The following is a 140566-nucleotide window of genomic DNA, read 5'->3' as shown; positions in this document are numbered from 1 at the left end:
CATCAGGTCTCCAACAGGAGTAGGAAACCCACAACCAGCAAGCCCCGTAGCACCACAGCTTTATATGGTATGGCCCAATAGCACATGAGCTTTTTCCTCACTCAATACCACTCAGCTGCACCTGAAGTAATTTTGAGCAAGTTCCCCACCCTGCCCTGGAGCCTAGGAAGCTCTGGCTGGTTGCCAGCCCATCTGCTGCTATTCTAAGGGCTGAGCCTTCACATCTCCCACTATCTGGGAAAGCCAGTGCTCCCCAAGTACCACTACTTTGCTTGCATCCCACACTGGAGCACTGCTCTGCAGCATCCGTGGGAGCATGGCATCACCTGCCTGCAGCTCTCCTGGTGGTACCCCCCTCACCCAGTGGTCCGACTGTCCCTGAGCCCACCCTTCTGAGCACAGCCAGCACCAAGCTGGTCTCCTCCAGCTCTTCGACACCTGGAGGGAAGCCGGGCTCCTCGTGATGATGCGCTGTGAGGCACTGACACGGATCGATCCACAAGCCACCCCTGATGTTCTCCACTTCTGATTGCTACATTTTTTGTGACAAATTGATAAACTGCATCTCCACTCAGTTAAAGATTTGATCTTGCTCTCTTAATCCGCTATCAATAAGATATTAATCGTGCACCCGACCCATTCTGTTCCCCATCTGCCTGCAAATCCAATAATCATTTCAGAATTCACAGCCGAGTGGGGCATTCCCTTCAAACAATTAATTTCAGGGGACTCTCATTTATTTTCCCTGTAACCCTCTTCCCCTGCTTGCCCATCTGTCCCCTCTTCTCCCACCCCCTGCCTCTACACACTTCCCAGCTGAAGCTCCCACTCAGCAGAGGCAGGAGCTGGGAGCTGGAGAGGTCCTGCTGAACTTGCTTCCATTTGCTGCTCCACACAACCCATTAACACACACACACACCCCATAGCCCCTGACTTCTCTAAAGGTGGGGACCAAATTCACCCTGAAGCTGACATGCTGTGCTGGCAGCCAGCCACCCTGTGGGGAAGGGGCTGTGGCCCCCTGCGGGGATTGGCAGTGTGCTGGCATGCTGCTGCCAGGCTGGAGGTGGCTGCAGGTGCGAGCTGGACACAGGGGTGAACTTGCAAACCCGGTGGGCTCAGCCCCACAGTGTCCCTGTGGGGAAGTCACAGGAGAACTCCCTTCCTCTCAGGTCATGCCGATGTGCCCACCCCACAGAGGGAGAGAGCTCTTACGGCGTTGTCCCTGCGCCACAACTGCTGCTGCCCATGTGATAGTCGGTGCTCACTCACCGATTCAATGGTGGTGGGAGGTAAAGAGGGCCTCTAAAATGGGATGATCCCCAGTACTGCATAGCCCCTCTGACACCTCCCCTGGCCTTTGTGCTCAGCGGCTCCAGATTGCCACCAGCGTCTGTCCATGCCCAGAGCCACATGCTTCAGGGATGCTCAGCTAGAAGTAAGGTGAGAATTAGTCTCTGTGTGGGCCATGAGGATGGATGAACAGATGACAACACAGCTTTATCCATGGATGCCATTGATGTTTTCTCCTAATAGCCCACCCTGCTATCTGAGCGCTTCTTGATTTGGACTTTAGAGCTTTTAGCTTCTCCCCACGGTCCAGAGGACCACCAAACTCCTTGGCCAGCTCTCAGGTGAGATCTTGATGCACTATTCCTTCTCTGTCCGGCCTCCTCTGGCATTGCATCTCAACAGCCAGCTCTTTTCAGATGGTGCTGGCAGGCAAATTAGCCTATGCAGTAATTTCTAGCCACAGCATTCATATGGAGGACAGATACACAAATTAGAGTAGCTTGTGCCCTAGACTTGCTATCACAAGTCTATGGGGAGGTAAAAGGTTGCAGAGAGCACCGCAGAACATGCAAAGTCCATCACTGTCCATGCAACAAATACTAAGGAAAAAGCCCAAGTCAGAGTATCCCTCACTGTGAGAGGACTCCCTCCTGATGCGCTGATTTGCTTCATCCTGTATGTCAACCCCTTCTTTTACCTCAAAACCCATGGGAGACAGAAGCACTGAGACCAGAGACAGGAAGGGTTGAGAGAGCGGGGCCGTCACTAGCAATAGCTGCAGCTGGCATTGGCAACACAGCCAGAGGAGAGAGCATCTCTGCTCCTGCGTGGGGACAAGAGCAGGGCTCTGACAAGCTCTTTAAGCTCCCCAGGCTCCAGAAAATGCTGCGCAAAGTGTTTTAGCAACAAAAGTCTTGAGAAGAACAAACACTCTAATCCCTTAATGAGCCGGCTGATCCCCCATCTTGGCTCTGGCTTCTCTAAAGAGCCACACGCTCCCCTCCTCCTTGGCCCCCAGCCCCCTCCGGAGCAACCCACTGCGGCTGCCTCAGAACCGATTCAAGGTGCTCCTCGGGATCCAATCCAATTACCCTGCGCCCCGCTGGGCGGCCCCACAGACCGATGGCTCTTTCAGGGCTGAGTCTTATGGCCTGTTAATCCTCCCCTCATTAAAAAACCTTGTACCTCCCTCTTCAGAGAAAGAAAGAAAAAAAAAGAAAAAAAAAAAGAAGAAAAAAAAGAAAAAAAAAAAAGACACACCAAAAACCCCAACCCCACAGTGGGAAAGGTTTGTGCAAGAGAGCCCCGAAGTGGAGCAGGAAAGCTGGCCCGCAAGATGTGGGCTCTCCACGAGCTCAGGGGTCACCTCTGTGGGGGTGCTCTGCCTCCTCCTGCCCCCAGACCTGGCTCACACGTGAAAACACTGGGCAGGGAGCCGGCTCTTGCGCTGCTTTTGCACTGTGGCTTTATTGGCTTCTCTTTAATGGGCCTGTCATTAAGCCAGGAGGAAGCTGGGTGGGAGGGTTCCCATAAAACTGAGGCCTCACAGCTAATGAACGCAGCACCGGGGGGAAAGGACACAGGAGCAGCAGTTGTAGTTGGTCACGCAGGGCTGAGCTGGCCTTTGACAGCCCCACAAGGACAGGGTCCCCCCTCGCTGGGAGAGGACATGTCAGAGCAGCCCCCTCTGCCATCCGCCCCTCTGGTGCCACATGTGCAGGAGGGACCACGATCCCCATCCAGCCTGGAGGGTGGCCATTCCCGGCTGGGGGATGAGCCAGCCATCCACAGCCCCCTCCTAGGAGCAGTGCTACCTCCTCTCCCCTCTGCCTCCTTCTGTCCTGGACATGCAGGAACAAGTGCCAGCAGTTTCTGTGCAGTGCAGCTGCAGGTGCTACCTAGCGTCTGGCCAGCTCAGGTTCAAATCCACCAGTCTTAGCGTGGCTGCTGCTATAGGTGCTGGTACTCCTAGCACCCACAGGTAGAGGGGTAACGAGTTACTGCTCCTCTTCTGAGTGAAGAACCAGCTATGCACAAGCCAGTCCCTCCCCATGGCCAGTGTCTTCAACTCGCCCTATCACACAGGGCAGTAAGGAAATATGGCACTTAATGGTCAGTATGTTTCCAAAACAAACCATGGTTCTGATTGTTGCTGTCTGGTAAGCTGGATTTACATCCCCACCAGCACATCACAGAGCAGAGTTTCAGTCCCAGGAGTGTTAAAAGCATTGCTAGAGGTGAAGGCAAACCCAGGAAGTTTAGGTGGAAGATAATAAAACCAGGGTGAGGTAGGATGGCAGGATAACAGCAGGGACTTCTCTCTAAATATAAGGAGGTAGAAATGAAGCAGAATAAAATTAAGGGAGAAACTTCCTGGCAGTGAAACCCACTAGGAATCTTCACCATTTAAAGCTTTTGAAGATTGCCCTGAGGAAAAAGGCTACAGGGAATGTTTTGGTGCCAGAAGAGCCTGAGCAGATGCTGTGGTACAGTAGGTAGCACAGTGCTCAGGGAATCACAGTTTTGCTCTTGGCCCTGATACCAGTTCACAGCACAGCCTCGATGCAAGCTAAATTCAGCACACGCTCAGGTGCTGCTCACAACCCTCCTGCTGCCTGTGTACAGAAGGCTCCTGCCAAATTTAGCCCAGCCAGCCAGGCTCTCCGTTAGAGGTCGTGTAAGCATCATGACTTCTGGGCCTAGGGGAAGGATAGTAATTCCCCAAAGTCTTCTCAGAATTGAAGCAGGCTCACAGTTCACTTGAAAGCAACCACAGAAGTGACCAGCCTCCCTCCGGAGCCGCAAGAGTTCCTGGCAGTTGTAACAACACGTACAAAAAGGAGCCACAAGAATGAAGCAGCTCATTTTTGTGGGGCAAATGGCCCATCCCAGCTTGGGCGAAGCCAGGCACAGGCGAGTTGGGCTCTGCTCTGGCCATGCACTGTTGGGGACATCTCTAACAACACACCTGTGATGCTCTGATGCAATGGAGCTCAGGTTTAAACAGGACTGAGAAGGATTTCAACAATAACAAGAAGCACGATTAGGTCTTCCCAAAATTTTGTTGTAGCTGGAAACTGGAACATTGACTTACTGAGCATTTTCACAGTTGGTATCTGAATTTTTTTTCCTGTAAGACAGTCAGCAGGGAGTGAACATATTAAGCTTGAAACAGCATTTTTCTGTGGGGTTTTGTTTTGAGTTAAAGATTGGGGGGGGGTGGGGGTGGGTAGCAGGGGAAGAAAAAAGTTTTTTGACTTTCTGGGAACTTCTTTTTTCCCTCCCCAGCAGAAAAATTCCTTACCACTCTGTCACGGGCCCCAGGGAGGTGAACTGCATGATCTAATTGGGCATTATCTCAGTCTTCTCCAATTTCTCTCTTGTCACACAGTCTGCTTTTTGACCTATGCCAAGAGAAACAACGTTGGCATGCATCCTTTTTGGCTTTGACAGAGCCTGTTTCTGCTCAGATCTCTTCCACAAATTCTTTCTAGTTATGCCATCTCATCGGTTCACTTTGCACTTGCACATTTAACACTATAATTACAACACACAAGATTAGAAATCAGACTCACCTTTTCCCACCTAGTGCTGTTTGTTTCTTGTTCTTTGTACTCCCTTCAGCGGGACCAGTGAAATTCAGCTAGTGTACTTTTTGTCAATGGTCAGGTTAATTTTTTTATCCTTTCTTATTGAACTCAGCCATCTGCAGAGAACTACTTTGATCAAGAACTTGGTCTCTTTCTCTATTCACTGGTTGTCTGCCATCAGGTGATAATTCTTCCCCATCTGTTGCCTGAAATTATTTTCTGAATAATTTCTGTGAATGATTCAAACTATCTTGGTCAGCTTTGACTGGATGGGGTGGTCACACACTCCATTTTTTTCCCTGTGGGTCTTCAGTCACTTTTAAAGTGAGGTCTTGGGCGACAATCCTGGAACTTTTAGAAAAAAATAATTTCCCATTAGCTTCCACTAGATTTTACTTACAGGTGCCTTGTTTCACAGATACACTGGCTTGTAAGCCTGTCTGCTGGAGCACCATCAGAAAACGCACGCCTAAGAGACAAATCCCAGGGAAATTTGTTTAAGTTTTTTGTTGGGTAGTACATTAACAGAAAATTATTTCTGTGTGATGACTGAAATTATTACAGGCTGAGTTCAGCAACGCTGCTGCAAACACAGGCCCGGTCCTTTGACACCACACAGAATGCTGAGAGCTCTGGACTTGCTCCAGCAAAATATTTAAGCACATGAGCAGCTTAAGAAATGAAGTGTGTGTTTAAATATTGAACTAGATCAGGGCCAAAACATTTGGCATCTCATAGGATCGCTCCATAAAAATGCTTTTCATTTTAGAAAAGGTCATGTTTTCATCAAAAACATATTAGTAATTACCAACTTCCTTTTTAGATGCAGTTTAACATGGTTATCTAACTTAATGTCATGCCTTTAACCCTTCCCTCTGCAGGCAGTCATTCAGGGGAAGGGTCGCTCTCTTATGCCACAGAGCACATTTCTTACTGCGTGTCGGCCTGGGAAGCCCCCAGCGGTCGCGACTGGTCTCCGCAGGTTCCAGCAAAAGGAAGGTGGTCCGAAGGACACAAATAAGCAAAGGCTCATGATTTACAAGGGGTGCGTTCCAAAACAGTGTTTGTAGCAGGGCGCTGAGGGGCCGGCCCAGACGCGGAGGTCAGATACACGTGTGTAAGCCAGACACGCTCTCTTTGCCGGGCAGCTCCTTGCACTGCGGTCAGTGCGGGAGGCTGCGAGGCAGAGATCGGAACCCTTGTGCTGGCTGCCAGCATGGGCGCGGGGTAACTGTCCCACAGACCTTCTGTCCAGATAACCACAGCAAAGACTGGGAGGGGAGACAGCTGTGCTGGCAGGCAGAGTGGAGAGCGTTCCTGTCTCTGTCCAGAAGCCATTACTGGGGCTAGCTGGGGGGAAGACTACAAGCCAGTGGCAAGATCTCTTCCTTCCCACTTAAAAATACCACTTCACAGGTTTAATGGAGCTGGCATGTGGGCCGCCACATTCTCCTCTGCCCACTACCACCTTCACCAGTCCATCCCTGCACCCAGCCACTGGGGGCACTGGAAGCCCATGGGGGCAGGGAGGTATGCCGGTTATCTCCAGCAGTGATAGGTCAAGGAAATCAAGTCAAGCTAGATGGCCGTTTTCTGAATCCTCCCCCTTGGGGCCATAAATAGCTCTGTCCCCGGTGACCCTCGGCCTCCTGCAGCCCTTCCCCACCTCTGCCCCCCCACCCACCCCCACCCCTGCAGCCAGCAGAGGCTGCTCCTTGCCCTCTGCAGATCATTGTCTCCCTGCTAATTGCTCTGTCTAGGAGCTTCAGGTGAAAGCCAGAGCGAACTGTTAATAAGTAAATGATAAAAAAAAGAAAGTTACAGAATGAACTTGTTTCTTGCCAAAACTTGCCTTGCAATTTGGCAGCCACCACTGCCCTCTTGCAAAAGAGCTCAAGCTCTTTTTCTCTCCTTGCCCCAGAACACTGACAGTTAACGCTGAATCTCGAGTATGAAACCCCAGCTCCAAAAATCGTGCGTGTGTGCCTGCATGCGTGCAGGCCTTGCCAGCTCAGAGGCTGCCTTGGTAGCCACACTGCATGTCCCTGTCTCTGCTACTAAATAGAACAAAACCTGGAAACAGTGTGCCCCAAGATCATTCGTCCTGTTTAATTACCTGCAGGCTCCCTGGCTGGGCAATGGTTCGGTCTCTCAGGCAGCACCTGGCTACAGCACATACCGGCAGGCAGCCCCGCTGGACAGTGTGGGCACAGCCCCTGGCGCCATGCCGGCATGCCCTGCACCTGTTGCAGGCCGCGGCTGCAGCTGAGGGCCCTGCCGTGCTCTGGAGGGGATGTTTCCTGGGCTGTTGCAGCACCTGGCTGTGAGAGCCCCTCTCAGCACCAGCCCAGTGCTGCGGTGCCATCAGCCAGCAGCCACAGCCCTCCGCTCCTGCCTGGCAGCACTGCAAAGCACACTCAAGAAACCCCCGCCAAAGGCAGGCAGACAAAGCGTTTGGGCTGCTCCCCAGCCAGCAGCCCCATCCCAGAGGAGATGGCGCAGGCAGAGCCCCCTGACATTAGGACACCTCCGAGCAGACTCGTTCCCAGCCCCAGAACCAAGCGTTGGCTGGGGGGCTCAGATCTCCCCAGAACACACCATGCTGGGCTCTGCTGCCTGGCCCAGGGGAGATGCTGCGGCCCCTCCATGGGGCACAGCCGCTGCCCCTTGCCAGGAGGAGGTGCTGGGGGTGGTAGCTGCTCTCCTCTGCCTTTGTGAGCCTAACCCTGTGGGGTCCTCTGTGCCTTTGAAACCCGAGTTGTGTTGATGGATATATTTGCTGGGTGCCTCCTGTCTCCCCTGGGCTCAGGCTGCCCTGTCTGGAGGTTCTGTGAGGGAGAGGGATCTGAAGTTTAAGAGCGTTATTGTTACCGGAGGAAGGAATTTTCGGTCCTATAAATCAGAGGCAGGCAGCAGTAGGGCCAGCATACTTGGGCTGTGTGAACAAACTTCATTTCCTGGGAGACTGGCCTTCAATCACCCTCTGTCATACTCCACTGATCAGAGGTGGACATGAGAGGAGTTCATTAAGGTGGAAGAAAAATAATATAATAGGTCCTCCCCATGCATGCACTATTCCCGACCCCTGGGGGTGGCAAGACACCCCTTCCTTGTGCTGAGATCCAAAACACACACGCACACACAGAGAGTCATTCACCCTGAATATTCCAGTATTCCCCTGCCTAAGCAAATTTCCTTCTAAAAATGGACACCTCGAACATAGCCCGAGGTTTTTTCTGGCCACTTTTCAGATGAACTCGGTTCCACTGTCTGTTGACTCGCTTTGTAATTCTTGGCTGCACTCTGCTGGAGAAGAATCAGGCCCAGCACTTGGTGCAAAAGGAACCAACAGTTTTCCTAGCAAAACAGAAAGCTCAAAGCTCTCCTTGTTGATTTTGCTTCCTGGCTTTCTGAATGGATTTTTTTTTTTTCTTTTCGGGGCATAATCTCTTCTGTTTCTCTTTACTGTCCTTCAGCACTACTGATTTTGAAAATTATTGGAATTAGGAGAAGGGGCAAAAATGACAAACAGATGAAAATTAAAAAAATAAATACAGTGAATGGAAAGAGGAGATATTTTGAGTAAAGGACATGGAAAAAATTCCAAAGGGGACAACTGTTTACAAAACGTTTTGTGTTTTCGAGAACAAATTGTGAGCTAACTTGCTGTAGGAAACACAGAAAAGAGCTGTAATAAGGCCCAAGAGACTGAGCTAGTGTCTGCTGTGGACTTGCGCAGTGGTGGTACCAAGTGGAATAAAAGCTCTTTGGACTTCAGAGCTCAGTTGGGCTGGTGGCATCCATCTGTATGCTGTTCACATAAAGCACAAATGATAGAAAGACATAACTGATCATTTTTACTGCTCTGACAACACTTTTCTTAGAAGTTCTTATGTTTATAAGATACAAAGACAAACCAGAGAATTTGGGCCCACAGGACCGAGGCAACTGATAGAAGATAAATCATGTTATTTTTGAGGTGCTGCCTGAGCCCAGCTCAAGGCTGGTGGACAGTTGGTGCTCTTCTCCTCTGGCATGGCAAATAGAGGCACCCACGGTTTGGTGAGCTCCTTGCAGGCAGCTTGAACAGATGCTTAGTTATGCTGCTGGACTCAGCTCCCAGAGAAACCTGTGGTCTTGTCCGGGCAGGTGAGAGAGTGGAGGCACTGCCACCCTTGGATCCAGTGTTTTGGCTCTCCGTTTGTGACATCTAGAAGAACCACATTCATCAAGGAGGACACAAGAGAAGGATTTTGCCTGAGCTCAGTCTGGGAACAGGCAACCCTGGAGACTGCACTGTGGACCAGGAGCCTCTGTTCACAACCCTGACCTCCCATGGCAGCACCTCGTCTTCCTCACCTTTGCACAGTTCTGCTGTTGGCGTTTGCATGCATCCCAGCAGTGGTGGCCATCTGCAGCAGAAGCATTCCTTCAGCCTCTGCTAGCAAGGGAAAATGCAGAGACCCACATCCTCTGGGGAAAAAAGCAGAAAGCTGGTGAGCTTACAGGGACAGAGGGATACAATGGTTCAGTGCATCCTCTGTGAAGGTGGTACCAAGGAAATCTCTTTCCTTATGTTCTTTTCTGAAAGACATGGTCTCCAAGGAAGGCAGCAAGGTACGTCCACAAGCAGGTGAGCTATCCCAAGCAGCAGCAGAGCACTGCCAGTTTGAGAAGCAGCTCTTGGATTGGTGGGTATAAAATGAGTCATTTCTGCTTGATATCAAGAGGCTGAAGCTGGATGGTGCAACACAACAGAGTAGTATTTAATCATCCCAGAAAACATTGGAGGATATTCTCAGAAGGTTTCTTGTAGGGACAATTACTGCACAGAAAACATGGAACTGTCTGGTACCAACACCTTCTCTAGAGAGCTAGATCAGACATTTCAGTGGCACTTGATGAATAGTTGGTGAAGGATTTTGCAGGCCTGCCAGATGAGAGAGGTTGTTGGAAAACAGGACTATGGGGTGACTTTTCCACCCTGGCTGTTCATCACCAGACAGACTGTTTGCAAACCTGCCTTTTTATTTACTGTGTGAAATCTTTCTGAATGGACTTTCTACATTAACACCTAAAAAGACAGCTGTGGTGTTGCTAATGGATATACATCTCTGTTGATTTCGATGCTGTTTAGCTTATCTGCATTGAAGAGAAGTTCACTGGGTTTGTTGAGAAGTGCCAGAGAACAAAGATGAATTAACTCCAAGCTCTGCTGGACTGAAAAGCAAAGGGAACAGAAAAACTGAGCTAAAAAGCTAAGGCCATCACTGCAGAGTAAGGGAAAGAACAGCGTGCGATACTGGTGTTGCACTGGAGCAGACCAGCCTGGGTAGAGGGACTGTGTATAGCTGGAGATATCCAAGGATGCTGTCAGGAAGTGTATGACTGAGGTGTACCCTATACCCAAACATAGCTGTATGCCCCAGCCCACTCCCACTACATCAGAGCTCTGTTTGGGTCATTAGTGCTTGTTTTAATTTATTTAGCCAATTTTATCGCTGGAAACACATGGTGATTTACAACCTTTCCTGAGTGCACAGATTAATAAGCCTTCTCCTCACTTCCCCTAGAGACAATTAGCACGTAGCCATGATGGGAAATGACTGTGAGGAACACACAGGCAATATGCTGAGAGAGCTAGACATCAGGCTGAATTCTGCCTACAGACAAGGTCACTGGAAAGCTACCACCCATGCTCAAAACCTCACCTGGAGAGAAAACCCAGCCTCACCACAGGGCGGAATGCACGGCAAAATGCACGGACCAGCCCAAGGGGCGCATCTGGCTGCAGCGTGCAGTCTGAATGCCGATTCCTCTGGGGAGCTGGCATCTGCCCGCCAGAAAGAGAGAGACACCCCGGCCTCCTGCCTGTTATGCCATTGATCTTGTGTGTGCCCGCGAAGCCCCTTCTGCCTGCTTAGATTGCTCCTGCCCTTGAAAGGAAGAGCAGCTTCTTACTGTGTCAAATTTTGGGGCTGACCCTGCTTTAGGTGGAGGCTAGTCTAGACACCTCCCAGGGTCTCTTCCAACCTGAACTTTTCTGTGACTGTGAGGCACTCTGCTCTTAGTGCAACAGGACCCCGCTTGTAACTCAGTCCCAGGAAGAGCTGTAGAAACTGTCCCTAAGGCAAAGGACTTGCCTGCCAGCTTCAGAAGGCTTTATCATTAGAGACTAAATATAACCAACAAGACTTTGGGGGGAAAAAGAAATAAATCTGGTTATATCTTCCTCTATTTATTTTGGGTTTGTCTGTTTTTCTTTTCCCAAGCCACCACTGTTTTCCCCTTCCTTTCGCTGGTTCTGTGGCAGCGGCTTCTGCAGTACCAGCCCATGCTGGTGTGAGCTGAGCCCTGGGCTCTGCCTGGGAAGGAGCTGCCTCTTTGCCCAGGGCTCGTGCAGTGCTGGGGGCACCGTGCCACCACGGGGGCTGGAGGTCCTGCCGGCGGGCAGACACTGCGCATGGGTGAACCAAGCACTCAGCATGGCGTGGTAAATCCCTGCAGATGCAGGTGCCTGCAGGGAAGAGGAGGGGTGGAAGGGCCTTTCTGAAGGCCACCAAATCAAAACCCCGCTCCAGCGCACTTACCAGGAATGGCAGAGATTGTGCTGTGTGCCTGTGACACTTGGTGCACCACCCCTCTTGCACTTCCAGGCAGCTGCCTCCCTGCAAGTACTCTTGAAGATTTGGATTTTAAAACAAGCACCAAGTATTCAAACTCATTCTTTCAAAATCTAAGGGAAGAGAGACGGCAAAAATGTGCTGATAATTCTCTCACGTTTCCCTGTTTGTTTTTGTGGGGTTTTTTTTAGCTTACTGAAACCTTTTCCCCCTCCAGTTCTCAAAAGTCAAAAATACTTTTGTTCTTTAGATGGAAGAAGATTCAGTTTTTGAGAAAACTTTGTAAAAAATTTTAGCAAACTTGGGGTCCTTTGTATCTCCACAGGCATTTTAAAAATTATCCTTGCCAGATATGTTCTGATGAAGGTGAACATGGTAAACCCCACCTTACAAGCAAGAAAACTGAGTCACAGACAGATGAATCCGAGCACCGGGCTCCTGCCACTCTGGGGCATCTTCTTTTTTACTGCAGAGTCCCGTAATCAGCTACACAGTGTGCTCTGATCTGGTTGTAAAGGGGCTGCTAATAACCTGACTGCTGCCACTCTGCTGACCCATACCCATCACCTTGCTGAAGGAGGCCCACAGGGAGCTGAGAGACCCTTCGGTTGCCCCAAAGCACCATGTAGGCAGCGCAGAGCTGTGAATACCAGCATCACCAGAGAGGAGAGTGTTCACCACTGCCATTCAGTGACGACCTTGCCACACCTGCTTGCTGTCATGCTCTCCTGCTGACCAGCCTGGTCTTGCTTCTCTCCCGACACCCCATCTGTGAGCACCTCGGACTATACCAGAAGCTCTATGGAAAGTCTGGATGTGACTCCTGAGGCAGCCCAGCAACTCCTTGGGGTTTGCTGGTCTCCTGGTGCTTTCCTGTGCCCCAGGGCACCTGGTCACAGCCCACCAGCTCTGTGTGTGCCAGCTGCCTTCCCAGCAGCTGCAGCTCACCGCTACCACGGGGCATATGCCCACAGCAATGGTATAGCCTCTTGACTAATACCACTGTGATTTGCTCTCCCACTCAGGTTCCAGTGACAGCGTTGTCCCATCAGATTGCTCGTGGCTCTCCACAGAGCTCATGGCTGTGGCAGCGCCCACATGGATGCCTCTAAGGACAGTTTCTAGCACTCAGTTCAAGAAATCATTGAGGAATCCAGTTTCTCTTCACTCAGGCAGAGCCTGTGCTCTCCTGGGAGTGTCTCGTCTTGGCCAGCAGCTCTTCCTTCCCATTGCTCGGGCTGCCCTAGGTTGCTTCCACCCCTGGCCTCCGCAGAGCCCCCTCTCCCTCCACAGAGCAGCAACAGGATCTGGGGCAGCAGCAGGACTATGGTACATTTCTCCAGCAGATGATGGGTCAGAGAGGCCGACGGGAATGGCTTTTTGGGTGTCACCGTGCCAACCATGTTGCCTTTCCCTCCTCTCCGAACCCAGCCCCGCTGATAGAGATTAGTAGGTGGGAGGCTGGCTCACTCCAGAGAGCCTTTCACATAAAGGGAGTTTTCACCCCACCTGTCCATCAATCAAAACTTAAACTTATTTGTGCTTATACGCTACTTCTTAAGTAGAGAAAATAAAAACCAGGTTTAGGAGAGTGCAAATATTTAACAATAAAAAAACCACATTAATTTACCCTTTTTCATTTCTACAGAAGGAACCTTAATGGAGTCACATGACTCTTATTCTAAGTGATAAACCACAGGTCATAAAGCACCACTTTATCACTCTGCACAAGCAGTATAAATAACAGCTATTACCCAACCTCACTCCATCTGATAAGCTCAGAGATTTTCTAATATACATTTCTGATTTTTTTAAATAATATTCATGATCATTTCCTCTTGAGCGTTATGAGTCTCTGGCTATGTGGCCCTTGAAACCAGGGCCCGCGAGCCCTTGTACCATCTTCCTGATTTATAGCCATGTTGGTTGGGACTGACGCCCTAATGAAATCTGTGACACTGCATTAATGGGGCTGTTTGTTACCACTGGAGTTCAGCGGCTGGCTGTGGTCTCAGAGCTGTGCTCAGGGAGGCACACGCACAGTCTATAAAACCCACCCAGTGGGCAGCAAACCCACCCTACATGCGCCAGCTGTAGCAGCACCCCATGCAGAAGCTGCCTGGCGAGGTCTGCAAAACCTGTCGAGGGTGCAAGGTGGCGTGTCACAGCTCCGCACCGCGTGCCACAGCTGCACAAGCACAGGGACAATGCCACAAACTCAGGGTCTTCCCCAGGACCACAGCTACACATGCAGACACGCACCTCTCAAGCGTGTAATTAATACCCAGCCCCCTGTGTGCAGTCATTCAGTTGCACAAGCCACAGCGAATGGCACCATCAGATTACCTGCTAACAAGCACGTGTGTACGGAGTGTAACCGACACACATCCCTTCAGGTGCAGGAGCTCTGCAGCCCCAACGTGGCATGCAGGCAAACAAAGATTACCCCACACCCCTCCACCATCCTGCCCGGGGCCAGTTTCCCTCCTGCTCCAGACCAAAGCCACGGGACCACAGGACCACAGCGTGCAAAACCTGCCTGCGTCGCACGCGCAAGCTTCTGCAGCAGTGCTTTCCAGTGTGATTTGCTCCCGTCAGCTGAGACATCCAAGTCAAATAGCCACCCAGTCCTCATCAAAACTAATGGCAGTTTGGAGGACAATTCACATCCTCAGCTAAGAAAAACTGAGCCAGCATATATGCAACAAAGATCTCCTGCACCCACCACACATAAAACGTATCTGTGAGACAGTTATTTTAATACCAGTATGCCCTATATAGAGACACATTATTGTGAACTCATTCTTGAAGCTGCCATGGGAATTGGAGAGAGCTCCAGCTTTCTGTGATCGTGGGTTGGTACCTGTCCGTGAACTAAGTAATCACACCCAGAACATTTTAACGTACGTACATGCTGGAGTACCTGGACCTATTACAGGCTGGTTGAAGCTCTTAGCCCCTTTTCTTGCCATCAGCATGCACCTTCTCTTGAGTTTGATTTGTTCCTCTTTGTCTTTGTCTCATGTTTCTTTCTTTAAAACTGTTCAGGAAACAAATGCAAAAATTCACATTTATGCAATGCACACCACTATGCAACAAGAAATAGAAATGCCAAAAGCTAATATTTAGCCTTAATTCTGCCCTGGGCTAAAACTCTGTCAGCTGCTATAACCATAAATTACCCATCAAATAACGCAACACAGCAGACACTTTCTTCCAGGTTAGGTATACACAGGGAAGAATCTTCATTCCTGTGTGCTTCATTTTACAACTTCTAATGCAGGTCTATTCATTGAACCGAAAGCCTTCTTCAGAAACATTTTGGTGTGCAAAGTGGCAACACTAAGGAATATTTTGTTGTGCCTATAAAATTCAGTGCCTTTTTTTCAGGGTTGCTTTTGTAGTATTTCCAATAGTCAAAATGGCTTAAGAAGAAATCAGGGGTTTGACCAATTCACATCTGCTGGAATTATTAAATAATTACAAATAATAAAGCACTGAGCTTAAAAATGACAATTTAAAATCAGTAATATTGATATGGCTGAGTTTCATTTATCCTGGAAAGGAAACAGCTTTGACAAGACCATATTTTTTGATAAAATGAGTGTGGTATTTTTCTATCAGGTCTCTTTAATTCCAGCATCATAAAAATGTGGTATATCTTTATTGATAGACTTTAGCTGGTGAATTCTCTTCTCTACAGCATATATATGTTAATGATTTTCTCAGCACTTACATACAATATGTTTAACCAGACGATTTTTCCTTTCACTCAGAGTTACTTCTCTGAGCAGTAATTTAGTGGGCAGTTCTCAAATGACAACTCTGAGAAATACACACACCATGTCTTGTTAAGAGTGTATTTTAATGATGTCTTGCTTGACCATGTTTCTTTTTTGTAGAATTGTAAATAATTCCTACTCTACTTGTGATCTGTCACTGGAGGGACACTAGAGTAGAGAAGAGCAACTATGCGATCAAGTCCAGAGCATTTGCAATCGCTTTGCAGCAGGTGTTTAGCCTAAAAGAAACCACTCCCTATGCCACAAACCACAGAAGATTTCCCAAAATCCTGAACCAAACCTACTTGTGCTCAAAAGATGCACACAAAAAAAAGAAAACAGTAATAGCACATCACAAGAAAAGAGCAGAAGGTACCTGGAGCCAGAGAATCACCCACTGCTGGGAGCTGCAAGGGCATGGGAGTGTGGTAAGTGAATAGTCACAGCTGATCTCAGCGCATTGCAAATGCAACTCTAGTCAGGCAGTAGATGTGCTCTCTTTAATGATATATTACTGAACAGATTACATAAATGAGTGAGAATTTATGTACAGAATTTGCATGTGTTTGCAACTGATCTGAAACTTATAAATACGTTTCTGTATTTACACGCACAAGTAAATCAATATTGATTTCCAACCAGCAAGCACCACGAAAATGGCATTCAAGTGCATGTTTCCAGGTGCAAAGTATTTAGCTGGAGAGCAAAGCAAGTGAATTTGCAATGATAACAGTGAAACTCTGGGTGCAGATCTGGAAAGAATGATTTGCATTGTTTGTGTTGCAGCAGGGTGCTGGGAGGCTGCAGAGACCGCAGGGCTCTCCCGTGCAAGGCAGTCCACAATCGGGTTGCAAGAGAGCTTCTCCCCAGGCGTGCACCAGTGAGAGAAGTGCCTCAGCACAGCAACATGGCTCTAATTCCCAAGTGGGTGCTCATTCCCTGCCCAGAGAGCTTTGTTATGTTGGGTGCACAGCTCAACTAGATGGGTAGGCCATTAAGGGCTTATAAGCCGTTGACACTAGCTAGCTCAGGGACACTGTGGGTACTGCAAGTACCAAGTCTGCTCCTGCATTGCTTCATTTTCAAACTCTGTGCTTCATCACCTCCCTGGATAGCTGCTGTCTGCATACACTCAGCACTGCTGCTCCCCAGCTTCTCACTCCCCAAGCCCCAATGTATCCCTGCACTCCCCAAAGAGGATCCTCTCCCTGACAACCCACATTCCTGAGCCTATATTCACTCCATCAATCGCCTTCCTACGTGCCCTCTGCCCTTCCCCAGAGCCGGGCCACTACCATGGGGGCAGATGATGGGGTCCCAAGGCACCATCCTCCACTGCCTTCCTGCAGCATCCTCAGTCCGGGCATGAGCATTTTGCGACAGGGCTGGAGCAGGCAGAGGGAAGAGGAGCTGTTGGGGCTGTGTGAGTCAAGTCTTAACTCCTCTCCTTTTTACCAGAGAAGGAAACTACTTTACCAAGGCTTTGGTTTTTAACCAAGGTTTTACAATCACATCTCTCTAGATTTGCTTTTTTTTCTTTCCTCCTCTCCCTGAAACTCCTCCTGATGTTTGGTGCATTTTTCTTGGGTATGCTTTGTTGTTTTTGAGTTGTTTTGTTGTTATTGTTGCTTGCAGCCACTAGAGAGTTCCCCTTCCTCTGGTTAATGGTCCATTAACTAGCTCTCCCCATGCAAGGGTAGGGCCTGGGAATTGCTGAGTTCTGGAAAATCCTCACCAGCAAGGAACCTTTTGCCAGCAACAAAATCTGTTTTTCAGAGGGGCTCTGTGAAATGGGGCAGTGAGGGGGCAGGAGGGATGGGGAAGGAGCCTACAGGACCGTGGGGCACAGGCATTGTTGCTGCTTCTCGAAAAAAGGCGCTGGCTGTGGGGGAGAGGGGGGAAAGAAGACAGGAGCCGGATTGTTAGAGGATTCAATGAGCTGTGCCCAATGTATTCGAAAGGTGCTTAAGACAGCCAAAGCTCCTCACCAAACACACACACACCGCTGCGAAACAGCACAGCACGCGCCTGCCAGCTGCAGTGAGGCCACCCCGCTCCCCCCGCCCCACGCACATCACACCCCCGAGGGACAAGCAGTGTCCCCTCGGCCTGCACCCCATGCCAGTGTGGCATGGGCAAGGCGGCAATGCTCCCACCCAGGTGCCCCTGGACCTCCTGCCACCCCCAAACCTTCCCTGGGGTGCACAGGTGAGCCCCCACAGAGGCACCCCGCACCAGGGACAAAGAGGTGCCCAAGTCAGACCCTTCCCCACCCTCCCATCTCCTCCCCTCCCAGCTGCACCTTTCCAGGTAGAAAACGATTCGCAGCTTTACGTTGCCTCATCCAAGCAGACTGCATGGCCAGGCCAGAGAGGAGATGCAGGATTTTCCACAGACCTAAAAAAAAGGGGGAAGACAAAGCAAGTCTTGGGATGAGCAGGACCAGTGAAACCTGGTTTCTGATGGCATTGGGTCCTGATTCCTTTGCCCTCCCTCTGTCACCACTGCAATAACCGCAGTGGATGACCTGTCCTCTGGTGCCTTCCACAGCCCCAGAAGGACCCTCAGCTTGCCTGCTGTCACTGGCTCCAAGCCACGTGCTGTTGGGCCACTGGGCACGGAGGTGTTGGTTGGCCAGCAGAGAAGACTAGCTGAGTAGTCTGTCATTGGCACCAATGTGAGCCTCTCTTCTTTAACCCATCATTAATTCTGGCACATTTTGCAGGCACAGAATACTTTGGTGGGCTCTGTCCATGTGTCAAGCATGGTTGACATTGACAGGTAGGTTAAACATTGTGGAGAGGGAGGGGACAAACTGTGCCATTGCCTAGGCTGGGTTACCTGAGCTTAAACTTACAAAAAGGTGACAATTTCAGTTTCATCAGTGCCAAAATGTGTCCTCATCTTCATCTGCAGAACACAGCACAGTTCAGGCTCATGACTGTAAGCAATCAGCTTGCCACAGTTTCATCAGGTAGCTCCCATCAACAAAGCTGCAAGAAATCACTTTTCCCAGGGAGTCTTGTGGCCGGGCTCCACTGCACAGGTGAATTGTCTTCACCCATGAGGGCTGAGCCCCTCTGGGCCTTCTAAAATAACCACGGGGTGATTAAAAATGAACCCACACCAGAGTCACTCACCGTGGCTCAGCACACAGGTCTACCAGGTGATGCAACACAGGCTATGTGGAAAATGGCAGTGTCAGCATACCTCCTGCCAGTTTCCACGCTCAGCCAGCCCATCCCAAACACTGCAAACACATGGAGCCAGTGTCACCATGTCTGGCACCATGTAGATGCCCACCTGTCTCCCAGTGTAGGAAATATTTACTTTCCTAACACTGCTGTGACAGCCTGGTGCTGTGCCCTCTGGACCAAGATTAGAAAAAGGAGAGAGACCTGGGCTGAGCTAGGTCCTGAGGCCATGTAAGGAGTCTGTATCAAAAAAGAGGACTGAAGCCTAAACATGGATCTCCTTACCTTCTGAAGCAATCCTTGGACTGCCCACACACACCAGAGTACACATGTGACATGCCACAGTGGTGCTGGCTCTGGCACTAGGGGGGTACATGGCTGTGCTCACCCAGACCATAGAAAATCTAGATGTCTGACGGTGCTTCTGCACGGGATGGTGATATCAGAACTGCAGCCCTTCTTCAGCTGAGAGAGGCTGCCACATTCAGCCACAGCCACACGCAGCCAGCACCCCCCTAAGGTCGCTTACACGGCGGACGAGGGGTACCGGGTGCTGCACACAAGACGCCCCGCTGCAGGGCCTGGTGCTACCCACCAGTGCATGTTCAACCCACATGCTGGCGCAGCATGCCCTGGCCCAGCGAGGCCCGCAGGCACAGCGGAGGTGTGCAGAACTTGACACCGCACATACAGTCAACACTTGGCAGCACTTGCTGCTCCAGGGTCACCTACCCCTGTGACCATAGTCCCAGCACAGGCAGCCACCTCACTGCGAGGCAGTTTTGGGCTGTATGGTACCATCTCACCTGCAGATTACCACAGCTGATAGAAGCAACAGTTTCTTACCTTGCATTTTTTGTACATCTCAAAGTTTATCGCAAATGAAGTAATCGTGATTGCCCCCATTTTAAACGGAGGGAAACCAAGGCACTGTGTGATGGCTGACCCAGTGTCTCCCAGCAGACCGGTGGCAGGGCCCACAGGGACACCTGTAAGTTCCCTGAATTTCAGTGCAGTGCACAGGGACCAGATTATCATGTGGACAATATTCATGGTGTGATGCCCACGCTGGTCTCGGTGGTGGCTTGTGTAAGACCAGCTTTAGACCCAGGGTGGTCTAGGACTTGAGGGTGGCACGGCAGGAAGGAGACATTCCCTAACAAGATTTTGCCTCAGAGAAAGACTTGAAAAAAAGTTCAGCTGAAGGTCCTGGTGAAAAGGATGCCTGCAGGGCCACCCGCACCGCGCTGCTAGTCGCTCCCAAGCAGTGAATTCATCTGGCTGAAGTTCTGGGGAAAGTGGGAAAAAAAAAATTGTATGTGGAGACAGAAACTAGCCCCACTGACCACTCACACTGTTTGACATTAAAAAGTGCTGACAGCAGAGAGGGAGGAAAGGAATGGACGAAGGGCCACTTTCATCTCATGACAGTCTCCTGCCAGCCCCAGCCACCGTGTCTCCCTCTGCCCCCCCGCCCCTGCCCCGGCCCCTTGCTTTCCTAGGCATTTTATTAAATAGGGTCACAGCCCGCATTAGAGTCCCTCCCACAGCCCTGGCAAAATGAAAACACTCACCCATCGCCATGACCCCCACCCTCCTGGATCTCTGGCTCCTTTGCTGCTTCCCCCGCTCCAGCACTGAGATCTCCACCCCACCGCAGCCTTGAAGTTTCATAGCCAAACATCAAGGCAAAGGGCTCCAGGGAGGGGGAAGGTCTCCCCCACTTTTTTCCCTCTTACATTAATTATCTCATTTAGTTGAAAGGAAAGTCCAAAAATTGAGCTTTCCTTTGGCAATTTATGGTGCTAGAGCAGTAATTTATGGCTTGATACAACTTTATTTCACTCCGTCTTTACACACACACACACACACACACAGATACACACACACATACATAACGCACTTAAGGAGACACTAACCTGAATTTATCACACTAAGTACCTGCCTGCTCGAAGTAAAGGACTGAACATAATTTACAAGGCAGGGTGGGGAGGGCCTCACGTGGGGGGAAACATTTAGAAGAGTTAATGTTTAAAAGTTGGTCTTTGAAGACAGGAGGCTCCTCGAGATAGAAAGAGAAAACCTTAACTAATTACAACTGTTGTATCAGTTTCAGAAGAAGAATGCACTGGTAATGAAACTGCGCATGGGTGACAACAGCAGGCAGACGGGTGGGCCACAGCAGCTTAGGCACCCTCCCAGGGAGAGCCACCCGATTTCAGCATCAGACCAGCAGGGTCCGAGACCTAATTCACAGAGGCAGTAGCCAAAACCTCCTGTCAAAGCAGCTGGTCTGATGCGGGACACACAACTTGGGTGCAGAAGCAAATGTGGGTCATCGGTAGGGTCTGAATCACGGCCGTGGCATGCCAGCAATGTGTCCCGCTGTGGCTGGAGGCAGAGGGAGGGAACCTCCTGCCACGGATGTGCTGTTCCTTGTTTCGGTAGCAACCAAACACTGTGGATGGCCAAAGAGGAGGGCTCACCTGCCCCAGAACAGCAACCAACAGGGCAGACAACAAATGGGCAAGAGCAGAGGGCCCAGAGCGGGGCAAGTGGCCGGTCCAAGGCCACCCCGCCAGCCAGCTGCAGAGCCATAGTCATGGCCAGCGCTCACACCTCCCCCCGCCAGCACCAGGAGCCTCCTTGCCTCATGCTGCGGGAGGGTTGTGAGAGCAAACTTGGAAGGGAATCCCACACGTTATCCCATTCTGCCCAGGAGGCCGTCAGCAGAAGCAGTTCATTCCAGGCCTGCCACGAGACGAGTGGCTGCACAAGGCATGGGGCAGGCAGTGGCCCGGCACAGCTGGGGCACAGGCATTACGGCTCTTGTTGGGTATCACAAGTCAAGTCAAAGAGCGTTTGGGGCACCCCTGTCTTGAGGATGCCTACATAGATGAATTGATGGGTGGCCACCTATGAATGAGGACTCACCTTTCCTATGTCCTGCTCTGGCTGAGACCCCCCATGTTGCCACACTTGCCTCCTTCCAGGCTGTGCCACCTCCAGGGAAAACGGGAAGGGAAGATCAAATGGGAATATCCCAGCTTCATCTCTGCATTTTCCAGTGTACCTTCCTGAAGTGTCCTCCTCCCACCTGAGGATCCCTGTGGATGATTCCCTGGCACTTTCTGCAGCCAGCCCTCTTCTCCGGGTCTCTGAGGCTGATGCCCAGGGGACAGATCACTCCACACGCTGTATCTGGAAAGGTGAAGGCAGTGACAACTGAGCAGTTCAGTATGCTGAGATGAGAAACATGTGCAAAGCATCTCAACCGCTAGTTGCTTTTCCTCTGCATGCATGAACTTCCCTAACTTTGCAAGGCATCTCTATCTTCCAGCTAGGAGTCTGAGCCATAGGGCTCATCCAGTGACTTGGACCTGGGTCGCATAGCAAGAAAATGCCATTGAATCTGTCAGCCAAATGCCAGGTGAGCCCCCTGCAGCCAGACAATTCTTCCACTCCAGGGGACCTGTGCTTGATTCGGTTGGGCACCGACTTTACCCCCCTATTCCACTGCCTTTGTACAGGACCATGTACATGGTTTCCTCCGCATCGCAGAATTCTGTTGCACTTACAACCCCCAAATACTTAAAACCATTAGGATGGGAGGTAAGTATGGGTATGGAGAATGCAGGCAAGAAATGACCTTTTTTTATATAAAAAAAAAAAAATCATAAAAATTATTTGAGAAGTGCTCATTACCCAAATGCAGATTCGTTCCAAAATGTGAGTGTCCGTTTAAAGTGATGAGGCTCTGCATTGGGCAGGAGTACACCAAATAGCCCCTGCTTGTCAATCCACCCAGCAAATTTCTAGAGCCAACCAACAAAAGCCCCAGAAACTGATTTGTATGTAAACACAGAGCACCGTCTCCCTTTGGTAGGGAAGATGTTCTTTGTCTTACCACTTTCTCTGTAGACATCAGCTTTTTAACAAACCTTATGGCAGTCCACAGCCGTGGCATTAAACAGGTGAGGAGAATAAGGGTTTTTTCTTATTGACTTAGGGATGGTTTCATTTGTAAGCAAAAGGGCAGCTGTCAATAGACTGCGTGATCTTAGGCACCAATCCAGAGAAATCTTAAGCATGTGAGCACTCGGGAGCAAGCATGGGATTCGGGGCTGTTGAATCAGGGCCAGCAACATAAACCAGGCTTTATTTCATGCTGCATCATAACTCTCTCGCACGAATGAGAGGGAAGTATTATTAAATGGGAGGATGGAAAGGGAAGAAGAAGAAGAAAACGTGTCTATTTCTTGTCCAATAATGTTAGCAATATATTTATGAAAACGAAACAAGACCAATGCTCACTCCTCTGTGCTTCTCAGAGAGCCCTGTCTACGTTGTCTGTTTTGTTTAGGTTGCGCACTCTTCATGACAGAGATTATCTGTATTTTGTGTCTTGTAAAGCACTGGACACTTTTATATAATCGTAATAGTCTATAAAATACACAAATAAAAGGATCAGAGCAAGCAAGTGATGTTGCAGAATTGTTTCTGCCTGAAAAGAGCAGCAAAACCCCAGCTAAAAATAGCAGTTTACTTTAATAAAAATATGCGTGTGTCTGTGATTGTGCATGCACATGAAAGAAAAAAAAATACGTATGCATTCAGTAGGGAAAGAGAGTCAAGAAGGGAGTAAGTACATCAAATCTCTAAGTACGTGGCACCTCGGCATCATGCAAACTACCCTGGGCACAATCAAAGCCTTCCGACGCTTCGAGGGACTCAGTGGAAGGGTGCAGAGTATTAAGAGTGACAAGCCATCAGGACTGCAGCATCAGAGAAGCGGGGAAGGAAAACTGAAGCAGAGTGTCAGTTCGAATTGTCGTTATCCCAGTTTGGGAAACGGTGTCAGGCAGTGCAGGGTAGTGGTGGGGAGAGAGGAGGTCTGGACATCTGGGGGGCTAATCCCCCACCCCCCAGGGATGCTGCACCCACTCAGGCCCTGGGACCGACTGACCTCAGCACCGCTCCCGGTCCTGCCATTGTCATCTTGGACTCAGGGGTAACACTTTGCCCCTGCTCCCGGTGTGCTTGAGGTGGAGGAGCAAGGGGCAGCTGCAGCCTGCGCCCTGCGCTGGCAGCGGGATGGCCGGGCGGTGCGGTGCGGTGGGAGCGTGCTGCGCTGGGCAGCGCTGGGGGTGGAGGAGAGGACGGGAGGGTGGGGAGGGAAGGCCTATAATCCCCTTGGTAAATCCATGCCTGAACTATAAAAGGATAATCCATGTGCAACCCTGGCCCCACTTATAGGATTTAGCTCTTAGTGTGGAATACTAATATTCTGCTGTTTGTTTACCCCTGTGAACTAATTTGGCAGATTCTTATGATTCTCACAGGGAGAATTTATTTCGATTTTGATATTACTCAAAGCCTTGGGTCCCGGAGTCATAGGATTATATGCAAAGCTCTGAGCAGACTTTTATAATCCTTTTTCTTAAGAAATAACTGTTTGTTGCGGATGCAGCAAAAAGCTTGAAAGCTGGCCTGCTGTTCCACAACACAATGGCATCAAAAAAGAAGCCACTTGCTAATTCCTTTTTTTAAAATTTTTTTTTTACATGGTGATTTTCAAGCCAGTTTTGCAACTATGAAAGGTGAATGGGGATCAAGCCCATGAGTTCTGAAAAGTCAGCCCGGTCAAGCTGGGCTCTGCTCGTAGACTCACGCCAGCCTGGTGAGCTGCAGTACCCAGCTGCCTGCTGCTAACCCAGTGGCATCACCCTGGGAGAGCAGTATCACAGGCAGAAATGGGATCTCTCCAGCTAAAATTATACATGAAGCCTGGGGAGGAAGAAGGCACAGGAAGAAAAAAGGCACGTGTTAGGATCAGGAATTCAGCCTTCAATTAAAAAGTAACTTTCTTACCTTAGACAATGCAGAGAATGGCTTGAAAATACAATGCATCCATTCCCTTAAAACAGAAAGCCAGTACAAGAATCGCAACTATATTTTTTTAAAAATCTTGCTGTTTTGGAAGCTTGCTCCTTGATTTTTGAACAGTTAACGTTGTCAATGCTAGGGAAGGGGTGTCCTTTTTTTTTCTTTTATGTGAAAAGCAGCTTTTGTTGCAAAGTGTAAAGAAATAGAAGGAAAAGGAAAGTTCTCTCTAAATGTGTTTTTGGTTGCCCCTCTCCCAACGTCCCCCAAAAAATTAAAGGTTGCAAATATAGTCACAACTAGGGGCAGGGCAAGCTGGAGTATTTGCTGAAGATTTGACTCAATTTAGGAAAATATTTAATTTTAGTTCTGTACCCAAGACCATTTCTTCTAAGAAGATTTAACTGCATGCCTGAAGTGGAGTAACTGCTGAAGGGATTCACCAGATTGGGGGCCTTGAGGAGAAAGTGGGCAGTAAAATAACAAAATTTAACACACAAAAAAAAATTCTTTTCCCTTAGTAAAAATGGAGGTGATGCCTAAAAAAACCCAAACCTTCATAAATCAGGCAAACAAGACAGGCAGATGAGAATCATACCAGAGAGTGGAAATGAGGCAAAAATAATTTAAATTATTCACACATTTTGAAATTTTGCAGGACTGAGAAGAGAGGGTGAGATCTTGGTGAATGTATCAGGGACACAAGCAAAATTTGTGCCTCACAGTTTAAGCTGGAAACGTTAGGTACAGATCCTGGGAGTCCAACAGCAGAAAGTTGTTAGAGGACTCGTGCATCATTGATACCTGCTTTGTTTTCCTCCTCTTCAGATCCTGCTGTGACCGGCTCTCTTGCACGACTTGGGCTGCTTGGGCTGCCTTGTTCCCGGCGGCCGGGGAAGGATCGAAGGATCGCTGCCCAGGCCTGCTGGCTCGCCGCTGCAGCCCGGCTCCGTGGCAGTGTGCCGAGAGGGATGCTCAGGCACTCTGCAACCTGTCCTGTAATCCCACCAACACCCTGAAAATGTGAAACAAACGGATCTCTTGTCATTCTTACCCCTCACTCAAATGCTGACAGGCTGTTCCATCTCTGGTAATAGCTGTTCATAATTAATCTGAAATGATACAGAGATTGGGAAAACATCTTTTAGATGAACAATATTTCCCCAAATTTGTTCCACAGACAATGGGGAAGGGAAACAATGTATTCATACAGACAAAGGGGAGGGAGGGTTTGGCTGTCTGATTTTCCAGGGTTTTGGATTTATTTATGTTTCCTCGTCTTTCTGTCTCAGCTTGTTTTCTGGTGACAGGATTGAAGAGCCCCAAACATTACCAAAAGCTGGGGGGGAAACGTACCACACCAAGGATTTGAAGGGGGACATTTATTTAGTTTATTAAAAAGATCAAGAGGTGACTTGCTTCCCGCATATAAATTTCTTCCTAGCGAAGAAATTCCAGGTACTAAAAACCTCTTTAATCTGCCAGAGAAAGCTGTAACAAGAGCCAATGGATAAATGCTGAAGCCAGACAAGTCCCAATTAAAAATAAAGTCCTGGACCTTTTCTATTTTGTTTTACTTTGTCGGAGGAAGTCAGGGTGATTAACCATTAGAGCAGGCTGTTACGGGAAGTGCTGGAGTCTCCCTTTCTCAACATCTTCGTCTCAAGACTCGTATTCTTTTGGGAAGAAAGTTGTTGTGTTCAATAAAGGGGTAACGGGGGGACAGTCTCTGGCCCGTGTCAGGCAGGCAATCTAATAAAATCATCAGAAAATGTTTTGTGAGATTAAACGAAATAAATGACTTCTCATCTCTCATCTTATTTCAAACAGGAGGCTTATTTTTAAAAAATCAGGAAAGTGAGAATAAAAATCCTTGACATCTAAACAATTATTCTTGAGGGGGGGGAGGTGAAAAATTCATAGCAGCAAGGAGGGGTCTGAAGCAAAAACAATGCCAGGATGCGGGACAGAGCGAGGCAGTGGGCTCGCTGCCAGGCGGCACCGGCGGGGCTCTCCCCCAGTGCCGCAAGCCTTTGGGGAAGGAGCTGCTCAGGCTCCATGGAGAATCCTGCCTTGCCGATTTCCAGCTGAGCAGCTTTCCGCACTCAATGGCCGTCCCTGCTGCTTTCATGCAGGGATGTACTCTAGCTCAGAAGAGAGCGGTTCTGTTTAGATAGCCCCCAATCCTAGCTTTACCTCATCCCTTCCAGCAGAGTCACTGTAATTAAGATTTGTTAAGGTTTGGAAGAAATCTCATTAATCAGATAAGATCTGAACTTTATTTTCTTTTTAAAGACCCAATTTGATCTGTCTTGCTTGTGGTAATTGCTCTCCTCTTCTGACATGGAAATTCATTTTCCAGGCACATAAAACACAATAGATTTCCATTGTCAACAGCAGCAACCCCAGGAGAGTTAAAAATATTCCTCCAAAGGCTAAAAAGAGTGTTGGGAGCAAATCCAGATGCAAGCAGGGAGAGGGAGCATGAGACAGGGTGCTGTCAGAGAGAGGTGGGGTGGCAGAAAGGGGTTTGTGTGGTCCCAGAAAAGAGCAGGGGTGCACCAGGGGAAGGGAGGGCAGCAGGACCCCCACCACGACCCTCTGTACTTAGGCTTGAGCTGGCAGGTCCTATCGAGGGACCGTACACAGAGAAAAGTTGTTGCCGTTCCTGCTACCTGAGCTGGGCGGGGGGAAAGCATCCTTCTCCTGGGTTTATGAGAAACCAGTACTTTGAAGAGTGATCAGAAAAGCTCCTGGACAGCTGACATTTCACATGAGGCAGCACCAGGATAAATAACACAGTGTGAAATATACTCCACCACATCAAATCCTATACGTCAGCAGGATTCCTGGTTTCTAAATGTCAGGTGTGGAACAGGAACTTCTCAGGAACATCTGAATCAGAGGGGTGCTCCCTTCCCCACCTCCTGCTCCCCAGCTCCACTTGGTCCCCCGCACACCTCCATGGGCTTTGCCTCCCCATCCAACCTGCTGACACGGCACCATGCCCAGCCCTGGCAGCCAAACACAGGTGCCAAGCCAGGAGATGCGGACGAACGAGGCATGCAGCCCTGGGACAGGGCTGGGTGTGCATGCAGCACCTCTTGCTTCAGGGATCACAGTCCCCAGGAGGGACAGGAAAGGAGCATATGGCATCCCCCTCCCTGTCCTTCAAACTCAGCCAGCCACGTCAGGCTGGTGAGCAGCCACCGGGAGCTGGGCTCACCATCTTCCCCCTGCCCGGGACTCTGTGCAGTGCCACCCGGCTGGTACCCTGGTCCCCCCAGCCCCCGCCCTGCCCCTTGCACCACCCCATCCCTGATTTCAACCCAGACCAGGAAAGCCTGGGCCCCAGCTGCACCAAAAGGTCGGCAGCTACAGGCAGCCTCTGCTGTCCTGCGCTGTCACAGGGAGAATAAAGCCGAGTCGTAGTTTTCCGGCGCTTCCAGGGGCCACCTGATCCGGCGTCAGCCTCTGCCACAGCTCAGCCCGGCCACCTTCCGGAGATGCTGAAACTTCGGGGGAGCAGAGATGGCAGCTGCTGCCGGGCGCTGCATGGCCTCCCAGAAACGGGCTCTCTCTAGGGCGGCTGGCCAGCCAGGCTGGCGGTGGGTGACCAGGGTGGCCAAAGCAGGGACAGTCGCCCCCACCGCTGGCCACAGGGAGGCAGAGACTGGGCACGGCTGGTGCACGCAGAGGGGCTAATAGAGACCTAGGGTGAACGTCCCAGCCCTGCCTGCCTCTCTCCCTCTCTTTGCAGAGAGAATCTGCAAACATATTAATCTCATCTCACACACAAACCCTCCGTCCTGATCCCAGAATCCATATATTAGGAGATTTACATAAATTACCAGCTATCAATAGGGCACATGAGGTGCGGGGGCTGAAAGCCAGCACCCTTGCCAAGAAAACAGTACAAGAGGATTGGAAAGGAGGGGAAGGGGTGGGGGGGCTGCAGAGACAGGCTGGGAGCACAGCCCTGCTAAGTGGAAATCTGGGATAGCAGTGGCTGGCTGTGCTGTCTTGCTCTCCAAGGTGCTCCCCGCAGCCGCCATACCCTGCTTTGTGGAAGTGAAGGCCTCCTCCTCTGCACGCTGTGTCACAGCACCTTCCCTCCACATGTCCCCCACAGAGGAAGGGCCAGCAGTCCCCCCTGCCTTGCTCACCCCAGTGGGTGCTGAGGAGCTGGTCCCAGGCCCATGATCTGGATGCTGTGACAGGTGAGAAGGGAATGAGCTCTTTCACAGCACTGCCTTGCTTTATTTGGGGCTTTGTATTGACAGTCTGGGTCAGAGCTTGCCTTAGCCTCTGGCACCCCCAAGCCTCGGGAGCTCTGGAGAACCAGAGCTGTGTGGCTCCACTGGGGAGTTCAACAGATCCTTGACTCCCTCTTATTTCTCCCCAGAGGGCTTTGCCTCTGCTAGGAGAGGAGGAAGGCACGAGCTTGGCCACCAGCCACAGCACCTGGCCAGAGGCAGGATGCTCTCCACCTGAGGTGCACTGAAAAGCTACTCTAAGCCATGAAAAAAAAAAAAGAGGGTGCTCGGTGGGGGTTGAGAGCCATGTACAGAGCGCTAGCATGCAGGTGCAGAGAAAACCACCAGAACAGACACCCCCCGCCCCCTTCTGATGTGTTTTCCAGGACAGACCTGCCCTGCGAGGGGGCTGATGGCCAGGCGCAAAGCAGACCCAGACGTGCTCTGGCAGGTGCCCGGGCAAGGGCACACCAGCGCCATGCCAGTTTGTCACCTCCACCCCCTCGGGCACCCGGACCTACGGCACAGCCGCATCCCGATGCCCTGAGCCTCGGACGTGCGGAGTGAGCCCCGGGCGAGTCCCACTCTCAACTGGGGACAGAGGTGGGTCCTTCCCGAGGCGGGCAGCATCTCCCGCAGCATCTGCCGCGCCCCCGGGCAGCAGCCCTGGACTCTTCAGAGCCCGGGGTCGGGGGCCCTTTTGTCACAAGCCCGCGGCCACCTCGGCGCAGAGCCCGCTTCTCCCGCAGTGTTCTGCTGCCCTCCTGGGCCCGGCGCGCACATTGCAGCCCCCGCAGCCGCCCCGCAGCACCCTCGCCCGCACCCTCCCCTGCGGAGAGCCTTCTGGGCCGGGGGCAGAGCAAGGGGCAGGGGGCAGGCAGCTGGTGGGCTGGGTCTGGAGCAGGGGAAGAGGGCAGGGAGCACTCAGAGGGGCCCCGGAGAAGGCATCGGGCAGGTCCCGGTCCAAGCCCTGCTGGTGGGAGAAGAGGGCCAAGAACAAGAACCCCCCACACCAGAGTGCTCACAGGAGCTAGGGCATCACCTCCGCTGTGGAAGGAGCATCACAGGTCATCTCTCCTTCCTCCTTTCCTCCGGACAGGCAGATGTCACAGCTGAGCCCAACGTGTCCACGGGCTGCTGGGGCCATTCAATGAGTGGCTGAAAGTACAGGGAGGTCCTGAAAGCATCTTCCAAGCCTGAAGTACACCCCAGTGTTATTTCTAGTGCTGGGAAAGACAGATAAGCAGCCAGTGGTGCAAAGAAACAAAGCAATGTGAGCCATGGAAAACAGGCCTGGACTGGATTTACCTGCTAGAGAAGCAGATTAAAGAGGGGAATGCTTGGGGTTTTTTTATGGTAGTAGGAAAATAAAACCACTCAGGGAAATGTGAGCAGCCAACATTAGCTCTCACACAAAGACTCCCTCTCAGCAGTGTGACTAGAGTACACGCAGACCTCAGCGGGATCGTGTAAGTGTAGGACAATATACATGGCACAATACAAATACAACCTGCATCATATGCTTGTAACTGCACCGCACCAAGCACAGCAGTCAGCATCCAAACAGTCAGCATCCATCCTGCAACGCTAACGTTAGGTGTAAGTACCTGTTCTCAAGTACATCCCCAGCACCTGTACATATGGTCTAGAAGACCATGCTAGACCCAGGTCTAGCATCTGGCTCCCAAAGCTGAGGCTGAAATGGGATTCGGGTTCATGCCTGGTACCTGTAACGCATCGTGACTCTGCCAGGGAGAGGATTTTCATGGCAAAGCTACTCCTGTGAGATCCCAGTCCAGAATGAGTTTTCTAACCCTCCCGAACAGCTCAGCTTGGCACCCCTTCAGGGCAAGAGCATACCCACTCCAGGGCTCCGGCTGCACCATGGGCAGCCCTGTTCCCCGTGGGCAGCCCGCGAAGCCCCGCACGGATAGCGGGCTCCATGCTGGGGGCTCCATGCCGCAGCACACGCAGGGCAGTGGCGGGACAGGACCGCCAGCCCCCGGCTGGCCACGTGCGGCTGTGCCCACACTGCCATGCACACCTGCGGCTGCAGGGCCCCAGCTTTTCCCTCACTGTCTTTCTGACAAGGGCGGCTGGTGGCTTCACCTGTCTGTGCCTTCCTCTTAGGAGGGTTTTCTCATTGCTCTCCCCCTCTGCTCAGCTCCGACACCTCCATCTTCATCAGCACTGGGTCCCCAAACCTGATCACAGCCCAGACACCTCAAAACTCAGTTCCTTTGGGTCTGAGCTCTCCTCTCATGGACCCACAGGGCAACCTCACTCGCTCTCTGATTATTTGCCTGCCTTTAAGTACTTGCAAAGCAATGCTGCACCCTGAGCTGTCAGGTCCTGGGGCTTGGGCACCACAGCCACCACCCTTCACTGCAACCCTCATGCAGAGCCACACTGTGGAAATTTGCCCACTCACCCCTGCCCTTTTGCTGCCCCGGTGTGCGTAGGCACTTGCAGGCACATCCAGCACAAGGTAGATACATTTGTCCCCGTGCCTGGAAGCTGCCGGGCAGTGACCGTCTGGTCAGGGCACAAGACCAGTATTTGATGGTGCCTTCCCAAGGCTGTATCTAATGAAACATCAGCAACAGTCCAGCCTCTTGGATGCAGGAAGCAATAGCGGCACCAGCAGGCACTAGCAGCAGCCCTGCCCTGCTCAGGAAGGAGTGAGAGGGCCTGACAGCTGCAAGCAACTGCCAGAAGTGATAGAAACACCTTGGGCCAGCTGCACCAGGGGAGACAGCTCATCACAGCTGCTCCTGAGGAGCAGAGTGACCCTCACAGAGCTGGAGAGCTACTTTGGGAAAAGGCAGGCTGTCATCACAGCACCAGAGGCTGCACGCAGGGATAAAGGCAGCAGCTGGCCTGATGGCAAACACTCTTGCATGCCAGGCCAGGTGAACCGGCAAGGTCTGGCTACTGTTCAGCAAGGGCAGCTGCAGGCCAAATAAACCAAAAATCAGCACAGCATGGGGAGCAGCACCCACAGGTCAAAGGCAGCTTGGGTATTGGGGGCCAGGGGAGCGTGCACGTTTCCACACAGGTTCCTGATACTGACAGAGAAAGAAGGACCTACAGTAAACCCAGACAAATTCCAGTCAAAAATGAGATCCAGTGATGGGTTTTATATGAAGTGATGGAGGCCTTTCACCTCTGGAGAAAATTCCTCGGAGCAGCAGTAGATTTTCTGTCCCAGTGCCTTCAAACCATGACAGGAAGCCCTTTGGGAAGGAGGGGTTTAGACAAAAGAAACCAGAATTCCCTCAGTTACCCACAAGCTTACACCGAGTGACTGAACAGCTGCTTCTCAACTTAAAATCTCTCCATTGCTGTGCTTCAGCTGTACAGCTCTTTCAGGTGTGACAGGCAGACCTGACTCCAGTACCATAGCCTCCATGTGGGTGGGGACAATGGGGCAGTGACTCAGGTGGCTTCATAATCTGCCACAGAAACAGCCAGCCCATGCACTCTATCAACCCTACCATTTCTAGTTTGCCTATCCGAGCATCAAACCACCTGCTACAGCAAGCAAGAGGAGTGTTTTTCTGTTCTTAACCTGCAGAAAGAGCACCACCAGTCGCCTGTCTCAGAAGAGCACTTGAGCCACAGCAGCAGTGGAGGTGACTGTGCCTACTCAAAGAGAGCAGTCTTGTGGTTCACCAGCTACCTACAAAGTCTCACACAATTGCTAACAGACTTTCTCCCTTCCTCTGGGCATAAGCCAGAAGGAAGACCCACATGTCATCCTCCACAGGACCTTCACCAGGGTGACAGCAACTGTACCGTAACCCCTGGGCACAGAAGCAGATGCCAAAGCAGGTAGGACCTAATCACACTTCAGGCCTCAGAGCAGGTAACAGTTGTCCACAGGGAACCATAAAGTCCCCCCTCTTAACAGCCCTCCTGGGAAGTACCTCACCACTGCAAGCAGCCCAGCAGAGGCTTTCCTAACTAAGCCCACACTTTCCCAGCAACTTCCCAGGAAACCGGTACACACAAGCTCATGAGTGCAGTGCCCGGCTTCAGCCTGTTGTTCAGTTGCTCATGCTGAAGGGCAATGCCATGAATGAGAGCTCACGTAGAAGCCCCCTACAACACCAGACACCACAGAACTGTAGCTAGGCTAATGCATGCCTCACGCAAACGCACCAGAATAAATGCCTCCAAGAAAATCCAGCCACCACATCACACTCCATTTGCACTTGGATCCCATCAACCCTGCGCCACAGCTCTGCTTTCTTCACCCAGAGGCTTCCTGCCCACCAGGGATCTGACTTCAGCTCTAAGGCAGGATAATGAAGTTACCTCTGATGTATTTGAAATCCAGGGAGCTCGAAGCAAACAGATCACATCACTGTGGAGAGCCTTGAGTGGGTGCATAGGTCCTGAGGATGAATTTTCATTTGGCACCATGCATGCCAGTTGCACAAGAGGACTTAAGGTGATGGACAGATAAAAGGGCAGATATTAGCTGGGACTGATTATAGCAACATACCCAGAAATAGAAACCCTTACAGTTGTACAGCCCTGCCCTTCCCTGTGGAAATCGGGCGTTCCCTCCCCACCCAAATCGCAGCAGACATGATCCTCCCTTTCAGCTGGCAGAAGGCAAGTGCCGATGTTCTCAGCAGAGAGCCGAGGTGGGTAGGTAAAGACTCTGTTACTCTGGGCACCCTATGTACATGGTCCAGGAGCTCTGCCCCCAGATTCATGGGCGGACTGATAAGATCAAAGAGGCAAAGGACAGGCATTATTAACCCCTTTCTTCCTCTAAGGAAAGTTGGCTCAAACCCATGGGTTTAGTGCTGCAAAAGCAGCATGGAAACACTCAGAGGGAAGATGAAGACAGCAACAAGCTACACTTAATAGGTAGCAAAGCAGAGAGTAGAATAGGCAGGGAGCTAGTCCAAGCAAATGCAGAGCCCTGTAAAAGAGGTGAGTCTTGAGAAGAACAACATATGTGGATTTGATCACCACAGAATATTTTGCGAGTTCTCTCAACAGTCCTGTGAGGGCTTGGCCTTATCTGAATGTTACAAAGACAGGGGAATTCTGTAGGTAAATGTATCTGTACCCAACAGAAGTGGGAATGCCTCATCCGCTGGCTTTGCTAGTAGGACAATGACTTCCCTGTGGTACTTATGTATCAGCAAGCGCAACACTGCTTATAGCTGTAAACACTGTGAGTGCCTAAACCAGCAGATGACACAAGACAAGAAATATAATCTTTCTTTCTAATATACCATGTTTAAGGAGATAAGATTAAAAGCAGGAATTTCTTAAATTGATAGAAAAATATAATGAAAATAAACATTCTTTAATATTAATTCATTAAAAGCATCTCCCACCATTATTCTCACTGATTCCATCCAGAGCTGAATACACAAGGGTGGCAGGTACCTTGTCTTACAAAGTGCAGCCTTAGGCAGTTTGCCAGGTGGAGCCAAAGACAGCAATACAGGCCTGCCTGTAATATCACTGAAGTTATACTTTGCTAATGATCCAACTCGGGCCACAGTTTCAAGGATCAGATCTGAGAAAAGGCATGTTCTCATGGTTGTGTACAAACTAGCATGAAAATGAAAGGTCCTGTGCAGATGAAGAGAACCTACTGCTCTACTCACACCGGCTCAGGGCCCCACTGAGTTCCTTACATTCCTGGAAAGCAGTCAGAAACATTGATTTCATTTATTTTTATTTCATTTGGGCAATTCTTGCTGCCACTGGTTAGTCTGGGAGGATTTCTCCCTGGACAGGACTGGAATCAGTCAGGCTTTGCTTTGCTGCACCAAGCTGCCCGTACCCTTGGGGTTTCCCATTCGATGCCCTGTTCACCGGTCCTTCAGAAGATGCTCCCTCACCAAGCGCTGAGCCCGCCTCGCTCCCAGGGACCCAAGACCTCAGGGCTGTCAGCAGAGACGCCAAAGCTGTTCCTCCCAGTATTCAGACTGCTTTCCTGCGCCCCTGGGGAGAGGTACAGACAGGTGGCACTGGCAAGGTGTGTCCCTCCTCCCACCACCCACAGGTAACCTCCTTCATGTCAGAAAAAGGGAAGCCAGCATGCAGCAAGAGAAGAAAAACACCAGGATGTCTGTCACTCAGCAGAACTGCTCTCCTTCACTGGCCTGACATGCCTTTGTCCCCCGTAAGCAGCAGGATCAAAGCAAGAGGTCTGGGGACAGACAGCTTGCCCAGGCAGCCACAGCCCATGGTGTTAGACGTGAAAGATGCAAGTGCAGCTCCAGCAGGTGACAAAGCTCCTTGGCAGGGTGCAAACTGGTTGTCTCCAGGAATGGTTTGGACTGCCATAGGCTCTGCAATAGCTGGGAAGGTGCTACCCCTGTCAACATAAGCAGAGGGAGCCTGGAGGCACAGGAGGTGACCAGGACCCAGCTCACCCTTCCTGGAGGCCAGAGCAGCTGTTAACCTGCAGCGCCTCTGTGGCTCCCAGCCCGCGCCAAGCCTGATCCACCTAGCCCATCAGTTCTGCCTCATCGACCGCACACAACCTCTTCCAAATGCTGCTGTAAACAGCAGGCTCTTGGAGGAGGCTGGAAGGTGGCACTGGTAAGGTTCACGGGCCACCTCCTGGCTCTCCTCTCCAGCACAGCCACCTTGCCATGTGAAGAAAACCTTTGGCAGCTGTCTTGTGCTAGGAGACAGGGCTTGTTGAGCTTGGCTGAGTAATCCCAGCCGCTCCCATCACTGCAGCTGCATGCATCCTCGTTCTCCCAACCCAAGGATCGCTGCCTCGCTGAATCACCCCATTAAATTGCTAATATCTTATTGTTCTTTAAGATTTCAAAACTTGCTGCGAAACGTTTACAGATAATTTTTTTTTGCCTGCAGTCACTGTGCCTAATGCCCAGTCATTGAGTGCCATATGTGTTTATATGCACTGCAATTTTCCACTTGATTACATTTTACCACAAACACTTTCATCCACTCCACAAAGACAGCAGCAACACATCCATAACGTTCAGAGCAGCCCAGACAGACAGAGCCCAGATACAAATGTCTCCGCTGGCCAGGGCACCTCAAAACGTGAGATTCCTAAACCCAACCTCCAGTTCTGAAGTCCCCAAGGGTACAAGCACCTCTGTCACCTAAAGGAACGTGCAAAGTTAGCTTCACGCTCCAGCTTTCCTGTTAAGCACCTGGTGCTGCTCATAAGTCTGGAACAGCTGCACAACGTGGAGACGCTTGCCAATAACCAAGGATAGCTCAGATATTCCAAGAGAACAGGGATGGCCCAGGCCACTGCAAGGACACTTAGCACCTGAACCTGCAGAAATCCATAGAGACAGCAACAATGCAGCACACAGCACAGACCAGTTCTGAAATTAGATCCTGTGTCCCTGAAAGCAGTGGCAAGTTTTTGTCCAGCCTCCAACTAACTGGGCACAGTCCAGCTTGTCCGTAGGGGGGATCGCAGCTCCCGATTGCAATACCTTCCCGTTTGCAGCTAGGCAAGTCACTTCATCACAGGACACAGCAGCCTGGCCAGGTCAGCCCCTGCCTAAGGACAGGGGTTCCCTCTATTCCAGCTGGCTCAGGGCCACAACGGTGCTTGTGCAACCACCACAGCCTTCCAGGGCGCAGCAGGCAACAGATGCATCTACACAGCAATGCAGAAAGCCCCATGTAAGCTCATTTATTGCACCAGTTCAGCACAGCACCGAGCAGAGGGCACCAGCTCAGCTGCAGCAGTAAGACCCCTGCAGGAGCGACCCAAGCCTCAGCTCTGTGCTGATGTGGCAACGCTGCTTTGGTTCTGCAAACAGCTCTGCCCTCTCCCTGCCAGGTCCCATCCTCCCTCTGCATGGGTGAGGCAACAAGCATCTGCCACGTGATGATCAAGAGCTCTCAGCCCCTCACCACCTACCCCAGCCTGCCTTACTGACCTGCTCTGCTGACCGGCACAGTGTAGGTTCCATCGGGAAGCTCTCATAGCCCTGGAGACCAAAGAAAGTAGCCTACAACATCCTGCCACAAAGGCTTCTGCACAGCGGCAGAACAACCTGATGCTTCCCTGGGGTTCTGGCACCCCATAATAATTTTATGCAGTGGGACGAAATACAGCACATCAGGTGATGAGTTCTCTTGGGCAAACCCATAGGATCAGAGAATAATCTGGGTTGGAGAAGGCCTCAGATCATCTAGTTCAACCTCCTGCTTAAAGCAGGTACAGTTAGAGTAGGTTGCTCAGGGCCTCGGCCAGTGAAGTTTGTATTTCTAAGGATGAGACACCAGAACCCCTCTGCGCAAGCAAAGTTTAATTTAACAGATAAAAGCAACAGTGAGAACCTACTGCTGCACCCTCTCGGGCTCTTCTTTGCATTGTTTAGCCTCATAAAGAGAGAAGGAAAGAGCCAGCATTGTGTTCTGCTTGCTGCTCACGGCTTGGGAGGGCTGAGACACAAACTTTGTCACTGCAGCCCTATGTGATTCAAAGCCTTGACTGCACCCAACAGGCAGGAACCCTTAAGATCTAGATCACACTGGGGCTGTTGATGATTTAAAACAGGCTTTCTAGGACAGCCAGTCTTAACTGCATTGGTTGGACTTAAATTTCTGAAATTCTCATACATTCTCTCTGAAAACTCCCAGTGCTGAGATAAGCTACTCAAGACCTTTGCGTGTGCCCTCATGTTAGACTCAAGGAAGAAATTTACTACCTCTTACTAAATGTAAACTGTCCAGCGACAGGCTGCTTTCTGCTGTTGCCAAAAAACTCCCGTCCTTGACTGAATGCAAAGGAGCAAACCTAACTAGCCCACACTGGAGAAGAGGCACAGAAGCCATTAGTGATAACTACCCTGGAAGCCAGAAGCCAGCGTTCCTCACCCTGGACACATGAGCACAAGCCTGCAGAAAGCAAGCCAGATCAGTGAGCCCAGCTGCCAAGAAGGGCCACCACCGTTCTGCCAAGCATTAACAGCCTCTTGTTCAACAACACTGCTTAGCACCACCAACACAAAATCAATATTTCCTTGAGAGAAATGCTAGTTTAGAGAAACTCAGCAGTGACCTTGGCAGAGGTCACTCCCAAGACGTGGGGCAGCATGTCTGTCAGAGGCGGCACATGCTGCTTTTTCATCTGCTGGGAAGTCCCAGTTAACTCCCCTTTAGTTTGAGCCTTCCTACCTTCCAGAAGTCTGGTGCAGCCCACCCACAAGGGCCAAGGATGCTCATTCCAGGTGTGGTCATTGCCCTGCCTTTGGACTCGGGCTGTATCAGCTTTTAGGTCTGCACCTGAAAGGCAACCTTTTCACAAGGAGAAAACAAACAACAGGGAGGTGTAGGAGCAAGGTTGTGCTTGTTCCTCAGCATCTTGACTTGAACCCATCCAAACTGCTGCTAAAACACTCTCACGCCTTTCATGCAGGACAAGAACCAAAGCCCATGTGGTCAATAGCGAGCAGTGATGTTTCCCAAGAGGATGTGAGCTTCCCAGAGTTAATTGGGAGCTATCACCTGGCTGGCTGCACCTCCCAGAGAGGTATCTGCATCGAGCTAGGGGGTCTGGCTTTGTGTTGCTGCCTTGCCCCATCTCAGGAGGTAGACTTCAAAGCCCAGACACCTCAATTCCATCTCTTTGGCCTACTTGAAGAGTTGGGGCAGTCTTACTCTAGGGCCTTTCATTCAGGATGAGCCCATTCACTGTCTTCTAAGCTCAACTCAAGGCTTATTTACTTGCTTAATAGGAACGCGAGACTAGAGAGTATCCCTTGGGCCACTGCATTGAGTCTCCTGCCTTAGGATACCTGACAACCTTAAGCAAGTTCTTTACATCACATTCTGACTCCTGGTGCATCATCTTCAACTTCTTTCTCCCCTTCACCATCTCTTCTATTTCTGTAAATGTTAGTTACAATCCATTGCTCTGCACAAAGGGTCTCCAGACATCCCCAGAGGCCCTGGGCAGAATGGTTATTCCTGGACTTCTCCTTCCCCCTGCGGAGAATACCTGTTTTCATGCTAAAAGGAAAGAGTAACTCTAGGAGGCACAGTATTCCCGGGTTCCATGTCAAGGGGACAGAGGATGCCGTAAAGTTTGATTAAAGCAGATTCAAGAAAAAAAATCCTTTTGGGAACATCATGCACCCTAATCCACCCCATTTTCTTTCTGGTTAGGTGGCAGAGCATTTGCAATAGTATGTACTGTGGCCTGAGAGCTCCCTTAGCTGCAGGTGAACAGAAGGCATCCTCATGACAACGTGACAAGTCCAAGTGAACCATGACAGAGACTCAGAGGCAACTTCCTTCCCACACAAGACAAAGGGGATTTTCCTAGGAAGGCTTCCACATCCATCTGCAAAATCATCCCCATTCTTTCTCCCTCGATGATCCCAGCCTGCTCTTCTTTCTTCTCCGACACTCTATTGGAGGCTGGTATTTTTCTGAGCACCCAGATTTCTTCCCAACTGCCTTTGCACTGAAACCAAGATTTGAAGAAGAGCCTAAGGAGAGGGAGGGAGAGAAGTATGACACATTCAAGCTGTAGTGAAATGACATATTCATCACAGCTAACGGGGGCCCACATGGCACCCCAACTAGATGCTGCCCCACTGCCCATTGCCCAGCTGGCTCTGCTGAAGTTTCCCCCCCACCTCCCCTCCCCGCATCTCTGGTGGTGTCACTCTGAGCGAGGTGGCTGATCTGATTGGCGAGAGAACACGAGGGGTGTCAGAGAAGGTGCTCAAAGACATTTCTTGGCCGCCTCAAGGAAATAAAGGCCATCGCCGAGCCTGTCAAAATGATTAATCGCTTACAGGGAATGAGGGGGAGGAGGGAGAGGGAGGGAGAAAGAAGAGGAGGAAGGAGAAGAGAAAGACAGATGGGATGGGGAGAGCTATAAACAAACAGCAAAAGCAGGAGACATAGGATTGCCTCCATGCTGGGGAGGAGGTCGAAGCAAGGGGCCCCAGGCTGTGCTTGGGGTGAACAGGTCCCTCAAAGCCCCAAGCCCCACTTGCAGATTCCCACCCCTGCTCACGCCACAGGTTTGCACCAGCCCTGAACACAGGCTTAGAGCACCGAGGTCTGCCCTGCCAGAGTGGCATCAGACCTGACAGCCCAAGTAACACAGCCCTGTGACTCCCCAGCTCTATAAATCTCCGCAGCTCACGTGAGCCGAGAAACCAGAAGCTTATTACCTCAAATGCCAAGCAAGGCCCTATTGCCCCATGCCCTCCAGCTCCACAGCCTGTAGTGGCAGGCATTCAACCTGAATACCCATCAGCACCATTCCTTGCTGCGAGAAGCATTCTGCTCCAGTGAAACACAGACGGATGGGAGCAGCTTCTGAGAGACTGTCAGAGGAACTTGGGGCAGAGTCAGTCCACCACCTGTGATACTAAGCTCTCCTGCAGAAACAACCCCCTTGGATGCTGTTATAACCCCGCGTGCTCTCTCTGTGGGCATGGGGACTGTCCTTTCAGAGAAGGAAGTGATTTGACCTCAGCCCTTTAGCTGCCCTCAGCTCAGCGGGAGCCCTCGCACAGCTCACTGCATGGGGCCAGCGGTGCTTAAGCAGCTCAGGGACCACAGTGCGCACACCAGATCTCATAACACAGATCACCTACACACAGGACAGCGTACACTGTCCTTTCTTCCTGGCTTCCCAAGGGGTTTCAAGTCACACCCGAAGGTCCTCCCTGTCAAGGCATTCAATGCTGAAACCTGACTATTCATGAAAAAACACACCGCTGAAACTGAGATGACAGTCACACCTGTGGCTCCTGCCACCCAGCACAGCGACATTTCCTGCAGCCAGGGCAGTACCCCGCAGTGTCAAAGCCTGGGCTTTCTCAGGGCTTACAGCAAGTTTGTGAGGTGAATTCCAACAGCAACCCCACAACATCAGAAGCTGCCTTACTCTCCACAAAAAGCATTGAGGTGCACTCCTCCGAATGGAAACATGCATTTTAAATGTCAACTGTGAATGAGAAGCAGCCCTTCTCTCAGGCAGTTAAAAGGGAATAAAAGTCACTACCTGACACATCTCCCCACCCTGAACAATGCGACCAGTGATTCTCCTACCTTCTCTCGTGATAAGCATTGTTAGATGCTGTCCTGAGATATGCTGTTTTCTCCTTCATTTTCAGTTGCTGTGGTGAACAACGCCAGCCATGGGAAGAGGCTGAAAATCCAAGCTGCTGTCATTTATCCGAGCTTAGAGCCAGCTGGGAATGATGCAACATGGCTTCAGATCTTCCCTTTGCAGGTATCTGCTTTGATTTCCAGTCACAGAAAGAATAATCACTGCGGTGGAGACCCCTGCCTCAAGAGAAAGACCCAGCCTTGCAAAGACAGGAATTGTCACTGAAATCAATTAATACAGTAAGCTGAAGTCTTGAGATGAATTAACCAACATCATGTGCCCCACAAGCGGTCTGTGATCCCCCCTCGCAAGTTATAGTTGTTGATCTAATCAGAGGCAGTGCCTCTTCAAGTAAACTATGCCAAAACGTTTAACCTGACAAGAGTTCAAATGACGGCTGCAGGAAAAACAGGTAACAGATTTCATGTATACCAGTATCTTGATCAAGACCCTCAAAACCCAAACAAATGCATATACTGGGTTGTGCATGGTGGGGTGATGAGCTAAGCCAGCAAACAACAGACACAGAGAAGTCACCACTGCCTTCTTTACCTGTCATGCAGCCCATCAGGCTCCTCCTTGCTCTTGTAAGAAATGACATTAATAGGAAAAGAGCCTGGAACTTCTTTCATATTGCTCGTCCTAATCTTTCTGCATGCCAGTCAAGGCCTGTGCCTGGTCTCCTCTGCACCAGAAACTTCAAGGCTGCATGTAAGGTTTGGGAAAGGAGACTGCAAAAATTTAAGAAGTTGTTTCTGTGGGTTTTGCTGGCAGTTTGTGGCCAAGCACCAAGAAGGAAGTGCAAGGCGTTGGGGCAAGGAGAGTGCTCCAAAATGCGCTCTTTCCCTTACTAAGCAGATAGCCAAGAACCACTGAACAGCACAGGAAGGATTTTGTCTAGCTGCCTTCCTCCACAAGCTTTCCAACCCAGCCAAGACCCTGGCTGCTGCTTCATACCTAGGCAGAGGGAGCTCTGCAGAGCAAGAGTAGCACTGAGAGTTATGCATCTCATGGACTTTGCTGTGGCTCCAGTGGCTGCCTCCACTGTTTGAGGAATATTCTCCCCCCCTTCCCTCCTTCTAACAAAGATTCTGATTAATGATCACTCATTCCTAATTGTCAAATTTCTTTTCCTTCATCCTGTGTCTAATCACCAGTGACAGAAGCCATTACGCAAATGAGAGCAGACGACTTCCCACAACTGTTCTCGTTGGTAAAAGCCTTGTAATTTAAAGCTCTGATTTGTAGAGGAAAGCTGCGTTTCCCCAAGGCGTCCGGGCATCTGTTCCACTTACACTCCAAGAGCCTCCACTTCCGCTCCCTCCCCCCACAATTAGTCCTCTGCTTGCAACAAATATTTGACTTTGCGAGGCAGTAATTAGAACTTACTTTGCATGCGTTTGTCACAGTAACAGCATCTCTTTCCCTTTCCTTCCAGGCAACAGCACCAATGCAGAAAAATGCCCAGGGAAGACTGTGACTTCAGGACTTCCCAGGACATTGGTGAGAGGTGTCATCTCCAGAACAGGAACGGAACATGAAGACCATAAACCAGAGCGCAAGGAAGCTCCTCACACACACGGGGTAGAAGGGAGGCTTAGAGAAAAGCACTTTGAAAAAAACCACACACATGCAGAGGCAGCACCCGCTGCTGCAGTTGCTGCTCTGCTTCCTGGGCTGGGATGGTGGCAGCATGGATCAACCGTGCACCAACAACAGACGCCTGCCAAGAGATTGTCAAAACTCCAGGCGCACCATCCCCATTCTAGGACTAGAGCAGCGGCAGCATTCACTGTTGGCTCACTCATCGGTAAGAAGTGTTGCAAAGAAAAGAAACAGCAGTCTTGGCGGAGGCCTGCCCCTCCCTTCCCCCAAGAGCTGCTTCGATGCTCAGGGTCTCTCCCCCTTCACCCCCACCTGTGTTAGATTGGCCCCTGCACTGCAGCTATGTCCCATACCTCCTCCACCATGGCTCTGATCCTGACCAGCCGGCTTCACTCTGCACCTGCTTTATCACTCCAATTTTCCTGGGTGATCACCGAGCTGAGCCTGATCACAAAGCAGGTAAGACAGTGCATCAGTCTGAAAACCCACACTCTTCTCTTTCCATGGGAAAGATCCTGCAGCCACGATCTATAGGGATTAAGAGAAAGGTCACTTCTCCCCAGAAAAATCTCACTTTTCAAGGAACAGGGAAGTGGGCAAAACAGAAGGACCTAAGGTAGTAAAAGCAAACAAGAAAACAACTGGAAGGGAAAAATCCTGGAGACTGTTTTTCAAATGACACAGACCTCATCCCTCTGTTTCCTCCACTTCTCTGCACAACCCAACATCTGTAAGCTTTGTGGTGCCAGCCATGCATGTTACCCACAGGCATGTGCACAACAGAAAGGCTACAGGATCAGCCATAACAGACCACTAAGTTCAGTGGAACAGAAGCAAATGAGTGTTCAGCGCTGATGATCCCAGCAGGCACAGGAGGGAAGGGTGAACACCCATGGTCACAGGAAACTTTAACCTCTTGTCTTTTCCACTCCCTCCACATTCACCCTGTTCCCCAAGGGCATGAGGAGACAATGCCAATTGTGGTACCAAAGGCTTAGACCGCTGCCTCTCTCTCCTCTCACCAGCCCCACCATCTCTAATATATATTCAGCTCTTCCCCATTTTACTACACATTAGAAATTTGTTCAGATTTAGCCAATATTTCACTGACAGTTAGGTACCAAGATTGCTGTAGTTAATATTACCATAAAATAATTTGTGTCTTTATCAGGTAGAGAGAACTCCACCACCCAAGGCTGCTACAGCAGAGGTACACAGAGGAAGCCTCCACCCAAAATCTCCTTGACCAAAGTATGAATCAGATAAAGGACCAAATGAAGGATAAGATATCCCAAAGGACAAGCAACTGATAGAACTCATTAGACCTAATAGTGTAGTTTACTCTGTCATCCCATCAGTGACCAGATCATGGTGACACCATTCGAGTCAGTAGGGAGGATAATTTGTTCCCTCCCTACCAACACTTGTTGACAGGGTTCAAGGATACCATCTTACTCCTAGCTTTCCTTTCAGGTTTAAGGAAGTAGCATGAGGAAAGTTTGTGAAGACACAATAATGCAGTTGGTATTGGTGCTTTGAAGGCAGTTCTGGAGACCAGCAGCTTTCATCAGTGAAGAACGCACATGGAGTTACTAGAAAGACTGAAAGGTAGCCTTATATGTGTATCTCCTTATACAGCTCTCCTGTACAGCCACTCACAAAATAAAAGCCACACAGTTCTGTTGTTCAACATTGGTTGTATTTAAGAACTACACTTCAGAAGGTACCGTGTGTGTCACGCCCCACCCCCCGCACACACACCCCTAGCAGAGAACACACACAGCTTCCCAATACCATGGCAAGGGGCATTGAAAGCACAAGGTGAATAGGGAAGGGGGGGAGTCAGTCCATCAGTGCATTGTGAATAAGCTTTCACGAAATCAAGTGCAGCAAAACCTGTTCAGACACTTTAAAAGTTAGACCTTTGGCAAATAAAGAAAAAACAAAAGGATTCTGAAGTTCTGTAAGTACCATTCTCTCTCCACATAGGATATGAACTCCCACCCTGAGCTTCAAGAGTTGACAGTGTCCCAACAAATAGTACTGGAGACTACCATGTGCTGAATAAATAGCACAGAGGTGGGATTTCATTTGAGCATTTTTCAACCACAGGCATGTGCCCAGTACTCCTGGGAAGGTCTTGCTTTTGGCCAGAGTGAGCAGCTTAGCGTTCTTCCCCACCTGCCCAAAGGCTGAGCATTGATAAGCATCCAGCTGAGCAACCTTCACCTGGATGTAACCACAGCTCTGGAGAGTCTGTAACAAGTAAACATGGCAGTGACACTACTCAGTAACACAGATGTATTTCTTAAACAAGGACCCCACAGCTGCCAATTACACTTCAGTTGTTCTGACCTGTAAAGCAGCCAACTAGCCCCTAGGACCTCCTGTTTGAGAGGCCTCTCAGCTTAGTGCAAGGCAAGCTCACTGCAGGTGGTGCATGAGCCATCCCAACAAAAGACAGAGCACATGTTCTCAACACTCTTATGAGAATCCCATGTCAGAACAAGTCCTGAAGAACAGAGAAAAACATTGGGAAGTCTCAACAGAACAAATTCCCCACTTCTCTGGGATGAGATTAACGGGCTATGAAACATCTCCTACATCTAAGCTCTTGGGATCCTTACAACTTGCATCAAATACACAAGACCTTGCACCACCCCCCAAACCAGGGAGAGCAGTGCAGCACACTTCAGGGAAGCAAAAGCCAGCCTCCATACGAGCTCAAGGCTTTTGCATGGAAGTGGAAAGCAAAATTATTTTTCAGGGTGATTGCTGAGGACTCTTTAAGAGGCTTGTCTGGTTCCTGTGCTCCAGTCTTGTCACTTCCCAGCCTGCCATGTCAAGTCCCAGCACACAAAAAGGATCAAGATAACCTTAACCACATTTAAACAGAAAGCCCTGACCTCTTTCACATGACTGTACAAGGAAGGGAACCACACACTGGCATGGATTTAACTGATGGACAGGAGCCACACAACATCACACAAACATGCGCACCTGTGCGCAGCCACACACACTTGAGTTCTTGCAGTTTCAGTAAAAAGGGCACTTTCCCATGTTAGTCCAAGGAGCCAGCACCCCTGGTGGGGAGACGGGAAGCTCTGTACCTATCTGACACTGCATTTTGACAGTCTGGCTCAGCACCCCTGGGGAATTTTATTTAAAAATGTGGCTTAATTGTTCCAAGACTCGGAGAATGCCCTGGCATTTATGCACCTCCCTTCATAATGCTACATCCCCTTTTAACCATACTGCAGCTTCAAAAGAGCAGGAGAGCAGCCTTCACTTCCCAGAGAAAGCTGTCAGAAAAGAGGTTTATCTAGACTCCTACAACACATTATTTGGAGAGGATAGGATTTGGCGCTCACACACTAGATGAATTCACTGTGATCTCTACCCTGTGCTAAGTCCAAAGCATAGATGTCTTAAGCTGAAGAAACAGAATCATTTATCCTGTTGCTCATCACACACAGGCTATCTCACATGTTCCATTATACAAAAAGGTGCCACAGTTGAGCATGGACAGGTCCTCTAACAACAGAGGACTGTGAAACCTATCACTTTCCACCTTATATCCACTGCAGGCACCAAAACATAAACCCAGCCAGGAAGTCCAAACCCCGTGAGGCTGAGGAAACAAGATCACTCCTGGTTCTCCTCCAAGCTTTTCTTCAAATGCCTGAAATTCTTGAAGCAACACATCCAGTGCCAGAAGCCATGCTCCTTGTTGTGGCAAACAGGGTAGAGGGAGAAAAAAACAAGTTAGTGAGCATGAATCCAGCTTCCAACAAGTGCAGACTCTTTCTTGGGAGGTTCGGTTAGATGAGAGTGGAAGATGAATGGGGTACTAACGGTTTTGCAGTTCCAGTAGCCCCCTTTATTGTAGTGGGGCAAGGATAGGCCAGGAAACCCATCAGTCTGTTAAGTGCCGCGTGCAATACTAGCGCTCAGTATCTTCCATTGCTTGTGAACAAAGCAGCTCCAACATCAGTCACTCCGGGCAGGCAGGCATTAGTCATACCGTCCCTTAATCATCATATTCAACAAGGGACCCACCTGTTCAAAACAAAACCAGACTGTTAGCTGGGACAGTTACTCAGAAACGGCAACTGCAGAGCCTGTTCCCTCTGCATCACAACACCTTATGAGCTGAGCAGCCCAGGGCAGAGGATCTCAGCACACAAACTGAGTCTAAGGTACACTGAATCAGTTTCAAAGTATTTTCCAGATAAATACTGGGGCACCCTTGAGCACATCCTCAGATACCCTACCAAAATTGCAGCATTCTCTACCAACACCCAACTGTAGCTGTCAGCAAAACACTGCATCCATGGTATTTGAAACCTTTTCACTTCCCACCCTAGATTTGTGATTTCTCAGTAGATACTATTAAAAGGAGTCAACAGTCATCAGGGGTTGCTTTTTGCAGGGCACAGAAGGAACATTCTTACTCATTGAATCCTCTCTGGTCCTTGGGGTCACTTGGAAGGAAGACTAGGGCTGATAATTTTGCTAAGGTTTTGCTTTCAGTCAAGACCACTCCCATTTCTCAGCACTGCCTGATCACTGAGGGAAGTTCAACACGCTACAGAAGCAAGATAATCTCAGGGGAGAGGCTCATCTTACATTAGGGCACTAAAAAGAAGTTTGTGCACAGTGGTAAGGGTTACAGACCATGAAAACATTTCTATTCACAGCCAGTATTTTCACTTTCAGATCAGCAGGAGATCTTCAAAAGCATACTCTTAGTAATTCCACCTGGCTTTTTGAAATACCAGTTGATTAAAACCACAAAGAATTCAGAGACAGAGACATGTGTTAAGCGGGAAACACATGACTTAGAAGAGATTTATCTTAAGAGATCTGGATTCAGCAAGTAAAACAGTGTCTTTTTTTTGGCAAACACTGGGTATCGTTGCTGCACAGAAGGCTAAGGAGAGTTTGGGAGCAACACTTCCCTGGCAGTGCCCAAAGTCAAAGCCAAACACCTTCCCCCACATACAAGAACAATTAATCCCTTGTTTGTAGTGGTCCTCTCCAGAATTAAAATGTAAAGAGCTTGCCTTTTTGTAGCCAAAGGACCTTCTGAAGACAGCAGGAAGAACCATTCACAGCAACAGAGCAACCCTGCTTTCTCCTACCCTCACTGTGATACCTGCAGAGCCAAATAGTTGGCATCTCGAGTTTTGCATTAAGCCATAACAAATTCAACAACAGTGACTATATGGTTCCGTTTTGTACCTCTTGTGGATTTCCTAAGGCTTCTCCCAACATCTTCTCAATGTTCCTCATTATCGCCACTTTCTGATGAGCCTTTAATGGATACTCGATTCTCTTTGGGGTTGGGGCACCCTGAAACATCAGAAATAGCTCATGTCATGCTTCCTAAATTGGCAGATAATTCTACCTTCTAATAGCCACCCAGTCTCTCACACACGACTCAAGGGAGAAAGCAACTTTCAGCTTTAAAGCAAAGGATTTGGTGCAACGAAGTTCTCATATTGACAACACATGCCAATACATCTCTACTGAAAAAATCCTCTGGGATAGAGCTATCCAAGCTGTGCAGGAAAGTGCTTGTACTCACCTTGTACCAGAAGTTCACAGTGATGGTAATCCCCCCATTCAGGAGAGACTCAATGTGGTGCCACCTGCATGGAAACCACAAAGAAGACGACACTATTGCTGTAGTTTATAGTGAAATACCTTAGATGGATGAGTTCAGACAGCACTAGACAAGCCTTGCCCTACACCACCATCATCAAGACCTCAGAACTACCGGAAAGGTCTTTGTATTTAAATACAGATCCTCTTCTCACACACATTAATGGAGTACTTGCACCATTAACATGGTGTCAGGGAGAGTTACCATTCCCCTCCAACAGACAGGAAGTAGAAGCAGATTAGCCCAGGGTATCACAGAAAATACCATACTCGCTGATGAAGCTGAAACAGAATTATCTTAAGAGCCAACCCAAGCAGAAGACCTTTTAAACCTCTGTTGGCTGGTCACTGTGCAGTCCCACCATTCCTCTTACCAGTACATAGGTATGTATAGCACATCCCCTGGCCCCACCACCGCCTCATAGCCAACCACGCTCCGAAAGTTTGGAAACTTCTCATAGTCAGGATTGTCAAAGTCCACCTAACAGAGGAAAACATTAATAAACTCAGAAGAACTTCCTGCAATGACAGTCCTCATTATTGGCTCTCAGTATCAAATCATCCTTCCCTATATGGCTTTCATATTCGCATTTGTGTCTTAACTCCATTGCAATGTCCTGCAGTACCCTCAAAGTACCATCTACTTGGGTAGGAGTCCTGCAATTTGTTTCTGAGCAAATCTGTTTGACAAGTCATCAGTGAAACAGAAAAGGTACCAACTGCAGCCCAGTTGTGCTATCAGTAAGAGCGTGTTTATAGCCCTAGTTCTTGCAAGTCAGGACCAGACACAAACAGAAACACTACCAGGCCTTCCATCTATTCTCAACATATTCACCAGTTAACAGATCTGAACACAGGTTTTTCAAAAGCAGCTTTAATTCCAGTACAGCTTCCTCCCACCTAGCACCTTCACAAATGTCCTGTTTTGTCATGGAACAGAGAACAGATCTGCTACTCTCACCTGGCTCTGTCTGTCACACGGATGGTGCACAGGATAAGGGTAGAGGCATTCAAACTGATCAGGAGGGAACAGGATACATCTCTTGTAACCCTTAATCTGAGCAAAGAAGTTCTGCTGCTCATCATAATGAGCTGGTGTCACATTCCCTACAGAGAGAGAAAAGATGATAATCAAGACACACTCACATACAGGTAGGAAAGATGGAAGCAAGTTACATTCTTTGATGAAGACAGTAAATACACTTCCACATATTCAGAAAACTAAACATGGAAAATGACCACAAAAACGTTACAAACTGATCACTGTATCAGCCAGCCTTTATTGAGCAGTTGCTACTCCACTTAATTTCCATTCTAAATCCATATTCAGCAACTCACGCTTTACAGGATTAGAATTTCCAGCTTGTTCCCATGAACAGCAGATGGCAAACGTTGATGGGAAGCTTCTTCATAAAACACATTGTTTAGATGACAAGTTGTAGAACGGACTTTAGGAAATTATCAGTCTAGAGAAAAGGAGTCTAACAGCCTGATCTTGAAAAAAGTCCTAGTAGTTTTGCAAGAAAACAAGTAAATATTTTTTTGTCATTGGGGCTCCCAACAGCACCTTCTCAGTCTGATTAACAGTTCTGAAGCTTGACTGTTACCACTAGATCTTAAATTTAATCAAACCTTTAAATACAATGGGGCATTCTGTACCCCTTACAACTATGTTTTTTAAGCTGCTTGCAATTCAGATATTACTCTTTTAGCTCGCTCTTTGTATGTATTTTCACTAAGTAGAATTAAGATGACAATTAACCCCGCAACTTCATTGAATGTATCATAAAATCAAATGCTCCTGTAAAGACACTCCTTTTCCTAGTACACACTGGTTCAAGACAATCCCTTGGTTCTTGCACATAACCTGTTGATAACAGGATTTTAGTGATCACATTATGTATGACCTGTAGGGAACTGTTGGTGCACTGCTTTTATGTGAAGTTCTCTTCTCTCAGCTAGTAAAACAAGTGGCAAAGACAAACAGCTGTAAGTTGAGTATGACCTGTTGCAAAGGGGAAAAACATCTGCTGTCAGAACTGAATAGCCATGAATTAACAAATAATTATAATTGGATGTGATGACCACACTGATTATAGGCCATCCTACTTCAAGAAACATACACAGTTTTGTGCCCAGTTATTGATATTACTTTCTACTGGAACGCTCTCCTTGTCAACAGGGTAGTGGTACCTCTGTCTTCTAAAGCATTTGCCTATGAATAAGTCTCCACATGGATTTGGAATTACCCTCTATCCAGATATTTCTGGGATTTACCCATCTTCCAAGTTCCTCAGTTCCCTCTAACTTTCAAGAAGAAATTCAGCTCTTAAGAGAATTTCTCCCCGACAGTGTACCAGCTCAAATAAGAACAAATGCCTGACAGAATAATCAACGTTTCCTCCTGGGTAGACACTGGACACGCTAAGAAAAGCCCAGAAGACTAACTTTGCTCAACTTGTAAATCCTTTTGCAATTCAAACCTGCAGGCTCTGAGCATTTTACATCTACAGCATCTGAAGCATTCAAATAATAAGCAGCTCTCAGAATATGATTAGCAATTACCGAAAACACAGCCCTACCACCATCACACAGAGTCTTTCCACGAGCAGATTACATCCAGGCATTCACAGTGCATCCCTGGGGAAATACAGGCTATTCCTTTGGTTGTTTCCTCTCTGTAACCCAAGTTAAGTGGTGACAACAATTTCCACACAAACTAAAGATTTAAACTGCCTGCTCTGAAGAAACACTTGGTGGAAAATCCATTTGAAAGACCTTCTGAAATTGAAATACAGAACTGCTGACCAGATCTTCTCCCAGAGGTAGCTGCTTACCTTCCATGCCAATAAGAAGCAAGTTAGAAGTCAGCTGACCCCAGCCACGTTTCCCTTGTTGCTTGTTAATCCAGTTCCAGTTGAAACCAAGGAAATCCACCACAATCTTCCTTCCAACTGTGTCATTCAGTGTTTGCTGCAGATACAGCCTGTATTTTCCCAGAGATAAAGAGAAATCAAGCTTTGCCATGAAGATAAAGACATACTTCTGCATCTCTTCAGAAAGATTTCAAAACAAAGAGACATAACTCCTACAGATTCTGTTCTACCACCACACATCATAAACACCTGTAGAAAGAAAGCATTTCAAAAAGTCCTGAAACTTTGCTGAAAGGTTTTCTGGTACAGAAGGGAACAGAACTCAATTCTGTTTGAATAATCGTACGGGAAAAGGAGAATTTTACAGCAAGAACATCCCCCTTGTAATGCAGGAGGAGGAAACTGTACACTGGCTGGCCACTGTCAAATATCAAACACATTCATGAATAATCCCCAGATAAATGACACCACTCCAACTCATCTGCAGTAAGAATTACCTCTTCTACTAGAAGTGCATGAGGGAAAAAAAGGGCTCAGGAAATCCTGCACGTTTCAGCATCAAATTACTTCAAAGCCATGCCTACCTTTAGACATAGAGGACCAGAGGAATCAAACATCTGTATTAACAATCACAGTATTACAGACTACTGTCTGCAATGCTGGAAGAAAAATGCATTTTTAAGCTCAAGGACTACCTTCTCTCTTGGAAAAAGCACACTCAAAGCTGAGAAAGAATAGAAAGGTACAGACGACAAGTGGACAGGGACACAGAGTTGCTTCGAATTAAGACACAATTAAGCATCCATAAGTTAGAGGGCTGGTGACTGACAAAATTAACACAGGGTTTACATTGCTAATAGTTATTATATTCCATATAAACGTGAAGCTCCTCTCGGTAACTTACAGCTCCATTAGTGGTGCAGGCCATCAACACCAGCAAATACACTGCACATATGCAACCTCTTCTCATTTTTCTGAAAGAGTGTTAGCACCAGCTGCCTTGGTATTCTGTAAAAAAGGCTGAGTGCTATAGCCCATACCTTTTCATCAGATACCTAAGCTCCTCTATCAATACTATAGTCTGCCAAAAGAAAGTGAAGCTTAATGCTTTCTCTATGCAAACCTTGCCTCAGACAGAGAAAAAAATTAAACAAAACTCTGCAGACAATGTAAACAGTTCGATTAACTAATGGCATGACTACTTTAATCAGGTAACAAGGCTGCTGTCAACTAGAAGCCCTGCAGGAAAAGCAGGGCTATAAAGAAAAAAAGAAAAGCTTGAGAGGTTTTAAACATCAACACTCACTGAAGAGAATCTTGTTCCCTACTTAGACCTGCAGAAATGGAGAAACCTTCAAGTATTACTTACCTCTCAGCACTCCCTTTTTGTTGTATTTCACTGAGTCTGTCCACAAACTCAGCAAACTTCATCTCTTCCCTGCTCGACTTGGGTTTGAAGTTCTTAAAATTGGCCATTTTCTTCTCATCATAGTACAAAAACTTGTGTGTGCTGGCACTATACACTGAGAAGTCCCCATTGCCAATGTTTTCCTGAAGGTAGTCCAGGTCCCATTTCAGAGCTGGATAAACCAGATTCGTATCTGTCAGCACCACTGGCTCCTGGAGAGGAACAAGAAATCCATTGATTCAAGACCCTCTTGAACTTGAGAATGATCACATTCATTACTGCAATCACTTGAGCTTGCTTTGGAAACAGGGAATTGGAAAAGGCATTAAGAGTAATCAGGTACCTTGGTCTGAGGAAAAAAAACCAAGAAAAATGTGATAGGAAGTTTTGAGAAAGTGTCCTCAGCAAGTTCCTGGTAGTAACAGGACAGATTCCACTATCTACTTAGCTAATCTCTATAACATGTGAGGTTAGACAAACACTAGCTGGAAACAGTTTTAGGCCTACTTGGTCCTGCCATGTAGCAAGGAAACACAGTAGATTCTGCCTGATCCCTTCTAGCCTAGCTACGAAGGGCTAAATACTGGCAGAAAGGTATTTCTGAATCCAGAAACAGAGACAGTACTCATGTCTTTTCTCAGAGGATCGCAGATAACCTTCAGCCATCAAAAAAATAATACTACCTTATCTCTTCTATACCAAAAAAGCAACAACTACGAAAAGAAGACAAAGGGCATCACCTATCTCCTCACCTATAAATAGATGCAACCTAAACAAGAACTCTTGATAGCTGCTGTGTTTACAAGCTGTGCATGCACAACTTTCCTTCTTGCAGGATTTCTTTAAAAAAAAACCAACAAGCTAGCAATCTTACCAAAACGAAATCGGGCTTATCCAGAACAAATACAAGAGCCGCTCTGCAAGGCAGCATTCACACCTGGAGTCATTCTCACTTAGAAAATAACAAGCATATGCCCATGGTTTTACACAACATTTCCACGACTTTCGCCCGGACAACAAAGCACTTTGTTGAAGTCTGCAGGAAACGTTTCGTCTCTCAGCGCTGTGGCACCGAAAAGAAGCGCCCACCACAGCTCAGAGGAACGCGACAACGGCCACAGCCGAGCCCGCGCCGGGGCGGGGGGGCGCGGCAGGCACTCCACGGCGGGCAGCGCGGTAGCCTCAGAGGCAGGGCCGGGACGCGCCCCCGGGACGGCACCAGGGCCCGGAGCGCCCCGCTGCCTGCGAGCCGCTCTGCGGGCCCTGCTCCGCTCCGCCCCGCCGGGCCTGGCGGGCAAGGCGGGCAGCCTCCGCGCCGCAAACCGGCCCCGCCGCAGCCCCAGCGCCGGGCCGGGTCGCCGCTGCCCACCGCACCTCGTTCTCGATGAGCTCCTCGGCGCGGGGGTCGCTGTGGCTGAGCCGCGGGATAGGCCGCGTCTCGAAGGAGTAACGCCGGAACTGGGACTCGCTCCAGCCGCTCCCTGCCGCTACCGCCGGGCCCTCCTGGCAGCCCGCGGCCGCCGCCGAGGAGGAGGCCGCCGCTGCCATCGCCGCCTCTACCGGAGAACCCGGAACTAAAAAGCCGGAAGCGGAAGCTGCCCGCCCATGGTCACGCCGGAAGTGAAGGGAGACGGCGGGAGGCAGACGAAAGGGCAGGAGGGAGCGGCGGCGGCGGAGAGCAGCGCCCCTGCGCGGCGGGAGGTTGGGCGTGGCCTCCGCTCCCCTCCGCCTTCTCGCCGGTGCCAAGGGCTGCGGGCTGCAGTGGGAGCCGGGGGCGGGAAATGGCCCCTGCGGGCCGGCTGTGGAGTCAGGGCGGGGCCTCCGGGCCCCTCGGCGCTCGCCCGCCCCGCCGGTTCTGCGGCGCCCTTCTGAGTGCGGGGCTCGGGGCCAGCCGCCCGCCTGCCCCGCAGCACACGCGCAGATGCTCGTGCCTCAAAGCCAGACGTTTGACTACCTGAAGGAGAACGAGCTCAAGTACCGCAGAGTTTACATAATGAACTAAACAAGTAAACTGCAAAGTCCTTTAGCGCTCGTATCGATTTTCTCTACAGTAACGCATTGCTTAGGCTTGAAGAACAGCACCGCTAAACTAACAAGCCGTTGCAGCCGCCTGCGTTTCCCCGGCTCCGCGGGGACCGGGCGGTCACACGTGGGTACCAGCGTCGGTAGCACCGGTACGCGCCGAGGGCGGCCGCGCAGCCCTGGAGCACCGCCCCGGCCCCGCCCCGGCGGCGGGCTGGCTGCGGCCCGGCGGACGGAGGGGCGCCTCGGGCGGGGTTCTGTGTGTCGGCGGCCGCGCCTGCGCGGCGGGGCGATGGCGGCGGTCGGGCTGCGCGGTGTCCTCTGGCGGCGGGCGGCCGCCGGGCTGCGGCCGGGCTGGGCCGGGGCGGCGGCGCCCATGGGGGCGCGGGCGGGTGAGGGAGCGGGGGGACGGAGCGGGGGGCTCGGACGATGGTGGCTCCGGGGGCCTTGAGGCGGCGGGGCCAGGTGTCCTTGAGGCGGCGGGACGCCGGCGGGGCCGGGGCGGCTGGGGGCTGCTGGGGCCGGCGGGGCCGAGGCGGCTGGTGGCGACGGGCCGGCGGCGGCTGGGGGGCGGCGTGCCGGTTGGAGGGCGGCGGGCCGGTGGCTCCGGGGCCCTTGGGGTGGCGCGACCTCCCCGGCCTGGCCGTGGCTGCCGGCGAGCCCACAGCCAGGCTGCCCCGTGGCTCTCCCCCCAGCCTCGGAGGCGCCCAAGGACCTGATGCCTGGGCCGTACCCACGAACACCGGAGGAGCGGGCAGCCGCTGCAAGGAAGTACAACATGCGGGTGGAGGACTACGAGCCCTACCCCGACGATGGCTTTGGGTGAGCGGCCGGGGTGTCGGTGCCCGCGGGCAGGGCAGGCCGAGGCCCGCAGCTCCGCGTTGCGGGCTGGCGCTGGCAGGCTCGGTCCGATGCCCAGAGGTGCTGTGCCGTGAGCTTGGAGCTTTGAAGGCACACATCGGAGTTTTATAACAGGAACAAATGGAATGAGCTGGAGGCCTGTGTGAATAAAATACTGTACGAGAGACTTTATAGGCTGTTGGAATGCAAGGCTGAGAGGGATGAACTGAAGTAATCTCTGGAATAAAGATTTCAGGAGATGTTTAAATGTTGGAAAATACTTTGACATGTGCAAAGTGCAAGAGAACTAGGGTTCTGTACTTCAGTTAAGCCTGTGTTTTCTTCCAGCTAGTGTAGCCCAAAAAGCCCCCTTTGAGGAATGCTGTTTGTTACAGTAACTGGTATCACAGTGATGATCGTTGTGCTAGTTGCATGTATGTATTATAAAAATGTTGTATATATAGGAGCTATAAAACCAAGGTAATGTTTAAGTCTTTGATTTCCATAGCCCTGTCCTATAGTGTCTCCTATAAAACATATCTACATTAATATAGATTTCTTGTATGTTTGGGTTTTTTTATCTGTTTCTTACAGGTATGGTGACTATCCCAAGCTCCCTAATAAGTCTTTTCATGAGCGAGACCCCTGGTACCAGTGGGACCAGCCAGACGTGAGGCATAACTGGGGAGAGCCGGTAGGAATGCTAGTAGCACTTTTCAAGCTGCCGATCAATGCTACTGTTACTAAACAATAACATGCACATCTTGTTAGTGATTTCTGTTTAATTCTTTGTGTAACTGCATCGCCAAGTGCAGGTGTGTGTTGCCTATGTGAGCAGGGACAGTCAGTCGGAAGGAAAGTTAGGCTGTGGCCATCAGTGTAAATATTTTGAAAGTGCTGAGGACTGTTAACGCCTTTTTACATGTGAGGAGGGAGACTTTACAAACTTAAGTTTCTCTGTAGGAATAGGAAAGTCTCCTCCATTTTCTTTACCTGATCTGAACTCAGTAAGAGAGCTTAGTTCAGAATGATTTAGCAAAGAAGCTGTTTTTTAGTAAAGTCCTTTCAGTACAATGGAAGTAGCCTATTGCTGCTTTATTACTCCAGGGTTGTTTTGGGATAGAATACAAATAGGGAGGTTTTCTCTGAAGAAAGTTTGCAAGATATCGGTAAGAGAAATGGGTGAATAGAGCATATATGTTAACTTTCAAAATCTAAGTTCCTCATACTCCGTGTCAGGAGTAACTTTTCAGTTAGTGTGGAGTCTGTCTGTGAATGACTGCAGTCTAGCTGTGACTACTGAACTTAGTAATTGACCTGAGCTCTCATGACTAAAAGCAGAGATTATGTAAGCATGTGTATGTGATATATAGTATAAACATGCCAGAGCATCATAGCATGCGTACCACAGCAAAGGGCATGTAACAACTGTAAAAGCACAAGAAAAAACCCACGGTGATTTGGTGTTGTTGTGGTGCTTGGTACAGTAAGGCTTGTACAGGTGCCCTTGCAGGGGGTTGGCAGTGAGGGGCCAGGTGGAGTATGCTGGTGCATTCCAGGGGTCAGCTGATGCCTCTGTTCAGGCAGCTGGGTTCTGCTCAGTCTGGTGCTCTGGGTTTGACAGCAAATGGCTCTGTGCAGAGGGGAAAGCTGGGGAGCTAGAGGCAGTGCTTGAGCTGTAAATGAGTTCTCTGCTTTCATTAATGGGAAGGGAGGCTATAGGTAGAACGTGCTTGGGACTTTGCTATGTATACTTAAAGGCAGAAGGTTGAACACCTCTCTGTGTCAATCAGGCTTGCTACCAGCCTGGCTGTTGTCACAGAGCAACAGTAGCAGGTGCTCTTAGTGTTCTGAGGAACCAGCTTCTAAGTGGCAAGGTAACTGCTGCTCTGAAATAACACTGCTACTTCTCTTTGGATATGTGACTGAACTTCCATAAATGAGGGTGCCAGTTTATACCATGCCTTTTCAACAGTGCTTGGAACAAATCTAAGGTGGGGTGATTATGTATATAAATAAAAGCTGCTGCTATCCTAAAATTAAGCATATTGTCTGGTGTAAGCATAGGATGGAATTTGAAGTCCTGAGTTACACCAATGTGTAAGTGACAACTTGCTGTGACTGTAGGTAAATTACTTGCCTCCTCTGAGGCTTGATCTCCACTTGTGGGGTGGAGATGAAACAGCTTCTGGGAGTTTCATGCATGCTGTAAAGCACTTCTTCCTTGATAAAAGCAGATTGAGCACAGTTGGTAAACGTGCAGCGTTTTTTCTTTGTTCTTTAGATGCACTGGGACTTTGACATGTACATTCGGAACCGTGTTGATACATCCCCCACTCCAGTTGCCTGGCACACCATGCGCAAACACTTCCTTGTCTTTTTGAGTACCATGCTGATCATGTTTGGTCTTGGAGAGATCTACCCATCTTACAGGCCTGTGGTGAGTGACACCCTTGTGTAAAGGGAGGAGAAGTAGCTGTGTTTCTTGCTGCTGAAGCTGCATGATCAGCATGAATGCAAACCCCTGCTGCTGGCAGGGGATGGACCAATGCAGCCTCATCTAGCCTGAGTTGTTCTCTTAACTGGTTTGGCTCAGCTGACAGGTTCTGTTTCATAGTGAGGAGTTCCTGTTCACAGGCAACTAATTTTAAGCTGTGCTGCTTACAGTATCCCTTCTTTGATCTAGTAATTCTCCTTCACTGTGTGCATCTGCTCAAGAGAGATGCTTTATCTTGTCTCTTGCCCTGTGTTTTTAGTTATACCTCATGGTCTATATCATTTGAAATGTACTCCTGAAAAATGCATCTGAATACACAGACAGTTTTTGCAATACATTATCCCTGTGCTGTGAGACGAACGAGATGAACTGTTGGTTGAGATTAAATGCCAGACCACCCTGATGTTTTTTTTGAAGGACATGAGTTTATACAAGGAACTCTATCTCTGAGTTTACTTTCCTTGTACTGTAATATTCCTGCCGAAGCACTTAAGAAATACAAATTTAAGTCTTAAATGACAAGCCTTGACTTGGGTGGGATGGGATGAGACATTCTCCCCTTGCCCCTTTATTTGCTTGGATAAATATGGTGAATTTGTCATTCTTTCTTGCTCCTTGTAGGGACCGAAGCAATATCCCTTCAATGACCTGTATCTGGAGAAAGGAGGAGACCCCAATAAAGAGCCACCAGTGGTGACACACTATGAAATCTGAACGTTGTTGAAGCGCTATGTTTCTCCTGTGTCAATTCTGCTGGGGATGGCATCTTAACTGTTCACTGTGGCATATGTTAATGCTTGTTCTTCAACATTCAACCACTAACTTCAGTGAAATATATCGATGATACCTACTGTGCTAGTTGTCTGCTGTTGGTTTGAGAAGACTGAACAATGGCCAATGAAATCGAATGACCTTCGGCTATTTTTCTAAACGGGCTAGTATCAGTGGGGCAAAGTTCTGAGTGTAGTCCTAAAACTGCTTCTAGTTTATGCATGTTGTGCACAAACATTCCTTAGCTAAGCCTGTTTGTGTAGGAGGTATTGCCTGTTACCAAGTGGCTTGTTGCAGGTCCTGCTTGGAGGTGAACTGGAGTGCCATTATTTAATCTGAAATGATGGGCAGAACCAGGCTGGCAAGTACGGTGCTCGGGAGTCATGTACCACATGAATAACTGTCGGTCCTGTTCTACTGTGCATGGGCTCTGGTCCAAGAGCACAGATGCCCAAGTTGCTCCTGTATGGCCTGAGCTTGTCGTCCAGGGCTGGAGTTATGTCTGACCCATGAAGTCTGCCTGTCTTGCTGCAAACCACTGGTTTAGGGCCTCCTGTGCCTTCATCAGCAGATTGCTTGGGAAAGTTGGACATAAAATTAAGCTACTAGACTTGTCCAGCTCCACTCTTCCTTTAACATAAGTTTTTTCCCCTTGTTACTGGAGGAGACGGTGCCTTCAGTACTGATCTACAGTGAAAGTTCTTTAAGCTCCCCTGTGCTATGTCTTAGGCCTTGCTGTTTGGCTGCAGGAGTGGGTGACCACAGGAGGCTAAGGGCTTGGCTCTTCTGGGTGCTTCCTATAAACTGGATGTTGTACTCTGTTCTCAACACTCCGTCACGACTCAGAGTTTTGTGCTTTATGAGAAGCATATATTTGAAGACTGATTAATGAATTTTCAATCTATGAAGATTTTTAACCCCAGATTCTAAAGGGCAGTTAGCTTCAGCTCTGTGCAGGGTTCTCTGCAAGGGTGTATGTTCAAGGGAATTATGTGACTACATGCTAGGAGATAGAAGTATGTGTGTAACTAAAACTTAACCTCTCTGGAGGTGCTGAACAGTCACCATTCCTCCTGGCTTTTGTAAGCTGTCACCTTCTAGTTACGGAAATGCTTTCTTGTAAGTTACGGATGATGATTTTTACCCCAGAAGGGTCATTCAAGTATTTTTTGAGCTGCAGGGGCCTTGAAACTGAGTTCTGTTACAAAGCATTATGCAGGAGAAAACTCTCCTTAGTTACGACTTTGAGTAAGAATTCCCATTCCACAGCAGTTACATGACAGCACCATATGCGATGTTGTGAGAGTCTTCCAGTACAATGAAAACGATCGAAGCAGTAATAGATGCGTTATCTTGCCATGTAAGACAACAGTGCAGCAGTTGCGCAGAGGGGGGTTGAGGCCCACCCCGCGTGGCTGCCGCCTCCTTTGGGGAGTTCAGCACGAAATCCCTCCCTAACCGTAACTTGATGTTTTTCTTCATGTGGAAGGCATAAAGGGCTGGGCTGGCAATATGGCACAGAAATCCTTAAAAATGGGGTTCGTAGCACAGGCAAATTTTTTCAAAACAGGAAAGAGTTGAAGAAAGGAGGTCTGGGTCCTTCTGCGTTATTTTTTTTCCCTGGCAACTAAAATGCCTTTAGGAAAGCGTACCCCTAAGCTGTGCACCTTTCCCTGCTGCATTCCCTCTCAGGAAAGCCTAAATCGGCAGCCAAGGCAGGCTGCGAAAGGGGCGCCGGCCTGGCCCTGCCTGCGGGGCTCCCACCGCGCGGGCCTGTCGGACCAGCCACGGGGCGAATTCAGGTACTTGAAGGCCAGAAAAGGCGGCCGGCGGCTGAGGGAGGGACGCCCCGAACCCCGTCGGGAGCCACCGAGCGCGGCCCCGCACGCCCCGGGAGCGCAGCGGCGGCGCTGGAGCCCCCCGGAACGGACCAGCTGGCGCCTGCGCGGAGGGGCCGAGGCGGGGCTGGGGGCGGTGCTCCGCCGGCGGCGGCTTTTCGGCTCCCGGCGGCCACCGTCGTGAGGGCTGCGCTGCGGGAACCGTCCGGGCGCGGGTCGCGGAGCGGCTGGGACGGCAAGCGAGCCGGTAAGGGCCGCCCGCACCCCCTCGCCCGCTGCGCTCGGTCTGATGCGAGCGGCTGCTCCCGCCCCGGCCCCGCCACTCCTCCGGCCCCGCTACAGAGGGCAGGGGGCCGGCCGGGGCCAGCCCGGCCCTGCCGCGACCCGGGGCCGGGCCCTTTCACCCCCATATCCCCCCTGGCCCGGTCTCCTTTGTTATCCTGCCCGTCCCGTGGCCCGTCCCCCGGTGCCACGGCTCCGTCCCTGCCCCCGGAGCCGCTTCCCTCTGCCGCGGGCCGGCCTCTGGGCAGCGGGGCACCTGGAGGGAGCGACGCAGTCTGAGCTGGGCCGCGGCGAGGCCTCCAGCGTAGCTGAGAGCCTGCCCGCGGCCGGTGGTCTCTAGGCTCGCCCTCCCGCTGCGTGGCGCCGGCTGGCCAGGCACGCCTGTGTGCGTTCCCGCCGGTGCCGGCCGTGGCACCGGGCGGTGCTTCCGAAAGCGCTCGGAGACCTCGGGGAGTTCTGTGCTCCGTGGGAGCTGTCATGGAGGAGCGCGCAGAGCCCTGCCCTGCGACCGCCCCGCCTTGCAAGCACTGACGATTAGCTGGGATTAGCGTCTCTGCCTCCTGTAATTGGGGTTTATAATAAGCACTTACGAGAGCAGCCTGGCTGCAGCGCACTGGGGAGCTGCGAGAGGAGCGTCGGAGCAGCACGAGGGGCAGGACAGCGATTTTTAGATCGATGTCGTGAGGTGGAGGCTGGTGGGATGGCTTGTGTCTTAACTGCGGTGTCGTGGCTGAGAGGACTTTTTCAGCTCTCAAGAGTGGCTGCTGGGTGACCTTGGACAAGTGTTGTCTCTTCTGCCCGAGTTTCACCTTTAGCTAGGGTGAGGGTCAGGCTGTGAGCTCTGTATGTGCCATGTTGTGCTGGAAGCCCAGTATCGGCAGGAGCTGGTTGAAGAGGAACGGTTGGGTTCCCAGTGGCAGGAGGGGAATTGGGAAAGTCAGTAGGAGGGGATTTCTGATTGGCAGTGTTCGAGTGGTGCAAAAAGGCCTCCCTAGAGTGATACCAGGGATGATTATTGCAGCAGCTGTGAGGGTTAGTCAACTGATACAACAACCACCATGATCTTTTACAGAGTACTCTAAAGCCACAAGTATTTCACATTAATGTAGGTGAGGAATTTTTGCCTCTGTCAGCCCTATTTGCATGGTCCACCATGATTTGAGAACGTGTGCTTTTACTTGTCACTGCTCAGTTGTGTGCTTCCCACTTCCCACTGGTGCGGGGTGCTCTGACCTGCTAGGTTTGGCTGTGCAGGCACTGGTACCTCCTAAGGTACCGTGGCTGGGGAGGCTGCGGGGAAACGCCACTGCTGTCCTGCGACGCCCTTTGGGGCTGGGATTCGTTAATACGTTAGAGCTGTAATCGGGTGTCTGTAGAAGGAGGAGGAATTGTCGTGATTAATCAGAGGTCCTGAGAAAAGCGTGAGCCTTCTCAGAAGTCTTAGGTGCTATTTTGGGAGATGACAGCAGGTGGCAACGTCTCCCTAAAAATTCTCCTGTGGAAGAAGAGTTCAATACTTGTGAATTTTTCTCAGGCAGCCACAAGAGGTTGCTAAGGAAGGGCTTTTTCCTGCTTTGAGGATCATGAGTCCTGTCCTGGGTACAGACATGCACAGCGTATATAAGGATCACTTCTCTAAGAGTATGATGCAAATCAGCCTTTTTTTTTTTTTTTCCCTTCCAAACTCGGAGCCCACCTGACTTCAGAAGAAGGTGCTGCTGCATCCCTGCAGAACCTCATCTGCATTGGAGCTGGACTGATAGGAGGAGGTGCTTAAGAGATGGAGTGATACTGTGACCTTTTGGCTTCTTGTGTATCTCCTGTGGGCCTCCTCAGTCTGTTGGCACTACTACTGCTTTACCTTGAGGACCAGGGACACTGTGTACTTGTTACCTATAATCCAGCACTTCTGCAGTTCTTTTGATGTTGAGCCACTCTAAATAGCGCCTTGCTTGTTGTGACTCATCTAGACATAGGAAAGCAATCAAGACACTTGTTGTGGTAACTAAGTACTACACAGTTGCTCACTTGCTCACTCACTTCCTCCTCAGCCAGAGGTATGAGGAGAAGAATTGGAAAGGAATGTAAAACTCAAGGGTTGAGATAAGAACAATTTAATAATTGAAATAAAATAAAAAAAGGTAATAAAAATAACAGTTATAATGAAATGGAGGCAGAAGGGGAGAGGAATGAAATCCATAGGGAAGGGAGAAAACAAGTGATGCACAGTGCAGTTGCTCACCACCCGCTGACCAGTGCCCAGCCAGTCCCTGAGCAATGATTGGCAGGCCCCAGCAAATTTCCCCCCCCCAGTTTATGCACAGAGCATGACATCCCATGGTATAGAATACCCCTCTGGCTAGTTTGGGTCATGTGTCCCCTCCCAATTTCTTGTGCCCCTCCAGCCCTCTCACTGGCAGGGCCTGAGAAACTGAAAAGTCCTTGACTTAGTATCAACATAAACCAGCAACAACTGAAAACATCAGTGCGTTATCAACACTGTTCTCACACCAAATCCGAAACACAGCGCTGCACCAGCCACTAAAAAAAAAAAATAACTATCCCAACTGAAACCAGGACAGCACTTTACCTTCATGTTCTGTCCTGACTTAAGTTTGTGAAAAGAGAACAGTAATGTTGACTTTCTTGCAAAATGCCCTATTTACAAGAAAAGCTGGACAATTGATTACTTTTCTGCACATTTTTTGTGAGGTTAAATGCAAATTGTGCTAGCCGTGCAGTCAGCCCAACACAGAGGGTGAGGAGTGGGAGCTTGTACCATTCACCTGGCTCAGTTTGTGATGGTTATGCACTTCATTGTTTCTTTACCGGTTAATTTACTAGAGGGAAGAGGACTCAGCTGTTGTCTAATAATGTTTGCAGGGGAGTTGCCCTCTCAAAAGCCAAGAAGCAGTGAGGCCTGTATGTACAGCCAGCTTCTACAGCTGATGGATTGTAACTGGAGGCAGAAGAGGCAGGAAAGGGACTGGTAAGGAACATCCCAGCTGTCCTGCTTCCCCACATCAGTGAAGCCAGGTAGTACCTTGTGCAGTAGACTGTTGCTAGCAGGCTTGCCTGACTTTCCTCCTGGGGATATTTTCATTCTCCTCTGCCAATGAAGGGAGGAGACCTGGACAGTGTTCTTGCACTAGTATGCGAGACAGATGAGTAGGTGCTGAAGCTTCTTGGCAGAGAGAATGTGGCGTAGCTCTAATGAGTACCCTGCAAAATATGTGCTGGAAGATTGGCAAGTAAGCTTTTTAGAGGTCTGTTATAGTGATGATGATGAGATGACCTCTTTACCTCTGTTCCTAGGCTGAGTGAGGAAATAGTTGCACTTGTTTTATTGTACAAAAGTTCCGTTCAGATTCCTTTGGACCTCAGCTAAGTTGGCAGTTTGAGCTTTGGGAGATACTGCTGCAGGCTAATGCTGAAAAGCATTAAATAAATTCTAATCAAACAGCATATGCTGATGGTGCATGCAGGAGAGGGAGGATGTCCTTGTCTTCTGACTGGTGGTGGTGAAGAAACCCTAAAAAGGATGTGGAGCTATTAGCTAGGAGGTAATGCTGACCAGATTTCCCCTTGTGTGGGCCTCAGGAGGCCATAATTTCATGTAAGCCACAAGATGACAGAAGGCTTTTTCAAAATTGCATTGGTTTGTTGGGGTTTTTTTGTTGGGTTTTTTGGTGGTTTGGCCAGACAGCAGGCTGGCCACAGCAAGCTACCTTTATGAACTTAGTTACAAATAAACATCCATACTGTGGCCTGAGTACAGCCAAACTGCGAAGCACTGACACTTGTAGCCCTGCATCTGAACAGAAGGCCATGTGATGCAGACTGTGGTTTAATCGTCAGCCTGGCTAATGCAGACAGTGTCAAGTAACTAGGAGAGGTTAATCACAGTTTGCTGGCAAGATGCAGAGTGTTTTGCTGTGCTGCCTGCTGACAATTTTGCTTTATTCAGCATGGTATCATCTGAGTGCCTCCTAAGGAGCGCTGTTTAGCTGAAGTTAAAAGACTGCACTGCGGCCAAGCTCAAAAGGTTTAGGAACTGCTGATAAGAATGACCCCACTAGCCTGTGAATGCTATGTCCACACATCATTTATGTTGCTGACATACCTAGAAGGCCTGGGCATGGTCTGAGATGGAGAGGAACTGTGTGCTTTCTCCTCAGCAAGAATGGGATCCTACGTGGAACAATAATTTGTATTTATATTCAATTTTGTAGCATCCTGGTTGCCTGCTGTTGATGTTTGACTTTCAATTATACTGCTATGTTATTACCCAACTAATCTCTCTCAAGGGGAAATTGTATTCCCATTTTACAGGTGTCAGTGGATCTATCCAGAGTAAATAAAAATAATCGGGTTTAGAGCTGAGATTGAAACCCAGCAGTTACTTCTGTATCACTTCTTCTCACCTACCATTTACAAACTCAACCAGAAAGTCAAATGATTTTTTTTTTTCCTTTTGCTTCTCAGAGGAGTGAGAACAAAGTACGGTAACTGAATTGGCACATGATAGCATTGCACTTTGTTTTTTCTTGCCACGTCACTTTTCTGCCTGGAATTTAGCCTGCCCTGAGATTCCTTCTGCTCTCTTTTTGTCTATGTAGATACTGACATTGGTTTGTTCAGAGAGAGCAACTAGTGTTTTGCAAATAATTTGTTTAAATTAATTTCTGCAGCTGATTTAAACCAGCCTGAAAACTTGAGTATGTCATTTAATTTAGATCCTCTTCCTTTTTCTAAAACTCTCCTGTAATTGGGGTATACGAAAAAGAGAGCTGTATGTGGAAGGAGATCTAGGATCAGACTGTTGGAATTGTGTTTTGTTTTGTTCTTTTAATGAATTCTAAAATACCCTAATTAATTTCAGTAAAACTGTATTCACTACCTCAGGAAGTAGCAAGTAACTTCTCTGTATTAAGAGCAATTTTTTCTTGTGATATCTTGGTAAGGGGGATATTTTGTTACTGGTGTGATTATTTTCGTGTTGATTTTATCTGGCTGTTCTAACCACTGTGTCAAATTTCTTCTAGAGTCTAGAAAATGAAGCTAAAGGAAATTGAGCGAACAGCTGCCCAGGCATGGAGTCCAGCAAACAACCACCCCATTTATCTAGCAACAGGTACAGTTCTTTACAATTTGTGAATATTAAAGTATGAGCCACAGAGAGGTTTTATGTACAGTTACGTTGGTTTTAACTTTCAACAATCCCCACCTTAATACTAAGGCTGGGAATATCTCAACTTATAAGTGATATACCAAAAACATTACAGCCTTTTTTCTTTTTTTTTTTTTTTTTAATAAGTGACTGGTAGAGGATTACTTTTATACCCAACTTTGACACCTTTAAGGCCAATGATTTTTTAAACAGTGAATATGTGGCTTTTTGGATCTAATTAGGTCTGTATGAACTCCCAACACCTGTTTGCTATGAAAAAGAAAACAAAATAAGGTTACGTACTTGGTATGGCAGGGGGCGGGGGCAGGGGGGAGTTCATTCTAGTCATGTTCATTTAAGCTCACTTTTACTTTTGTTGGTCTTCAGCCATTATCACATGGTTTGACAATCAAATAATAGAAACCTCTTCTCCCTAAAGTTGCCTGTTACAGTTCACATTCAATTTTCAATACTTCTGCAAAACCTTACGTTTGCATTTTATTGATACTATTCGCTATGGTTACAGTGATTTTATTTCCTGAAGCACAAAGCTGGCCTGTTCACTGAGTTAGCAGTAGATGAGTTTAGTGTGGAAATGACTGTGGAACTGATGGGTTGGGTTGTAGTGGGTTTGTGTGGCAAGGTTTTGGTAGCAGGGGGGCTACAGGGGTGGCTTCTGTGGGAAGATACCAGAAGCTGCCCCTGTGTCAGATGGAGCCAGTGGCAGCTGGCTTCAAGACAGACCTGCTACTGGCCAAGGGTGAGCTGATCAGCCACAGTGGTAGTGCTTCTAGGATAGCATATAAAGAAGGGGAAACACACACACACACACCCTGCACTAGCAGGGAGAGAGGAGTGAGAACGTGTGAGAGCAACAGCCCTGCAGACACCCAGATCAGTTCAGAAGGAGGGACAGGAGGTGCTCCAGGTGTCGGAGCAGAGATTCCCCTGCAGCTCATGGGGAAGACCATGGTGAGGCAGGCTGTCCCCTCAGCCCGTGGAGGTTAACAGTGGAGCAGAGATACATATGCCTGCAGCTGGTGGAGGACCCCACACCGGAGCAGGGGGATGCCTGAAGGAGGCTGTGACCCTTCACAGCCCACAGTGTGGGGCAGCCCACCCTGGAGCAGGCTCCTGGCAGGACCTGTGCCGCCGTGGGAAGAGGAGCCCAGGCTGGGGCCGGTTTGCTGGCAGGGCTTGTGCCCCCGTGGGGGACCCACATTGGAGCTGTCTGTGCCTGAGAGGCTGCACCCTGTGGGGGGACCCATGCTGGGGCAGTGTGTGAAGAACCTGCAGCCCATGGGAAGGACTCACGCTGGAGGAGTTCATGGAGGGACTGTCTCCCATGGGAGGGACCCCACACTGGAGCAGGGGCAGTGTGAGGAGCCCTTCCCCAGAGGAAGGAGTGGCAGAGACGGCTTGTGATGGTCTGACCGAAGCCCCCATTCCCTGTTCCCCTGCACCACTCGGGGGGGAGGAGATAGAGAATTTGGGGGTGAAGTTAAGCCCAGGAAGAAGGGAGGGGTGTGGGGAAGATGTTTTAAGACTTTTCATTTTCTCATTATTCTACTCTGATTTTGATTGGTAATAAATTAAACTATTTTTCCCGAGTCTGGTCTGTTTTGCCCATGATGGTAGTGGCTGAGTGATGTTCCTGTCATCCCTGTCCTTATCTCAACCCACAAGCTTTTTGTTATTTTTTTCTCTCCCCTGTCGAGCTGGGGAGAGGGAGTGATAGAGCAGCTTTGGGCACCTGGCATCTAGGCAGGGTCAAACCACCACAGTTGTCTGCCCAACATGAGAACTAGTTAGCTTTGTCTCCTGCCTGGGTTGTGCAGCACTACCATATTGTTTTGATTCTTTTTTTCAGGGTTGGCTGTCAAAAAAAAGTGACAAAATGTCAACTGTTGCCTTAAAAACAACATTACCCTTTTTGGGGCAGATAGTCTATTTTGAGTTCCTCTAAAAAGACCAGAGTTTTGGTTGAACCAAAGGTCTTGGCTTCAGTCTGCTTTAGATCAGAAACTGCACAATTTTGTAACTTGGAACTGCTTTTTAATAGCCTCCTGGGCACTTTCCATGCCATAGGCAATTATAAAGCATTCCTGTTGTAACTGGGTGACTATTTGCCTGGCAGTGTCCCATTAGGCAACGTTAAATCAATTTTTAGCTTTTATTCTGTAGGCTAGGGAGAGGGAAGGAAGCCACTACCGTGTGACTGCTAGCTCTCTGTGGGTCGTTGGGGCGTGTTTAGTTGTCTAAGGTTGAAGAACTTTAGCTGTAGGCTAGGTTTAGAAGGTCTTATTAAAGACACCTGATCATGGTTGAGGAGCAGTATACAGGAGTATTTGGGATCATAATTGTAGCTGGATTTCATGATGTGACTGCATTTGTAATTTAGATAAGGACTTAATATCAGAAGCTGTGCTTGCTTGGAAGAGGGTATATGAATTATATATATATATATATATCAGACATGTCCTCCTTCGAACAGGCACGGTACCAAGGTTGTGTTGACTCTGAAGAATAGGTTTCCAGTGCCTTGCTCTTTTTGTGTCTTATGTTCCTGGAAAAAGTGCCCACTTGTGTTGCCCTTGTGCTTCTGCTAGGAACATCTGCCCAGCAACTGGATGCATCCTTCAGTACAAATGCCACCTTGGAAATATTTGAGGTTGACTTCAGGGATCCCTCCCTGGACTTGAAGCAGAAAGGAACACTTCCTGCCTCAAACAGGTACTAGGGACTCATACTAATGTATCAATCAGTGGAACAGTAAAGGGCTTTTCCGATACAAGAAAGGAGAGGAGGAAATCATGGGTTTGGGGTATAAAGAGATCTTTTGCATCAGTTAACCTCAGTTTTCAAGAACAGAATGTTTTTGTTTACACAGATCATGTTGGGTGTAAAAGTAGAGCAGTTGGACCATTGGAGATATCTGAAAGGACTTCTGTGGTAGTCAGTCAGTAGAGTCGTTCTGTGTCATATGAAGTTGCTGGGGCTAATGATTTGCAATAGACTAGAGGCACAGTGAAAATCACCTTCCAGCTTTTTATACAAAGTGATTGCTTAGGCTCACCAGAGTGGGTGACATTTACACCCAGTGTAAAACACAGCCTTCATCTCTAACTAGCAAATTTTAAAGGGGGTAACATTTTTCAGGTAACAGCTCTAGAAAGGAAGGCACATCGTCCTCTAATCTGATTTTCTGTATAGTGTAGGTTAGAGGATTTCACCCACCAAATCCCATATTATGACCTAAATGTTTTAAACAAAACAGAGGGATAAGCTCTTCCTTTGTGAGTTCCCTTTAAGCATCTTTGGCAGGAAGCATCTGTCTTTTTTTGCATGCAAGAGCCACAGTCCTCCTAAAAGGGAAACAGTTATTTAAGATGCCCACTGATGGATATATTTGATAGGTCAGAACATGGATGTGGTTTTTGGTAATGCAGAGGGTTTCTGACTTCCACCAGATATTGTGGCCTATGCCAGCCTTATTTTCTTCTTTTTTAGGTTTCATAAGCTGATCTGGGGTAACTTTGGAAATGGGTCTCCAGAATCCTCTGGAGTGATCATTGGTGGAGGGGATAATGGTGTACTGACGATGTACAGCGTGCACCGCATCTTGGCTTCAAAGAGCGAGCCTGTGATTGGGCAAACAGAGAAGCATTCAGGTCCTGTTCGAGCTCTTGACTTCAACCCTTTCCAGGTATGCAACGCTAAGATACTTAGAACAAAAGAAAGTTAACCTTCATGTTAAAAAATACACTTTTTTTCCCTTATGTATAGAGATTTCTAAACCGAAGGAACAGTTTTTAACTCGCAGGAGGCATGGTAGTTGTGATAGCTGGTTTGGAACTCAGATTTGGGCTCTCTTCACAGCTTTGCCACTGAATTCCCCCATGACCTTGATCAAGCTTTTTACCTCTTTGTAAAACTGTGTCTTGTAATAGTGTTACATGTTAGATCATTACCAATTTGAAATCAGAACTTTTTTTTTTAATTTGTCCAGTTGGTGTTTAATTCGGTGGGGCTCTGGTCACATTTGAAAGGACTGCAACATAAGCAAGTAGTGAACAGGACACAGGTTCCTGTGGTAGCACAAAGGCAAATAGAAAACAATCCACAGACCCTTTTGGGAAGCCTGCGTCTTCTCAGAAAAAATGCCCTTGGTGCCAGAATGCAGGGCAAAGGCTTAAATGGCCAGAGACAGTGGCTTCTAGGCATGTGGCAGAGTTCCATGATGAGTAACAGCAGCCACTGCACATGTAGCTTGCTAGACAAATTTTAAACAGGTCTGTACCATGGTACAGCTGAAGGTATGGAGGCCGTAGATGTGCTTGGTTTATAATCCGATTAGTATCTTTCTGCTTACCAGTGGCTGTGAAAGGCAACTGTCATCCGACTTTGGAAGACTCTGGGTTTTTTTGCTTGCGTTTATTTTTAGGCAATCCATCCTCTTTCCCTGCAAGCAGGAAACTCAGCTGAGCTTTTCTTTTTTTCTGCAGAGTAACCTCTTGGCTTCTGGAGCCAATGATTCTGAAATTTTCATCTGGGACTTGAATAACTTTAGTGTGCCTATGACTCCAGGGGCTAAATCACAGGTAAATGAGTTTTCCTCTGGGCAGTACCCCTGCAGTTTTATATGTGAGCGTGTAGAGTCATCCTGGTTTAGTCAGTCTGTGAAGGGAGAATGACCTTGATGTCTGTCAGGGGAAAGATGAATCAGAAGTGACTGATCGCCTTCATTCTGGGGAGATGGAAAGAGTGTTGTAAAGGGAGGGGAGGTAGACTGACAAGCTCTGGAAGGATGCACTTTGCATGGATGGATAAGCTTTTTGTGGATTTGAATCAAGTAACTGACCAGTTTATCTTGTGATCCAGCTGGGGCATGTGTGATGGATTAAGAAGGTTTAGTGGACCTTCTCTGAGGAATGAATATATTTCAGGCTTCAGCTGAAGCTTTTCATATCTCATGAAAGTAATATCCCTAGCAGAACCAGTGAGCCATTTAATACATCTTGGCTATTACTCCCAGATAATGTTTCCTGAGTTTGAAGAGGAAGAAGCTTCTGGTCATCCGGTGCTGACTATGTTATTCAGGGTGATCAAGTCCTGAAAGAGGAAAAATTATAGTAAACTTGCTTAAAAGCAGGCCAGGCCAAGTTTTTCCTTCAGTAAGCCTCCCATTTATTTCCTTGCCTGTCTTCTGCATTGTGGTAGATACAGTAATGACAATTGCCTTGAATGCTTCATCATTTTCCATCTCACTGTACTTCTGAAATGTTGCACCAGGTCATCTTTCCATTGAAGTTCATCACAAGAGTGGTGGTCAGCGTCTGTGTTCTCTCAGCTGCAGTTCTCTCTGGACTGATTTATAACACATTTGGCCAATGCAGAGTCCAGTACCTGCTCCCAAAATGCAAAGGTGCTTTTTCAGGTGACATTTCCCCCTTAGAATTTGACTGTCCACTGTACTCTCTGAGTAAAGGGCTTTCCATGCTTCCTAATTTTTTCGGTCAGTTCTGCTGCTATTTCCAGTTAGTTGACCAGTAACTGAAGAGAGGAATCTATATATCATCAAACCCCTTTGTTAACCTAGTGGCAGAATCCTGTGGTTAGTGTTCCCTCAGCATGGGGATAATGGATGTGTGGCCTATCCTGTCTCGGCAGCCTCATGAAGACATCAGTGTGGTGTCCTGGAATCGGCAGGTGCAGCATATCCTGTCCTCCGCTCACCCCAGCGGCAAGGCTGTGGTTTGGGACCTCAGGAAGAATGAGCCTATCATCAAAGTCAGTGACCACAGCAACAGAGTGAGTGACAGAAGGGCTGTTTCTAACTGGCTTACAACATGCCACATGTGACTGCAAAGCAGCGGCACAGGCTCTTGGGATCAAGTGGTTTTATTGTGGGAGCTGTTGGGACTGGTTCTCTTGGAGCTGTAGCATCAAAGCACCTCTCATTTTTTTCTTCCCCTAATGAAATGGGGAAATGAGACCCCTAGCTGTTCCAAAAAAAAAAAAAAAAGGGGGGGGGGGCAATCTTGCATTCAATTTTTATGTTTGCAGTTCATTTATGAGAAGCCTCCTGTGTTTTAATCCCAGCTGTCTTCCTAGGTCAGCTTTGAACTAGTCCTTAACTTCTGTATGGTTAGTGGTTTTTTTGATGTGTAGAGAAGGTAGAAGCAGTTGCTTCCCACAGCAAGACATTGCTAGACTTGCTTTATGTCAAGCATTCTAGGCAAATTAAGTGCAGAATCATAGAATCGTAGTATGGCATGGGTTGGAAGGGACCTCAAAGATAACTAGTTTTAAACCCCCTGCCAATTGGGTGGGCATCTTCCATTAGACCAGGTTGCTCAAAGCCCCATCCAACCTGGCCTTTGAACACTTCCAGGGATGGGGCATCCACAGCTTTGCTGGGCAGCCTGTTCCAGTGTCTCACCACCCTCACAATAAAGAATTTCTTCCTAATATCTAATGTAAATCTGCCCTCTTTCAGTTTAAAGCCATTGCCCCTTGTCCTATCACTACCTGCCCTTGTAAAAGTCTCTCTCCAGCTTTCTTGTACGTCCCCTTTAGGTACTGGATGACTACTAGGAGGTCTCCCCAGAGCCTTCTCTTTTCCCGGCTGCACAACCCCAACTCTCTCAGCCTGTCTTCATAGGAGAGGTGCTCCGGCCCTCTGTTCATCTCTGTGGCCTCCTCTGGACTCGCTCCAGCAAGTCTCTGTGCTCCTTATGTTGGGGCCCCAAAGCTGAACACAGTGCTCCAGGTGGGGTCTCATGAGAGCAGAGCAGAGGGGGAGAATCACCTCCCTTGACCTGCTGGTCACTCTTCTTTTGATGCAGCTCAGGGTACGGTTGGCTTTCTGGGCTGCATATGCACACTGCCAGGTCATGTTAAGCTTCTTGTCATCCAGCACCCCCAAGTCCTTCTCCTCAGGGCTGCTCTCAATCCATTCTCCACCCAGCCCATGGGATTGCCCTAACCCATGAGCAGGGCCTTGCACTTGGCCTTGTTGAACTTCATGAGGTTTGCATGGGCCCACCTCTCAAACCTGTCAAGGTCCCTCTGGATGGCATCGCTTCACTCCAGTATGCCAACTGCACCAGACAGCTTGGTGGTGTATGATGTGGCTCTGGGCCGTTTGTGCTATTGCCAGCTCGCTTTGCTGAGTTTTCAGCTTATGCTATTTTTGTCCCTAGATGCATTGCTCAGGAATGGCCTGGCATCCAGAAGTTGCAACCCAGCTAGTCCTTTCCTCTGAGGATGACCGCTTGCCAGTGATCCAAATATGGGACTTGCGTTTTGCTACCTCTCCGCTGAGCCAGCTGGAAGGGCACACAAGGTGAGGGCCTGCTTGTTGTATTGCCTTTTCAAGGATCTCCATCTTTGAAAGGCAGACATCAGCTTAGGAGAACTATGATTTTTTGCTAGGCCTGCTTTGTTTCGCAGGTGAATTGGGTTGAGGGTAAGCATGAGAACTAGAATTTCCAAGCTTAAGTGATGGTGCGTGCTGCTTTCTTGTCGATGGGGGGGAGAGTGGGTGGGCTATGAAATATGACTGATTTCTTTCTAATCTATTTTAGGGGAGTTCTCTCTGTCTCTTGGTGCCAGGCTGACCCTGAACTGCTGTTGAGTAGCGCCAAAGACAACCGGATCTTGTGCTGGAACCCAAACATGGGGGAGGTACATAACCACAGCTATAAGTACATGGGGTCTGCTTTATAGAGTTGTGTGCTTTGTGTGTGTCCCTTCTCTGTATCCCTGTGGAGGGCCAACGTCATTTCCTCCAGTATGTCTTCTGCACTCTTCCTGTCTGGAGTGTATGAAGAGTGATGTCCATGTCCAGACTAAAACCAACAGAGACAGGCAGTGTCCAGAGATCATGGAGGGAAGAAAGCTTTAAATAAAACTGAGTTTCAGCTAATTGATTGCTCTTGCTATGTTCACACGTTAGTGTTCTCTGTGTCCATTTGTTTCTTCTTCCTTTTCCTAGGGTAGTTAGTTTTTGGGGGGAAACTTGAAGGAGAATGAGGAGCATTTGTCACAGTCATTGAGAGGGGAACAATTAATTAAATGTGCGTAAACTTTATTCGTAGTACAGTGGTTTCACATGTATACACTTATCTAGTCATGTATCTCAAAATTACCAACTCTGAAGTATTTAGGTATCACCTGAATTAAAATAGGACTTTGTAAAAAATTTTTCTGCACATCTACTCAGTGCTGAATTTCTGGATCAAAATGAAATTTGAACTTTGAAGAAAATTCATACAGTTGGTCTTGATGATAACATGGGGAAAGTAACAATACTGAACAAAGTTCCACTGGCAGCCCCAGGTTGGATTTATTTCATAGGACAATTTCACTTAGCTGAACACCTTTGCCTTGGAGGCATGGAAAAAAAATCAATCCATTTCATAAAAAGTATGAAATTATGCTGTTGTGTTTTCATGGGATTTGATGCTTACTCTGTTCAGATGTCTAGTGATTAGAAGGGAATTAGACTCTGAAATGTTTGTGATGCCTGATTTTTACAACAGTTTTTTGCTGTTTTAGCAGAAAATTTTTAAAAAACAATTTTAGTGCAGCTGCCTCATCCTTATGCACGCTGCTGTAGATTTGCAGATTCCAAATTCAAGTTAGACATTTATGTGTAAACTATTGTTAGAGGGCTCTTCTTGACTTAGTACCAATGAACAGAAAAGTTTCAGGTGGTACAAAAATTGGGAAGGTTTTCAGTAGCAGGGACAATACAGTTATATAGAATGGCTGATCTGGTAAGTTTGGGGGAAGAGTTGGTTTCTTTATTTGGGGATATTGGGGTTTTTTGGGGTTTGTGTTTGGTTTTTTTTAATTTAGCAGTCTAGATTTTAATATAAGCAAATGCAATGTTTTACACTTGGGAGCAGAAAATGCAGATCATGTTCTCACAGAGAAGGAAGCTGTCATTCTCCCTGCTTTGTGTCTGTGAGGCATAAAGGAAAGCTCTTCATGTTGCCAACTGGAGGGTCAAAGTCAAGGTTGTGTTAGCGAGTTGCCCAACATCAGGCAGGAAGTCTGTGACTGGACCATGAATTGAACTTTGAATTTTTGAGTGCTGGACCAGAAACCTGTTGGCTGCAATATCCTTCATAGTTCAACTGAAGCTATCATAGCCCTCTTTTGTTCTTCTACTGTTTTCTATAGGCTTCTATTTTCCTGTGTCAGACTTGTTACTCTGTTCTGTTTACGTGTTCTTGCCCATGACACTTTCTTGCCTTTTGGCTTCTGTATTTCTAGTGTTGTTTTCTGATGTATCTGCCTTTGTCAACAGCAGGTGCGACAATGCTGTAGTACTTTGATACAGTAGTACTTGGAAAGCATGGCATGGCAAAGCTGGCTTCTTGCTTTTGAATTTTGTTCTACAATCAGAATCCTGTTGTATGGCAGCTTTCTGCTGTTTGGGCTCAGTGCGCTATAACTTGGTTACAAATGTGTCCTGCAAGAAGCAATAATAACACATTTGTATACAATGGTGATATGTAAATAAAGTGTGACACACTTGCTGTGGGAAAGTAATTTGGGGAAAGCAGGGGACTATGCGTGTTGTGCTTCTGCCTTCTCTCGTTCTGTGGTAGGTGGTTTACGAGTTGCCCATTCGAAGTCAGTGGTGCTTTGATGTCCAGTGGTGTCCTAGGAATCCTTCAGTCTTCTCTGCTGCCACTTTTGATGGGTGGATCAACATTTATTCTGTTATGGGTGGGAACTTAGAAGCTCAGCAGAAGACGCAGGCTGACAAGGTAAAGTCCTGTGAATTTGTTATGGATTGGCAGATTGGCAGTTACCTGACTTCTGAGAGTTGTTAGAAGTATGCATGTATAACAATATGATTTTTAAGTGATGCAGTCTGTCCCACCCACCGGGACGTAGCTGTATGGTACAGGAACCAGAAGCTACCTGTGTGGGGACTTAATAATATCCACCAAGTCCCAAAAGGACTACATTGCCTCTTGACAAAGATGTTTCAGTATTTCTTGCAAAATTCATGGAAGTGTGTAAAGAGAACCAAGATCAAGTGTAGTTTTGATGTTATATATGTTTTATGGTTATTACTACTAGACTAAAAATAAAGCAGCACACCTATTAGAGTAACAAACAAGTTTGTCTTGTCATTAGGCTAAAATTAAATACGTTGGTACTAATTAATGCAGTATGTTAATCTTTAGTTGAGAAGAGAATTTTTAATAGTAGCTTATAAGCCACTATTGGCAATTTTCCTCAAGTCAATTGACTATAGCTTGGAGCATGTTAATACATGGATACTGAAACTCATTGCTTAGCAAATAAATAGATGGACGAACTCTGAACAGATTAAATGTCAGTACTGTCTAAAATTTTAGTTTTAATCTGTTGTCTAGTCTTTTTAATTCCCTCCCTCTCTTCCAGCCAACAAATGCCTTACAATACAGATTTTAACAGAATAGAAGTATGAGCTGGCTTTTGTTATTTATATAGTCGTTTACAGCTGACTGAGTTCAGTTTCCTAGGATTTGCAAGAGACAGAAAATACTGTATCAAGCTACAGCTGTGGGAGATCAAGGGTTTATTTAACCCATGGAGAATTTTCTTTCTGTGCATTCTTCATCTGCATGTGCCACACTTCCACTGTTCAAAATTGGAGAACAGTAGGGCAGAATAAGTTCTACATAAACAGAATAACAAGTAAGAGCACAAATAGGAGGAGATAATGACAATTATGGTGGTGGTGAGTTCATGACCAGGATGTCTCTTTCCTCTGGATTCCATGGTATCAGGACAGAAACTCTGTCCCTGATGGTTGATGTTACTGGTACCCTAGTAGTATGTATTTACTTTTTGAAGGTCTAGCGTGATCGGTCTGTTAGGTATAAGCTGGTCCTCCAGGAAGCGGTCTTTCTTTGAAATTGGTTTCTCCATAAGAAGGTCTTGAAAGACAAAACATGTAGGTATTGCTTGTGATTCTTTGTTTGGCAACCTTACCTTGATCAGCCTTATGTTGGTTCCTTTCAGGTATGCTGGTCAGCTGTAAATTGGAGCTATGCCCTATGGCCTAGTCAAACTTGAACAAGGTTATCTTTAGCAAACAAAAAGGGTCCATGCCAACAATGTTAAAAATTAAGAATGCTTGTGAATAGCACTGTATGTATGCTCACTGACTTCCTAAATGTCAGAAATCCAGATCAGGGGCCACTTTTGACATTCTCTTGTCTAGGCAAGAAGGTCTGGAGAGAGTATTTCACCAGCCTCATCTAAACTATAAAAGCATGGAACAGTCCTAAAAAACTAACACATATGAAAGACTCCAGCAACAGAAGGGGAGTCAGCATTCTTTTGTGAGCAAAATAAGAAATAAGTTGGACAACTTTTGACCGTATGTTGTCACTGTCTTGCATAAGGCAAGTAATTTTGTAACTCCTGTATTTATGAGCTGGGTGCTAGGCCAAGAAGCATTTCATAGGTAATTTGCACATTGCAAAGGAAAAATTACTTGAAAGCCTGTCAAGGTGAAGCTTTCTTGAGAAATAGTTTTTGGGACTGTTTGGAAATAACATTTCTTTCACATAGGGACTTGGTGATATTCCAGGAAGAGGTGCTGTAATAGCCTCTTTCTTCATCAGCAAGGAAAGTAACTAATTACTAAGTAATAGGTTTTTTTTTTGTGCTTACTCTGTGTGGAGAGGGATTGAGTTATATCTTATTCATTTCTTCTCTGATTCTAGATCTCTTCCTCCTTCAACAACCTGGATCCCTTTGGCACAGGACAGATCCTTCCTCCTCTGCAAGTGCCAGAGCAAGTAGCTCAGACCACCTTGATTCCACCATTAAAAAAGCCACCCAAGTGGATTCGCAGACCTGTGGGGGTTTCATTTGCAGTAAGTGAATGGGGCATCCTTAGCTTAAACTGCAATAGATGTGTCATTTGTTGACATGATCCTTTTCTTACACTAGAGAAATCTTTTATCTTCCAATTCCTGGGTGTTTTAATGTCTGTTCAAGTTGCAGTGTGGTGTCCCGTGGAACAAAGGTCTTTTGCTCAGCATTCAGTTTTATTTCCAACAAGAAAGAGTCCTGTAGCAGAGAATGAGAGCTTTTAAGTAGGAGTTAACAAAGCTAAGGAAGACTTATAAAAGCTGTCCTTGCAGGACATGCATTCTCATTCTTCTCTGTTTTCTTCCTAACCAGTTACTTAATTTTCTTCACCTCTTTGCTCCTAAATCAAAAGGCTTGAATGGTTCTTTTAGCCTGTGGCTTGACTTGTTCTCTGTCTCTCTAGTGCTTGCCATTCACATGATAGTTTTTGTCATTGCAGCCTGCCTCTCTGTGTCAGAAAAGAACAAACAGTTCCAAATGGTACTTTTTTCCTCTGTGCCTCTCTGGCGTTTGTAATTGTCTAGGCCTGATAGCACATACAGGAGTGTCATGGTTATTGACTTTTAGCTGAAGGGCTTGTGATGTGAACTCCCTCAATGTTCCTACTATCCGTACACATTAAACTGTTTGGATTCCTTGTGATCATAGCCTTGCTAAATGAAGAGCTATGCGAGTTGCTTTTACCTTTGTTTGTAAGAATGCTGACTGTGTCTCCCTCTGTCTTTCTCAGTTTGGAGGAAAATTGATTACCTTTGGTCTTACCAAAGCTCCGGGACAGCAAATGCAGCAGACTTACCCACATCAAGTATTCATCAGTCAAGTCACTACTGAAACTGAATTCCTGCTCCGATCCAGAGAACTGCAGATGGCTTTGCAGTCAGGCAACCTCCTTGATTACTGCCAGGGCAAGATCCAGACAGCCAAGTTGCCATTTGATGAGAACCTTTGGAATTTCTTGAAGGTAGGATGGCTCTAGTGAGACACAGAGGTCAGTACTTATACAGTGCTGGGTGAAATGTGCTCATTATGGTCCTCTCTAGCCCTTTATGTTCGTGTTCTTTAAGATGGAACTAAAATGGAACTGAATAGTCTAGTTAGTTAGTTGTCTAAAGAAAAAATTTTGCAGTTGAGGTTTTGGAGGTTGTCTTATTTTTCAGTAGGAATGGTCTTTTCAGTGGGCTCATTTGGGCTTCCTGTCAAGGTGCTAAACAGGATTTTCTCATCTCAGCCCACTGCCAAGCTGTATCTGCATGCTGTCTGTACTGTTACTATTTCTCAAGGCAAAGTCCAAATGAGCAATGAGATTCCCCAGAATAAGGGAGAGAACTGTGGGGGTATGAGGACTGACTGTAGCCCTACATAGGACGATGGTTTCATTGACAATTCAGTAATATGAAAAAGTTTGGTAATGAGGAGTGGCTGCCCTTCTGGACAGGGAGGGCTTAGTCTTGGTAGTGGCTTCCACACACTCATAGGTAGACTGTGTGTGTGGCAAAATACTGGGATCTTTTCCATAGTATTACATTTGCATGGGGAATCTTATCTCTTGAATAGGATGGCTGAGTGATGTCTAGGTGGTGACAGTAGTCTCCATTGCAAGAGTCATTCCAACAATGTTTTCAGCTGAATCAGATGAGTTACATTGAACTATCATTCTAGTGATTTATTTTTTTTATAATCCAGCTGGCCTATGGTCCTGTGAGACCACTCTGGTACATTCAAGATCTATTACTATTGTCTTAAACTACAGACCAAGCTTCTGTGCAAAAGACTGTTCTGCATGACCATTTCTGCATCTTCAAGAGCAGTTTCTACTGACTGTTTACAAGTATCTTATCTGTGTACAGTTTGATCAGTTCTGTAATAGGAACAGCATAGGACTTAACTGAGACAAACAGATTCTCCTTGCAGAATGTCAATCTTGCATTAAAGCTTATAAATAGCACCTGTCAATTAGGCTGCATGCAGCCTGTGGGAATCTCTGGCCTGTCTGAAATCCCCACTCAGGGATCTTCTGTGACAGTTAACTAATTTTGTGAAGCCAGCTAGGACTTCAGGCAACCACCTTGTCTCACTTTCATCTAGACTGAAATCAGTCCGTTGTCTCTCTGCAGAGATTAGCTTGGCAATTGCTAGACTGTCCAGGGAATTAATGACCAAATACACTCGGTGTTCATACAGTCATAGCCCTGATACACAGTCATACCTCAATTGAGACTATGTGACAAAGTTGAATTTCACCTTTTTATCATGATTATAACTTCGCATAGATTTTCCCCAAAGTAGTCATTAGGTGGGCTTGTCATAGTTGAGTTTCTTCTCTATAAACTGAGCTCTAAACTTTGCTGCTGCCAGAAACAGCCAACTGTTGGCAGTGTGTAGATGTTCTAGGATTTTACGTATTTTCTTGTCTTTTTAATATCCTTTGGGACTCAGGTGAATCTGGAACAGGAGTCCAGGACTAAACTCCTCAAGCTGCTGGGCTACAGTAAAGAGGACCTGCAAAAGAAGGTAAGGGGTCTTTCCAATAGCGGGAAACATTTATAGGACTAAAGCTGCTGCAGGAGGGTTCTAGGGTCCCTACTGAGATGAGTGAGTGATCTCATAGCACACAAAAGACCAAACTGTATGAAATTTTAGCCGGGAGGTACCTCAAGTATCCCCCATTACAAAGCAAATGTGAGCCCTTGTAAGGGTATAACTATCTGTGCTGGATCAAACCAAAGGGGTCTTGACCTCCGTTACCTTGCTTCCAGTTGTTGACGCTCTGGGAAGTGTATAACAACAGTGCAGTTGTGAGAGCTGCTTCTAGCATCCAGCTCTCTGCATCTCAGGGGATTCCTCAGCCAGGAAGAAGGTGACAGATGAAGACAGTCTGGCATAGCACTGATGGAGCTGCAGGGGAGGAAACTCTTGCAGCAGCATGGACAATGCTCTGAAAAGGATAACTAATCTCTGATAGGCAGCCAGCCAGGAATAGGGAGAGGTGGAATTTTTTGAACAGGTGAAAGAGCTGGGGGAATTGTGTCTGGGGCTTGCCAGTCACGTGGTAGCTTTGCTGCCCAGGTGTTATAAGGGTCTCACTGTACATGTGTGTTACTTTTCTAGATTACCTCTTGTTTGAGTAATGGGATCCCAGATAAACAGCCCCTTCCTGAGGCAAATGAGACAAATGCTGCACAGCCAGATCAGGTATGTTTTGTACATCTTGCCAGCCTGGGAGAGCAGTGGAGGGCAGAATGAACAGGAAGGTTTAATTCCAACTGCAAGTTGTTGGGCTAAATGCAGCCATTGCAGAGGGCAGTTCACAGGCCTGTCAGACCCTCTCAGGGTCAGACTAAACAATCATAGCAGTCTCTTCTGGCTTTAAAACAAATCAGCAAATGATGAAGATGGACTCCTGGCTGTTAACACTGCGAGAAGGCTTGCTTCACCAGTGCTGATTTCTTCAGTGATAGAATTAGCCTCACCCCAGCTTAACTTCATGCTACAGTTCTGGATTTCCTCTGTGAAGCTTCTGTTGTGGTATTTATTTTGCATTTCTTTCCTTTTCACCTCTATCCTTTGAAATGTATTCTCACATAATTTTGGGATGGGTACATCTTCACATGCCTTCCAAGGCCTGGTTCACCATGCACTGTAAATTTTGCTCCTCTAAGGTATCTAAAACTGCTGTCCTCAAATTAGTAATCTTCTTCACAAACCTGAGATACTGGCTGAGATATTCTAGGGGCAGCAGTTGTGTCCTACGTTTCAGTAGAGCACCAAGCATGGCTGTGATCCTACCTGTTAGTTACAGATACCACCTGCTGGGCTTGTCCCTATTCCATCCAAAATTGTTCAGCTTGCTCAAGGGCTGGCAGCTGAGTTGATGAATGCTGACCAGTAATACTGTTGGCTTTGCCTGTCTATATCATCCATCTCCTAAGCGTTGTCGATGGCAGCACTGCTCTTGTTGCTGCCCTGGTGAAACTGTGCAGATTTATAGAGCAGTGACAGGAGGCATGATGGCTTTCAAAGTTGAAATCAGATTTATACGAGCATGCTCAAGCAAATGGGAGCAGCCCCATCCCACTCTGTAATCCACTAAACTTTGGGGTAGAATCTGCGTGTTCAGTGAATTAATTAGCCTCTTGCACTCTTTGCACAGCTTCTGATAAATTCCAGTGATGCTGTAGCTGCTGCTTCCTCCTCTTCAGCCTTTTTTGACAACCTCATCCCACAGAATATAAGTACATTGGAGATTCCTGTCACAGAAGGTATGTTACATGAAGTGTGTTTCTGCTCACTTAGGGAAAGGGTAGAGGAGGGAAAACCAGAAAATTGGAGAGACCAGGAAGAATCTGGTCCACTCCAGCAGATGGGTACTTTTAAAACACATGATCCCTCCCAGTGTCATGCAGCGTATCTCAGCACTGTGCAGAGAAATAACTCTTCCCAGATATGAGACCCATTAAAAATATAGAATAATCTTCTAGATGGTGAAAGACTTACAGTCAAGTCAGTGGGTTTTTAAAAGTGCAAAACCTGATTTGGGTTTGAGATTTTCATTTAGCTGGTCTTCCACGTATTGTTGGTATTTACTGCCTGCTCTTGTAAATCAGCATCATCAATGCATATGGATGATGCTCCTGTGGGTTGACTCTGCTTCTCACCTCCATAGATACAGATGGACTCATCAGCCAAGCCCTTCTGCTGGGGAATTTTGAGAGTGCGGTGGAGCTGTGCATGCAAGCAGAGCGCTTTGCTGATGCCATCATCTTGGCTATAGCTGGTGGGGAGAATCTCCTAAGGGAGACCCAGAAACACTACTTTGCCAAGCAGAAGACAAAACTCTCTGTGGTAGGTGATAGTTTTGTGTACCCATACCCACTGAGCTGGGGAAAGTGTGTGATATCTTTGCAAATGTTTGTCTGAATATATGTGGAAATGCTTTGGCAGGAACTGGAGTGTCAGCAGAATCTGTGTGTCTTCTCTTGACTCAACGTTTACTCTCATACCTTTGTAGTTTTATGACAACTTCATGTTGCCCGTCTAGAATGTCTGTGTTCTTTGTTTCCCCCCCCCTTTTTTTTTTTATTCTAATGGTTTCTGCTTCAGCTCCCCAAGCTTGTAACCTGTGGAGCATACTGCCCCTTTACAGCTCAGCTAAGAAGGTCCTAGCTTTTTAATTTACAAATGAGGAAGTGTAACAGGGTTTGGGATATCCTAACATTATATTTGCAGTCATTGATACTAGCTGCTCTGAAACAGGATATGTTAGATAGATCTTTAGTCTTGCCTAGCGCAACTGTTTTCATATTCTCTTAAGTGCTTTGTCAGGGTCTTTTACTTTCTTTAGAGGCGTCCGGTTCCAATTACTGTTAGCACTGGGATGCTGGAATTGCTGGACCTTAATGTACAGTGAGGTAGTTGCTGCATAGTGGGAAGTGTGCTGGAAACTGAGCTATTGCTGTGGGTGCACTTGCTTAAGCAGTCAGCTTATTTTTGTCTTCAGTGATTAACAGGCCTTCTGCTTCTCTTACAGCTGCTTTCCTCCATTGTGCAGCAGAAGTGGCAAGATATTGTTTGCACGTGCAATCTACAGAGCTGGAAGGAGGCCCTGGCCATCTTGTTAACATACTCAAAGCATGAGGACTATACCCAGCTCTGTGGTATGCAGTGTACTATGTTTTGATGCGATTTCCCTTAGGAGAGGGCACTCCTGGATTGATTACGGAAAAAAGTGGATGCAGTGGAGGAAGGAAAGCACTCCTTACTCATTACAGCGAGCTGGAACTTAATAACTATGGACTGTTGAGTTGGGGAACAGTAGATGTGTAGCTGAGAGTCATGGTGTAAAGTTATATATGCTGATATTTCCTGTCACCTCTACCAATAGCATGGAAAAAACAGGATAGGCTGAGACACTAAGAGAGTGATATTTATATTTTATTCTGGGGAGAAAAGGGGATTTCCTTGACAGTAAAAGGTCAGGTGACTTAACTCCATCTGAAAGAGTTTTATGCTTCCAGCACATTTCCCTCCCTTTTAAGCTCAGAAACAGGGATTGATGAAAGTTTGATGGCTTCAGTAGTTTCCTCAGTTCTGTTAATAGTCCAGGATGCTCAGCAACTGGTTGTGCTGAGAGTCAGAATTAGGACGCAATCTAGTGACTGAATGTGATAAGAGTTACTTATGTTGCTTGGCTGGGGACTAGCTCCTGGCTTACAGGAACAGCTAAGTGCTGTTGGAGAAATGCTAGCACTTTGTATAAGTAAGATGACACAACTTGAAATGCAAGAAAACATGACAACTTTTACAGACCAGATTGTAAGTGTAGAAAGCGGCTGTGGTGGCGGTGGTGATAGTGACATGGTTCCAGCTTATCTTTATCTTCTTTTTTATGTCATTAGATAAACATTGACAGCTGCCAGATTACTAGCTGTCCCTGGACACTGGACACTACTGTTGCCTGGAGATTATCACACCTCTTTAGAGAGAGAAAAAAACAGATTTTTTTCACTGAATTCATCTGTCATGTTTAGGGGTTTTCTTTGCTTTATATGTCTCAGTAGACAAAAATTGGCAGATAGATGAAAAAATTATTTTTTCAACCAGGTTGGCTTTGGGATTCCTTAGTTATGCCCATTTCTCTGTGTTATCCAAGAATTAAACAATGAAGCTGGTGAAGGGTCTAGAGAGCAAGTCTTAGGAGGAGCAGCTGAGGTAACTGGAGTTGTTTAGCCTGAAGGAAAGGAGGCTGAGGGGAGATCTTACTGCTCTCTGACTACCTGAAAGGAGATTGTAGCAGGGTGGGTGTCAGTCTCTTTTTCCCAAGTAGGAAGTCATAGGATGAAAGGAAACAGTCTCAAGCTGCACCAGGGGAGGATTGAATTGAGTATTGGGGAAAATATCTTCACTGAAAGGGTTGTCAGACACTGGAACAGGCTGCCCAGGGAAGTGGTCGAGTCACCATCCCTGGAGGTATTTAAGACATGTAGATGTGGCACTTAGGGACATGGTTTAGTGGGACTTGGCAATGTTAGGTTTATGGTTAGACGCAGTGATCTTAAAGGTCTTTTCTAACCTAAATGATTCTATGATTCTGTTATTCTAGTTAGGTGCAGATCCAAAGCTGACAATAACTTTTCATGCCAAGCCAGAGTATGACTCCTAAAAGATGATCATTGAGGATTAATGAGCTCTTGAAAAAGAGTGTGTTAAATGTTGGCTGTTATTTCTTCCTCTCTAGACATGCTGGGTGCCCGCCTAGAGTCAGAGGGAGATGCAGGCCTCTCCAATGATGCCTGCCTCTGCTATATCTCATCAGGCAATGTGGAGAGGTTGGTGGAATGCTGGGTAAAAAACCACGAGACTTCTTCACCCCTTGCCCTGCAGGTACAGGTGCTATAACTTTGGTTTGACTCCTCTTTAGACCTGTCTGGTAGACCTGATTGCGTTATCCCATCAGAGTATCTGGCTTCCAGCACAGTGAAGACCTGTTCGTAGTTTGCAAGGTATCCTCTTCTAGCCTCGAGTACAGGCTCATGTCTAAAGAAAGCTTGTACTCTTAAGCGTTAAGGGCTTGTGTGTTTAGAGAGTGCTGGTTACACTGCACATAAATTCAAAGTCTAGGCTGCGTTACTCCCACTGCAAGTAGAATGATCATGTATGGGAAGTCAGCTTGCAGGTGAATCAAGGCTTCTAAGCCAGTGTGGTTACCTACCTGTAAACCAGTCCTGGCTAAGTCGCTAACCCCTGTTGTGTCCACCAGTCACTAGACTGAACTAGACAAGTCTCCCGCTCTGGTATCTGCAGGTAATGCCCTCTACTACAGAGTTCCCTGGTTTTGCAACCCCGGTAGTGAACAACAGCAACAGAAAGGGATCTTCAGTGTTCCTGGTTGTGTTTGAAGCTGACCTCCTCCCACTTTTCAGTTATCAGCCGGTGATGCATGTGTCATTCTACAGATATAATCATTACCTTGATTTCTAGGAGTTGAAGGAGCTTTAAGTAACTAAAAACCTTCTGGTCTGTTTGTCAGCAGTAGCAATTTTTCCTGGTGAATTTCTCCAGGTATGGTTTTAATCCTTCCTCTTCCAAACTGATAGCTTGTAACTCCTAGAGTTACAGTAGTAACTTCCTAGTGAAAATATCACAGTTGATTGGAATGTCCCTTGTGGCTTCTGATTTTCTTTTTTCCCTTACTGTAAAGGTAGCAGTGACAGGGTTTGCTTCCTGGTTCCTGTTTTTCTCTGAGAAGTGCACGTGAAGAAATTGTCATTAGTGATAGTATCTGGTGCAGAGTAGAGTAACTTCTGTTCACATTGGACCTGATGTCAGTTGAAAGTGGGGAGAGCCATCTGATACTGTCTCAGCATGAGATGGACCAGTAAAGCGAGTCAGATTCTGAGTGGTCTATTTCTTCCTTCCCCTGGATTATTCAGGATCTCATAGAGAAGGTGATGGTGCTGAACAGGTCCATTGAGATGCTCCAAGGCACAGCAGGACCAGCACCAGGCCCTGTCTTGGCAGAAAGAATCACTCAATATGCCAGTCTCCTGGCATCACAAGGATGCTTGGCAGCTGCAATGGATTACCTACCCAGAAGCTCTAAAGAGGTGAGTGAGAAATGGGTTGGAAAAGGGCAGTCTACAGGGAAAAATGATACTGTGTATGAGAGATTGGGTTTTGACATCAGCATCAGGACTTAAGGTTTCACCTTAATTATGGTAACTTGAGAATAGAGGTGTGATTTGGGTTTTTTAGGTTTTTTTGGTGGGTTTTTTTCTAGGACACAGCTTTTGTCTTCATTTGCCTTTTCTGTGTAGTGCCTTTCATTCATGGAAAAGGAAGGGAGCTACAGAACTGTAAAATGGTTCCCGGAGAACAACACTGGGAAGCAGCTCTCCAGTGAAGCTGCATTTATTTCTGAAACTGGCTGGTAGAGGAAGGGAATGGGGAGATCACCTTGTTGTTTGAAACAAATCTATGTTTCCGAACATGGATAGGGGTTGGGGAGGAAATACTCTATAAAGACTGGTGGGAGGATCAGTGAGACTTCATCTGCCTCGGAGTATGGCAGGTGATGTCCCAGATTGTTGCTTACAGTTTGTGGGTTATTTTTTCCTGGTAGCTGTTGCAGAAATGGGTAGTTTTGCAGATTGATGCTCAGTCATTTACGTTAGGGTCTGCTTTGAATACATCCCCAGCACCTTCCATCCAAAACTCTCAAGGCACTTCTCCTAAAGCATAGTTTGTTTCAGTTCCTGATTGAACAGCTCCGAGACCGGCTCTTCCATGCTCAAGGAGCAAATGTGGGTGATCAGCAGCCACCCCCTTTTCCCTACACTCGTGTCAATGTGGGTGTCATTAAACACACATCTCCAGCAGCCAAAGGTGGTTCCGCCCCTGAAGGAGCAGCCTCCAAAACAGGTCCCAGACATCCAGAGAAGGTAGGCCTTGAACTCAGGTATTCATGGCCTGGGAAGGGGGAGGAAGGCTACTGGGTTGTGGAAGGCGTATGAAGTCATATGAGATGATGCACACTGCAGGCATCATTGAGAACTCATCAGTGATGCCCTTCACTGGAGCAAACACAAGCTCTGTGGTAATCCAAAAGTAGGCTGTCTGGCAACTTTTCACAAGGCCCTGTCCCACATGTAGTCACCAGAGGAGTCTGTTACAAGTGTAGTGATCCACTGAGATCTCACCTACTGGGGGAAATGGGGGCTGTAGTTCACTCTCCTATGCCCATCTCGCCCTCGTATCTCAGTAACGTTAGCATAGTGTGGCTTCATCTCAGTTCTTGCACCAGAAGATTGTTCAGGAAGTTTTGCTTTCAGCCTCTACTGCTTCGTTATTGTTGGTTCATTGTTTCTTCTGGTTGTGCTTCCAGGAAGTCACTGTATGGGAACTGGCTGCTGAGGACTAATCCTTTTGAGAGCCACAGAATATTCTGAAGTGTGGTGCCCAGCTTGTTGAGCAAGTTATGTGGTGGGAGGGGGCCTTTGATCCAATCCATCCAGGGCACTGACAGCAGCAGCATCTTCTCTTGCCCAAGAAGCAACAGGGATAGAAACTGCATCTGCTTGCACATGACTGTGGGCTATTCGCGAGTTCTTTGTTTTTTAATTGCAGCCCAACTATCAGTCATCATTTGCCCCTTCAGCACCTTCTCAGCCTTCAGTGCCTTCCCTCTTCACGCCTCAGCCAGTGCCAGCGATGTCTATGACACCTCACCATGTCACCCCTCCCCGGGACAGCACTGGTCCACAAACAGGTGTCTATTCCAGGGGGTCCCCATACCCACAGTACAACTTAGGCTTGGTTCCAGCAACCATTTCAGGGCAAGGTAAGCATTGTCTCATAGTCATGTCCATTCTCCAGGTTTTCTTAGACTAAAGCCTTCAGCATAGATGGCGCCTCTACTTTCTTTCTCACAGGCCTGTTGTACTTGCAAAGAACAAGTCAGCTGTCTGAGAGGCTTGGTTCTTCTGAAACATCTAGCTCTAGCAACTGTTGCTGCATGTCCACTGATATTAAGCATATATAAGGGTGGAGAAGCCACAGCTAACTGTGTCGCAGAGTTTGACTGATCTAGCCTAGGTTATGGGAGATACACCCAGCATGGATATTCTAGGTATGGCTTGGAGAAGAGGAGACTTACTAGCCTGAAGGAGAGCGTCAGGAGTAGTTTGCACATGAAACAAGCAAAGCTGATACACTCTCTTTCTCATTTGTAGCTGTCTCACAGTCTCAACCATTTGGACCATCAGGAGTCAGACCTGTTGGTCCTGCTCCCTTCCCTAGCCAGCCTTCTCTGCCAGGACAGTCCATGCCCATGACACCTTCTGGTGTTCCACCACCTGGACCCACCGTCTTCACTCCAGCCTCAGTCCCATCATCTCAGCTTCCTGCAGCTTGTCCTCTCCCTGTGGCAAGCCAGTCTCCTCTAGGTTTCTCTTCAGCACCTTTCAATTGCCCCATGAACATGGGTTACCCTCAGGGAGGTCCTGGAGCTCCATCTACTAAGCCCCTGCCAGCAGCCAGCATTCCTCCTCCTCCCACAGGTAAGTACCATTTGTGTGTCCAGGACACTCCTGGCTGGGATTTGCAGTATATAATGGGCAGGGACTTTTTTGAGGTCTGGGGGTGTCACCATGAAGGCTGGATGTGGTGCCAAAGCTAACCTCACAGGCACATTGTGCTGAGTCTTGCTGTGGTGGTGAAGCACAGCAGTGATGATGGTTTCATTCAGCCTGTTCATCTGCTCTGTCCCCCAGGCTGTGGTTACAAGATGCTGGGTCTTCACGTCCCCAGCGCACCCTGAGTCATCCACTCCAGAGGCATATGCTCTGAGTGAAAGGGTGGTAGTTCCCAGGGAATGCCTGCTGGAAGGCTTACTGATCTTGCCTCTGCTTATATCACTTGCACAAGAAGTGCATGTGAAATCCTGGGAGAGCAGGGTGCTGTTTCTTTGTCCGTGGCATACCCCTTGCTTAGCTCCAGGATGAAATTTCTCTGTTGGCTGGGCTCTAGTTCTTCCTGTTTTCTCCTGTTGTCATAAAGTGCTTGCACAGGAATCACATCTGGATTCCCCTGTGCAGTGGTGTAGACCTGGAGCTTTTCCCTTTTGGGTCTGTAGTTTGAATCCAACCCAGCCTGCAAGTACTGTGAAGTCATTTGCTAGCATGATGAAGAAAAGGAGAGTGTTGTTGGAACTAGTTCCCAGCAGATGGGCATTCCCTCATTCTGTTTCCCAAAACATCAACACATCTGGTGCTTGTAAATTCCTTGTTTCCTGTCTTGGAGGACAGGCTTAGCCAGGCTGTGGAGATCCCTAACAACAAGGCTGATGATCCTTAGATTTTTTGAGCAGGTGACTCTTCAAGACACATGTATTCAGAGAGTGAAGGAGCTGGGGATTTGAGGTTTGCCTTCAGCTGGAATCCTTTGCTAAGCTGTGTTTAACCAAGGTTAGCAAATCCCACTGTGTGAAGCTTGTGGGGACCACACAAAGGCTTTAAGCTACAGCTGGAGAAATTCCTTCTCAAAAGCTGTCAGGGATAGTAGTCCAGGGAATTGCTCACTGAGTAAAAGCTGTTGGTGATGGTGACACTTCCACCCTGCCTTGATTTTCAGGTTTCTTCCCCTGGCTAGATCCCCACGGGAATCATGCAGGTAGTATCCGGAGAAGCCCCCAGATCTGTGGGGGAGACAGTGTTGCTGCTTGCAGTGAGATGTGGGGGATGTGCGCATGTTTTACTGTGTATGCATGCTTATTGCTATTTGTTGTTTCCTTGCATGCCTGGGGAGCTATACAGCTGGGGTAGTGGACATACTTGTCCTGAGAACTACTGAGAGACAGCTGGGGATATTGGAAGTGAAATGGAAGTGCTGCGCTCTTACTTACTGATGAGTTTGGATACAGAAAGCAGGGACTCCAGCTTCTTCCTTCTATACTTTCATCCAGTTGTGGAGGAATTAGAGCATTCTCAGTCTCTGTGTTCTTCAGGCAGTTGCTGGGCCAGCAGGACAGGGAAGGAGCCCCTTTTCCTTTCTTGGTTCTCTAGGTAAGGAACAGGCCAGTGGTTGTAACTCATCCCTTGTTTTCTCCCTGTTACACTCCCAGCCTTATGCGTGGCTTTATTTGTGCTTATGCTTTCCCCAGGTGGTTTGGAAGAGGTGGATCCCAGAATGAGCAGTGGTGTAGAGCTTCCTGAGCAGTATCTGGGGGCTCTGTTTCAAGGGGAACTGGAAAGCCCTTTTGCTTTTAGTTACAGGGCAAGGTTTGGCTGTGAATCTCAGTCCATCTGCTGGGGAGAATTTGGAACTTGGAGGTTTTCTGACTGATGCTTTGTGCTGGTTTCTGTCCTTGGGATTTATTGATGATGGAGAGTAGGTATCTTCCAGTCTGTTGTCAGTGGGCTAAGGCTCAGTGTCTTAGTGGACTGTCTCTGCACAGTGGCTGCTGCACCAAAGACCATCTGCCAGGCACAAAAGATTATCTAGGGAGTCTCAGCTTTATTCAGGAAATCGGAGTACTCGGTACCCAAGCAAGCCTTGCTGTGTGGAGTGGGACTCTAGAAAGGGAGTTATCCTTTCAGCAGAGAAACAAAAGACCCCAGTGTTTTCATATGATTCCATAGCAAGGATTTCAAGCGCTTTGTCAGGCTGAAGATGCCCTGTGGGAATTTGCTGCTCGGAAGTTCACTTCTCCTGGCAGCATTTACCTGCAGTTTTCATGGCAGCATAAGGCACGCCCAGATCAGAAGTGCAAACAGGCTTCATTAAGTTCTTGCCTACTACTGTTGTTTTTGTTTTGATGGGTACTTTTCTTTAGCCTGGAAAGGGACTGTATGACCATTCAATCTCACTGGCCACATTTGCTTTGGAAATTCCTGAGCGTGATTGGAACAGCTCAGGAACACATTCTCATTAGTGCAATGGAGAGAGATCTCCACTTGCAGAAATCCCACACTTGTGGGAAGCGTCAGGGACAGGATGAAGGACAGCAACATGTTGGCTGATCTCCTTTCTGGCTGGGATAATTCCTGACCCCAGCCTGTGATGATCTGTTTTTTTCTAGCACAGGCATTGCTAGAGACGGCTGTGGCGTACTCCTTTCAGGGCTGGCGAGAAATCCTGGTTCACAAGTAGCATAGGCAAGATAGAGTTTCATCCCAGCAAAATGGAGCAGGGTCCTGCTGTCTCAGGTCTGATGATTAAGTGCCTGGCTTAAAGGCTATAATTTAAATAGCAGTTTCCTGTGAGGATTCAAAGTGCCACTGGGTTGGAATGGTGCCAGGGACTGCTAGGCCACAGGCTCAGTGGGGGCCAGCAGAGTTCTAGGGCACAGAATCCCCAAGCTAGAAGTAAGTGCCAACTTAATTAAACTACTGATCCAAACTCATCAGAGAGTGAGTCTTGAAATCATGGGAAAAGGGAGGGCAAAAAGAAGCTGCCAGAATTTTAATAATAAAGGTAATTAAAGTAATGAAGCACCTTTTGCATCTTTCCCCTGTGATTTTTAAAGCTCAGTTCAGGATCAGTTGCTCATTAAGTGTGGCACTGAGCTCCAGCAACTCTGATATTGACGCATAGAATTGTGCCGCTTTCTCACAGATTATTCCTGTCTCATGGGCCTGAGGTTATTAATACTGGGGGTTTGTCTAGAGATGCAGGTACCCTTACAGAACAACAGCAGACAAAGTAGTTGGAATTTGACCTTCACAGAATGAAGTGTGGTCACAAGTCTTTTGATATCATGTTGTCTGATGGATTTTTTTAATTACCTGGAGTGAGGTTAGAGGCTAGATACCTCAAAAGCATCTGATGAGACGCCCCTTTGCTCCCAAGGCATTTGCTGGTTGTCTATTCCCTTTTAGTTGAGAAGCCGGCAAAATTTGCTAGGCATTGTTTCTGAACATTATTTTGGAAAGGGAAAATGTCAACGCACGTCAAACTTTTCCCCCCTTTATCACAGTACTCTGCACTGCTGTGGACTGCCACCATGAGGCACTCATGTGAGTGCTGGTGAGAAGTCCTCTCTCACCCATAACATAGCCCTTATGTTTGGGGAACCCCAGGAATTCTCTGAACCCTGATGTGCACGCTCATGCAGGTCCCAACCAAGGTTCAGGCCTGACCCTGAGGTTGAATTCTGCAGCCTGTGCAGAATGCGGAAGGCTTCAGGTAGTTGCAAAAAAGCTTTTGGGGATGGGGAAGTGGGTGTGTGCCAGTTCAATCTGATTGGATATCGCTTCATGAAACCTGTGCATGAATGTAATTAAGAAAGGGAAAGGGAAGTAAGACCAGTTCTTGCGCATGTGAGCTGGGCCTGAAATTCCTTGGTTGAAATGGTCTGAACGTGGGAACTGGATGATGGGGGAATTGGAGCCATGGGCCCTTTTGTTGAGGGGAGTTCCAAGCCATGCAAGTGACTATGAATTGTTGCTATGGCCACCTTCTCAAAGTCTGACATTTGGGTCTTGTCTCTTCTAGCAGCTCAGGAATCTTGGACTGATCCCTCTGCTATAAGAGGTGGCCTTCAAAAGAAGAAGGTAAGCTTTCAGCGGCAATGTATGTCAGCTGCAATTAGCCAGGGAGCTCCACGCAACAAATACTTTCCTATAAATGCTCCCTGTCACACTCAGCAGGTCTCATTCTATGTTGTTCTGTCTACTTCTGCATTACATGCATAGCCTGGGCTGGAGTCTAAGCCGTCTTGACCCTCTGCCTTCCAAACCCACGTGCTGTTCGAGGGGGGGGGGCGGGTGGTGTAGCTGTGTTTTAACATGTTTATAATCCCTGATGCTGAATCCTCTGTCAGTACTTGCAGGCTGAGTACAGTCACTTGTTGCTGGAAATATGGAATGACTCTTACCCCCTTGCCCACAACTTTTTTTGTAGTGGCTGGGGAGATGGTGCTCACTTCACACCTGACAGCTGGGGGCAGCATTTCCCCTCAGCACAGTGAGTTCCACGGTCATTTTCCTCAGATGCTGATACCAACTGATAAGGCGCCGCTTCTGCTGAAATACGTTGGGACTGGTGTAGCTGTGAGCTGCCTGCCGTGTTGGCCCTGCCCTGCTGCTCTCTGCCTTGTAGTGATTGTACTGGAGGACCCGTGAACTGAGCTTTTTTGCAGCAAATGCTCTCAGTACCCCGTTTCTGCCACTACTGCCTGCTGGCAGGTGTGACAAGAAGCTTCTTTGGCACCATTCCCACCCCCCACTCCTCTTCTTTATCTTGGAACAGACTTCTCGCCCTTTTTCTGGCAGCATAGCTGGGAACCTGCTTCAGGCTGTGCTCACTACAACAGGATTAGCCTCTTGTTAAAGCCATCTCCTTTTGATCTCGCCCCGTCGGAGTGAATCTGTCCTGACTCTCTGGCTTAGCAGGGGCATGATGAAGTGTTTGCAAGAGGATTCTCCCCCCATGTTGTGGGATTTTCCCCAACACTTGCTCTGTTGGACACTTTACTGCTGCTAATCTCTACATTCAGGACTCGTGCCGTCGCAGAGCCAAGGCAGCTTTCTGAGGACTAGTGCTTTCAGGGGCATCGGATCTGTTTGATTGAGCAATTCCAGAGGACTTTTCTTGCTGTCGCTTTGACTGTTCATCTAGGATGCAAGAGGAAAGGCCCCCCCTCTGAGTCAGGGAGCTGAAAGAACAGGGATGTGTTGCACATCACCTTGAGAACTGGGCACTCTACAAATTAGAAAGGAAGCTGAATTTGACTGCAGAGAGTGTAATGAACCCTTCTTCCTTGGACTTAGTTTTCTTGATACTTCTTTTTCTTTTCTTTTCTTTTTGCTGACAGTTGCCTGAGAAATTTACTCCTCCAGCCCCCATCACGGCTCCAGTAATGAGCCTGCCCGCTGAGCCCCAAGGGATCCATCCTCAGCTGTCCAGGTTGCAAGAGTCTGGCCAGTCACCCCCTGGAGCACCAAAGGAAGGCAGCGTGCAGGTACCCATGGAAAGTGGGGTGTTCCCCAGCCACCAAGTCCCTGTCAAGTAGAAAAGCAACTCAGCTTTTGAGATTCTTATTAGTTGGCAGCTGCAGGGCTTGTGTTGCTCCCTAGCCCTTATAAGACATCCCTGCCTGAGTGTTAGAGGAATTGCCAGGGTGGAAATGACACCTGGGCACAGCTGGGAGCGAGGGAGGGAGGCCAGGCAGGCTGTCAGCCTGTTTTTGGAGTTGAGAATCCGCAGAGGCCTGAAGCTATACCACAGTCTGAAGATGATAATCTAACTCTGTGCTTCCAGGTATTCTCTGGATTTGCAAAGGGGTAAAATGCTTTCTGTTCATAGTGCAGGAGGGGTATCTACCTGCTCCAGCCTTTCATGCTCCTGTTTCATTCAGCTGCTTCTCTCTCTTCTCAGTATCACCAGCTACCCGTGGAGAGGGTTGAGAGGAAAGAGGTGCCCCCTGAGCACCAGGCTCTGAAGGCCACATTTGAAGGGTTGGTGCGACGCTGCTCTGCCGTTGCCACTGATCCAGTAAGTCCTCCCTTCTCTGATCTTTGGCTTCTTTGCCCTCATAGATGTTTGACTGGTGCTTCCTTCTTTTGGCTGGGAAAAGAGAGGAAGAGTCTTGTCCCTATAATCAAGTTAATATCTCTCTGCCTCCTTCCTTTAGGCCATAAGCTTGTTCATCTCTTGGGAGCTGAGATGCATTCTCTAGCATTTATCTGCTGCTTCTTGTTGCTTTTCTGGAGCAATGGTTCTGTCCTGGCTCTTTTCTCTGAGGAAAGTAGAAGGAATGACCCAACTAATTCAACTTCATTTTTCACCAGCTTGATCTGTAGGTAGTTCCTACGGAGCTAGTATTACCAGCTATCCTCAGAACTTGGGGGGAAGAGCTGAGCTATCCTGGCTAGAAAGAAGGCCAGACAATCTTTGTGTCCAAGTCACTGTAATTTCTCCACGCTGGTTCCTGGAAGGCTGTTTGTATACATGTCACGTTGCACGAATGTATCAGGCCAGACTGTCTGGAAGCAGAAAAGCAGTGCTTGCAGCATTGTGTGAAGTTGCTAAGTCTTCCCAGAGCTTGGGGGCACGATGAAGCTTTTTGGAATACCTCTGCTTACTGGGTGTTGGGATGAACACTGAGCCCAAACTGCTGTCCCAGAGTCAGACAATTTGTGTGTGGCAGCAGCTTCGGCATGTTGGCTGTGTGCTTTCTGAGAGTGCAGTGTAGCAATTGCTGCGAGAATGACCTAAAGGTTACCTCTTTGGACAGAGAAAGGATTGTTGGGTTGGGCTTAAGCACTCAGCTTAACGTGGAGTTTGAATAGCTGGGTTGGTACAGCAAAGCAGTGCATCTGAGCTCCTAAGGCTGCCACGTGTGTCTCAGTGTTTCCCAGAGCGAGGCATTCCTGTCCATGGTATGATTTACCTGTGAGTGGGTTACCTAAGGTAGCGTTAATGGAGTCAGCCCCACCAGAGCTTCAGTACTTGGGCCCTTGGTGCTTACCTAGAGTGGGAAGGATATTTTCTCTTTTCTTCAAGGAGACCAGGAGGAAGTTGTTGCTTAGGGCAGTCAGGGTGAGGCTGCCTCCAACTAGTGGGTGTTTGTCAAGCTTTGGAAGTAGTCACTCTGTCCTGTGGTCTGCAAGCACTGGCAGAAGGGAGGAACGCCTAGGCTGGGAGATGGGAAGAGGGGCAAATCCAGCTTCCTGTGTTGGGGAGAGAATGCCTGCATGTATTTGTGCACGGTGAGGGCATGGCTGGCTCGTCTCACAGTCCCTGGTTGGCAGGGGCTGAGATGCAGCTGAATTGTAAGGTGCTGTGGGAAGAACAGAGATGGGGACGGACTGAGCAAGAACAGCTTAGTTCTGGGAGAGGTGGCTTTGAAGCTCTGGCAGAGCTAGCAATACCTGTTTCACTTCAGAAAACCCGAAGGAAGCTGGAGGATGCATTGCAGCGTCTGGAGTGCCTGTATGAGAAGCTCCGTGAGCAGGCGGTAAGTAGATGCCACCATTCCCTGTGGTCCAGCCGGGTTCCTGATCCCATCTTTGCACTGGGTTGTGGGCCTTGGTGTCCATCCCAGTGTTACCAGCGCATATCCTCTTGAGAAAGCTAGGGGAGTGCCAAAACCTGATAACGCATCTTGAATCCAAGCCTTATCTCTTCTTCCTTACACTTGGCACAGACATAGTGTAAGGAGAAGCTAGGGAGGTATTTGCAGGGTGCTTTTACCTGCAGGAGGTATACTGACATATAGACCGGTTCCAGATGGGAAGGGGCAACTGGGGGTAGTGAAGTGTGAACCTGGTGTAGCCTCTGGGTTAGAAAACTCTGAAGCTGCTGATTCCAGTTGCTGGAGGGATAGCTTTCAAAGGAAGAATCCTTTTAACATACATGCTTTCTCTGTGTCCATATTAGGCCTGAACAGAGACAGGAATCTGTGCTAGATGGACCTATGGCATCAAACACATCAGATATTCAAGTAGTGCTGAAATGTTGTTACTTAGGACTTGCATTCACTGTAACCCAGCCTGGGTATTAAATTAACATTTGTTGTAGGCTGGGAAACCAAAGGAAGAGGCAAGCTATCCTTCCTGCCAGGGCTTGACTGTGTAGGTGCTGTTTGGTGAGGATGAGGTAGAGAATGGGAGGGAAGGGAGTGGAGGAAAGGAGGGGGGCCTGTGTTACAGTGCTGAGCATGCTGACTCATTTCTGCTCCCTCCCCACAGCTCTCTCCAGCCATCCTCATGGGTCTCCATGAAATTGCCCGCTGCGTTGAGGCTAGAAACTACCAACAGGGTCTCCTGGTTCACACCCAAGTGGTGAGCAGCAGCAGTTTCAGTGAGGTGTCTGGTTTCATGCCCATCCTGAAAGTCCTCATGACCATTGCTGGCAAGCTAAATGTGTGAAGTGTGGAGTAGCTGGAACAGGGCGCACTGAGAGCTGGTGGACTCCCTCAGCTGTTGATGTGCTGCAGGTTGTGGACTCTCCCTCTGACTGGAGAAATAAGTCTGTGCCAGTGCCTGGGACCGTGCTGGGCCAGTGTGCCTGGCCCCATCCGCTCCTCGGACAGCCCACTGGTGCCCAGGACTCCTGGAGACTGTTCTTTCTCTCTCTCCTTTCTTACTAGTCTGAGGCTGCTTCCCAGCCCAAGGGATCTCAATTTCAGGCTATCCAGGTTGCACAGAGATCCTGCCTCTTCCCTATATCCCTGGCACAAAGGGGAAACTCCTTCCCTCCCAGGCTGACATTGCTTTTTCTAGGAGACAAGCAGGGCTGGCACCTGCAGTGCCCCCAGACAGAAGGGCCTCGGGCTCTATTCCCTGGTGCAGTGTAAACTGTCTGAGTGACGGCAGGGAGCCAAGCTGGGGTGTCCCTGCTCTGCTGGGCTGCAGTGAAGATCTCTCTTCTTGTTCCTCCTTTCTCTTCATTCTCATCTTTAACTCACCCTCTCACCCACCTGCACCCATATCCTGCTACAACTAGGGCTAACTACCAGCCTGCTCTGGGCTAGTTTTGGTTTTCTCTCTTTCTTCACCCAGCCCTCTCTTCATAGTCAAGTCTCCTGTTTACCCTCTGTCCCGTTGTATCTTTTCCCTCATAAGCTGCAGGCTTCAGCCCTTTATGTTTCAGGCCCAGGGCTGATTCCCCCTTCCAGCTCCTGGGACTCTCCCTTTCAGGAGTGCTAGCAGGTTGGGTTGCTCAGTGTGCTCCTCCTCAAAGCCAGTTGCATCCTGGTTTTGGGCTAACTTTTAGCCCAAAGTTGCCCTCTCTGGCTCCTGGCCTTTTTCACTTCCTTTTTGTTAGCACAGTTGGGTTTTTACCCACTGGTGTTATCTAAAGGCTTCCTACATCGGGCTTTCCAGACTATCTAGGGGCTTCAAGAGCAGCAGGGATTGTTCAGGTCTCATAAAGAATCCCCTCTGGCTGCTCTGACCAGCCCAGACTTGAGCAGGGGGAGACAGCTCATTGTTCCAAGTGTAGTGCATTCATTCTGCCTGCAGTAATAATACATGCCAAGGTGGTTCTGAAAGGCCCCTTGGCACTACGGTGGTAGAGATATGCTGCAGGAGGTGATGCTTTTAGGTCTCGAGGATATGGCTGTGTGGAGGCTTTTCATCACTGGCATTTCCTCTGGGGTAAAATAGACAAATGAAGTATATCTGTCCTGGGAAAGAATTCTGGAAGGGCAGGTGGGATTTTAGGGCGTATCTCTGTGTGTGTGTCTTCCCTTCTCTTCCACCCTCCTTGCCTTCCTGTCTTTCACCCTTTTTCATGCTAACCTGGCAACGTAATTGTTTGGCCCTAGCGGGGAGCAAGGCTTCTTCCCAACATTTGGCTGCAGCCAGCCCCTGCTGCCTCTGCTTGCTGCTTGACTGATGATGCCATTGTGGGCCTGTGGTTCAGCGACTCACACGAGTCAGCCTGCTCTACCATGAAACTTAGGAGGGAGGAGAATCAGCGAAGGAAGGGAGTGGACATGTCTCATTCTGTCCTTTCCAGGTCAAAGTGCCTCCTTGTTGCTGCTGTGTTGTTTCTATTGCTGTGGTTTGATGCACTGAGAGATCACAGAACCGTGAAATAAAAGCTGTGGTTTGTGATGCTGCTAGCTTTTTTTCATAGGCTTGTCACCTCTGGCTACAGGGGACTTCCCTCAGTCTGCAGGGCCACCCACTGCGAGCTGAGTTCTCAGCTTTGGTGAAGGGTCAGTTGAGAACAGCATGGAGCAAACCAAGTTCTGGGCTCTGCTGCCATGGGCAGCAGCCTTCCTGGTGTGGTGTGACCCCAAGCTGTACCTGCGCCCTAAGGCTTGCAGGGTCAAGAGAACCGATCTTCTTCAGATCACCTGCCTCAGTTGTGACTGTTCCTCTGCGTCAGACACAAGAAGGTGCCCAGGATGGCTGAGGTTCTCTTGGGGAGTCTCAGCAGTGCTGGGTTTTTTTACACTTGACATCTGGAGTTGCCAGTGTGTCAGTAAGTAAAGAGAGAGCCTTTGATGAGATGTTACACCACTGAAGCCATGCCACTGCAGACAGGCTGAGGGTCTGACCTGTGTGGAAATCAGATTTGTACCACTGAATTGCCAGCTCTTACCATTAGCTAACAACTTCTGAATCTGTTGGCTGATTTCATTCAAGCTTTTAAGGAGGTGAAGAGGCTAAAGTGAAATATCAGTACTGAGATAAAATTGGGAGGGAATCAAACTAGCTTCTGCAAAACAACTGATGTAATCTCAAAAAGTTTTTGGTTTTCTTGTTGCTGGCAGTTAGCTAGTATGTCCGTATAGGCCAGCCAGTCAGTGTGTGGGAGACTCTGAAATATGCAGGACTATTACCTGGCTTGTGGGTGGAGGACTTGGGAGGAAGTAAAGGTTGAGAAAAATTGTTTGGATGGGGAAGATCTGAAGGGGCCATTGCTGAGAAGGGACCAGGGTTTATGAGAGTTCTGGGGTGTTAAGGACACAGCACACACATTCAGGGAAAACCAGCCTTTGTCACATCTGCTGCTGGCAGAGGCAAATGCCAAGTGCAAAGGAGTCTTGCCGAGCTTTTGCAGCCCAGTCTGGGAGCAGTTAGCAACCAGTCTGGCCTCCCAGCTGTCCCCCATCAGGAAGGTGCAAGCTGATTTTCAAGGGCAGTACTTGTGTTATAAACCCTTCTGATGCTATACAGGTGAGCAGGTAGCCCTGGAGGCACACGTTTGCTGCTTAATGAGCATATAAGGAAAGTCCTAGCTTTCTGAGATCATTTAACAAGCCTGGTATTTCTTAGATTCTGCCTTTCTGGGTCCAGTTGGAGTACCCTGTGTAGTCCAGCCCTTCTCTTTCTTTAACTCGGGCTGCTTGTACCACTGAAGTAAGTACGGATTTTTCCATGTACTTCTCAGGTGCATTTGACTTTAGTTCCCTCCAGCACACACAGCTTCTGCTGCCTATGGACTCAGGCAGAGACCAGCTATTTATCCAGCCTGTGCTGCCAGTCCTTCCTGCTTGCCCCTTTGTCCCACTGTTGCTCAGTTTTCTTCAGGTTTTCCCCAGCGAGAGCGCTGTCCCGAAAACTCTTGGTAGGGAGACCAGGCAGGGGGAAGTGGGGTGACCCATGCGAGGGACTCTGAGAGGCTTGTGGTGGAAGCCCTGTGTCTGTGGCCCTGGTGCAGTACCTGTCCTCTCAAGCCCCGTGCTCCTGCACTTACAGCACTGTCTCTGCTGGCCAGTAACAGCCGCTGGTTTATGGACAGCGGCTCCTCAGTGTTGCTGCTTCCTGCGTGGGCACATGCTACTACAGCATCCCTGCAGCACTCGGCAGAGAAAGCGTTTTCTGCTGGGTGAGAAGGCCTTTGGGTTGACAAAGAATTGGGGTGTGATAGGAAAGGGTCCCCGGGCACAGAGAACAGAGCTTTAATCCTGTTGCAGATAACATCATGTCTGCAGGCTAGGCTTCTGTGTGTTTGGGGGAGCTGGAGGGGCAGAGATTGTTAGGCAGTATTTGTTTGTAAAGCCACTTGCTCTGAAGATAATGCTTGCACTAACTTCTATTGAGGGAGCAGTGTGAGTCCCCACAAAGTCCTTTCCCAAAGTGTCTTTGAAGCCAAGAACCCATTGAAAGGAAGAAAGACCAAGAGAGGGGATTAGTTTGTTCAGCAGCTGTGAATTTCAGTGGGAGGCTGATGAACTCCAAAGTCTTTGTTGAGATTTTTTTTTGTAAGGAGCCCTGCTGGAGGGAGAGACCCACACGGGGCCGCGGCCTTAGACAAGAAGGAATCCGAAGCGGCAGGGAGCTGTAAACGGGCCACAAGGACTTTTCCCAAACACTTTTCGGAAAAGGTGTTGTGAAGAGAGTGGAGGGGGATTAGCATGTGAAATGACACTTTCCATTGACTCCACAGAGGGGAGGGGATAAGGGCTGGCTGGCTGATTTATTAGCATTTTGTTCCCTTCTCTATTCTGCTTCCCCAGCAGCCCCCCTCCCCTCCCTCCCCTCCTCGCTGAGCCCTCTAAAGAGGTTTGGATTGGAAAAGGGAGCGGGGGGCTGCCTGTTTGTGTGTCATCTGGGCGAAGGTGACCACCTGGGAAGCTGAATGTAAATATTTCTCCTCTGAGGAATGCGCCTTCATTAAATAGAAATGAATACATGGAAGCATCCAATCCTGCCGCACAATGGCAGCAGGGCCCTTGCGGCTGAGAGCTCAGTGCGCCAGGGAGGGGGGACCCTCCAGCCCCGACCCGCTGCTGAGGTCAGCACATTTTGCAGCTGCCTGGTCGCCATTTTCTCCAGAGGAAAGAAGCACGCGGTGATGGGCTTGCACCCGCAGTGCTCCCCACATGTGCCCATCACCAACAGGCATCACTGTGCCCCGGTGGGCACATCCCGGGCTGTGCCATGGGGCCGCAATTTCAGCCACAGGGCCAGGACAGGGGAATGCAGCTTGCCATGTGCTGGGCAACGGGCCGAAATGGGAAACAGCCTCCGCATCTTCTCTTATGCTTCCAGCTGGCTGTGGACTCGGGGGGCACAGAGGGATGAGGAGGTAGAAGCTGTCCTCTCCGCCTTGCAGTGGCCCTCAAGCAGCCCGTGCTGGAGCTCCTGCTGCTGGGCAAGAGGTTCTTACCATCTTGTCAATTCCTGTGCAGGGATGTGTTCTCACTACAGGGAGATGGAGGAACGGCTGACGGAGACGCAAGGGAGACAGAGGGAAGGGTCACTGTAGTAATACGGACCTTTGTGGAATCAGCTGGTGGTTTGTGTGTGAAGTGGAAGTGTTTCAGGTTTCCCTGAGAATGGGCCAAGATATTTTCTTGCCATTTTTGAAGGGCCAGATTCTTGCTTGACATGAATGCTCTTGCTCTGCTGAGACCCCACCTTGCCCTGGGTCCAACTTCCCACCCCCAATGAAGTAGCCCTGAGATTGAGGTGGTATCTGATAACCAAGAGAAACATACAGACTGTGGAGCAGCTTTAATGTACCATCTCTGAAGTGGGCAACTGGGCCCCGTCTGCCCCCTCCCGCCCGCTTTCCTCCTGGCAGCTGCATTGCAGTTGGATGCAGCCTCAAGCAAGCTCAAAGAGAGAGCCAGCCCTTTCCCCTCCTGGTAGGAACTGCGGTGGTGCTGTGTGGAGGGAACTGGTCACCTCTTGTTAGGCTAAACAGGCAGGTAAGCAGCTGGGTTTTAGTCTCCAGAACTAACTACACACATCCACACATGTGGCTGGATGAAAAAAAACACCCAACTACTCAGACACAACAGCATTTTGCAAGCACTTGGCTACTGGTTTATTGCATTGGCTATTGGTTTACAAATATTGGCTACAAGATAGGTCTAATAGCCAGTAACTTAGCTCTGCTGGCTTCTCATCTGGCCAAAGGACACTTCAAACAGCAAAGCAGACGATAACCTCACAGCCTGGGGATGTCACTGTGATGTGCGGTGACCTTCCCCAGGTCCTGCAGCTGACAGCTTCTTCCCTCCCTACCCCAGCCATGGTGAGGGAATGGAGATGTATCAACAAAACCTTCCTGCTGCTTGTTTAGCTTATAGAATATATACAACAAGCGGTAGAGGAAAAACTGTTACGTATACATCACAGTAACTGTGCAATAAATTAAACTTCAAAGTGCTTCACTTTCCTATTTACAACACCATTAAATAGTAACTGACATTATTTTCTCAGACTAGGGGGAAGTATTTAGTTAGTTAGCTGACAGGTTACGAGTGCTTGGCAAGTACAGCAGGAGGTGGGGAATGGGCTCAGCTGGCAGCTCCTCTCTGGGAGAGATTCGGGAGGGAAGAGGGACTGGAGGAGTGTGAAAGCATCTTTGTGGCATCAGGCAAGGGCTTTGGCAGGGATGCTGGGGAGACCAGACCTGGAGGCTTGGGCGTTACAGAGAAAGCATGTAAAAAGCAAGTGATGGGACTCCTCTTTTGGACAGCTGTTTAATGAACCGGTCAAGTAGCAGTGTCAATTTTGCTGCTGCCATCTCAAATGCGGGGAAAGTAAAGGCCTGGAGAGCTTAGTAAAGCTGCCAAGGGATGGGCGGTAATGCTGCGGGCCTCCCAGAGGCTGGCTGGCTGTGGGAAGGAGTTGTGTGCCTTTTCTATTCCCTCACAGCACAGGGCTTAATAAATGCAGTAACAACTTTATTCTAGTGCCTCTCTTTTTTTAAGAAGCCTCTTCTCTTTCTGAAGTTGCTGAGTTGCCAAGCTCTGGTGGTGCTATCTCAGCTTCCCTGTGTTTTCCTAAGTGTTGATCTCACTTACTCAAAAGCCCAGAGCAGGTGCTCGTTTGGGGAACAGACGAGCTCAAAGGAGCAGGAACCACTGAGACCGCCGGTGTTTGCAGTGGTAAAACCATAGCTGCTGGACAGAGTGACTCTGAATCGAAGAGACCAAATCTCGTCTTGCTTTGCCAACACCTGAGGCTCTTCCCAGAAGTTATCACCCATGCACTGATGGGAAGTGCCCTGTATGTCAAGGCCCAGGGGCTCGTGCCAGCTCTTCACCTTGCCTGAGCCCCAGCAAGGTGGCGTTGGGAATGAGATTAAAACTAAGCCAAAGGGAAGTGGTGCTGGGGGCTGGTGGGGAGGGCAGGGGAGGAGAGGGGCAGAACGAACCATGGAAGAGTAGAATCAAGTTAGAGCTTTCTCTTGAGCTTGCGGCTGGCCCCAGCACCCCTGCTCCGCTCCCGCTTCTCCTTGCGGACGCAGAAATACTTGGTGACCCTTTTGCGGCACTGCTCACACCGCACGGCACAGCACCAGTGGAACTTGCAGTTGCAGCTGGACACCATCTCGGCTCGCCTCTCCTCCACTGCCAGCCCGCAGTCCCCACACAGCCGCCGGCAGCTCCGCTTCTCCCACTTGCTGAGTGCCTTGCCCCTCTTCAGACACTCCCTGCCTTCCGTGCCCAGCAGCCCCAGCGTCTTGTTCTCCAGGCAGTAGTCAGGAGAGTCTTCTAAATGGACCAGCTCCTTCTTGGAGATGGAGCTGAAGGTCTCGGCAATGGCTCCCCGGCTGGCAGCACTGTTCCCTGCCCCCTGCAGCAAGTCCACCTTCAGGGCTTTGTGGTACCTCTCCTTGAGGTAAGCACCCACCTCCCGGAACTCGGGCAGCTGCAGCCAGCAGGTCTGGGTGGTGCAGCTCCCTGATACGCCGTGGCATTTGCAGGTTCGCTTCATGGTCCCTTTCACAGCCTACAGGGTGAGGAGAGAGAGGGAGGGGGGTACAGGAGAAAGCCCAGAGGAGTCACCTCTGTGCTGCAGTGCACGGAGAAACACTGCTCCAGGCCTGCAGAAGGGTCTGCCATCAGCCCTGCCTGTGCAGCGCTCCTGCCGGGGGCTGTGGGCTTAAAGCTCGCAAATTTGCTTCCCCAGGGTACTGCCCCTTGACTGGGAGACAGGGAACAGCGGGAAGCCACTAACAGCGCAGTCGCGGGAGGTTTGCTACTTTGGAACAACCACCACCGATCGTGTCAGCACTGCTGCCGCCCCCTCCTCAGTGAGGCAGTCGTTTCTCGTTTCTTTTTTTTAGCCACAGCAAGTTGTGACTCTCCACAGCGAACAGCCAGAGCCAACATGGCATGCGCTGCCAGGTCTGGAGGGAGAGAGGGGCTCACCTTTCTACCCGCCTCGTTGTTATGCAGGTTCATAGCAGCTCTGGCATCTTGTCCAGTCTCCAGGGCATCCACAAACTGCTTGGAAATGGCTTCCCCAAAGCCCACGTTGTCGCTGCAGCCTCCCCACAGCCAGCCTTGCCCCCCTAGGAAAGGAGATGAGATGTGTGCTGTCAGAGAATCAGCCCCATGCCTGCCTGGCTTGTGGCTCTGGGGACAAGAAAGGGTCTCGGAACGTGTGGGGCAAACCCAGCCTTTTGCCTGGCAGTATCCCCTGCTGCCCCCGGCTTGGGCTCATGCCGTTACTGTTGAGGTCTGGGCAGTGAGTGGCTCAGGCAGGTAGGGAAGAACGTGTCTGAAGTGACAAACAGGGATTTCCAGGCTTTCTATAGAGCAGGATTCAGAATTATCACAGAATCACAGACTGGTCAGGGCTGGAAAAGACCTCTGAAGATCTAGTCCGACCCCCTCCTAAAGCAGGTTCTCCTAGAGCAGGTTGCACAGGATCATGTCCAGGCAGGTTTTGAATGTCTCCAGAGAAGGAGATGCATGCATTAGTATTTATCGTGCATTAGTAGCCATATAGATAAGGCTTTGGGTCTTTAATGACCTTCCCTCAAACCCCGACCTGAGCTGGTTCAGCCTGACTCACAGGGACAGCAACCTGCTACCGTGGATTAGCAACCTGGTGGAGGCACTCTGATCAGAGGGAACAGATTCTCCTCTGCCGGGAAACAACGAAAGCCTGGCACACACGTATCAGGGAGGCCCTCTTTCTGGTACACCTGGAATCCTGGGACAATGTTTGGTATCTCAGAAGGGTCTGATTTTCCAGTTATCATAAAGAAACAAAGGAGTCAGCACTGAACTGGGAAACTGCATGGCAAGATGTGGAAGGTACTTCTCCTAGCACATGGGAGCTCAATAACTTAGCTCGGCTAACTGGAAATGTGTCATATGGTTTGCTGCTTCTCCTTCTAGAGAGAAATGCCAAATTCTGTGTGAAGGTTTGAAATCTGGAACATTCTGACCCTAACATGCCTTGGTGGTACATCTTGGGACTTGTGTTTTAATGGCCTTGTGCCTGTCTTGGAAGGCTCTTGCCTGGACTTCCCCAGAGCATTGCTCTGCCCTCTCCCAGGGAAAGGCAGGGGTGCCTCACGGGAGGCTGGTAATTGCTGCAGATGACAAAGGTCAAATCAAGAGCTGGAACCAAAGGGAGAATGGAAACCTTCCACCAACTTCCATTTAGTGCAACAGCATTTAGGATTGAATCACACTGTTTTGGACAAGCCCAAAAGTTTCCTTTGCCTTCCAAGGTCTTAAGTTCACAATGGAAAATTTTCATGAAAAACAGATATGTTTTGGGGAAAAGAAGTGCATGCAGCATGACTAAATTAGTTTTCCAGAGAAGATAAAATTTGGTGTGTCATTGGCCAAAAGTCTTGCTCTGCTAGAGATGGGCTACCCCATGCCCAGGACACCTAAGCAGCAGTGGCTGTTTTAAAAACTATTATTACTACATACCGGACACTCTAGAGAAGTTTGTCATAAACTGACACATACTGACTGCCCAGTGTGTCTGTGTGGGGAATGGCTTTTAAAAGATTTTGATGATTAGAAATTTGGCCCTTTCCCATTTAAAACAAAAGACCAAACGTCAGTGTTTTCTGTGGAAGCTGAGTGGAGAGCTGAAGCAGCACAGCCTGGGGCTCACACACACACACACACACACACACACCCCAGGAGTATTTAGTGGCTGCGAGCCTGGGTACCACCGTGAGAGGAGCAGGGTGCAGGCTATGTGCCCAGATGCCTGCCACGCTGACAGATGCTGGAGGGGCTTATGAATGCTGCCCTGCTTTCCCTTCCGGTAATTCTGCTCTGGGGCCACCCTGGCCCTTGCAGGCCTTGGGAGTCCCATGGTCCCTGACCAGCACTGCTCTAACCAGACCTGCTGTTTAGATGCATGGCGTCAGATCCTCCCCTCTGCCTGTACAACAGTCATTCCCTCCAGCAGCTTAAAATAGTTGCCCTAGATTTGAACCAGGGAAGCTGCAACCCCCTTCGACTTTCCTGCTCATTTAGAAAGCAATGAAAAACATCAAGGGCTCGGCATCAGCTGGTGTGAATTGCACGTGGCGCTGTTAGCTTCCACTGAGCTGCCATTGTTTGAGCCAGGCAAAACTCTGCTCTGGGCATTATTTCCAGGCACGGGGACTGGGAAGAGGAGCTGTTTCTGCAGGCCCTGATGGAGGAGAGGTGGGGAGCTGTCTCCTTCTGCCTGGGACGTGAGAGGGAGACATGGCTCAGCTCTCCTTACCCAGCTGCCCATTGCGGGAGTCGTCGCAGCCACAGTTGTCAAAGTCCCCCAGGCTGCAGTTCCGGGTGAGCGTGTACATGACGCCCGCGGAGCTGATGGCATGGACAAACGCAGTTTCTCGGTTTGCTGTCAAGTGGAAATACAAGGAGAGGAGATGTGCTGAAGATTTCACAGCAAGACCAGTGTTAGAAATTACTCCTGCCATGCAGAAGACTGTGCAGGAAGAGATTTGCAATGGGCTGGGCTCTGTGGGGTGGAGAGGGGGCCCTGTGTGTCAGATTAGCTTTGTTTTCGCTTGAACTGCACAAAGACAGAAGCTCCCAAATTTGATCCGGGCTGGCTTCTGCCTTTTCCAAGGCTGTGGACAAGTTTAGCACTTGGCTGTCCTTGTGGGAGCTCAGCAGTGGGGATGCAGCACAGCCAGCCAGGTGTCCCTCATGCCCCACTAACACACCCCAGAGGAGAAGAGGCCCCCTCCAAGGATCAGAGGCCTTCCCCAGAGCCCCCTCGAGCCTTACCTGCTGCTGGACGCTGCCCAGGGCTCAGAGCTGTGACAATACCTACCCGCCAGGATCCGTGTGATGATCACCAGCTGGCTTCACTGAGCCTTTGGCTTTTGTTTAATAGCAGCAAGGTCCAGATCTGAGCAGGTAACCTTGAGGGGAATGGTTCAGGGACCTGCTCCCAGCCCCAGAGTGTGCTGCAATGGCCTCCTCAAGGCCCCACTCTGAAAACTCTGCCCACCTCTTCCTGGGGCCCTGGTCCCTCATCTGCTGCCAGCCCCACCAGAGGCCCCAGGCTCTCCTGCATAGCCAGGTCCTGCCTGCACAGGGCAGGTGTGAGCTCAGCCTGGCATCACACGTGGGGAGCAGGCATGCACTGAAACATTTCCTGGCGCCTGCAGACAGGTAAGGAATGGGGTACAGTGACAACAACCACAGCCCCATGCCCTGCAGTGGCACCGGTCATGGATGCTGGACTTCTGCCCAAGGTGACTCTGACATCTGGAAGCTGTGGGAAGACTTTTCTCCTGCCTGTTGGCCAGAGCACAGCCAGAGATGAACTCTTCACTGCTCGCTTTAGCCACATCCCTCTGACTGCCACCCTGCCACACCACGGTGGTTCTCAGCCTCCCTGGGACACCCTGGTGAGAGACACCATTGAGGCACAGCACGTGCCACAGCCTGTGCCACAGGTCGGCGTGGTGCCTCGGCAGGAGCCAGCTGTGTCAGGGCTGGGGGGACACTCCTGTCCCATGCCAGCCGGGGCTGGGCAGGTCCGGAGGTGACACGGGCACCATGGGGCTGCCTTGCCTGGAAGCTAGATCCCAGCGCGTGCTTGGGAGCTGCCATGTGAAGGGCCTCCGGGAAAGATCCCTCTGGGGCAGTCCCAGGAGAGGCATATCCAAGTGGGGATGGGGAAGAAAAGGAGGCACTTTGGAAGAAAGGAGGGGCCCATGGGCTCTAACCTGCAGCGAGGGGGTCCCGGTAGTGGTATCCAATGCTTTCCTTACCGCTGCGCAGCCCACCATGGCTGGAGAGCTGCAGTGCCCTCTCAGGGCAGTTCCAGCGGTCCCAGGCAAACTGGAACTTGCATTCCTCGATGCCGCTCTGCGCCCCAGCCGCCACGCTGCTGGAGTAGATGAGATAGGCCTAGGAGCAGAGAGCAGCAGGTCAGGAGGGGGCATGGTGCGAGCCCCGCTTCGGCCTCCGCTCCCCCCACAGCGTTAAATTGCAAAACTGAGTCAGGACGCGTAGGCCAGCATGCAGGGACAGCCCCACGGGTGACAGGTTGGGAATGTCACCAGGCTGCTCTCAGGGCCCAGGAGAGTCACCCAGCAGCCCTAGTTTCTATCGCAGGCAACACGAAGCTGGCGAGGCCCCAGCCGCTTCCCGCGCAGCGTGGGGCCGGTGCAGGCACAGCCTCCCTGCTCTGCACCGCGTACCGCGGGTCCTGCTGCCCTCAGCTCTAGACAGGAGGTGAAGCACAGCGCAAAACACTTGGAAGAACATGGGCCCGGGCTTCCCAGGAGGCTGGCCTTCAACTGAAAACAACTTTCATGCCATCTTACAAAGACAAGATGTGCAGAGCTGAGGAGGTCTCTCAGGTTTGGCTCCCCTGGGGAGCAGAGCTTGCCACCAGCAGCAGCAAATGCATTTTCTGCTGTGCCAGGTCAGAGCCAGAGCCTCCTGGGGGGAGAAGGCTGAGCCATCGGCTGTTAGCCATGTTAGGAGATGTGCCAGCCAGCCCCTGCAGTGGGGAACCCCTGATCTCTCCAGCAAGAGCAAAGGCAGAGCCTTCTCCTCAGAGCCCAGGGGCTCCGGGCTGGCAGGCACCTCAGCCTGCCTCCTCCTTCACTGTGGCCCCAGGGGGACAGCCAGAGCTTCAGGGCAAGGTCGCTCCACCATAGCACTGAGGCTGTAAAAGGAGCTAGGTGGGCACGGAGGTGTTCCTGTGGAACGGGCAGGACAGAAATCAGACAAATTTTACAACTGGTCCTGTCTAGGAAAAAAAAAAAAAAGCCTCTGAAAGAGAGGTGCAACAAGGCAGGAGGTCAAAAATACTGAACAAGGTCTTGGCAATTCCTGTCGTGCTCCCTGGGAAGTGCATTTTGCAGGCCCTACAGAAAGTACCTTTCCAGCTCTATGAATGTGGGTCCTGATGCTAACCTGATCATCAGGAAGCAATATATGACAGCTGAGAGCCTCAGCTGCTGCCAATAGACACATCTCCAATATCTGGCCACAACCAGCTTGAAAGGACCAGAGGGCCAATTTTCTTCAGGGCTGACACAGCCTGGGGAGCTGCAGCTCATTTCTGGTCCTCCTCTGCCTTGTTGCTGGAAAGCAGGGGGTGAGGGGAGCACTGGGCCGGGCTGGGTGGAGGGGAGTGGGAAGGAGGAGCCCCCTGTCCCTGGCTTTAGCAGAATCAGGGACAGAGATCAAAGGGATTTCTCTTACCTTGGGGCCCGTCATCAGGAAATTATTCACTGACCTGGAAGACAGAGACAGTGTCAGCAGGGAAGGGGTGATGGCAGAAAGGCCTGGGGAATGCCTGGCATCCCAGGGCTCTCCTCTCACCCTGCGTGCCCCCCCACCCCCCCCCCTCCCCCCCCGCAGCCTGCTTGTCTCCTGGCTGCAGGCACTTTTGGTCTCCCCCCATCTCCTCTCACTGCTCAGGATGGTGCCCTCTCCTTCCTGCTACCCCACTCCCCAAACCAGGCTGTGCTGGGCTGTGGCCCCCTTGCTGCTCCCTCCTGGTGCTTTCCTCTGCACAGCTGCCCTCTGTACCAATCTCCCCATTTTTTTTAGTGCTTTCCTCTTCTCCCAGCCTTGCTTTTTACCTTACCAAACTGCCGCTCACTTAACTCAGGGTAGCATTGCCCCCTGCCCCAGGAGCTGGACCATGTGCCAGCACTGCTCTCCCTGCTGGACCACACGGAGCGAAGGAGGAGGTCATGCCACACTCCTTCACAGCGTGCATTCTGGCACCAGCCCCCCAGGTCATTGTCCCTTGCTTTCCTGTGGTGCTGGCTCTGGCTGCCCATGCTCTCCTCTTGGTCATGTCCTGGTAATGGCTGAGCACAAACACACTTGTCCTCCCCATCCTGCTGGGCACTGCATGGGGGGGGACTGGGGGTGTGGGAAGGGGAGCGGTCCTAGCCAAAATTAAACTTTTTGCTGTTCGCAGTGGAGGTGTGGAGGGATCATCTCCAGGGGCCACAAGGTAGTGTGGCTGGTCTCTGTCCCTTTCCCCAGGGCTTGCAGAGCAGAGCCGATGCTGGTCAGTCTGAGTCTCTCTCCAGCAAGAAAGACTGTTTTGATGGCAGCGGTCGGTCAGTGTGAGGGCTCCATGTGGTGCAGTGACCACCATCAGGGATCTGGAGAATGGCTGGGTGAATCCAGCTTAACTATGTCACGGCAGAAAGGACCAAGGCTTTCAAAAGGCCCAAGAGCCAACCCCAAATATCCCTAGCCAGAAATGAAACAAAAAAAGGGAGGTTTCTCCTGCAAACACTTCAGTCTCTCCAGGTTTGCAAAATAACCCTCATCGCTATTTCTCATGGGTGACTGGAGCACCTTCCCTGCCGGCATTCCAGAAAGATGGGTGAGTGCTGTTATCCCCAGGGGAGGATGCTGAGGGCAGAGAGGTGGCATGAGTGGATGGAGACCTTGCAGTGACTGAGCAACTGGGGAAAAAGCTAGAGCACACACTGAGAGAAACCAGACTATTCAGCTGCTTTTCAAGATGATGTTCTGCTCCAAATGCTGGATGTCCCCCAGTGAAGGGTGCCTCTCCTTTTCAGCTAGCCCTCGCAGAGCATCCACCCACACTGTCCCTGCAGCACAGCAGCACGCTCTGCTTTGCAGTTGGGCTCCCCGCCATGCAATGATGCTTGCTGCTTTTCTAGCTCCACTCCATTCCCTAAAAGTACCAGTAGCTGGGTGGACTGTAGCTGGATGTGGGGGAGAAAGGTGTGGGTTAGGACAAGGTTTTTCCTCCCTGTGTGTTTTCAGGCGATGCTGTCTGGAGCCACAGGTACCCTTGATAAGGGAGAGGAAGGCACTGTCCTGTTGTGCTACAAATTCATCAGAGAGTATGGGGCATCTCGGGGTGGGCTTGAGTGCAGGCAGAGGCAGGCAATGCTGTGCCAAGCTGAGGGACAACATGCTGCCATGCTGCAGCCCTGCCATGGACACAGGGAGACATCAGATGCATGAGAGATTTCGACCGGTTATTTCCTTGCCCTGGAAAACTGCCCCTGTGGTCAGCAAGCCTGTTTTACCTCTGCTAGAATTGCCCTCATGGAGATCCTCTCTGAGATATACCACAAAAAGCAGGTCTCATTATTTTAGCTTGGTCAAAATGAAAAAAAACCCCTGATTTTTGCTCTTACCTCGCAATTTAGAAAGACTTGAGAGAATTAGTCTGCAAAGTTTCACTCTGGCAAGTCTGACCTCTTTTTTTTTTTTTTTTCTTTTTTTTTGTGTGTGTGTAAGTGTGTCCATGTTGATGAAGCTTACTTTGGGAAAGATTCCTCTGGGTCAAAACCGGAGGGAGAGGGCTGTTGCCAGGGCACTGTGAGAGCAGGAGATCCCTTTGTTTCAGGCCTGGGATTCAGACCCGGCTGCGTTCCAGCCCCTGTGGGTACTTTAGCATGAAGTCGATGGCTGTTTTGCAGAGGAATTTTCCTTTGGGAGCTGCTTCTGCATTGTACAGCTAATTAAATATTTCCTGGGACTTGGAGAGACAGCATCTGTAGCAGGGTGATTAGAGCATTGGGTGACCTGAATCACACAGGGCCATGAACCTGGGGCTATTCAGACTGTGTAAGCTCCATGGGTCCCCATCCTAATGCAACTGGGTAGCAGCATGAACAAGTCATTTTTCCATCTGGTTTCCCTCCTGTCCTTTGCCTTGACCTTAAGTGCTTTGCTACGGGGACCACACTCAGGATGGTGTGAGTGTGAATCTGAGCCCCTGATAGCAGCTGTGACAAAACTCTGCTAAAATGCCCCTGTGCAGGCAAGATCTAGAGAATTGCAAGTCCTCTCTTATCTTGCTTTTGTGGCCAAAACAAGAGATATATCCCATCTGCATCGCTTCCCACCTGTGTAGGAAAAGCCAAATTCACAGTGCGCAGGAAGGATTTGCTTCAAACCCTCACTAGCCTCATCTTGGATTAGGAACATCTGAGCCACTGCAAGGGTGGCTTTTGGAGGAGGATGATTATCCACAAGTTCAAGGTTTACAGCAAAGCAGCCTGTTGGCAGGTGTCAGTTGACATAACTGCATTGAAGCAGAGCATCTGATCCTCCCAGGATAAACCTCAAGGTTCACAAAAAGGCCAAGTTCAGGATATGCCAATGCACCATCTGCAGCTGAGCAAATGGTACAGTAGCAATTTCCCAGCAGGATATTCTAAACATTTTTATTAAGTCGGAGAGACAGAAGGCATTTTCCCTGAGCTATCTGATCAACAGGCAGGCATGCTGCTGGGCAGGTTTGTGGGACTTAGACAAGTAAAGGATTCATTTAGACGGGTACACTTAACCCCCCCACATTCAACTCCTGCAGCTACAAGTAGATTTGGGAGAGGTGGCAACAGGACTGTTGTATGGCTGAAGGCTAGCTAAATTTTTTCTTACTTATGCTGAGAGGGAAGGAAAGATAATAATGGAGACAAAAATCTGTGTGCTTTGCCTTTGCTTGTATGATCTAGCTAAGAAAAATGCATGTCTATTCTGGATATAGTCTCCAGCAAAGGCAGAGAGTAATTAAGCCACTTGTCCCACATATGTTGACAATACCGCTAGAGTCACCTCTGGGCTGCAAATAGGAATCATTCTGAAAATGAATCTCTCTTCATTTTTGTGTCTGTAGCGTGACTTTTATTTCTTTATTTATTTCTATGGATTTTCCATACCACTAAAAAGGAAAGTCGAATGTAATCCTAAACTAGCTAGCTAGCTGCACCCACAACAGAACCAAACCAGTCCCATTCCCATGACTTCAGTGTCACCACACTAACCCAGAACTTTTTGAAATCACACACATGAAAAGAAAGGCTTAAAAATATTTCTCTCCTCCCAGAAAGTTTACAGGGTTTCCAGCTATCTAAAGCCTTTCCCTCCACCTTCGAACTCCAGGACAGCATTACATGGACATGGAGCAGTGACAGACCTTAGCAGATTGAGAGATGAGACCCACTGAACTCCTCAGCCCCCTCCCAGCCCATGCAGGGCCCAGAGCAGGACACACTGCTTCCCTTGCTGCTACTCTGTGCATCCAGGTAAAAAGAAAATCTAGGGCAAGTGATTTTCTTTGCATCTGGTATTAGGAAATTATCTTAAGGCTAATGAATATCTATAGCAGGAGGTCTCCATCATAGTTTTATTGAACCCAAAAGCAAATAAACCTGCCAAGCAGCTGCCCCATTATATCTTACGTATACCAAATACTAACAAGCCTCTGATAATTTCTGCTCAGTTACAACTTTAACCTGTATCAGCACTCCTCCCCGCCCCCATCCCCAGTTTAATGTGTCCCAAGAGCCTTATCAAATCTCTGTTAAAGTATTTGATACCTTATCACCCACTCATGCTACTGTGCTGCTGGTTCAGCTCTTTAGAAAATTTAAAAAAAAAAATCCCATCCCGTATTTAGATCTTTACTGTCATTATTGTAAATACAGAAAATGGATACAATTTCACTCGGGATGTGAGTTCTGTCCTCAAGTACAAACTCCCCCAAGTTACTAGAAAACCAATGATACTGAAACCTAAAGGTGATCCCACAGCTAAAGTGTAAAAAACCATGTAAAAACAAATGCTGCACTAGAGATTGTTACATTATTCCCACGAGATAGGAGACTGTGAAGCAATTAATTAACATTTTAAGCTTTACTTTTTTTTTTTTTCTTCCTTCATTTCTCTCTTATTTGTTATATTTATTTGGGTTTTAGTTCCTAAATGTGGCTCTGATATTTTGCTTATCTAGAAACACGCTGATCATTCAACCTAGCTGACACGGCAGAATCTAATCTACGCTCAGAGAAGGGAAATGGCCACATATATACATAACAAAATTGTGGTCGATCTGTATTGCCCCCCCCCCCCCTCCCAATTCTTGTGCTTAAATCACAGGAAGAAAGAATCTTACTGCATTTTAAGCTGCTCAGTCAGATAAAGACCGGGAAAAATTTCAGGCAGGATTATTCTATGATTCCCACAAACCTTGCTTTTTTCTCCTCAAGAGTTAAGGGACAGGGTCTGTAAAAAGATCATTTTGAATAAAGTTTTCAATTTTCCTTTCCTTCAGAAAATCAAGACCTGTGAGCAACATGTGGAGAGAAGCAGGTCTATCTTGATCCATAAACTTTTCTCTTGGATAAAAACTTCTGAAAGGCAGACAGGGAACTTAGACATCCAACTTCCATTGAAAATGCCTAGAATTTCTGTATTTAACTCTACTTTGTGCTCCGAAATTACTCATCTTGGAATGGTTTCTTTAAAACATCAGTTTCTTTTTTTATCTTTTAAAGTATTCTAAACCTGTTTGTATTGAGATAAGCAAGGCACACACAGAGGAGGAAAAAAAACCCAATAAAATCAGTATGAGTTCCTGCCTAGCCTTTCTACGTAACATACGTATTCCCCTTGTTTCAGAAGGGAGATCTATCTCGAGTTTGCTGCTCTGTCATGTTTAGCCGTATGCAAATTGTTGCACATTGTTTTAATGAAGGGAGTAGAAAAATCTCTGAAAGAAAATAAATTTCACTCCTAGTCTAACAGGAATGAGTTCTCGTTTACTCTTGAGTTTCTCTTTTCAGTAATTTTGATTTCTTCACCCATGGTAATAACCCTAGAGATCTGCTATGGGAGAGGCAGGGGATTTTAGCATCTGAAGAGGAAAAGACTTTCTTTGCTGTTAGAGATAAGTCTGTAACCCACTGAGCAGATTCTCTGCGGCATCACAGAAACAGAGAATAAAGTTTGGATGCTCAGTAAAAATCGCATAGGAAAAAATACCTACAGAGCCATACATTTGAGTCCTTCTCCATTTGGGCATGGGACAGACACACTCCGCAAGGAATGATACAAGACTTAAGGCAAGTGTAATCTCTTTCTGTTTGCCCTTATAAAGTGGTTCTGGAAAAAAATGCAAAACCACCCATAGGAGAGAGCAGGGGGCCCACAGGAGATGACTGCAGGTTTTTTTGGGGGGGAACTGGTCTGGTGGGACCCAGGTGGCTGGGAACCAAGCTATAACAATCTCTGTATCAAAAGCTTCTCCCCAGGAAATCCTAATACATGAATTTCAGACATGTGTAATCCTGACCCTGTGCCTGCCAAGGCACCCGGGTCCCAGACTGCTCATCCGGAGGGATGCTCCTGTGGATGTGACTCCCTCCTGCCGGCTCTGAACTCTTAATCGGGGACTGTCCTTTTCAGGGAGCGCGGGAGAAGCCCCACTGGATTTGATTAAGACAAGACACAAGCTGACTGCGAGCCTTTGGAAAAACAGAAATCCCTGGCTCTGCCACTGGGTTGTCTTCCCAGTTGGAAGTGTGGGGTTAGATCCTCCATGTCTGCTTTCCTCTGTTTTACCCCAGCTCATCATTTGGCCCATTTAGTTATTGTTGGGAGGTGTGGGACAGAAGGGGGACTTTCTCAGCTCTAACATCTCTGCCAATGAGTGTGTTGGGACTTAGTTAAATACCTGGTCCCATTAAAGACCAGAACTGAGCTAAGTGGGAAAGAGGGGGCATTTAGGAAGGTGAAGAGGAATTTCCTTAGGGTGTCCGGGAAGAGCACCTGCCTGGGACACAGACCAAGGTGCTCTCAATACTCACCAAGCACAGCAGGATTGGAAGAAGGGAGTGAGGAAGAAGATGCCCAGATAAGGGTCCATGTGAAATACAAAATCCAAATAAAGAGGGAGAAAGGAGATCCTAAAAAAAACCTTGGGTACCACCACCACCATCAGAGAAAAAGAACAAAAAAAAAAAAGAAGAAAAAAAAAAAGAAAAAGAAACACAACAAAATTAGGGGAGGGTTGGAGTTAATTTCCACCTGGCAGTCCTGGTGTGATGAAGAGGAATATGCCCCCTGAATCTCAACTTCTGCAAAGGGTAACCAATCCTAAAGTAAGAGCTAAAGGGGGTTGGTGAAATGGAGCTGCAGAACTTCCTAAGAAGAGATTATCTACTTAATTAAAGATTTTTTTTTCCCCTAAGTCTTTCAGCCAATCAGGACTCAAGTGCCAGAGAGAGATTGAACTGATGAAAAGAACACCCCGGGTTCCTCGAAGACAAATGCACCACGAAAGGGATAAGAGGGAGGTAAAAGGGAAAAAAAAAAAAAAAAAGAAAAAAAAAGAGAGGGGGGGGGGATAAAGAAAGAGACAGCAAATCCCTTAAAGTAATCACTAGATTCAATCTCCACCAGCACTGCTTTGCCTCTCCATCCCCTGCAAAGGCAACTGGAAGGGTTGCTCGAGGCTCACGCTCCCCTCCTCCACTGCTGGGGCAGGAGCACCCTGGGGTGCGGGCTTGGGTCCATGTCACCTGTGCCCGCTGCCTGCAGGCATGCAGCGTGCTACAGGGACAAAGCCAGGGAACAGGCACCTGAATGTCATCATCTCTGCCTCAGTCTCCCCTGAGAGTCAAAGAGGGACTGGGGCCAATTCCCACCTCCATCTGCTCCTCCTTTATCACAGAGATCCACTCTTTCTTCCCACCTCCTGTTTGCAACACACTGCAGTCACTCTGGGAGAAAGGCCTCAGAATAAACCTTCCCATTCCCCCTTAAGTTTTTGCTTTCAGAGTTTCCTATGCAGTGCATGGGGGGGGGGGGCCTTCAGCTTGGGAGGGTCAGCAGTGTCCCAGTGAGGGCTTCTCCCAGGACGAGAGCTGCTGGAGCTACTTGCAAGTGTATCCAGTCCGTGCCTCCTGGCCACGTGGGACATCCAGGTCAGCATCACACCACCCACAGCGGCTGCTCCAGCTGGCTCCAGCTCAGCAGGACCAGCTCTGCCACCCTGTCCCACAGCCACAGGAGCATCTTCTCCGCAGCACATGGTAGGCTTTTGTGCTGTGGCCGTAATCAGCTAAAAGACCTGTCAAACTCATCTCAGGCGGGGTGCAGCTGCCAGGCAGGAGGACTGGACCAGGGCAGGAGTTGAAGGGGAGTGAGACCCTAGAGCAGAGCCATCAGGCACAGCTGGCCGGAGGCTGAGCTCTGCTCGGGGCCACTGCAGGTGAAAGAAGGTCCCTCCAGCCGGCACAGTCTGGGGGAGATGTGTTCTTGGCCAGGCTTTGGCCACCCCGTGCCCAGTCCAGCTGGGCACCATGGATAAACACTGCCTCTGCCCAGGGCACTGCCCACCCAGGCAGCAGGGACCCTTGCCCCAAGCAATGTGCAAGCACCTAGGTGAGGAGAAAAAGCAGCTGCCAGCAACTAATCCCAGGGCCAGCTGTGCCTCCCAGCTGCATCCTATTACAGCAAGGCTGACGGTATTTGCACTAATTAAAGCCCCAGATCCTAGAGCTGTGAGCATTTTAAAAACCAAGGTGTTACTGAGAAAAAGCTTGCATATTTATCCAGAAGATAAGGGCCAAGAGACTGAAAGGTGAGGGAAATAAGTCCTTTAATTATTTATGTATTTGTTACATTGAAATAGAATGTCAGTGCTGTGATGTTTAGCACAGTTTAATGGTTTTCGTGGCCTAATTCAAGCACCAGTAGTAGCTGCGCTCTCCCTGCCAGCAGAGGCTGTCCCGGACCTGGTGCAGGGAGCAGCTGCAGAGGCTGAAGTTGCCCTGGGGAGCCGAGGGGCTGCCCAGAGGCTGAGTGCCCTGCGGGGGCTCAGCCCCACCAGGACAGTGCCCGAGGGATGCTGCCACCCTGCAATTGACGTTGGTTTCCAACAGCAGGAGGAAGCGGAAGACTTTCCAGTTATTTCTTGTAAGACTCCAAGTGTCTGTTTTAGGACTCTGAAACCAGAGTTTTCTCATTCCTCAGGTCTAGCAGCAACAGCATTTTGAAATCATGCAACACTTCAAGCGTGTCTTGACCAACTGGAAAGGAAGGATGCCATTGGGTTTTCTGGGGTGAGCTATTTCTGTTTACTCCAGGACAAATTAAGTAAGGGGATTGCAAAAATAAGGGGGAAAAATTATTGTAGGTGGAAGAGGAGGATTTTTTTTTTTTATTAGCTGTTACAAGAGGCAGCTAGGCTTTCTTCCAAGCTCACAGAAGCACCAGCAGCACCAGGGTGCTTCAGAACCAGCAGCCTCCCCAGTCAACTTCTAACTTCAATTAAATGCAACAGTCACTTTCCCAAAAACAAGCATATTTTTCAAGCCAAAAAGGCTGGAGGCAAAGCCTGAAACAAAACGGTCCCAAACATTTTTCGAAGCACTTAATTACAGCTCTCAAAGGCTGTTTAATAGACTCTATGAGGTACTCCCCAAAGAAATGGGATGCAAAATTGTTTCATAATGTTCCTCAAATTTTGTTATTGTTACAGACAAAAGTGCTGTAAATTTTCTGAAATGGGCCCAGAGAGCATTAAAATACATTTTATGGCCAGAAGGGCTAGTATAATATCTCATCTGACCCATTAGCCAATACAGTTCTCTACTGAGCTTTGCATTGAATGCTGTAATGTGTGTTTGATGATTTGCTCATCTCCCAGAATGGCAGGCAGGGTTTGAGGACAACGGAGGATAGAGAACCTACCACCATCTGTGGTAAATTTTTTTCAGTTTGTTAAAAAGATAAACTAAAACATTAATACGTTTAGGCTTAATTTCCAGAGTACAGCAAAGATCTGAACTGTTGTTAAAAAGCTTGTACAAGCAACCATAGAAAAACTAAAAAATAAAGCCTCTAACGCTCTTGCTGCCTTCTGCCCTGGCGCCAATGCAATTGATGGATATGAAAAATGAGACTGAGGAGTGGGGGTAAAAATTCCAAGTCTGGTTCACAGATATCCCAAAAGTCTCTTGGTGTCAATGCAAAATGCCCAAAGGACAGATTTTTATTTTTTTTTAAAGGTCAAGAGGGAATATGAAGTCTCTTCATTTATAAAATATGCAAAAAGTGTGAGATCAAAATAAGACATTAACGTTGTCTAGGAAACACAGAATTCAACCCTGAAAGAGCAGAAAAAGTCTCAGGAAGGTCCGGCTCCCCAGGGCGGTAAGCAGATTTCAACTGAATTGCCTGCAGCTTTGCCTTTTGCACCAGCTAAATGTGGCTTTGATAGTGCCTAACACCTGTCAAAGCAATGCCCCAGCACCCCAAGAAAGTGTTCAGTGTTGCTTGCAATCCTGCACTGGACACGCCCTGTGTTATTTTGCTCCTACAGTCAAGTAGTTCCAGAAACAAAGCCAGACAAAGGCTGGGGAAAATGAACAGCTTTTATTAGATCGACTGATACACAATGGAAGAAGCAAAGAAGTTTTTTGAGCGTTTTGGCTCTGAAAAGGCAGGAAAGGTGCTGATGTGCCCAGAGACTTGTCTGTTTAATTGGGTTTTTTTAGATATCTCAACCTGAGATTGTGCCGTTAAGGATGGTGTTGACACACCAGGACACACAAACAGCCGCGTGACCTCTTTGCTATAAAGCTTTACCTCATAGCCTTTCTGGTCCCTAATGCTGCCCCCTGCATGGGTGACATGCTGAGCAGCCTCCCACAAGGTCTGCTTGTGCTTTACCAATACTGAACGTACCCTCATTTTTGCAGGTTCCCTCACGGATCACGCAGGGACAGCCCACTGCAGTGAACTGCATGACTGGACACATCCATCACATCTCAGAGAAGGTGATTTCTGCTAGACTGTGGGGAATGGCAGGAGGGTCAGATGTTCAGGCTGTTCTTCAGCTGCTCGAGAAAAGCTTAAGGTGTGCACATGAAACCAAGAAAATTATGTCACATCAGAAGGGTCAGAAATACTGCAGTGGCTCCAGAGGGTTGGTTCAAGGCATGGACACCTACGCAGCGCTTCTGCATCCTGCAGTTCTGTGTGTCTCAGTGAAACAGCTCCCACACTCTTCCCATTTTACAGGATGCAAAACTGAGGCCCAGAGCTGGGCAGCGGTTTGGGGATAGATCCAGCCTCCTGTGCCCTGGCCCCAGCCTCCATCTGATGGGTCTGATGTTCAAGGCAGGCAGTTTCAAGGCAAAGGTCCCTAGGGAAACATCCTCTTTAGCCATGGTACACAGAAGTTGGCTGTGCCCTGGAGCAAGGGAGCTTAGAGCAAGCACTTCAAAAGCTCTGGTTCATCTTTAGCCTGGGCTACAATGATTCCTTTATCACATGTTCTCAGTTGCAGTGCTAGAGGATATTCCCTCTGAATGGTCTTGACTTGTCATGCCAGTGACTTGCACAGGCTCACACTGCGCCTGATAGTATTTCTGTTGAAAGCCCGGAAAACAGGTATGGGTCCAGAACATCGTGTTCCAGCACCCACCAAACCAGGCAGCTGAGGACTGGGGAAGGGAAAGAGACAGAAGCGCTGAGAGGTGGGGTATCTGGGGGTGAAAATCAAAAGAAAGTGAGGGGTGATGGGCCATTAAAGAACAAGCAGGATTGCCTTGGATAAAAAGAACAGCAAGGGTAGGAGGGAAATTATGTACAGTACTCCAGGAAGGTGTAATTAGGAGAAGCAGGACTGAGCAAGCTGAAGCACATTCCTGGCTGGCTGGCAGGAGGTGAGATAACCCTGGAGGCGAGAAGGACCATACTGAGTTCCCAGGTCTAGCAACATACCCTGGCCACTTGCCAGCCACACCTTGCCCCTGTCCCCATGCACCTCGAAGAAAAACTGCACTCCTATGCAGAGTGGCAGCTGCAGTGCTCCCCAACACGGCCCTTTGGGGACCACAAGCCCAGGCCATGTGCTACTGCTCATCCTGGGCACAGCTGCCATCATCCAGAGAGCCTTGCTTGGGCCACCATGGACAAGCTCAGGGTCACAGGCAGTAAATGTCACAGCCATCAACGCAGGTGGCTCTACAAGAGGAGCCTCTCTTCAGCACCCACAAGGGCTCTGTCTCTCAAGGGGGAAACATGTTTAGTCCCTGCACGCGAAGATTTGGAGCATGGCAAGAAAAAAAGAAGGACAAAAAAAGAAAAGAAAGATAAAAGGCAGAGATACCCTGCTGTACTGGACAGAACGATTACTCACTGGAGGTGTAAAGGGCTATGGGTTTGAGAGGTGTGTGGAGCTCAGTGGACCAGAGGATGAGGTGGGTAAAGCAGGAAGATGGCTCAGCAGCATGGTGTAAGTAATTGCTAGCTTGTGTCTTTGGCAGACCTGAAAAACCCAAGAAAAATCTGCACAGGAGCTGCTTAAATGGGTCTACTGTTGCACCAGGGATACACGTTCTGTTTCTCTTTCAGGCTCCCCGTGCTCCCCTCAATATTATTATCAGGAATATTTGAATACAAAACCACATTTCAAACCGAACAAAATCAAGCCCTTTTATTAAGAAAACTGCCCAGTGACATGCTTTGACTTTGTTTTAGCTGAAACCATCCCCAAGCTCTGCAGGAGTTGTAAATAACTCCAGACGACTTACTACTGGATATCCTTCACCCAAGTGATTTTGCTCAGCTCTAGTGCAGACAGACTGACTTATTTGGAGCCCCTTTAGTGACATAGACTGGAGGAGGTTTAGCTGAGGGTTTTACGCAATCCTGTGATCTTTTTCATCTCCAATTTGCTACGTGGTCTAATGACCATGCAGTGGCACGCATAGCTCTGAATCATCCTGTAATTTATTCCTCCGGTGAGCCAGCTCACTGCTTCGGAGCCGGCAGATGGTGCTCCTGGCTTGGCCTGAGACCGGCTGGGGCTCCGTGCTGCCGCTGCAGAGCATCCCTGGGTCCGTGCTGCCGCTGCAGAGCATCCTCGGGTCGCAGGGGTGCAGGGGAAGTGCCCGTGCTGGGCACTGCAGCATCCAGCGCAGCCAGCAGGCTCTGCAGCAAATCTGGGCTTAAGAAATCTCCTTTCCTCCTGCCCCCTTCTCCAGACCAAGCACCCTGAGGCCTCAGCATGGGTTAGGTCCAAAGCTGATGATGAGTGGTTCGGTGCCGCAGTGTGCCATGGTGCAGCTGCCCCTCACCACAGCTCACCACCCTGCCAGCCAGCCACCACCACCACAGTGAGTCTTTCACCAACACTCAGCCTTAGCTGGGGATGGACCTGGTGCTCAGCAGTCCTTGGCAGGGAGGTGGATGTACAGCATGCACAGAACATTGGGAGCCACACTTTTTTGCTGATGCACCCCTAACGGGTCCTAGGACAAACCCTAAGGCTGGGGGCCTGCAAATCTGGCTTAGCTCTTTGCCCTAAAACAGTGGTAAAAACTGCACTGGCTTAAGTCCAGGGAGGTCCTTCCTCTTTGCCTGTGGATGACTAATATAACTAACCCTTGGCATTTACCCGGAATGAGCCAGGCCTGTAGAATCATGAGACTGGCTTGAAAATAATACACAGTGAGAGCTATTTGTGTCCAAGCCTTTAAGGTACTCCTGGGGCTTGTTTCCTCTGGAATTGGCTGGGCTGGGAACATGCTGTTCTCTCGCATGCAAGGCAAACTGAGTCTTGGGCTGCAGGCGATCAGGCTTGCTGATGAAGACCGAATGTCGAAAGGCTTGCCATAAATCTCAGGAGGTAGCAAGGCTGCGAAGGCACATAGGTCCTCTCTGCATTGGCCAAAACTGAGCGTGGGTCCTGGCTGTGGTGCCGGAGAGATCTCGAGCCTTCAGCATTCTTGCGTTAAAATACTGGATCTTTTTTGCTCTCTCCTTGGCCAAGAACTTCTCTTGGCCTTCATTGTGTTGCTTGCTGCTACCCTTCACCTTGGGAGTGGCTGCATTTCACTGGTGAGCATCAGATCAGCCCACGGGGTGCTGTGGCCCCCAATGAGCTGTAAGGAAAGCTGAATCATTTCCCAATAAAACCCAGGGCTCAGGATTTGGCTCCAGCTCCAGCATTTCCCAGTGTCATCTGCACTGACTGGCACCATCTCTTCTGCCAAAATAGTCAGTCCCAATAAATGGTGATGACGAGGAACCTGGAGGCTGAATCAGACAGCCAAGATTAAGAAACAGCCCCAAGGTGGTCAGGATAAACTGGCACCACAAAATCCATCACCAATCCTTTGCAAAATGCCATTGCTGACAGAGCCAGGATCCAGCTTCTTGTCAGTGTCTTAAGCGTGAGGCACTTTTATTGCTGATTGTTCAAAAAATGTTGTGGACACACTGTTGCCGGACAACCCTGACCTCTTTTGTAAGTGTCCTGAGAAACAAGCTGTTACATAAATAATACAGCAGCACTTTTGCTGGGGACAAGCTCCTTGGCTTTCATACTGTCAGCCTGGACAAGGTTTTACTGCTGACGAGGGCCACCACAAAGAGATGCTTTATTGAAGCACTAACACTCTGAAGGAAGTATTTCTTTTCATGTCTAAAGGGACCAGACATTTTGGTTACAGGCTAAGAATATGGTCTGTGGCCTGATCAAGATTTTCCACTGAGCCCTAAAAAACAGAGACCCAGAGAGTGAAGGAAAGAGAAATGTATCTAGAAATAATCACTGTTGTCTGAGTGCCCCTGCTGAAGCACAGCTAGGAAAGAGGGCTTCACACTGGTCAGGTGCTGCTTGGTGGTCAATGCCTGATGGCAAACCTTGTGCTGGCCGGTGATGTTCATTTGCCACAGCTGACCGCAGTCAAGCTTGCTTTGTATGAATGCTTTACAAAGTCAGCCTTATCTGACATCTGTCACTGCGGAATCCCAGGACATGATCTACTGCAACCTCTCAGTACACTTACGAAAGGTCCGGCGTTGACTAGAGACGGGTAGCTGAGGCATGGCACAGCTCATGACTTGCACAGGCTCAGGCAGCAAGATGGTGTATTGTGTGATACATCTGCACTGAAAACAGACCAGAGCATCACCTGCTACTAGGGAGAGGAAGAGGTGGCTGAGGGTACCCCCACAACATGGCAGTGCTGAGAAGGGGGATGCCCTACCGAAGAAGATGCAGGAACATCCTGGCTTCTGGACAGAGGCTGCCAGGGGCTGACACCCCAGTATGCGGGGATGGCACTGCCTCAGGAGCAACAGAGGCTCCCGTGTAGTCAGCTCTTCCCACACATCAGAGTTTATATGGGGACCTGTGTCTGGCCTCAGCATGAAAATCAACAGCAACGTTTGCACTGGTTTTACATAACACATTCAAAGTAGGAACAAGCCCTATGTTTAGAGGTCAAGGCATTCATTGCTACACGAAGAGAGAAGGTGGCACAAAACCCCAACCGCCACCACATTAGTAGAAACTAATGTTCTTATTAATCCATCACTGGGCAGTAATTTCTGGGATGATGTACTTCAGGTAGTTTTGTCCTTACCCGTTGCCACTGTGAAAGTTGTGCTAACACCCAGACTTTCTGCTGTCAGATTTCATCGCAGTCAGGGTTCAGAGGCAGAGTCCCACCCTTCCTCTCCTCAGTTTTCAGAAATAGAGCAACGTGATTCAGACCTCATCCCATCCAGGTGAGCAGAGAAAAATACGTAACACACAGTGGCACCAAAGGCACCAACTTTGGACCCCTTTTCTCTGCAGTTCCCTCTCCAAATCGGGATGGTGATGCTGCCTCAGCTCTTACTTTGGCTAATAATGCACACTGTGCATTCTGTGTAGGGCTTTTTTTATTAGCACCACAGGGTGTACTGCTAGATGATTGCATATGACAGGAGTCATTCTTACAGCCACGAACTGCCTGCTGTTGCTATGGCCAAAGCATTGCATGCAGCCGCTGGAACAGCCCTGACCCGCCCATGGTTTGTACCACAGAAAGAACAAAATGTCCTCAAGAATTGTGTGGCTTGTTTCTGGGAGGCTTTTCATTATGAGCATTTACAGACTCTATCAGTCATTGGCAAATGGTGATGCTAGAAGGAGATTGCAGATCCTGCTCAGAACACAGGGGCTTCTAATTCCAGCTCAGCCTTTGACCGCGGATAAATTACTCCTCTTCCACATGCCTCAGTCTCCCTCCTCATGCAAGTGTCTACTTTGACTGTAAGCTTCTGGAGACAGCAGGTATCTCCCAGCATCGGTTTCTATAGCACCCAGCACAATGGAGACCTTGATCTTGATGGCAGCCTTCACTTACTATCTTAATAGAAGCATCAAAGTCTTGATATGAATTAATTCACCTGAACAATCTTTTGGCCACATTGACTCCCGATCACATGTGTGATAAGAAGTGACAGAGGGAAGTGTGTGTATATAAAACAACTTTCTGGATTTGGAGTGACGGACGGTGTGACATCGGGGCTGCGAGAGGAGCTGATTGCCTTTCAGGTGGCAGCACTGTGCCCCAGGCACGATGTGTGCGCCCTCCCCGCTGCTTACAGAAGCTTTCCGCTGCATAGGAAAAAGAGGTCAGCTCCTGGACTTGGATCTCCAAGTGCGGTTTTGCAGTAATTGTGGCAGTTCTCTGCAAAGAGCAGCTCCTTAGAGAGCAGGGCTACAAGCACACTGGCACTAGAGAATGAACCGGTACCTTCCTTACAAAGGGATACCCTTGACCCATCTGAAGAGGGAGCAAAAGCCAAAGGTTTGAGGAGACTGGACCCTCCAGTCCCTTCTCCATTTTCAGCCACCCACTAGAAACACCACGGGAGGTGGGAAGTACCAGTTCATAAGTGAAACTCCCTTTTGACTAAAAGAAGCCTGACAAAGGACATTTTAAACAGGAGGTTTTGTCCTTTTCCCATAAACAATGTGAGCACCAATAATGCTGCTCCAGCTGTCATTAAAAGAGTGAACTTCCCATCTTGCATGGCAGCAGAGTGGACCCCACTGCGCACCTCACCTCCAGCGCTTGGTCTTCCAGCTTTGCTGGGCTGCCAGCAGACCTGTGTGCGGTCTCTACCAGACAGCACCTATGTCATCAGCTTACTGCCTCTCTTGATCAAGACATCAGTCAGTCATCAGAAAGACCTGGTGGTGTTTTTCACCGTGCTTCCTCAGGTCAGTCTTGTGTTTTCTGTGTCTCCTCTGCCCCAGCTTAGCAGACCCACATCAACACTGTGCAGGATCTTTCTGGCGACACTAGGCATCCTGAAGCAACAGTGAACCTCTGTTCCTCATCTGCTAGCCAGTTTCTAATCCAAGCCTTGCTATTTTTATCCAGTTATGATTTCTTCACTCCCTTAATAAATGTATAATGTGGCACGCTATAAAACGTCTGGCCAAAGCCAGAGCAGTTAGCAATCATTTGTGGCCATACCAGCCCAGAAAACAACTGACTAATCAAAGCCATCTTATTTGCTAAGTTGACCCCAACAGCAAAGTGTCCTCTCAGAAGAAGGATCTTGCTATCAGGACTTTGTCAGCATTTCCACCACACTGGTGGGTCTTTCCCCCCGCCTTCTCTCCCACAGCAACTGCATTAATAATGTAGTAGGGGAGAATTCAGCAGCATCCTACCATGTCCAGCATCAAAGGAACAACTGTCCTACATGTCACATGGAAGGTTGCAGGACCTCCAATAGAATCACTCGCTCCTCTGAGATTTCTGCCCTCAAGGTCCCAACAAATGGGAACCATGCCCACTGCCATGTCTTCTCATGATGTCAGCTCCAGCATGTCCTATGTGTGATACCCCTCATGGAGAGCTGAGTGGCTTTGCTGGTCTGGACCACCAGCAGACACTGCTGGGACTTCACCTGAGCTGAGTCAAAGCACACACATTCAGAATGTGCTAAGCCCTATAAAAACAGGGCAAAAGTGGCCACAGATATGTGGTATGTAGCATGAACTTATCTGAAGCTGTTCTCCCTCCCTCTTTGCTGAGTTATCTTGAGAGGACAAAAGCCAGAATTCCCAAGGAACTAGTGATTACTGGTGGGTTTCCAGGAGCAGAACTCAGAAACATCTAAGGAAAAAAACCCACAGTCATAAAGCCCTTTCTAATAGCCACTGCCCTCTGAAAACAGTATCTTTGGCAGGATTTCCAAAATCACCTTCTGCATGCATAAACCTTGGGTTGGATGTCCTGTATGCAAAGTTAAGACGGTGGATCATTCTCTTAGGCTCACTTAAATACATTAATAAATTCTTTCAGGCATAGTTGGGATCTTGGCCTGTGCATTTTGCAGAGTTTGTACTGAAATTAGCATAAGCTGTAACTTCTCTGCTGAGGAAAGGTGGCCTGACCCCTCATGGGGACTGGGGCTAAACCTCAGCTGCGCCTGCTCCCTCTTCCAGGTGTGGGGGATTGGGAGAGGATGGAAGGCAGCTGAATAGTGTGGCTTTCCTATAAAAGAAGCCTGCTGGGACAAAGGTCTCTGAAAGTTTTTTTGGAGGCGTGAGAGTATGTAGGATGTCCCTGATGTTATGTGCTAAGAAAAATGGTGGGCTGCCCCAAAACTCTAGTGCAGGTTTAGAGATTAAGCCTCAGAAATGCTGTTTGTGGTTTAGGCAGTTGAAGAAGGCTAGTAAAGCAGCTGTTCGAGAAAAGGGGAAGCAGATATATTTGGAAACTACCTATTGCAACTGGTACAGTGTAGGGGAACAGGAGCACAGCAATGCATGGTCTGCTCTCAGGAGAGAAAGCATGCTTTGAGTAGGGAGTTATCTTCTGGAATTCTCCCTTGTCTCCATCTCTCTTCTGAGATTAGCTATGCTCTGCGTAGCGTGAAAGAGAAGCTTTTAGGTTCTGGTATCAGGAACCTGAAGCAATCCTGAGGCTCCAGAGCCTGCAAGTATTTCTGACTGTTTAAGAGTCCTCTGCCCTGGAGGAAAGCAGTGCCTTTGTCCCTGGCCTTACGTGCAGTGAAGGCTTGTGACGATCTCCTGATGGTGATGTGGCAGTCTGATCTCTGGTGTGGCGTTTCTCTGTTTGTTGCTGGGACATATTTAGGATCTACAAGATCATTAATTAGTTCTGGGGACATAGCTGCTATTTTAAGTGCCTCTGTGCCCTCTTCTAGGGGCATAGGGCAGCTTTTACCCCCAAGTCTCTGAACAACTTAATAGTCAATCTGTAGGCTCTGCCTTATGCCACAGCAGGTGTGCTGCAGGGTCTTTTTGGCTGAGTCAGGAATATTTCTTAGCATATGACCTCATGGGTACTGGGGTGGAGGGGCAGAGCTCAGGAACTGTCACGTGAGGGAGCTGGAGGCTGAGGCCACCCTCGGATGCAGCCTGTTGCTGGGCTGCTATCTTGGCTGGGTGATTCCAGCCTTGGCGGGTGTTTGTGTGCTGGCAGTGCCCGACCAGGTCATTTCACTGAAGTAACCCCTTGCTCCTCCCGTGTCAGAGGCCATGGGGTGTGCATCAGTCAGCGGTTTCCTCGTTGCCTGGCATCAATCTTATCACCCACGAAGTTTACTGTTCTTGGGTTTCTGTGGTCAGCCAAAGATTTGGCAACTCTGGTGCTTGCAGACAAACAGAAAATCTGGCACTTCTGGTAGTATGACCATGTCACTGTGGCAGTTGGCAGGATGCCCTGTCTGAGGGAAAATTACAGATGTTAGATCTTCAAACAGTATCCATAGGAAATCTTACTAGATTGGAAGAGGTATCATATCTTCTCTGATATTGAAAAGCAGATATCCTAGCTGAAAGGCTTCCAGTGGCTACATCCTCTGCAGTTTTATCATTAAGCAAATAAACCAGTTGCAAACCTTTATATTCCTTAATGATGTCAAATCTTTAAAAGCATTTTGATCTGAAATAGACTTTTTTTTTTTCCATCTGCAAAAAGGTCTTGGGCAAGAATGTAGAATCAAATAGGTCCTGGGATGGTTCAAAACAAACTGATTTCCCAAGCCTCTAGCAACCTAGGACAGGTCCAATTACTCCTTTACTGGGTGCATCAGTATCACATAAGCTGTGCAGCAGCGGGGTGTTGCATAAAGCTCAGTGAGGTGGGATTAGTCCTTTTTGTGGAGAAGGAACAAGAGGACATGGCTGAGGTAGCTCAGCCAGTCAGTGGCAGAGTGGGAATGAGCATTCACATTTCTTGAGCCTCACTCCAGTTCACGTTTCATGCATCAGGTCAAAAAGAAAAAAATACTTTTATCCTTATGAGACTGACAGAGGGAAAGGGGAGCTGGGAATTTCTACCCCATTGGTGGAGGAGCCAGTATGTTCACCTTGTTGTGTATAGGCTCAGATCGGAGACACTTCTCTGAGGGGAGGGCGTGGATGTCACTGGGGTTTAACTTGAGTAGGTGTAGTGCTTAATTACTTCGTACGGGTTCCCTCACCCACTCCATATGAACTGTAATTAATTTAACTTGTAAAGTGATGGGATTTAATCCTAAAGTTCTTGCCAGCTCCTCCCTGGCAAGTCTGGTGATACAGCCTGGGAGAACTCTCACCTGATACCCTATGGCTTTCCAAATGCCACCAGAGATGGCACCTGCTTGGGTTGCTGGCAGCAGCGGTGCAGAGGGCGCTGGAGCCATGCCATCAGCTACCCTGCTTGCTGATGCACAGGGTGAGGTAGAGAGAAAGGCATGTTGCTTTCTGAAGTAGGAAGGCTTCTGCTTGAAGTGTGGGGATTTGACAGTGTTTTGGCACTGGTAGAAAGGATGGAAAAGAAGTCCCTTTAGCTTTACAGCTGCTGACATCCCACAGGCTTTCCTTGAAGTCTGAGGTAGAGGTGGAAGTGTCAAAGCTAAGCAATGTTTTCAGGACGATCTCAGCAGGATTGACATCACCAGTGTTTCACACAGATTGAAGAGATAAGAGGGGGGAAAAGGAAAGCAAGCTTTGAAAACATTGAGTGAATAAAAATTCATGACTAATATCACTTAACCAGAGCTGAGCCAGCTCACTTTTCCCCTGTTCTTTGATCACACCCAATTTAGCTTATTAATTTAGCTTGGACATTAAACAAATCCAGTGGCTGTAAGCAATGCGTGGGATCAGAAGGTCCCACTGGCTGGGGGACCTTCTTTTGCCCTTGAAGCAAGGTGCTGGGCAAAAAAGCAAAGCGTTTCTTTGCCTGTGCGGGTGGGTGACAGCAGGAAGTCAGCTGCTGATTGCAAATTCTGCTGACCACAGCCTGCCGGGGGTGCCAGTTCCTGCTGCCTGAACCCAGAAAGCTCTCAAAGCCAGGACCTCATCAGTGATGACAATGGCGGGGGCTGGGGGGGGGAATCACTGGAAAAACTCTGCTTCATGTCTTAATAAATCATGATGTTGCTGATACAGACGTGCTGGGATTAAAGGAGTTACTGGAGACAACAGGAAATGCGCTCACCAAGCAGAAAGTTTTGCTTGAATGGCGTTTCAGCTAGGCGTGTGTTAACACCACGCTCATGTGCTCGCAGAGCTCAGGTGTGAATGTGAAATTTCAGCGATCAAGGCTGGAACACCACCAGAAAATCTGGAAGGAAGTTTCACCAGACAAAGCCTTTGTTTCTTTAGTTTAATCATTTCCATCATGTTTTGGACAGATAGTTTTGAAAACACAACCCAGCGTCAAGAGGCTGTATTTGATTCTCAGCTTTGCCATGAATGCTTTGGGCTGCCTTTTGCAAGGCAGCTCTGAGCCTGCATCTGCATACCAGGGGGTTTGTCTCTTGGGTTATAAACTCTCTCTGGGGCAAGACCTGCAAGACCGTGTGATCAGGCTCAAGCCCTTCAGCACTTACATGGAAGAAGCGCTTCACAGAGGATGAGGCCGTTGGTAGTTATTAAAAACAAAGGTCCAGATATAATCTGACTCTTCTTCTATAGGCCTCTAAGCATCTGCTGCCGGCTGTGGTTAATCAAATGATACTTTTGGTCTGACATAATAAAACTAGTTTTGTTGCAATAGTTACTCAAACATCCTCACATTCTTTTTATAGATGGAGAAATCTGTTCCTGAAGTGAAGGTACAGACTGGACAGCCCTAGAGAGATGGGAATGCAGGTTACCTGGGGGCAGATTGAAGAGGCAGGCTTACAAGTTGAGATGTTGTGGATCTCATTTTTTCGCAGCAGTGTGGCTTGCAACACTTGTTTTTTCTGCGTTAGAAGTGCTGAGTCTGCACAGTTTCTCTGGACATCAGTGGCAGCCACGAGGCGTCACCTATGGAAATGGTTTAGAAAAATAGCAGATGCAAGCGACAACCCATGTCTGTAGAGCAACTAAGTGGCAGTTGGGTCTGCCAGTTCATGGTCCCCAGCCAGGCACTGAAGCATGCAGAGATAACAGTGCCTGGGTGATGGAGCAGACAGCGGTTAGCTGCCTCTTAGGTGGGACATTCTCCCTTTGAATAGATCTTGCCCATACAATCGTGCACGTGGCTCCTGTCAAGTCCCTCTGCAGGGCTGGATTTGACCGAATTTCCTATAGCACATTTCAGGAGGAGGAACATATTCCTCACAGCCACCAATTCCCTCCAGCAATCAGTGGCTTGGGAAATCGCTGGGATTTCAACAAACCGTTTCATGGCTAGTGGCTTGTTTGGTCAAAGCTGCTGTCCTGTGCTAACACTGGCTGTCCTAGCTGGGTCTGCAGGTCCCGCCATGAAGAGGTATGAATGCCACACTGTCTTTAGCATGTTTCCCTCAAACAGGTGGTGTAAATTCCTTTTTCCTTCATAGGGGATAGTGTTAGGGGAAAACACAGATTACAACTGCTATTTCTTAACATATCTTTTATTCATTAGCTGCTGTTGTTGATAGAATCAAGGTGTTATCAGTAATAGCAGGTGACTATTCACATAACACACCACTCATTCCTGTTAACTTACTAGCTGGAGCAACTGTTGGGAGGCCAGCCCCAATGTGCACACTCAGGAGAAGCAGAAGGTCATCCTGACAGACCATTGGCTTCCAGGTACGTCTTTAGAAATTCCTTTAGAGGGCACTTTGTTTCACCAGCTCTATACATAACTCTGTATTCTTTAGCTGTGTATAGCAGCCACTGCCCTCCAGGGTGTGATCCAACTTATACAACCTGTTGTAGATGCTAATTTGTGTTGGCAGCCTTGTACAGCATTGGAGTCTGGTGGTCTGAGTTCTTGCAAATTCATCAGTCTCCAAAGCTTATCACTCCTTGGGGAAGTTTCACGTAATATCTTCCTAGCACGTATCTTTCTTGTCTTTGGCCTGTGATGTTTTCTGGTAACTGTTTCTCCATTCAAATCTGTAGAAAGGTATAGAACTTAAACAAACAAACTTGAGGGAATTTATGATACTAGGAGGTAGTGCTTTATTGGGGTGGTAGAAGATAAAATGCCCTTGGCAGAGTATGTGATACTGTGGCATGAGGTGGGCTCCAATTCATAGGGAATAAGCTGGATGGATCAGTACTCGGATATATTGACACCATCACCTTTACATGGATAGAGCTGACATTTCTCTACTCCAACTGGTCTAAGAGCCTATATGTGACATGAAGAAAGGGTCTCTGCCACAGGTCTCCTTTGCGTTTTGCAGACTGTTCAGGGTCACCCTCTCCTTTGCTGTTCCCTGGATCTCTACATCCACAAAGATGTAATTCCCTTCCCATTTTAAAGTGTGTGCTTGGGCATGTGACCAACCATATGACCAATGTTCCTGGCTCCCCTTTTGAACAAAACTATTCAATTATACCCTTTAGAGATATATAAACACAGAACAATTTCAGGTAGACCGAGCCTGGTTCCTGTTTTTTAATGGTGTCCATGGACTTTCGTCCTGTCTCAGCCTTTCTGTCTTCAGGCCACTCCTTCTAACATTTTATGGAATTGAATCTGAACATTAAGAGGTTTTTCCTGGTGGTCCAGCTGTCTCATATTTGGAGCGATGCCCTTCTCCAATAGCTGTGTTGTAACGCCCAGCCTGACTGCTGGTGAGGAACAGAGTTCCCTGCAGTCTCTAGAAGGGTTAAGAGGAGCACTGTAACTGTGTGGCACCCAGCAGGTAGCAAATTACATCTCTGCCATATGTGTGAATGTAGCAGAGTGGGATGGCCCAAGCTTTCAAACCAGGAGAGAAATCTTTGGGATCTGAGCCATACGGCATGCTGCACTGGTTACTCATGAATAGGTTTGCTTGAGGTTCTCCTATACATGTGGTTAATGAGATAGTCTACTCCTTTAGCAGATCTCAATTAGTCTGGCTCCTTTGTGAACAGCACTGGCTCAGTCTGGCAGCGTCACCAATGGTCTTGGTTGGCTTTCCCTGGTTTCACCCAGACGAGCCTTGGTCTCCTGCTGCTGAGAGAGGAAGCCCTCCTGGCTGCACAGCAAGGGTCTCCAGAGAAATCTGGGTGGTAGATGCTGTGTAGCTGGCAAGCCTGAATTTAAAGCCAGCCAGCAAGCCTGGAGAAAGGAGTGTTGATCATCTTGGGTGTCCACAGTGGAGGAAAGGGGTGAGTGCTCTGAAACTTCCTAATTCCAGCCCTACCTTTTCTCCTCCATGGAGTCTGACCCTCCAAAAAGGCTCCTGCCCTGAGCAGCCAAAGTGGCTGGGAATAGGGGTTGGGTAAAGGGACACTGTAACGAAGCCTGTGGGCTCCTGATCACCATTATATGAGCCCTTCCCTACTGCAGGATCCCTCAGGTCTTGCTCCCCATCTTACCCGGAGGACTGGCTTTCCGTGCGGCTGGAGCAGCCAGCAGGGAGAGAGGACCTAGTCAGTCTGGTCTGCCAGCAGCCCAATGCTCTGCCCCATGTCATGTCAGCTGCAGGGCAGTCAGGAGGCACAGCGGGGATCTGACTAGGGTAACCGAGAAAACAGGAGGAGTTGGCTTTTTAGAAGGAACCAGAATGCAGAAACACTCTGAATGAATAACTTCATTCAGACAACACAGTGGGGAAAATTGAGAAGGTTGTGCTGCTCTACTTGACAGCTAGCTGTGCAGCTATTACCTTGTGAGGGTGGAGGTGAGGTCGGCGGGAGTGTGGGTTACCATATGTTGCATGTCTTTACATTGAATGCTTTTGAAACCTAACAGAAAATGCCAGCAGAGTCCCATGCAGAATTATAAATGTAAAACAATTGGCTGGTTGTGCTTCGTATGATAAAAAGCATAAACCAGCAGGAAAGCATGAAAAGGCCATGTCGACATGTCAGTAAAGAAGAGTCACTGGCTGTGAACCTAGGTGCTAAGTGCTACAGGTTGTTGCACAAAGCCAAGTTTCCTACCCATCTTAGTACAGAGCTGTCATTTGGGAAATCAGAGGCACGTGCAGCCCTTATTGACAGACCATGCTCTGCACGGGCTTTGCTGAGGGTTTGTAGTGCCAAGTGCCTTCTCTCTTTTTTTATTTGTTCATGTCACTCTGAGAGACACCCTGCCAGCCACGGCAACTGCACCATTTGTTATCTGTCATGCCCTTAACTGGAATTCGCTCCCATTTCCCAGCTTGCTCAGTCAAACAGCTCTTCAGCAGCCAGGTTGTTTCCCAGCCTCTGCTGCGTGTTTCTCAGAGATGGTACCCTCCTAATCGCTGTCTTGCAGTAAGAACATTTTTGTGTCAATGTCCCTGTCTCCCCCAACAGGAAGAGCTGCCTAATCCTGTCCTCTCAGCCATGGAAAAGCTACTTCCAAGTACAGGAGGAAAGAGGCGCTTTTTCAGTAGATACAAATCTGAGCTCGTACTGGGAGGTGCTTCATCTGTGCCAGCCAATCGAGAGTGTCTCGGTACCTTTCACGGAAGACTGCGGGAATTATCTTTAAGTGGGTTAATTTTCTTTAAGCTAAGTCACTGCTCTCTTGCTGCTGGCACTGGGGCCCCCTCATGACCAGAAATGGATTCTTTTCTCCGCAGTAGCCTTTTACAGAAGGGAAGCCAATGCATTTAACAGGCTAATGTGCTCTGAAAGTGGGGTTTGCATGAAAGATGCAATGTCTGATCCCAGCCTGACCTTATAAATATTTACTGTTTGATATGCCTTGAGCAGTCCTATGCATTTAGGTATAGCAGTGAACAGCGAGCACATTTACAAGTATGTGTTTGTGCTAGAGCCGATGTCATGAGGCCAGGAAAGCTATCTGCCCTGCCTCTTGGAGACCAGAGAAGGTCATAGGCCCCAGAGAAGGTCGTAGCCCATTGGCACTGACACCATACACTATACCAGGAAAATATTTGGGTTAGAAATATCTGTATGTGCTGGCCATATGCAAGGAAGGTATATCTTTGTTATGCAACTAAAGGGCAAAGAGACTGTCCTTAGCATTCCTTGAGCTCAGAGCCCACCTGTGCCCCAGCTCAGTGACTGCGCTGCTGGGCAGCCGAGCATGGCTGGGCAGGAGGCAGAGAAGGATTTCTACATCCAAACGGAATCTGTTAGAGCACAACGTGATACTGGGGATGAATGAAAGTAACTCAGCAGGGCAGAGAAAATTCAGCGGAGCTCGTTACTGACAAAGATGTGTCGGGCAATTAGTGATCCTTGCAGTATGTCCTATACCTGCTCAGGCAGAAGCAGCTGACAGTAAATGCGCTGCTAAGGAATGAAATGTGTCTGGTTCCCATAGCAGAAGCATTTATTACCAGTCTGTGCTGTTCTGTTAGCTCAGGACACCCAGGTGAGGATGCAGGCACAAAACAAACCAGGTATTAGGAGAGCTATACCTTGACCCATCAATCATTCAAAAGCATCAAGTATTTAAACGTGCAGTTAGAACTGATTTGAGTCTCTTGAGAGAAAAACCTGTGTGTGCTCCTCCTGGGAGAGGGTGCTTTAGCTTCAGTGTTCCAGCATCTCTCATCGCACAGGAGTTTGGTCCTGGCAAGGGTTTCTGCAGTAACAAAGGACAGGATACTATCCTGCTCTGGTTTTCCCCAAAGGCCGAGGGATGGCCCATGGACCTGCCTTGTGAACCTTACAGAAACAGCAACGGCAGAACTCTAAACAGAGCAGATAAGACAGAAGGTTTCTACCACAGCCTTTTGGGTTATAACATCCCTAACCACACACTGGCTTCCCTGTGCTAGATGTGGAATGTGAAGCCTCTCCTCCAGAAAGCACAGCAGAAAATCTGGAAAGGAGGAAAGCAGCATCCACACCAATTCCTGGAGGATTAGGAGACCTGCGCAGTATCACGTCAGAAGCCAACAGCAGAGTGAGAACCAAACAAATGTATTAGCAATGTGTCAGACTCCAGGCTGGCCAAGCCCAAGGAGTGTAAAACTGCATCATCCTTCTGACCAGCTAAATTCCACTGAGGGGAATTCTCGCCAGCAGAAAATGTGGTCATCATAACTGAAGCACTGCCTGAAACCAGAAGTATCTTACAGGAGAAAAAATGTTCTGGCCGTTTCAAAATGTTCTGCTTTGGGTATTTTCAAAAATAAACGCTTCTAGCTTTCGCTTGGAAAAGACTTTTCAGCTGCATTTGTGTGCAAAGGTGCTGATTATGTGTATTGTGATCGAAGGAGTCAAACCAGAAAGGAAGGAAGGAAGACACTGTTTTAAGGCTGAAAAAGAGAACCGCCTCATAAGCAATCAACCAGACAAGACAGCCAGGAGATCTCAGCTTTTTGTCTGCCCTCAGATAAACCCAAAAAGACTGGGAAGTTTTCCTTTCAATTTTTCACCTTTCTGAATCCAAATGAAAGCTAGCAGTGATATAGATGATTCCTGTGAAACAAAATTTTCCAGGTTTTATGCTCCTCTAATACAATCCCTTATGCTCTGCCTGTACATGACTCAGCTTAATTGAAATTGGAGAGACTAGAGACAAAGAAAAATCTCATAAACACAGAAAATAAATCCCACATGGATATTAAAACAAAGCTAGTGCATTGTTAGTAGCGGTTCTAAAGAGCCTTGATATTTCCTGAAAACTCCCATGTGTCTGCAACATCTTCCACAACATCAATCCCAGCACGTTATGCGGTCATTAGTCCGAAGAACATATTAATTTATGAGTTTGAGATGTGTTCGTTAGTCAGGAGTGGCAAACTAAGTTATGAGCTTCATTCCCAAAGATTCTGTATTTATTGTGTGCCATCAGCCACCTTGATGTCTGAACTTCTCAGAAGCTCCAAGTATTAAAAACAAAGCCTGGGGGAAGCAAACTGGAAGATCTGGAAGGAATACATAGAGGAATAGGAGTGTTGCCTCCAAAGTCAGGTGGGATCCTGGGGCTGTGATTCCAGCCCTCTGTGTCCCCATGCTGTGACAGGGGCCATCATGAGAGCAGAATTTAAAGCAGGGTAACTACTGGCAACTATTCCTCATCCCACTGTACCTGCCTGACAATGGTGTGAAGCCTTCATGCCAACGATCCATCCTGCACCATGTCGTGTTCTCCCTCAGTGGCAACTGGGGCGGCTGTTTTAGGGGGGGGCTGTAAGCCTGGGGACTGTTTGAGGTCTGCTCCCCTCAGACTTGTGTCCACAAGCCTTTTGCGTTCGTGTATGTAAGAGGGCACATCCCTGCTTTTACCATCTGGTTATGGACCTCATTTACTGTGAGTCTTTCTAAACCCTTTGTAAACCTGTTGATGCTGTCTGCTGTCATGACATCCTGTGGCAACTATTTCCAGAAGTTTATCAACTCCTTTGTTAAAAACCAAAAGTACTCTTATCTGTCAAGTACATCTAAAATTTTCCAGTTACAAGTTTCCAGTAATTCTTGGGACATTCTGAAGCTCCAAACAAGGAAGCCGACTCACAGACCAAAGCCACAGGGTACCTCAGAGGACGTTTTGCACTCTGAGTCCTCAGAGCTCGTGCTTTCGTGGGTTGCTGCTGGAGAGTTGAGTGTTGTCCTCATTAAAATCCAGATGTGAAACTCATTGCACCAAACTCATCATCTAAAAGATAGGCACCCAGCAATTCAGGTATCCGTATATAGAAGTTACAGATGCCGCACCAGCAGATGATTCACCCTTTTCTAAACAGGTATCTCAGATGGCCGCTGTGAGTCACTGTGGGAACCGCCTCCCTGTCTGTCTTGACTCTAGAGGATGCTTATTTAACGAGAGTGGATTTCATACCTACTTTTAAAACTGCTGAAGTCTGTTGAAACCTGCCCCCATTATCTTTGTTCTGTGAAAAGAAACACCTGAACTCTAAGTCATCCTGGAAGAATTTTGGCTGAAGGTGGATAGTGGGCAGGTGACTGCAGGGTAGCCTGATGCTCCATCACCTGCTTCAGGTTGGAAAACATCCTGACCTCAGCCACAACTGTAGTCTTTCAGGGCTTTTAAATTAATTATCTTGGGTTTCTAATGACGGACTTCCCAGTGGTCACCCAGGAACAACATATTTAAGCATAGTTTCTTTGGGATTCAGGGTTAGGCCAAATTTATTTTAGGTGAGAAAATGGCAGTCAAATGCATGATATTTGGATCACCAGTATTTAATTAGGCAGCTCAAAAAGGCAAGGAAGAAGAGCAATGTTATGGTCATGTAAGTCTCTCCCTGTTTCTGAATGTTAAAATTCACATGGCATGTGCCACCAGAACTGATGATTAACTTAGAAGCCATTAATGTTATGTATCTGTGTAAATGTGACAGAATGTGAAATCTTTCTGTAGTTGAAGGGATATTTATAGTCATTTTGTTAAAATGACAATTTCATTTGGTCAGGTTATAAAGTGACTGAAGGTCACAGGCATTTTCAATGGGGATAGGCATTTCTTCTGTTTGAGTGCTGAAGAACCAAGGTCTTGTAGAAAGCTATTTTAGGAGAACTGAAAGGAAAAAAAAAAAAAAAGAAAAAAAAAAAAAGAAAAAGGCAAAACAAGCAGCTGTGTTTGTTACAACACCAAACCGGCATGTAACAGCTGTTATCACTATGGCCTCCATTATGAAATACTATTTTCTTCTGCAAAGCACTGTATCTTTCCACGCAGTTTAAAAAGAAATAGTTTTACAGGTTGTTCTTTCAGTTAAGAATTCCAAGCAAGCAAGGGTTTGATTGTTTTCATGCAATACCAGCTCTGAGTACAGTCACAGAATGACCGGATTGGGACACAACTAACACCCGTGGGTCTGAAAGGGGGGGGTCGGGGGGTTATTAAGCAAATGCCACCCGCTCCATCTGTCTGGCAGGTGGGGCTGCTGCAGTGCCTTCTCCTCCACATGCCTCCTGGGAGTTTGTTTGCTCTCTCCCCTGCTCCCCAGGAGGTCTGCACAGCCTTCCTGGGGTCCTGGCCCCTCCTGGAGGGCAGCTGCTGGTTTCCCGCGGAGGTGGGAACCCATGGCTTGCTGCAGAGCTGGCACCCAGCCCTGGCTGCTGGGTGGTTCCTGGCAGGACCCCCTGCCCTCCCTGGTTCTGCTCCCGGGGACCTGGGCTGAGTACAGAGGGCTTCTCACAGCTGTGGTCATTGCATCCCGGCTCTGGGGAGGGGCAGCAGCTGGAACCTGGTTCCCCCCCGCAAAGACCATGCTGGCATCTCCTGCATGTTGAGTCCAGAGCAAGAAGATGCAGCAAACTCTCCACCTGGCTGCTGACAGCCTTCTGGGCCAGCCCGCAGCCCTCCCTGCGCTCCCTGCCTGGGCATGAACAGGCAGGCACTTGTTTGCCTGTCCTCTCCTACCCAGCGGAGCAGGCTGGCCCGTTAACCCTTCCCTTCCCTCCCCATCCGTGGTGGGTGGGGGATCTTCAGAGAAGCAGTCAGGGTGCATTGGAATTGCAGCTCAAATCCATGGATTACATAGGAAAGCAGGAGTAATAACCATGTGTGGAACACTTCCAGGCAGTGAGCTCAAAACACTGAGCTGGCGCTGGATGGCTTGATAATATAGGAAAATATATTTTAGGCAGGGGATTTAATAACAGCCTTTCACAAAGAGGGAGAGGCCGAGATCCGAGTTCCACTCTCATGAAATCCAAGCAGAAGGGATCATTAACTTTATTTTTAGGCTTGGCTGAATAATCAGGTTTGAAGGTTTGCCTTTGCCGTTTCCCTTGTTTTAGGAGGGGCTGTGCTGGTGTAGCTGGGATCAAGTGTGCATTGGCTTATCAGAAGCAGCTCCTCTCCGACACTTCCAGGGACCTACTTCTGTGGCCAGCAGATGAGCCAGAACGTTTCGTTGGGTTTTTTCCACAGCTCGGGGCAGCCGCACATCACCTTG

At 48.6% G+C, this 140566-nt stretch overlaps 4 protein-coding genes and 1 long non-coding RNA gene across 14 annotated transcripts; 2 read left to right on the top strand and 3 right to left on the bottom strand.

Moving 5' to 3' along the window:
* Window positions 1-8749: 8749 nt before the first annotated feature.
* LOC114011372 (uncharacterized) lies at window positions 8750-23607 on the bottom strand. Its single transcript, XR_003553229.2, has 4 exons — window positions 23449-23607; window positions 17591-21683; window positions 14418-14546; window positions 8750-9356 (listed from the first exon to the last, which is right to left on the bottom strand). It is a non-coding gene; the product is annotated as an uncharacterized LOC114011372 (long non-coding RNA).
* Window positions 23608-44024: 20417 nt separating this feature from the next.
* On the bottom strand, window positions 44025-53895 carry HIF1AN (hypoxia inducible factor 1 subunit alpha inhibitor). The gene is made up of 8 exons (XM_055806928.1): window positions 53673-53895; window positions 52260-52510; window positions 50852-51000; window positions 48976-49121; window positions 48389-48495; window positions 47938-48001; window positions 47592-47702; window positions 44025-46406 (listed from the first exon to the last, which is right to left on the bottom strand). The coding sequence occupies exons 1-8, from the start codon at window positions 53844-53846 to the stop codon at window positions 46362-46364; spliced, it is 1047 nt and encodes a 348-aa protein (XP_055662903.1). The 5' UTR covers window positions 53847-53895; the 3' UTR covers window positions 44025-46361.
* Window positions 53896-54566: 671 nt separating this feature from the next.
* NDUFB8 (NADH:ubiquinone oxidoreductase subunit B8) lies at window positions 54567-58508 on the top strand. The gene is made up of 5 exons (XM_055806937.1): window positions 54567-54712; window positions 55016-55142; window positions 55755-55854; window positions 57445-57600; window positions 58279-58508. Exons 1-5 carry the CDS (start codon window positions 54613-54615, stop codon window positions 58369-58371), a joined length of 576 nt encoding a protein of 191 aa, XP_055662912.1. The 5' UTR covers window positions 54567-54612; the 3' UTR covers window positions 58372-58508.
* Window positions 58509-60398: 1890 nt separating this feature from the next.
* Window positions 60399-98672, top strand: SEC31B (SEC31 homolog B, COPII coat complex component). Of its 10 annotated transcripts, none has more exons than XM_055800668.1 (28): window positions 60432-60513; window positions 63432-63537; window positions 65594-65682; window positions 68328-68451; window positions 69229-69424; window positions 70224-70319; window positions 71389-71529; window positions 72924-73066; window positions 73308-73407; window positions 75342-75503; window positions 77463-77615; window positions 78344-78574; window positions 80050-80124; window positions 80722-80805; window positions 81764-81872; window positions 82277-82455; window positions 83141-83267; window positions 84848-84993; window positions 86043-86216; window positions 86862-87050; window positions 87736-87949; window positions 88341-88667; window positions 89740-89778; window positions 92602-92660; window positions 93923-94069; window positions 94486-94602; window positions 95996-96067; window positions 96801-98672. In XM_055800668.1, exons 3-28 carry the CDS (start codon window positions 65604-65606, stop codon window positions 96978-96980), a joined length of 3663 nt encoding a protein of 1220 aa, XP_055656643.1. In that variant the 5' UTR covers window positions 60432-60513; window positions 63432-63537; window positions 65594-65603; the 3' UTR covers window positions 96981-98672. The 10 variants fall into 10 exon arrangements, with proteins under 10 accessions (XP_055656659.1, XP_055656637.1, XP_055656670.1 ...); XM_055800673.1 differs by lacking the exon at window positions 60432-60513 and adding an exon at window positions 62228-62317; XM_055800684.1 differs by lacking the exon at window positions 63432-63537 and having other exon boundaries at window positions 60399-60513; window positions 92605-92660.
* Window positions 98673-102318: 3646 nt separating this feature from the next.
* WNT8B (Wnt family member 8B) lies at window positions 102319-116448 on the bottom strand. The gene is made up of 6 exons (XM_027782664.2): window positions 116356-116448; window positions 109961-109994; window positions 108514-108652; window positions 107001-107126; window positions 104681-104823; window positions 102319-104258 (listed from the first exon to the last, which is right to left on the bottom strand). The coding sequence occupies exons 1-6, from the start codon at window positions 116412-116414 to the stop codon at window positions 103701-103703; spliced, it is 1059 nt and encodes a 352-aa protein (XP_027638465.2). The 5' UTR covers window positions 116415-116448; the 3' UTR covers window positions 102319-103700.
* Window positions 116449-140566: the final 24118 nt, after the last annotated feature.

The sequence above is a fragment of the Falco peregrinus genome, chromosome 1, assembly GCF_023634155.1.
Source record: "Falco peregrinus isolate bFalPer1 chromosome 1, bFalPer1.pri, whole genome shotgun sequence".
Classification (NCBI taxonomy): Eukaryota; Metazoa; Chordata; class Aves; order Falconiformes; family Falconidae; genus Falco; species Falco peregrinus.
The sequence above is the reverse complement of the archived record's forward strand: the minus strand, read 5'-3'. Positions and strand labels throughout refer to the sequence as shown.

Coding starts and splice junctions, on each gene's coding strand:
- HIF1AN (XM_055806928.1), bottom strand. CDS start 53,846: ATGGCAGCGGCGGCCTCCTCCTCGGCGGCGGCCGCGGGCTGCCAGGAG. Junction 49,122..50,851: donor GCTTCTTATTGGCATGGAAG/GTAAGCAGCTAC, acceptor CTCTCTCTGTAG/GGAATGTGACACCAGCTCAT. Junction 48,002..48,388: donor CTATACATACCTATGTACTG/GTAAGAGGAATG, acceptor GTTTCCATGCAG/GTGGCACCACATTGAGTCTC.
- NDUFB8 (XM_055806937.1), top strand. CDS start 54,613: ATGGCGGCGGTCGGGCTGCGCGGTGTCCTCTGGCGGCGGGCGGCCGCC. Junction 55,855..57,444: donor GGCATAACTGGGGAGAGCCG/GTAGGAATGCTA, acceptor TTTGTTCTTTAG/ATGCACTGGGACTTTGACAT. Junction 57,601..58,278: donor ACCCATCTTACAGGCCTGTG/GTGAGTGACACC, acceptor TGCTCCTTGTAG/GGACCGAAGCAATATCCCTT.
- SEC31B (XM_055800662.1), top strand. CDS start 65,604: ATGAAGCTAAAGGAAATTGAGCGAACAGCTGCCCAGGCATGGAGTCCA. Junction 69,425..70,223: donor TTGACTTCAACCCTTTCCAG/GTATGCAACGCT, acceptor TTTTTTCTGCAG/AGTAACCTCTTGGCTTCTGG. Junction 87,051..87,735: donor GTCCCAGACATCCAGAGAAG/GTAGGCCTTGAA, acceptor TTTTAATTGCAG/CCCAACTATCAGTCATCATT.
- WNT8B (XM_027782664.2), bottom strand. CDS start 116,414: ATGGACCCTTATCTGGGCATCTTCTTCCTCACTCCCTTCTTCCAATCC. Junction 108,653..109,960: donor TCCTGATGACGGGCCCCAAG/GTAAGAGAAATC, acceptor CTCTGCTCCTAG/GCCTATCTCATCTACTCCAG. Junction 104,824..107,000: donor CTCCCGCAATGGGCAGCTGG/GTAAGGAGAGCT, acceptor CTCCTTTCCTAG/GGGGGCAAGGCTGGCTGTGG.